We start from the raw sequence: 143702 nt of genomic DNA, 5'->3' as shown, positions 1-143702 counted from the left end.
AAAATACAGCTTCAAATATGCATATCAGGGCTCTAGACTAACTTTTTGCCACGATTGCACTGGTGCGCCTAACTTTTTTTCTTAGGGTACACCAGCACAAAAGTTAGGTGCACCTTAATTTTTCAACCACGTCGCTTAACACCGTAGCTTTACATGTTCACTTTTTTTTTCTTTTTTAAATTACTGTCCATACAGACAATGTTGATTTGTAAATGATTAACTAACAATCTTGTCAACACAAAGTTTGTTATTTGGAGCACATTTCTACAAGATAAGTTGCTGTATTTTTTGGACCATGAGGTGCACCGGATTATAAGGCGCATTAAGCGAAACCAAACAGTCAGATAAGTCAAACTTTACTCAACTCATTCTTCTTGCTTCCTCTATGTCAGGGTTCCTGGGTCAGTGACCCAGTGTTTTCAGTTTGTTCAGGTTCAGCTTATTTTGTCACTCGTTCTCATTTCCTATTGTTCTGTTCCTGTCACTTCTATGTGTCTTTAGTTCTATTATCTTCAGCTGTTCACTCACCTGTTTCTAATCAGTTATTCAGCCGGTGTATTTAAGTCCTCAGTTTCATCCTGGTCATTGTCGTGTTATTGATGTTGATGTCGTCTTTTCCGCATGTGACTCGCCTGACTCTGGGCGCGTTCTCCTACCTGCTGCCTCACCTGCACTGGAGCATCTGCCGTGAAGAGTGGGCGTTTCTCGCCGCGCTTCGGCGGCTTCCTCTCTCACCGCTTCGCTCCTCGCTCACATGCCACCCGTCTCATTCACTGGACCTTCAGCCTCGCCATGCCGCAGCGGCTCTGGTTCCCACCTTTTTTCTTCCTTCTCACTCCAAGCCAGAGACTGTTCACCATCCATCTAATCAAAAGACTGTATATTGTGATTACATCCTGGACTATCCTATTGCCACTCATTACCATAATGCTTCTAAAAGAACCGCTTTCCCCTCAGAGGCTCCTATTAAAGACTTTAATACCGCTCAAGCAGGTAATTTTTCCCAGATCACTATTTCTTCAACTACCTCTGCTCTAGCCCAAGCTGCAGCTTTGTCTCCTTCACTAACTCAGTCTTTAGCTCAGCCATTAGCCTTACCAACCTCAGCTCAGCCATTAGCCTCGCCAGTCCAGTCGCCTGCTGTTCGGCTTCCAGCCCAGTCAGTCCAGTCACCTGCAGCTCAGTCTCCTGTCTCCCAGTCACCTGTAGCTCAGTCTCCTCCTGTCCAGTCAGTCCAGTCTGTAGCTCAGTCACCTGTCCTCCAGTCACCCGTCCTCCAGTCTGCTGTAGTCCAGTCCCTGACCTGCAGCCCCAGCATTCAGAGCCAGCTGTGAGCTCGGCCACTCCTCAGCCAGAGGTTTCCGCACCTGCTGGCCATGCAGATGTTCCTCCGTCACTGCTGGCTCCTATGCCTTCGCCTGCAGCTGCTCCTCCGCCACAGTCTCCTCATCCACGTCGGATTCAGCGTCAGCGGCCACCTTCCAGCGGCCATTGGACCTGCTCAGCCGCCGCCACTGCCTTCCGTGTGGCCAGCCTCTGGACCTGCTCAGTTGCCTCAGCCGCCCACCAGAGCTGTCCCTATGTGTCTTTAGTTCTATTATCTTCAGCTGTTCGCTCACCTGTTTCCAATCAGTTATTATTCAGCTGGTGTATTTAAGTCCTCAGTTTCATCCTGGTCATTGTCATGTCATTGATGTTGATGCCGTCTTTTCCACATGTGTGTTTAGTTCAGTCAATCAGTCAGCCAGCTAGGGCTGCACGATTAATCGTTAGAAAATCGCGATCTCGATTCATACTTGTGTGCGATCTCATTTCCAAATGACAACGATTTAAAAAATAAAAAAAAAAGACGACGACGACTGTACCGCATTTTGATCTGGGACGTAATCTGCATGAAAACAAGTGCTCACTCTTCCTGCTCAACAAATGACAAGGGCGGAGCCTTATAACACGTGATACAGAAGCTGTGCCGTGTGATGCTAAAATTAGCAGGGAAAAAACAACGGAGAGCACGTCAGGGATGACGAGAAAGTGACAGGAGAAAATCCGTCCCGGTCAACCACCCAAACATCAATAACGAGAACCTTATACAGTGCTTCCCTATACACGTCGAACCCACGCAGGCACAAAGAAATTACGGAGGCTATCACTCATCACCTGACCAAAGATATGGCTCCCATCAACACTGTGCAAAACGAGGGATTTATGAAAATGATCAATTTTATCTCATATTTATGCATGATAAACCTGGTTGATTGTGGGGTACAAACATATTTAGATAAAGTAAAACAATTTGCGTAAACAAATCAACAGACCAATGGGATTTTTCAGAAACAGGAACATAAAGAAAAATGGAATTTCCCTACTTTTTTTTTTTTATTATAAAAGCAGTTTCCTCTTACAGTCCACAGAGGAGCATGATGATTGTGAAGATCCTGCTAGGTGTCTTGTATCTCTCAGGTTAGTGAATTTTTTTTGTCGCAGTGCTTATTGCTTTGAAATACTGTAAAACAGCCATCTCATATGTCCAAAGAGGTTCATTATAATATTTTCCTCACAGGGTGGCTCATCCTCTCCAAATGCCATCAGTACCACTTTGTTAATAAGTCTTTTACTTGGTATGAGGCTCAGAGCTACTGCAGAAAGAACTACACAGACCTGGCCAGCATTGGAAACTCTACAGAAATGAACCAACTTATCAAAACTGTTTCATCTGCTGGTTACAACTCTGAGGTCTGGATTGGTGTTTAGTTTAATATATATATGGGTATCATGCATTTGAGATAATTGATTATTTTTGGAACTGGGAAAAATGAACCTTTCTTAGTTTACTATTTTCAATGGATGGATGGCGGTGGCATGACAGTTGTTCAGAGGAACATCAATTCATCTGTCACAATGGTGGGAAAATAAAGCATTTTCTTTACCCGTAAAGATTGTTTGCACTTGATTTCTTTTAATTTTATGAAACGCCACCTTGGTTTTCTAAAAATGATATGCAGACTCTGGCACCAAAGGATGATTCTGCATGGATAGGCCATATTGTACATCCTAACATTTACTGGGGTGATGGCAAAGACTCCTCATTCAGATACTGGGATGATTCTAAAAAAATATTTGGTATTTTTGGTTCATTGCTGCAGATTTGAAGACATCAGGAAAATGGAGGCTACTGCCCAGTGACACAAAACTACCATTCGTCTGCTATGACAACCTGCCAGCTCCTCTACCTGCAACCAAAGAAGCTCCTGGAAGATCAAATGTTAACACAAAAGGTACCTAGTTTCAGCTTTGAGATTTGAGAAAAATAATAAAGCTGGAAACTAATCATGATTGCGTTTGTTCTCTGTGTCTCATTAATAAAAATAAACCTGAAGCAGGAAGACTCCTCTGTAGATCTGAATGACGGAGTCGTCAAAGCAAACCTCCTGAAAAAGGCAAGTCTCCACAATCCAGCCTTAAAATATCACCTCATGGTGTTCTCTATATTTAAGTTTAGGCACTGTGAGGCTTATAGGCGCATAATTACAAAATTTGCATTCTCCTATCATTTTGAAATACCCAGTCCTTTAATCCGTCATTTCACCATTTCAGCATTATTTAATTATAATAACATGTTAAACTTTTAGATATGACACCTTTTATTTTTTTCTTATCAATAGTTTTTTTTTAAACTTTTTATATTTTAAAATGTTTCATTGACTGATTGAGGATATCTCAATCACTTGATGAAATGTTTCTCGTGTCAACTAAGACAGCCCTACAACATCCAGAGCCTTCAGGAAGTCGGGGTGGACTTCATCCACCCCAGGAGCTCTGCCATCAAGGAGTTTTTTAACTGCCTCAGTGACCTCGCCCCTGGAGATTGGTGGGTCATTCCCCTCATCCCCAGACTGTGCTTCCTCGATGGAAGACATGCCAGAGGGATTAAAGAGGTCCTCAACATATTTCTTCCACTGCCTGACAATTTTGTCAGTCGAAGTCAGCAGTGCTCTGCAAGCACTATACACAGTGCAGGTAGCAATGTTCTTTCTCCTTCTAAGTTGGTACCACCACGACAGACGGCAACCACCTTGCGGCCACAGCTCATTGCAGCAGCTTCGGCAATGGAGATGCTGAACATGGTCCATTCGGCCTCAATGTCCCCAGTCTCCCTCGGAATGCTGTTGAAGCTCTGCCGGAGGTGTACGTTGTAGATCTTGTGGACTGGGGCCTCTTCTAGGTGTTCCCAGCACACCCTCACTATACATTTGGGCTCGCCAGGTCTGTCCCTGTATCCTACCCCGCCACCTGATCCAACTCACCACCAGGTGGTGACCAGTTGACTGCTAAGCTCCTCACTAACTCAGGCGCCTTCCCCACCAGAGAGGCAACACTCCATGTCCCAATTGCCAGTCTTAGTAGCCGGGGATCAGTCCGACAGGACCTCCGCTCCTGGCTGCCACCTGGCTCACAGTGCACCCGACCCCTACGGTGCCTCCTGCAGGTGGTGGGCCTTTTTCGGGCTGTGCCCGGCCAGGCCCCATGGACTAAGGTCCCTCTGGTCAGGTCCCTCAACCAGGACCAATTTGACATGGGAGACCCTACCAGGTGGAAAAAGCACCCAGACAACATAGGCCCTGGGATCCCTGGGACACACAAACCCCTCAACCACAATAATGTAGTGATTCGTGGAAGGGAATTGAACATATTATTAATTATTATTTGAGAGGGCATATTACTTGTACTAGTCTAAATTGATAGAATTTATCCTGGGAATTCATACTGCTATAGAGTAATTTAAAAAGAAAAAAAGAAATCTAGCACTATGAAGCATGTGCTAGATAACTAAAATATTTGAGTTAAATGATGTTGTTGGTTGTTATCACTAAACTAATAAATTGTGCATATGATAACAAATATTTCCAACTTAAAAGAAAAACAAAATATAAAAAAGACAAAAAAAAATATAACTGTCTTCAGTTTTAACATGTGTCTTGTTTTGAGTTTTTCAATCCCAAGAAAAATGTCTTCTCAGTCTGAAAAGGATCTCTCCTGTCCCGTCTGCCACGACATCTATAGAGATCCTGTCATCCTGTCATGCAGCCACAGCTTCTGTAATAACTGTCTGCAGTTGTGGTGGACAGAAAGAGAAATAAAAACCTGCCCAATTTGTAAGAACATTCAACATTTCAACTAGAAGGGGGGGGGTCTTCTAGTTGAAATGTGACCTGATGTATGAGATATAAAAGGTTGAAAAATTCTGAGCTCCAGCTTTGTATTTCAAGTTCTTATTTCTTTAACAACAAGATACAGTTACAGAAATATTCAGCTATGGTATTTGTTACTGAGATCTGAATTTTGTTGAGTTTGTCCTGGTATATCATTAGGGGTGGAAAGCCTCCATCTCATCAGCTCTCCTGCAGAGACACCACAAATGATCCGCAGCAGTGGGTTTCTCAGTCTGCCCTGACTCTTGGCACTCTGAGTTCACAGACTGGAAATCGAATGTGTGATTAAAACACAAGTTTAACTTATAAATACGTGTTCATACTTTTATTTTACAGTCAGACAGAAAGACAAAGAGAAGGACAGACAGAAAGGCGACAGGCTCAGGTTGTATACGCTATACGGATTTTTGTTATTAGGGGTACTAAATGAGATGAGAGCTAAATTTAAGCAGAAAGTGATTAAGTTAGTACACTGGTCAAATGTCCTGTGAATAAACTACAATTCCTTAACGAGTGAACTGTCTGTTTGTTTCTCCTTAAAACAAATGCAGGTTTGGCTGGGCACCACCAACAGAACCAGCTTAGGCAGCATAATAACAGAACTTACATTAACATTAGTGTAATTGATCCTGATGTTTGTGCGGGACTGTAAAGTGATATTCATTCATCCATCTCTAACTTCCTTTTTTCTATTTCCGTTTTCTTTTTTTCTAATTTGTTTTCCTTTTTCCTATTTCTATTGTGTTTTGTATGCTTTTTTGAGTTTTTCTATTTTCTGTTGTTTTCTTGAGTTGCAGTTGGGTGTGGACCCTCAGGGCCACCATATTCATGTGGGTGTCAAATTACATTCACCGTGACACTTTCACTTTCTGAACTATGTATTTAGATTCTTTGTTAGAAAAGAGAGGACGTTCAACGACAGCAAGAAGGATACGGGAACACTGAAATACAGGGAATATCAGGATACTGTGACTTCAACACGATGCTGCTGATTCAATGTTACAAATAGAAGTTTTACAGAAGTCACAGCTAAAAGTGAAAGTAAGTTTGAAGAAACTTCTTGAGTGGAGTGGACGCCTCATTGTTTTCATTGTTGTTACTCCGGGGAAAAAAATGTCTTCTCAGTCTGAAAAGGATCTCTCCTGTCCCGTCTGCCACGACATCTATAGAGATCCTGTCATCCTGTCATGCAGCCACAGCTTCTGTAATAACTGTCTGCAGCTGTGGTGGACAGAAAGAGAAATAAAAACCTGCCCACTTTGTAAGAAGATTCCTTTACTGAATGATCCGCCCCGTAACTTGGTGTTAAAGAACCTGTGTGAGGCTTTCTTACTGCAGAGAGATAAAAAAGCTTCTGCAGTGTCTGAGCCTCTCTGCAGTCTGCACCATGAGAAACTCAAACTTTTTTGTTTGGATCATCAGCAGCCGGTGTGTGTCGTCTGTCGAGATTCAAAAGCACACAAAGACCACAGATTCAACCCAACTGAAGAAGCCGCCCAGGATCACAGAGAGGAGCTTCAGAAACGCCTGAAGCCCTTACAAGATAAACTGAAGGTGTTTGAACAAGTCAAAGGAAAGTTTGATCAAACAGCAGAACATATAAAGGTCCAGGCACAGCAGACGGAGAAGCAGATAAAGGAGGAGTTTAAAAAGCTTCAGCAGTTTCTCCAAAATGAAGAGGAGGCCGGGCTGGCTGCTCTGAGGCAGGAAGAAGAGCAGAAGTTAAGAAAAATGGAGGAGAAGATTGAGTCTCTGAGTAGAGGGATAAAAACTCTTTCAGAAACAATCAGAGCCACAGAGGAGCAACTGAGAGCTGAAAACGTCTCATTCCTCCACAACTACAGGGCTGCAGTCAACAGAGTCAAGCAGCTCCCCCTGCTGAATGCTCCACAGCTAGACTCAGGAGCCCTGATGGATGTGGCCAAACACCTGGGCAACCTGACCTACAACATCTGGAACAAGATGAAGGAGATGGTCTCCTACACTCCTGTGATTCTTGACCCAAACACAGCTGAATCACACCTAATCCTGTCTGAAGATCTGACCAGTGCGAGTCTTGGAGAGGGACAGAAGGTTCCTCATAATCCAGAGAGGATTGATTCACACCACTGTGTTCTGACATCTGAGGGCTTCGACTCAGGGACTCACAGCTGGGATGTGGAGGTTAGAAATGATCAGAATCGGTTTTGGGGTGTTGGTGTGGTAAAGGAGTCTGTTCGGAGACACGGAATAGTACAGAGTGGATACTGGGAATTATGTCTCCTTGATGGAAAATACACAGCAGCCACCCCTCCACCTCCGTTTAAGCCTCTCCCAGTGATGAAGCTGCAGAGAGTCAGAGTTCAGCTGGACTGTGACAAAAAGAAGCTCACATTCTTTGATCTGGACACTAACACACACATACACACCTTCAAGCTCAGTTTCACTGAGAAGCTGTTTCCATACATTGCCAATCACAACAATCTACCACTGAAGATCTTACCGCTGACTTTAAAAGTGGAGCAGCACATGGCCCCTCTATCAGCAGGTTTTTGGTTTAGCTAGCTAGCTTTAGACTAATGAAGCAAAATCACATCGACGCAGTTTGAAATTCATTTTCACTCCTTGTTTTGGTTTTCAATAACCGTTGTAAACTCGGTCAGAGGTCAACTGTAAAAGTATAAACACCAGCTAAGATACAAAACTACATGCATGTCTATCATGTCTGATAGATAAGCCTGCATTAACCAAAATTCAAATGGATGACAGTGTCAAGGAGATCAAATCTCATGTGGCTGCCTTTCAATTTTACACAAACTTAAAATGTGACATAAAAACCCATCACTGCCATCCGACACCTGAGGTCCCTTTATATTTAAATATTGACTTTAAAAACATCAGTAAAGTGTAAAGATCATAGCGACCAGTTTTGGGTGTAACATGTTACAAAGTAACACAGTAATGTACATTACATAACAGTTACAATTATGTCGTTACTTGTGTTACAAAGGTTCTTCATAAATATATTTTTAAATTTTATGCATACCTGAGGAAAAATGTATTGTAATTGTCTTTAGCTTCAGCAGTATTACTTATAGTGTTTATACTTGGGGGTAAAGTGGGCTGGAGGGAGTGCATGTGTCCATAAGCTGTGTTTGTGATACTTCAGAATCTAGCTAGCGCTACATAAGAGGAGCGAGCATAAAGGGAGTGACATTTTTTTAAGTGTCAGGTAATTTCAAATGCAACATTTCTATCAGATCAATAAACATCAGCAAACACACAAACTGTTTGTCTGTAGTTTGTCTCACAGTGTGATGCTAGCTAAAGGTCCAGCTGCTTATTTCACATTTAGAGAAAAGAAAGAGAGCTAACTTCACTCAGAGATGGAGAAAGATAAGAAAGACAAGAAAGGAGAGGAAGAAGAAGCGGACCGCTCAGTGACACTTGATAAACTTTAAATTTAAAGCTTGCATGTAATATCATTTTAATCACGTATTGGATTTGTATATGATGAGTTTAGATAAATTACGTATTCTCAGTTTGTGAAACTTCCTGCAAAACGAACTAAGTAAACCAATTTTGTGTTATTCAAAATTTGCATTAAAATACTGGGTAGTTTTGTCCAGGATAAACAGGTTAGCTCTTTTGATGTGGTGAATTCACAGTAAAGCATTGTGTTGGACTGGTGCACAGTGGCTGTGGTGCTCATGATCAGATTTAGGTTACATCAAGCAGAGATGAATTTTAATATTTTCATGTGTGTGCGGGTGCATGGGTATATATATATATCTGTAGGTTGTGTATCCTTTGAAGTGTTACTGGGGTTATTGAAAATGTGTATATATGTATGGATAGATAGACACCACACACACACAATTAAAAAAAATACATGTAACATAATGCAATTAGGTATTTCTGTAGTCTATTGATTACTAGATAGTGGAAATGTGGTGGGATTAAATAAGCCTATGCTTCTTCCTGCTCCTTTTTGAACATGAAAGTTATTTGTAGTTGCTCGTTTTCCTTTTGCTTTGTTTATTTGTCTCTTTAATTCTTTGCTGTACTTTTTCAACATGTTCAAAATAAAGATTCAATCAATCAATCTGTCAGGGCTCTGTGTGCAGGCAGGCGGAGAGGAGGATCCAAGCGCAGGACTCGAACACAGAATTGTAAATCAAAACCTCAGCTTTATTGCTGACATGAAAACCAAACGTGAAGTGACGTGAATACAGAAACCAAAAACACACAGGCATAATCTGAGGGTACGACGCGACACTGAGCACGGAAACACAGGGCTTAAATACACACACAGGGTGGTAATCAGGGAATGGGCAACAGGAGGGAGACACAGCTGGGAGAGATCAGGGCTAACGAGACGGGGGAGCTAAGCTGCACACAGTAACATAAGACAAAGACTTTCACAATAAGACAGGAAACAAGAAACCACTAAACAAAGATGCAGACACGACACAGAGACAGACTAGACACTGAACAGAAACTGCAATACACATGAGAACCCAAAACCTAAGAACTGATACTTCACAAAGAATACCTGAAACAGATCTATAATAATAATAATAATAATAATAATAATAATAATAATAATAATAATAATAATAATAATAGCACCAGAACATCAGAAAATAATCCATAATGCAAAAATAGACCAAAATATAAGAAACTCAAAACAAAACACAACACAAGGAGCACAAGTCCAGAACGGTCCATAAACATAAGAAAACAGTCCAACACAAAACAAGATCATGCATGAGTCCACAATAAGTTCAGGGGACCGACCGTGCACACGGCAACCACGGGCAAACAGTTCTGGAGGCCGACCGTGCACACGGCAACGGCGGCAGCGCAGGCAAAACCAATCAGGAGGCCGATCACTTGGAAGGCAGTGGCGGCCACTGAGCAGGTCCGGAGGTTGGCCGCGATGCCAGCGGCGGTGACGAACTCTTTCTGGAGGCCGTCCCCGAACGCCATGATGCCAACTTAGAGGCCTGGAAAACGGCAGAGGTGAGGCGGAACAGGTCAAGCGGGCTCTGACGGCGGTGTGGCAACCGCAGGACCAGACGAGGCAGGACCAGACGAGGCAGGACCAGATGAGGGCGGAGCTGAGGCAGGACCAGACGAAGACAAAGGTGGGGTCACGGAGGCTGGACTAGGCGTGGATGACGGCCGCGGGACGGCTGCAGAACCAGGCGGCGATGCTGCAGGCGGCGATGCTGCAGGCGGCGATGCTGCAGGCGGCGATGTAGAAGTCACGGGGGATGATTCAGCAGGTGACGGCTGAACAGACTACCATCAGCAGATGTGAGGATGTGCTTGCTAATGAGGCGTGGTGCTGGGTGGGCTCCTCGGACCCTCCAGCAGACGTGGCGTGGTGCTGGGTGGGCTCCTCGGACCCTCCAGCTGACGACACTTGAGGCTGGACGGGCGACTCGGGGCCCCCCCAGCTGACGACACTTGAGGTTGGACGGGCGACTCGGGCCCTCCAGCTGGAGCAGATGCAGGGCCAGAGGCAATAGGGACCCCTGACTGAGGGTGAAGATGAGTGGCTGACTGAGCAGATGACAAAGCTAATGATTCCTCTACTAACTGCGCTACTGACTGGGCTATGGACTGTAACAAGGTTTGGAGAAAGTCTGATTGTGGTAGAGCTATGGGTAGCGGGAGTGAAGACTGAGCTACAGGTGACTGAATTTGAGATGAAAGCGGTGGTGGAGTAGGTGACAGGGCTACAGGCGACTGCTGAGCAGGAAACACTGGAAACTTAGCTGAAGGCAGCTGCTGAGCAGGAAACACTGGAAACTGAGCTGAAGGCGGCTGCTGATCAGCTAACTGAGCCAGTCCGTACTACAGGAGGGAATGGAAGTGTGGTTGGGTGATGATGGCGAGGGTTGCATTTCTTCTTCAAGGATGGATCAAACAATTTGGCGATAAACCTTGGCAAAAAATGCTGCTGTCGTTGAGAGTACCAAGTGGCGAGGGCCTCCAGGAGAACAACTGAATCCTCTTTCCCTGGGCCGCCCATGCCAAACAGTTCAAAACTTAGCCTCGCTCTTAGAGCTGTTATTATTTGTTTGAGTCCATTTATATTTAGAAAACTGACAGTGCAGGCAGTGGACGACAAAAAATTATCAAAAAATACTACCTCCAGCTGCCTCTTGTAGGGGCTCACAGCGTTGACTACCCTCCAACAGTAATCCCAAAGGAGCGCGAGATTCTCTCCCTCAGAGGAGAAGCGTGAGTCCGCTGGATCCATTACTGGTCGCGTCGTTCTGTCAGGGCTCTGTGTGCGGGCAGGCGGAGAGGAGGATCCAAACACAGGACTCGAACACAGAATAGTAAATCAAAACCTCAGCTTTATTGCTGACATGAAGACGTGACGTGATGTGACGTCAGAAACCAAAACCACACAGGCATAATCTGAGGGTACGATGCGACACTGGTCTAAATAGACCAAAATATAAGAAACTCAAAATGCTGGGTCAACACTGACCCAGAACCGTGACATTGAACTGCAACTTTATACCAACAGTATTCTCTCTAGTGTGCAGATAACATACACCAGCGGTCTCCAACCTTTTTTGCGCCACGGACCGGTTTATGCCCGACAATATTTTCATGGACCGGCCTTTAAGGTGTCGTGGATAAATACAACAAAATAAAACTAGTACCGGTACCGAAAAAAAGAAGATTTATTCATAACACACGTGAAAAGACCCACGAAAACCGAGTTAATGAAATGAACGATAACAAAATAACGCTGAAAACCGATAAAAACCCTGAAAACCATACATTTCACACCTTGAGCCTCAACTCTCGCGGCCCGGTACCAAACGACTCACGGACCGGTACCGGTTCCAGGCCCGGGGGTTGGGGACCACTGACATACACGGTGTAGTGTCAGTATAGGGAATAGATATCAGCTATTATAGCTTGTGAGCTGTGATTATTTTCCCTTTGCTGAATCACTACACAGATCTTAAGGTTTTCTGACCTGGTGAATCTCACTGTAACCCTTGATTTTACCCATTTTACTGTTCAGGTGTGGAGGTAAAGTCCCCCTCAACAAGGCAACAGAAAATTCTCTTTCACTGCATGTGTCCTACATAACAGATTCAAAGTTTATTCATTAGAATAAGATTTTAAATTTTAATAATTTTGTATTCTTGTGTACTAATATTATTTTATTATTATATTAATATGGCACAAGGTTCAGTTATCTTTATATAGAAATTAATAGAATTGTCCTTCAAGGAGCTACTTTTTACTTTCTTACTTTGGGTTCATTTCAGAAACTGTACTTTTTCACTTTTACTTAAGTAAAAAAGTTGATTCAGTACTTCAACTTTTATTTTAAACCCAGGTATCTGTACTAATACTTCAGTAAATAAAGTCTTTACTTTTGCCACCTCTGAGTTCTGGTAACTTGCATGCCTATATGCTCTAAAGACGCTGGAACACCTGAAGGAAAACATCTAAGGATTGACAGCTAAGGGTTGTGCAGTAGTTGCACATTTAAAATTATGTTTATAGCTGCTTCATTGGACAACCTGACCGTAAATGAAAGAGTGTGACAACATTAAATTTTTCCATTCCAGACTGCATTCCAGACTGAATGCATATACTTCAGAAAGTGGTATCTCACAGTGTGCAGACTTCACTTACACAGTAGGAAACTACAGATGTTACACATGTTAAATAAACAAGTTATCATTGTCTTTGCTTAATGACTGGTTTTAGTCTTGACAATCCACTGTGCTGGGATTGCATATTTAAATATGTTTACATAAAGTTTGTTAAATTTGTGAAGACTGAAGATTATTATTGAGGGGAAAAAATCCTCCTTCCTGTTTAGGATTACATGACTGCTTCAAATTTTCCACTATCCATCATCTGTCCCAGCTGACGGGAAGCAAACATTAAATTCAGGATAATCCTAAAGCTTGCAGCACAATGTTCATCATGGAAGAAGCATTTTTTATTATAGTTTGATGCTCAGAATTGTCGGATGATCAATCACTGGATTGTCCCAGTATATCCTATACTAAAGGAGGCAATGAAGGAAGCATATAAGCTCCCTTCCTTAGTATTCGTAAAATTTGAAAAACACGGTAGTGTGAGGTCTTGTGTGTATAAGGCTGCTGTATGCAGTGAGGTTTGGCTCTGCTTCAACTGCAAGTCCCTATCTTGATAATGAAAAACAAATTTTATTAGAGCTTCATTGGGATAAAATTTCCATAGCCTGACACATAGGAGTGAAGTTTAGATTGTTTAAAAAAAACAAAAAAACAACTACTTTCAGCCACTCCCTTATTCACATGGCTTTGCCACCACATATGTACTGAAGTCTATAGGAAAATGTCACTACTTCTCAATGGTTTTATGACTTTGGTAAACACTTTATCAGTTGAGTAAAAGACGTGGTGTGCTTTAGCGTATGGTTACTTTGCAACTGACTGCCCTCACTTTCATAGTGAGACTGATCCCTTGCTCATAGTGTCTATGAGCAGTGTTGGGGAGTAACGGAAAATACATGTACAGGTGTTACATATTTAAAATACAAAATATGAGTAACTGTATTTGTCAGAGATTTACAGTTAACAAACAGTCAGGTGAATAATCAACACTCAGACACTTGAGATAGTTAACGTGCTGCACGGGTGAAAAGCTCAGAGCGAATCACACCGAACTGCAGTATTCATTTATTTTTATAGGTTACATCGTCAATATGCAAATATAATCACATTTCCTGTTACGCAGGTCCTGATGCTGTTGTGTTGGGCTCTTTTAATAAAACTCCTCGTTTAGGCGATAACGTGGAACACCACCATCTTTATTTCCCCTTACTCTCCATATCAAAACATAGCATCACTTCCTGTCTAGAAGGGTAAGTACTGCCGCCTAGTGGCGCATGATATTCACCAATATAGATTACACCACATCCCCCTTACTGAAGTTAGACTGGTATATTCTTTTGTTCTTCAAACAAAACATAACTGCATATAGTTTTTTCATTACAGGCATACCCCAACATTTCAGGAAACATAAAGTCAGTATTGTCATAAACACTTTTTCTTTTCCTCCTGTAACAGAATAAACACTTTCTCTCTTCTTTTCCACCCGCAAGAGAATAAACACTTTTTCTTCTTTTCAACCTGTAACAGAATAAACATTTTTTTTCTTCAACATGCTACCCTCAAAACCACAACTCAGCATTTGAAACACACTTTTCTGTTTTCAAACAATCAGCTTCACAGATCAAGTCTTTTCGGTTTAATCACCTCCCTACCCGACCGGGTTCTAATCACACCTGGTGTATGGGGTGCGCTTGGCTCAGAAACTGTCTCGGTAGGAGTAGCTTGAATCTGTGTGGCTTCGGTTTGAGCCTCTGTTTGTGGGATCGGCACAAGATGACTGCGGTTCCTTCTAATTGTCCCTTGGGGCCCACTGATGACGTACGATCATGGAGTCGGGTGGACTGCTGTCACTGTGCCCTGTGCTCTTGCATCCGTGATCCAGACTGGTTGTCCTGGCAACAGTTTATCCAGTTCTCTTGTTCTATGTCTCTTGTTAAAACTTTCGGTTTGTCTCAGCCGTTTCTCTCTCTCCGAACAACTAACCTGCTGAAAATCAGGCAGACAGGGCTGTAAGGTTTCAGGAAGCATTGGCAAGGTAGTACGAAGCCTGCGCCCCATGAGAAGTTGAGCCGGGCTGTAGCCATTTGCCTTGTTTTTGAACAAGCCCGAGCCCATCCCATAGCTTCGGGTACACTTTCCTCACTGTCTCAAGGTCAATATTGTCCATTCGGGCAATTAATTTCAGTCTCACAGAAGCTGTCCTGCTTAAGAGAGCTACACGCAGGTTTCTGACTACGTAGATCGTCTCTGCAGTGCTCCTGTCACTGTAGGAAATGTCCTCCTTTGTGGACCCGAGCACGGTCAGTGCTGCACCTCCTGGTCCATACAGTGGCTTTTCAGCTTTTTGCAGGTGCTCATTTGGCTGCTTAATGTCTTTGAATGTCTCTTCTGAGATAGCTGTGACATCTGCCCCCGAGTCTAATTTGAAGGTCATGCTTTTGCCTCTCACGCAGATGTTAGCGAGCCACGGGTCTTCTCCTGAATCCAGTTCACCCAGGAAGAGTCCATCTGCACAGTCTGCCACCTCATGCACAGCTGTAGACCTACAAACTCTCCCGTAGTGTCCACGTTTCCCGCAGTTGCGGCATTCTGCATTTTTAGCTGGGCACTGTGCTGCTGGGTGCATCTGTGTTTTTCCACATTTAAAACATGTTTTAGTCTCTTGTTTTGTTATTTGTGGTTTTCGTGGCTTGAACTGCTTTTGCTCTCTGCTTCTGAATTTATTTGGCTGTGACTTTCTGACATGCACGGCATCCATGGCTGTTTTGCTTGTGCTGCTTTCGCCTCTGAGGTCAGTTTGCGGTCTTTTTATTTCCTCAGATTGTCTCGCCATTGTGATAGCTTTGGTTAGCGTCAAATCTTTGTTGAGCTGCATTCTCTCCGACAGTGATGAATCTTTAAGACCCACAACGAGCCTATCCCTCAAAAGTTCATCGTGGAGTTCACCATATTCACAGTTTTCAGCGAGAGCATATAGAGCTGTTATGAAGGAGTCAACTGTTTCCGCTGGCTGTTGTACTCGCTTATTAAACTTCGCTCTTTCATAAATCACATTCTTTCTGGGGACAAAATGTCTGTCAAATGCGTTTCTGACCGCATCGTACTGCTGGCGCTGCCCGTCTGTTAGGTCTAGTCCCCTTAGCACGTCGTCAGCCTCGTCTCCCATGCAGTATACTAATGTGTTCACTTGGTTAGCATCAGTTGAACCATTCAGATTACTTGCCATTCTGAAACGCTCGAAACGTCTGATCCACTTCTCCCATTCTTGGGGTTTTGCGAAGTCGAACGGTTCCGGTGGCTTGATGGTGAAAGTAGCCGCTGGTGGAGCTGCCGTAACCGGGCCAGGAGTCGCCGGTAGAGCTGCTGCTTGCTCCGTCATTTTCGTCGCTAGCCGTTCGCCAAGCTGACGTTTACTTTGTCCACTGTCTCTGTTCACCGCCTAGAGCGAGTGCACTTCTGACACCATGTTGTGTTGGGCTCTTGTTTTGGAGGAAGGAAGGTTCAGGGTTTCAGTAGTCGTCATCATGGGCTCTCCGATTAGAATGAAAATTAAGCAGTCATCAATCATGTGCAGGTTTTGTTGTTTTATTGTATATTGTATAACGGGTAAAGGAAAGAAAGACACACATGGACTGCTCTCTCTAAAAAGGACATAAAGTACGATTTAAGTAACTCAAAATGATGCATGAACTCAGGAGACTCAAAGAGAAACTCACCTCAGCTGCCGCCCCATGTGGGAGTGAAGAAAGAGTGAGGGGTAGGTGAGTGCAGTCCTTATATACTGTGTGACATATAATGTGTGACAGGTGAGTGCAATTAAGGCCAAGCACCACACCCAATCAAAGGTGAGGAAAAGAAACAAGGTGCATCTGGTGAAGTGAATGTGCTAAAAGGTGAGCCTTTACAACAGCTCTTTTAATAAAACTCCTCGTTTAGGCGATAACGTGGAACACCACCATCTTTATTTCCCCTTACTCTCCATATCAAAACATAGCATCACTTCCTGTCTAGAAGGGTAAGTACTGCCGCCTAGTGGCGCATGATATTCACCAATATAGATTACACCACAGATGCTGTCTGTGCATGTAAGCTGTGTGTGTAAGCTGTGTGTGTGTGTCACAAAGTATGTGTGTTGCAAGTCAATTTCTAAGAATAATATAATGCAAGTCAACTTCTGCGGATATGTATTTCTGTATTGGTCTCTTAAGATAAGATAAGATAAGATAAGATAAGATAAGATAAGATAAGATAACTCTTTATTGTCATTGCACAGTCATACATAGTACAGTAGTACAATGAAATTGGAAAAACTGTCCTACGTCGGCACTACATATAACACAACACGACACGATATGACCAGTGTTGGGTAAGTTACTTTAAAATAGTAACTTAGTTACATTACTAGTTACTTCTCTCAAAAGTAACTCAGTTACTTCAAGTTACTCGTTACTTTCAAAGTAACTAGTTACTAGGGAAAGTAACTTTGGTTTTACTCAGAATTCTCTTGTTAATGTGTTTCTTCCATAACTTTGCCAATCTTCTAGCTTGCTTACTTGCCACAAGTGCACTGTGCCACCTACCAATAGAAAGGATATGATAACGTGCATATTTCCACGAGAGAAATCCCACGCCTGGACCGTCATTGACTGCTGCCATGATTCTAGCCTACGTCACAGAGTCATGTGTGCCTTTTACATCCAACACAAAAACTGCAGTCGTGGTGCTTTCGATTGTACTCAGAACTCAGAAATTCTGCCTTCTGAATAGGAAGATGTAGGCAACACCAGACTGCAGATGAGCTGCATACAGGGCTGGACTGGGAAAGAAAATTGGCCCGGGCATTTTGACTAGAAACTGGCCCACCATTATAGGAAAAATCATAAAGCCTTTGAATGAAAACAAACACTGTTGTGACAGTGATGTACACTGTTTTGATGGTATATATGCATCAATCTATCAATCGTTTGTTGTAAGATTCAGATAATTATTTTTTAAAAGCTAGACATTTTAAATGATAATAAGAAAGAAAAGTATTTCTTTGTGCCCCCCATTCCCTGTTAATGCCCTACATGCCCCCTTGGCCACACTTTGCTAGATCCGCACCTGCACAGTTACCAGCTGTCAGCTACCTAAAAAAGGATCCTGGGGTTATTTGTCTCTCAGAAACAGTTCATAACTTCAACTCATTCATGTCACCTAAAAGGTAAACCTGTTTCTCCATCACCTGCTCAGCTCTGATGATCCAGTAAGGACATCTCCTGGTTTCATCTTCATGTTTCCCTCTAACCAGATAACCAAACCATATCATGACCAGCAGCTTTTTTTACAGCTGTGGCTCCAGCAAACATCAGCTGATACTAGAAATTAATATTAAATAAATTCTAGCAACAGCTGATCAAGCTTAAACGTGCTGCTGTTGTTTAGCGCGACATCCGCTGGCTTCCTCTTTCGGCGCAAAGTGGGCGATAAACAAACAAGAGAGCCGATCAGCTGATCATTGATCAGTTTCATGATTGAAGTAGAAACGGGAGAGGGAGGGGGGAGAATGAGAGAAGAGGCAGCTGTGCAGCGTAAAGACACAGAGTAACTCCAGCTTTGTGCCTTTTTCATTGTAGCTGAATTACGGGACAAACTGTTCCTTTTCACCTCAATAAGAAACGCGTAATATTTTCTCTGAATACCAGACGGGACGGTTGGCAACTCTAATAACTTATGAACAAAATAAAGTTAAACATCATTAACTTCATAGCACCACCCAGCTGTATAGAAACTCCGTCATGCTAGCTAGCACGCAGTACGGAAAAAGTCAGAATAACGAAAATAAACTCCACCTAAACTTGGTTTATATCTGACCCAGAGAGACTGCAGGTCATAACTTCTTACCTGAAGTTCAGTTCACACTTGGACCGGCGGCCGCCTCGGGTCTCTTTTCCTTCTGCGTCCCTTTTCCTTCATCCACCTGCTGCCTCCACCACTTGCTAATGTTACTGAATCTGTGGAAGCTCCGCGATGCCACCACACGAAGTAACGAGTAACGACCCTATCTAAATCCCAGTAACGAGTAACGCGTTCCTGATTTTGGCATAATAACTAGTTACCGTGCTCGTTACCACAATAATAACGTAGTTACTGTAACGCGTTACTTAATAACGCGTTAGTCCCAACACTGGATATGACACATCACAACGTAACAAACAACACAACACAGTATTTTGCGGTAAATGCCAGTGTCACAGGGTCAGCTTCCTGTTTCTACAGAAAACTGTGTCTGGTGAAATATGTGTAACATAACTTTTGAAGCATAAGCAAATAAAACAATAAAAACTCCCTAACAGTATTCCATTACAGTTAGCGTTTAAATAGATGGTAATCAGAATACAGTTACTTTGTTGAAATAAATAGAATACACTACGGTAATTTCCGGTTTCATATGTTAGGCTATCCCCTCTCTTTACCTTCTCCAAATTTGGAGAAGGGATAGAGAGGCTCAATAAGAGGCCCAATAAGAGGCTCTAATGTAAGCGCCCTGTTAATGTTGGTGGCATCAGTTACACAATGGACCCAAAGCCATCAGTGCACAGGTAGGAATGCATTTCTTACTTGGAAATTCCAACACCACTTCATAAGAAGAATGGGATGAGTGAAACTTCAGGATCTTCGACATACTGCTGCTGTGTGATTTTTATTACTATTAATGAATGGTAAATGGTAAATGGCCTGTATTTATATAGCGCTTTACTAGTCCCTAAGGACCCCAAAGCGCTTTACATATCCAGTCATCCACCCATTCACACACACATCCACCCATTCACACACACATTCACACACTGGTGATGGCAAGCTACATTGAAGGCTACTCACCACCAAGCTAACATTGTTGGCTGGCGTTAGCTGAGGTCAGATCATAGACTGCATACTGTTAGGGCGTTTCTTAATATTCATGCACTCGAGTCCGTACTCACGTTTCTGCTAGTCTGGACTTCGTAAGTTCACATGGGAGTCTGGACTTCCCGAGAATGCAGCACGATCATTCTGCAATCCAGTCTTTAAGTGATCACGTGACGAATCCTGCTTCCGGGCCCAAACTACCCTGCGTGTAATAAGGCTTTTGTATTTTTAACATGTTTTAATGTGTTGTATCTTGTTCTATTTAATCTCAATATATTGTTCAGATTTGTGAACAATATTTGATAGTAATGGGTCCTTTGTGTATGATGAAAATGTTTCAGATCTTTAAGTTCAGCTCATGAAAAATGGGAGCAAAAACAAAAGTGTTGCGTTTATATTTTGTTCAGTGTATTTAGATGGAAGCTAGCGAGCTAACTCCCTGCTAACTTCTAACTCGGTTAAATGTCATAAATTCCATTTTCATGGATGCCTGGATGTTAAACTTAATTGTTACACCTGGTAGAGCTGCCACACTCATCATTTTATTACAGATGAAAGAATTTAGATAGTTTTTCAGCTGTCGGTGATGCCACAGTGATCGTTTGTGGAGCGGAGTTTGGGCCCAGACAAGGCTAATGATGTTAGACTTAAAGACCGGATAGGAATGGTAGTGTACTTGATTACATGACATCACAGCTCCGGAGGTTTCACAGCCATCCCCTCTTAGTTTAACTGCAATTAATATTTCCAATGGAAATTACACATGACGTGAAAAAAATATATATACATAATGTAATATGTTTCTTTAAGGAAAAAAGGATAATTTGAACTAATTTGAACTGATTTGAATTGAACAAATATTTTTGATCAGATTATCTCCATGTATTAACATGCTGTTTTTAGACTTGATGGATAGCATTAACAACCTGCTAGCTGCAAATAATAATGTGCACTTCCACATGATCATTAAAAGACAAAAAGAAAACATATTACTGATACAGAAATAGTTTTCTATATGAGATCACTGCAAAAGTGCAGCCTTCCCTAATGTTCACCCTACTGTTACTCATTTTATATTAAGATTTAAAAATCTAGTCAGTATTGGTATGGCAAGTAGCATTCAGTAATAGTAATAAATCCCACAGCAATAGTACATTCATGTAGTTGTAAAAAGCATGATAATATATTAGTAATCCAAAGTATTCAGAATACGTTACTGTCATTGAGTAACTTAACGGAATACATTATAAAATACATTTTGGGGCATGTATTCTGTAATCTGTAGTGGGATACATTTTAAAAGTAACCTTCCCAACATCTATCACTGAGCTGCTGTGTGGCAGCTAAGGTGTGAAAATATTACTTTTCAAAAGCTAAGAATTGTTTATAAAATTTTGACATCAACAAATGAAAGAAACATCTAAATGACTAAAAATATTGTCATTATTTTACTCTGAAAAGTTTATATAAATGCTGATGTCATAAAACACGCTAATAACCTGTTTGGTAATTGCAAATCCTGCAAATCATGGTCTATGACATATGGCTGCTCCTGATCTTTGCTGTCAGAAACAGTCTTTGTGTGAGATAAAATGTGGATTGCTGTCAACTGAGTTCTGTTTTCCTATCCCTGCCAATTCAAGTGTATAACCTTAGCCATGGTGGCTGCTAGAGGATAAACATGTTTTAGCCAGTCAAGAGAGATAAAAAACTAAGATAAAATTTAGCCTGACCGCGCTGACCTAGTAGGGGTGGCTGTTACTGTTCTCTTCCTCCTCCTGCCCCCTACCTGCTCTGTGCTGCTGCTTGCGCATGGCCGCTGATTAGACCTTGTGCAATCTACAGCTAAGCGAGGCCTGGTGCGCGCCGCTCCGCCAGGTGAGCTGAATTAGAGCAATCAAGGGCTGGCGTGCCTAGTAGACCTTAAAATGCATGCAGCAGCAGCCATTTGACATGGGTGCAACGTACTGAGAGGACAGCAAACAAAGCACAATCCACTTTCCACTGTGAGGAAGACTTTGAGCTAGACGGGCTATCGGAAAGCTCTTGGACTCATATTTGCTGCTTATATGTTTGGGAACTATGGAAGCTCAATTGTGGAAATGTATTTATGCTTTGGGAAATAGTTACTGCATTTAAGTTTAAAAAATTATATTGATATTAAAATGAATGTTTAAGTTTGAATAAATTGTTTATGTAGATAGTGTTACCCACATATTTATGTTAATTAATACTAAAAATAGTTACCCCAAATCCTTGGTTAAAGTCTCTATTAAAATATTTGCAAACTCTAAAATCTATACTTTAAAAATTTAATTGTTTATAAAAAGTGTAAAATGCAAGGTAGACACATTTTGTGTATTTAAGAACAGTTTATTTCATCTTTGTTGTTTGAAATTACTCAGCTCTGTGATTTAAAAAAAAAAAAACCCCAAAAAAACCCAATGAATGTAAAACTAACTTAAACTGGGTTAAATGATAGTTTAGACAAAAGTATTTAGCTTTAGCTATGTTAAATGGCTTTACTGAAGTGTATATATTTTTGTTATTTCATTTGTATTCTGTATAATGCATTTAAGTTATCTGAATGATTAATGAAATGTTCTTTATTTTTTGTGTTGAAAGGTTTTTCACCTATCCATCGACCTACCTATCAGCTATCTAACTAGCTGGTCAAAATAAATTGAGTGAAATTCAAAGTCTGGTCTTTTTCAAGTGTGGGCACCTCACAGACAGAACACTTGACATCAAGTGTATAACCTTAGCCATGGTGGCTGCTAGAGGACAAACATGTTTTAGCCAGTCAAGAGAGATAAAAAAAAACTAAGATAAAATTTAGCCTGTACATCATAATGCTTGCTGCAATCCAGCAAGGTTACAGCTTACTAGTGCTTAGAGTGGATTCAGATCCATAATTTTTAAATTGTGTTGATAGGCCAAGGAAAACCAGAGTCATGATACAAAAAATATATATGTGGTGTTTTTTCCTGAATACTATTGTCACTTTAACTGTCTAAGGACAGTGCTAGCAAGCACTCTCTGCTTACGATCAAAAAAAAGAAAGAAAAGAAAAAACATCCCTTTAGTATTAGTGGAAAAATGCACTATGTTGACCAATCAAAAAAAATGATATGGCAACATAACATTTGGTTGTTTTGGAGGAGGGGGAAGTTTGCCATACAGTATGTCAAAATGAGCATATTCATACATGTGAGGTTGTGCTGAAAAGAATGATAACAAACAAAGGTAAACAGTTTCTAAAGGTGAAATGTAGAGGTAAAATAAAAAGTAGTCAAAAACGGCCAATTATACCCTGAACCCCAGAGGGTTAAAGTTTTTTTTTAAAGTAACACAATAGTTACTTTTCCTAGTAATTAGTAACTCTGTTACAATTTTCTAAAAGTAACTAAATCAATTACTTTTTTGAAGACGTAACCAGCTAATTACTTTTTCAAAGTAACTTGCCCAACACTGCATCTTAAATTCATGTAATTGGTTTACCACGACTAATTTAATCTTCCTCAGTTACAAAATTAAGCAGATTAGCTTTGCAGCAGTATTATTACAACAGTTACTGAAATGCATTAAAATATTTTACATTTAATAACAAATTACAATAGGTGGAAATAAACATTGAAAAATAAAAAACATCAAGCACTCTACTTAAAAATCTTTTATTTACTTTAAGCTTCAAATTTGAACTTTGAACATTTTTCAACAAACCTAGTTGACTATATATTTGGTTAATTAAATATTTCAATAAAGGAATTCCTGTAACACATTTTGCATAGACAAACGGAAAACTGACATCACTGCTAGAGAAAGAGGATGATAACAATGTACCTACATTTGGTTACATAGCCAGACTTTCCTCTTCCAGTCCACAGAGCAGCAGGATGATTGTGAAGATCCTGCTGGGTGTCTTGTATCTCTCAGGTCAGTTATTTATTTTGTCTCCCTTTGCTAGTCCTTATTGCTGTGATATGTTGTAATACAGCCAGCTTACATATTGAGAGATGTTCATGATTCATATTTTCCTCACAGGGTGGCTCGTCCTCTCCAAATGCCGTCGGTACCACTTTGTTAATAAGTCTTTTACTTGGTATGAGGCTCAGAGCTACTGCAGAAAGAACTATGTAGGCCTGGCCTGCATTGAAAACAGTGAAGAAATGAACCAGTTTATCAATACAGTTTCATCTGCTGGTTACAACTCTGAGGTCTGGATTGGTGTTTACATTCATTTACAACGGCGTTCTGCATCTCAGAATGATGATGATTCCTGGAACTGGAAAAAACAAATTCAAAGTGAACCTTTCTTAGTTTCCTATTTTTGTCAAAGCATTTCAGTGAGTGGACAGTGGTATACCAACTGCTCAGTGGAACATCCATTCATCTGTTACAATGGTGAGAAAATAGCAAAGCGCTGTCTTTTCCAATAAAGACTGTTTTGATTCATTTTCATTTACCCAGAAAATTCAACATGACCTGTTCCTCTACCATTTCTAATTGCAGGAACTTCGCAGAGTCCTCAATATGTTCTTGTTAATGAAAGCATAGACTGGTTCCGAGCTCTGAGGTACTGCAGGGAGAACTTCACAGACATAGCCAGTTATTCGATATCTGACAGTCAGTTGCAAATACTGCTGCCAAATGGGGATCGAGCGTGGATAGGCGTCATTTCACATCCTGAAATTCGCCAGAGAGATTGTGGCAACTCCTCATTCAGATACTGGGATGACTCTGGAATCATTCCCAGCATTTTTCGCTCATTGTTTGGTGTTGCAGATTTGCAGAGGTCAGGAAAATGGAGGTTCATTGAGTATTTCACAAAAATCCCATTTGTCTGCTTTGACAACCTGCCAGCTCCTGGAAAGGAAAATGTTCAGAAAAAAGGTACGTACGTGTTAAGAAAATTTTGCTTTAGTTTTAGTGATAATTTAGTTATTTTTTGTCATAATTTAAGCATCAATATTATTTTGGTAGTCTAGATTTAACTGAGTAAATATCATAAGATTACAGTAGACTAAATCAAAAGTTGTTTTAGTTCTCTAACATATAAAGTGTTAAAGCTTGCTGTGTTTTTACTGTTGAGAGTTGCTTCACAGGGTTTACAAAGAATCTAATTTTTTTTTACATGAGATGCAAAATGTGTCCATATATCTGCTCTTCTCTTCCTCCAAACATTAGCATTTTATCATATCTTTTTGAGAAACTGTGAGCAGGGGAGTTAGTGGTACTGCTTACAGTGGGCAATCAAATGTACTCCTCGATGTCATGGTCCCAGGACTTCTACTTGGTATTTTGTGTTTCATTTGATGTTATTATGTTTTAGGTCCACCGTTTATTCTAAGGGTCCCTAGGTTGTTCTGTTAAGGTTATTCGATTTCCCCACGTATCTGTGAGTCCCCGTGCCACGTTTCTCCTCCTTGTGTTTTATTCCACGTTTTCCCCAGCCCGTTATGTCTGTGCTCTCCCCGTGTTCTCTCCTCCCCTCCTGTCGGCGCCTCTGTGTACTTCCTGTTTAACTTTGACAGTCTCCCGTCAGTATGAGTCATGTTGTGTTTGCTCCTGGCCTGTCTCGTTATGATTATCTGTGTCCCCTGTGTGTTCCCATGTCCCTCGTTATCCTTCTGTGTATTTATGTCCACGTCTCCCTCCATTCCGTGTCGCATCCTCCCTCATGACTGTGAGCCCCGCCGTGTGTTTCCTCATGAGTCAGTTCCTTTAGAATCTCCCAGTTTAGTTTTATATTATTTTGTCTCGCCTTAGTCTTCTGTTAGCAATGAAGCTGTATTTAGAGTTCAGTCCTGTTTCCTGTGAGTTTGCGTTTGGGTCCAATTCCTGCCTGCACACGGCCTGATCGTGACACTCGAAACTTATTGCAGATTATTTCTGATTGGATCACTTCCAAACTTTACATGTCATTATAATTTTGTCCTTGCGCATTCGTTTTTTGTTTTGGTAATGTTTTCTTTTTGTCAGAAAAAATGTTATTGATTAAAAACTATTTTGAAAATTATTGGTCAACAAACATTTTGAGACCCAAAAATAAAACTGAAAACTCGTCATGATTTCTTTTGTCTTCTCTTTCTCAGTAATAAAAATGAGCTTGAATCTGGAGGACTTGTCTGTGGATCTGAATGACAGAGCTGTCAAAGCAAACCTCCTAACAAAGGCAAGTCTCTGCAAGTTCTATAAGTGACAAAAATATTGTTAGGACTTCGCTGTAATAATGCAATATGATTTTGTGCCTTATCTAAATGCTGAGAGCTGATAATTTTGATAAATCCTTCAGTCTTCAGGACCTTTGCTGTCAGAAGCAGCCTTTGTGTGAGGTAAAAGCCTTTTTTGTGTGTTTTTAGTCACCTGGAGGCTTTAAATTGTTTACTGTTTGTGTTTCAGCTGCAGGACAAACTGGAGGAAAAAGGAGTGAATGGAGTCAATCTGAAGTGGAGAAAGCTGCCTGATGGAGCAGTCTTCCATAAAGAGGAGAAAAATACTAAGAAGGAAGAAAAGAAGAAAACTGAGCTGTGAAATTTAAAACCAACTTTACTGCCACTTACAGCTTAACAAATTTATCAGAGCCCCATCCAGTGTAAGGTTGCTGATTCTCATTCCCACTGCTTCTCGACAGGGCCATTTACCAAGAGCTACGTCAGAAAACATTCTGTAAAGAAAAACATTTACTGATGTTACTGAACGACGAGGACCCAGTGTTGAGAAAACTGACGGTCGATATCATTAAAAATCACCTGATCGACACTATGCAGAATCCAGCCGTGTGTAGCTGAAGAGGCTGAAAATTACAGGTTATCTGTGGAAACCTCTATCAAGAAGGTGGTGACACGTGTCATTAAAAATGCCAGTTCACCTTGCTGTACTGAAAAAGTTGATGCCATCACCCAACGGCTGTTCATAAAACTCTGGCCTAGACTTAAAAAAATCAAAATCGACAATGTGATATTCCTCAGTGATATGGTTTACAGCTCTTTAATAGAGAAATGGAAAGAGCCAGATGTCATACTGACATTCATGGAATTAGGCCACAAACATACAGATGATGTAATTGTAAAGGTTTTCAAGGAGGATGCCATCACTGTATTGGAAAGAGAACATTTCATCACAAGCTTCTTTCTCTCTGCGGGTCATGCTGTATGGATCGCAGGCAGAAAATACTTGGTTAGTGTTTTGTAAGTCCCTAAAAGTAGATTCTGTTCATCTGGACGTAGCATTTTCAGTTTCAATTTATTTAACATCTAATCGATTCAGGGTTTTAGAGTGCTTTGTAATGATGTGCGTCCTGTGACGTGACAATATTTAGTCGCTTTGAAGCATGCCTATAGCATAGCCCATCAGTGGTGTCAGTTTATGTGTGGGTATATAAAATATTTTTATATTGTTAAAAAAGTACATCAATGTAAAAAATTTAAAATGATAAATGTGTAAACTAAAGTCAAAAGCTGTGCGGTTTATGATGTCAGTGTGGCCCCCCGCTCCTTTTAATATTATCAGTTATAGCCAAAACAACGAATAGGAGCAGTACTATATGGTACTATTTGAGGTGCTAGTACTAGGGCTGGGCGATATGACCCAAAATTCATATCTCGATATTTTTTAGCTGGATGGCGATATAAGATGTATATCTCGATATTTTTTTAAAGCCATAAGGTAAGAACAAAAAGAGAGTTCTTAGTCAAAGCTGTGTCCCAGATGTCACATGTGCACTTGTATTAACATACAGCATAGATGTACATGAAAAAAACTACTCAAAAATAAATTATGAGCATTTATTTATTTATTTATTTATTTATTTATTTTTTCCTGTCCCGTTTGGCTCTTTTGCATCAGAATTGTTGTCTAAAGGCAAAGAAAGATGCCCAACGGATTTACTTTACCAAATTGACCATCCCAGCCTTGCCGTAATGGTCCATTTGATTCACCTTTTATTGTTTATTTTATTTTCACTTGCTGAATACGGGACAGACTTGACTGGGGGAAAGAAGGGGAGAAAGAAAGAGGGAAAGAGAAACAGCTGAGAAGAGGGACAGGGGAGAAGGGCAAAAGACAAAAACCAACAGAATGGGCAGAGAAAAAAAAAAAGCATATATCAATCACCTGGATCACCTGCTGAGAAAGAAAAAAGAAAACAAGCAGAAGAGAACAAGAGTAATAGAATAAACAACATCACAATGATATATGGGAATATGACAGTAAATACTAAATGTTAAACATTATTGTGCAGCACATAAGATCAACAGAACACAGTATGCTTTGAGGTAGGAGCCAAAAAGGGTGTAGTTTGTGGGTGTGATCACCCGTGTGTACACCTGTGAGCATGGACATGCTTGTTTTTTGTTTTTTAAAAGGTTCCTTCATGTAATAATCTGCTAGAGGGTGTGGGGGGGCCACAGCCCCGTCCTCCAGGGCATGAAGCAGGTATGGAGGAGATCAAAACTCCAGACATCCAGAGGCCCCCAGAACACAAGAGACCAAGGAAGACCAACAGAGGGGCAGCCGCGCCACTGTCCCAGAAAGAGCTGAGGAGAGTCCCAGATGAGGGCTCACTCAGCAGCCGCGGAGCAGAAGCCAGGGGGAGTTGCAGTGACGCACTCGTGAGCTCCGCCGGCAGCCAGCCGTGGCTGAGTGACCGAGCCCCAGGCCGAGAGGCCGGGGGCACCCCACCTCCGAAGTGGCCCGAGCGAGCCCCAGGCTCCAGGCCCCGATAAGCGGCCGCCAAGGAGTGAGCCGGTGTGTACCTGGACGCCCATCCCCGGACACAAAGAACCACCAACGCACCGATGTCTGAGGGAGTCCACCACTGGCAGGGGAAGTGGTGGTAGGGGGAGATAGGCCTCCAAACCTTGGAGGGCCTGAGATGTCCCCAGAGAGGTGGCGCCTGACACCCAACCTGACATATAGACACAGACATACAGGCACACACAGTTACAAACATCCATTCCCACCCTCATGCTCTCATATGCACTTACTCCACACTCAACCAACGTGGAGACAGACATAAAGAGACGCTGTACACACGATCACACTCCCCAATCGTACTCTACAAACCGGGTCTAGGTACCCTTGCCCCTGGAGGGGGGAACTGCACCCAGACCCAGGTGGTGTTACCCTTTTCCCTGCGGTGGGAGGAGGCAGACCGCCCCGACTCCGCAGCAGCAGGAAGGCCCCACACTCCAGACCAGATATGAGCATTCATTAAATAATAATGCTCCATAAATAAAAGAAAACGATGTTGTTTTTGTGCATAACAAAGAGCTCACAATTGTGCAGTCAAAATGTAAACTAAAAGACGCTGAGCATAATAACAAAGACAGATTTCACAGCTGCTCTCTTTCCAAGTTCGTGACTGACAGCCTGGAGTTTGAAATCCGCTTCATAACCGTGTCTCTTAACAGGTGCCATTTATGGTCCTTATACACACACAATACGGTAATATTACGTTGAAGCACAGTACGTATCACTCCGCGAGGCTCCTCGGTAGCAGTGTTGCCAACGTAGCGACTTTGTCGCTATATTTAGCGAGTTTTCAGACTCCCTAGCGACAAATCTGGCGACTTTTTCTGGTATTATTGGAGACTTGTTTATGACGACTTTTTGACGTGAAAACGCGTATCGCTCTAGATCTCACCCTGGGTCAACACACCTGAATCACATGATTAGTTCGTTACCAGGCCTCTGGAGAACTTCAAGACGTGTTGAGAAGGTAATTTATCCATTTAAATCAGCTGTGGTGCATCAAGGACACATCTAAAACCTGCAGGAAACCAGCCCTCTTGGACTGGGATTGGGGACCCCTGCTGTAGCTCAAACAGCATATGAAGCATTTAAATTCAGACCAACCTTATAACCGTATAACACCGATGGGGAACAATGTGTTCTGCAGAATACTCTTGATACTTTAAGAGCAATTTGCCAATAATACAGATTCATGTGTAGTAAGGTGGTTTCATTGCTACTTTTATTAAAGGAGTGCTTCTAAAAATTGAGGTGGTCATCTCCGCTTGCATTTCTGTAAAAGCCACAGCATGCCACCTTGGGTAAGAATATGTATTCTTAACATTTTGCTGTCACAGTTTAGCTGTTTTCATTTCCACTGACACATCAGCTCCTAAGACCACAATACTACTACCAAAGTACTACAAGGATCTGGAGAAAAGGACAGAGGGGGGATATAAAATATACCAAATGTTTCTTGAATTGTTAGCACAAGTGTATATGTGTATGTATCTAGTCGGGTTTCTATGCAGTAGTGCTCACTTGTTTTCTTTCATTTTATTACTTAACTGTATTTCATGTAAGTCATTGATATTAAATATTGACTTTACAGAGGGGTGGTAAGAGTTTGGTTTGAGATTTTCCTGTTAATATTTGGATATTTTTCTTGCATTAACAATTTTTTGATTAGAAAAGCAGAATAAAAACGTGCAAATTAGCTTCATTTATAGTTTGTTATACTCCTTCCCTCTAATACAAATATTTCATTTCTAACTCTGAGTGTAAGTGCGTCATTTAATAATAAGTGTTTCTGCTCACAAATGTCCACGAGCACAGACATGCACGCAAAAACTGCGTGACTCCTCGCTGGCTGTAACTCACCGCGCGTGTTCACCTGGAACGTCCTCTAAGAAGACGTGTGACCATTCTGATAGCCGTCTGTGTCTGCAGGTGAATGAGTGAAGCTACATAAACAGTTAAATTAGCATAGCTTACCAGCCGTAAACCCGACAACAACACAGTGGGTGAGGGTCGGAGGGGGGGTCGCTTGGCATTCTAACTTTAAAGGAAGGATTTTAAAGAGCTAATAAATGCTGTTATTACACGTGCCTCCAAAGAGGCAAAGGTGTCGCCGTCTGACATGATTCAGCAGCGCCTCTTCACAGCTCTGTGGGCACAAGTTGAGCAAAAGCCTCTCAAAATCACACAAAGGGGGATTAAAAAACTTGAAAAGGGGATTTTTAAAGACATCACCAAGCGGCTGGACATTAGCCCTGATCTCGTGATCATTGCGCTAGCCGTAGGTCAGCCGTACCTAGAGGTGATCATCTCCATATTTGAAGATCACCTCTTCCGTAAAAACCTACTGGCAAGGTTCTTCTCGTGGTGCGTTAGAGCCGAGGATGACGAGGACGAACAAACTAAAGCCATTTCTCAAACACTTTTAGAAGAATTTAAAAGTAATATATTTCCAATAGTGGAGAAAAAATCATCATCTGGCATTACTGTCAGCGATTATGATGATGATGAAGAAGAATGTGTGAGCGCACTCATTGATGCTGTGCTCACACGGGCTGCGAAGAATTCGCACTACAAACCTTCTAAAAAACTCCACAGGTACCTGTTAAAACACGTGTTGTCTGACAACAGGATCAAAGATCTGCATATACATGAAAAAAAAACTGAAAGATCTCGACAGGGCCATTTACCAAGAGCTACGTCAGAAAACATTCTGTAAAGAAAAACATTTACTGATGTTACTGAACGACGAGGACCCAGTGTTGAGAAAACTGACGGTCGATATCATTAAAAATCACCTGATCGACACTATGCAGAATCCAGCCCTGTGTGATGCTGAAGAGGCTGAAAATTACAGGTTATCTGTGGAAACCTCTATCAAGAAGGTGGTGACACGTGTCAATAAAAATGCCAGTTCACCTTGCTGTACTGAAAAAGTTGATGCCATCACCCAACGGCTGTTCATAAAACTCTGGCCTAGACTTAAAAAGATCAAAGTTGATAATGTGATATTCATCAGTGATATGGTTTACAGCTCTTTAATACAGAAATGGAAAGAGCCAGATGTCATACTGACATTCATGGAATTAGACCATGAATATGCAGATGATATAATTGTAAAGGTTTTCAAGGAGCATGCCATCACTGTATTGGAAAGTGAACATTTCATCACAAGCTTCTTTCTCTGTGCGGGTCATGCTGTATGGATCGCAGGCAGAAAATACTTGGTTACTGTTATGTAAGACCCTAAAAGTAGATTCTGTTCATCTGGACGTAGCATTTTCAGTTTCAATTTATTTAACATCTAATCGAGTCATTTTAAAAACCCTTGACCGGTCGAGGCAGATGGCCGTTCCTCACTGAGCCTGGTTCTGCCGGAGTTTTCTCCCTGTTAAAAGGAAGTTTTTACTCCCCACCGTCGCCTAGTGCTTGCTCAGAGGCAATTGTCAAATTATTGGGGTTTTGTTTTGTGCCATCTAATACACAACTTATCGTATTGGGCACTCTAAATGTATTTTTCATCAATAAAAAGATCCAAAAAAGATTATATTGTGAATTCTGCGTGTTTTCATTGTCACACAAATGTATACATTTTCAGCTTAGACTGAACGTGTTTGTTTGTCATTCCTTTCAAATCAAAGATTTTAGTAGCAACTATTGTATTAAAACATTGCACAGGCGTTTTACTCTGATTACACAAACCTTATGTAGGAGTAGGTCACAGATAAGAGGTATTAATTTGTAAATTTGACCTCTGACCTCTATTTGTACTCTAATTTTCAGACCATAAGGCGCACTCAAAATCCTTTAATTTTCTCAAAAACTGACAGTGCGCCTTATAATCCGGTGCGCCTTATGTATGAATTCTGGTTGTGCTTATTGACCTGGAACCGATTTTATGTGCTACACGGTGCTCAAAAATCTGTCAAAAATTGTTTTAATACGACTTTGGATCTCGTGATCATTGCGCTAGCCGTAGGTCAGCCGTACCTAGAGATGATCATTTCCATATTTGAAGATCACCTCTTCCCTAAAAAAAAGAAATCTACTGCCAAGGTTCTTCTCGTGGTGCGTTAGAGCCGAGGATGATGAAGACGCAGAGGCTAAAGCGGTTTCTGAAACACGTTTAGACGAATTTAAAAGTAATATATTTCCAATACTGGAGAAAAAAATCATCATCTGGCATTAGTGTCAGCACACTCATTGATGCTGTGCTCACACGGGCTGCAAAGAAATCGCACTACAAACCTTCTAAAAAAACTCCACAGGTATCTTTTAAAACACGTGTTGTCTGACGACACAATCAAAGATCTGTACATCCATGAAAAAAACCCTGAAAGATCTCGAAAGGGCCATTTACCAAGAGCTACGTCAGAAAACATTCTGTAAAGAAAAACATTTACTGATGTTACTGAACGACGAGGACCGAGTGTTGAGAAAACTGACGGTCGATATCATTAAAAATCACCTGATCGACACTATGCAGAATCCAGCCCTGTGTGATGCTGAAGAGGCTGAAAATTACAGGTTATCTGTGGAAGCCTGTATCAAGAAGGTGGTGACCGAAAATGCCAGTTCACTTTCCTGTTTTGAAAAAGTTGATGCCATGATTTTTATAGATTTTCAAAATGTTTTTTAAAAAACTTCATTATTTGAAAAACAGTTGTTTGTTTTTTTTGAAGGGTCAGTGTGAGGCATGAAAATGTGGTTTGTTGCCTCAGGGACACGCTATTCCGTAGAGGATTATTAAACTAATTTTCAAAATGCTTTTTAAAAATTATTAGTTCAAGGATTAACATTTGGATTAGCAGCTGGATTAACAACTTCATTTTAAAAATCCTGTTTTCAAAATAACCAGTCATCACATTACTCTAGCAGTACAATTCATTTTGCTAACAATACTATATACGTTACTTTCTTCAACCAAACTTTAATGCCAAGAGTTTAAATACACACACGTGTACGTGTACGTGTATGTATGTGTGTATATATATATATATATACACACATATATATACACACACACATATAATTTCTGCTTGTTTAAAGAGCTAATAAATGCTGTTATTGCACGTGCCTCAAAAGAGGCAAAGGTGTCGCCATCTGACATGATTCAGCAGCGCCTCTTCACAGCTCTGTGGGCACAGGTTGAACAGAAAATTCCAAAAGTTACACAAACAGGGTTAGTAAAACTTGAAAAGATGATTTTTAAAGACATCACAAAGCGGCTGGACATTAACTCTGATCTCGTGATCATTGCGCTAGCCGTAGGTCAGCCATACCTAGAAGTGATCATTTCCATATTTGAAGATCACCTCTTCCGTAAAAACCTACTGGCAAGGTTCTTCTCGTGGTGCGTTAGAGCCGAGGATGACGAGGACGAACAAACTAAAGCCATTTCTCAAACACGTTTAGAAGAATTTAAAAGTAATATATTTCCAATAGTGGAGAAAAAATCATCATCTGGTATTACTGTCAGCGATTATGATGATGATGAAGAAGAATGTGTGAGCGCACTCATTGATGCTGTGCTCACACGGCTGCGAAGAATTCGCACTACAAACCTTCTAAAAAACTCCACAGGTATCTGTTAAAACACGTGTTGTCTGACAACAGGATCAAAGATCTGCATATACATGAAAAAAACTGAAAGATCTCGACAGGGCCATTTACCAAGAGCTACGTCAGAAAACATTCTGTTAAGAAAAAACATTTACTGATGTTACTGAACGACGAGGACCCAGTGTTGAGAAAACTGACGGTCGATATCATTAAAAATCACCTGATCGACACTATGCAGAATCCAGCCCTGTGTGATGCTGAAGAGGCTGAAAATTACAGGTTATCTGTGGAAGCCTGTATCAAGAAGGTGGTGACCGAAAATGCCAGTTCACTTTCCTGTTTTGAAAAAGTTGATGCCATGATTTTTATAGATTTTCAAAATGTCTTTTAAAAAACTTCATTATTTGAAAAACAGTTGTTTTTTTTTTTTGAAGGGTCAGTGTGAGGCATGAAAATGTGGTTTGTTGCCTCAGGGACATGCTATTTCGTAGAGGATTATTAAACTGATTTTCAAAATGCTTTTTAAAAATTATTAGCTCAAGGATTGCCATTTGGATTAGCAGCTGGATTAACAACTTCATTTTAAAAATCCTGCTTTCAAAATAACCAGTCATCACATTACTCTAGGAGTACAATGCATTTTGCTAACAATACTATATACGTTACTTTCTTCAACCAAACTTTAAGAATGCCAAGAGTATATATATATATATATATATATATATATATATATATATATATATATATATATATATATATATATATATATATATATATATATATATATATACACACACATATAATTTCTGCTTGTTTAAAGAGCTAATAAATGCTGTTATTGCACGTGCCTCAAAAGAGGCAAAGGTGTTGCCATCTGACATGATTCAGCAGCGCCTCTTCACAGCTCTGTGGGCACAGGTTGAACAGAAAATTCTAAAAGTTACACAAACAGGGTTAATAAAACTTGAAAAGGTGATTTTTAAAGACATCACAAAGCGGCTGGACATTAGCCCTGATCTCGTGATCATTGCGCTAGCCGTAGGTCAGCCGTACCTAGAGGTGATCATTTCCATATTTGAAGATCACCTCTTCCGTAAAAAAAGCCTACTGGCAAGGTTCTTTTCATGGTGCGTTAGAGCCGAGGATGATGAAGACGCAGAAGCTAAAGCAATTTCTGAAACACGTTTAGAAGAATTTAAAAGTAATATATTTCCAATACTGGAGAAAAAATCATCATCTGGCATTAGTGTCAGCACACTCATTCAGTGTGAAAAATCAAACTTGCTTACAGTCATTTCTTTCACAATTCAACAATAAAAGCTGAGTTGCCCCATAAACTCAAATACATTAAGGGTTTCAACTAATCCTTTAACGTTTTGGAGCAAAGGTTGGTCTCAGATTAACTTTATTGCTGGCAAAATGAATGAATTCAAGTTTTACATGAGTTGAAGCTGTTGGCGCCTTTCTGTGCCTGAGCACGCATGCGCATGTCATATTTTTGGATACTACGGGGTCTACAATGCACTTTTGCAAGGACTGAAAGCCACCTGGCCGTCTGCCTTAATGCGAACACGAGGCTTTTTACGCCAGGAGCTGGATCCAGCTAAGGTGTTCATCTCAACTTTCTGAAGGCAAGTACTGTTTCTTTTAATGTGTATTTATATGTGTTTACTACCTCATTTAAGATCCCCCCTAGACTGTTTTACTCAATCGTGCTGCTTGAATGCCCTCGTGAGCAACTTTAATGTTTTCCATCATGAAATAGTGCTTTAAAGTTTTCGTATAAAAATCGCCATGTCACAAAATAATGTAAATCCGACAAGCATCCCTTCCAAACAGGCGCGCTCATGTCTGACAAGCCTCCGCGACACCCCCTACGTGTATTTCATGTAGGGGGTGTTCGCCATACCACCGAACGAAAGAAACCCGACAAAATAAGCTAGCTCGCTCATGGCTGACGACCAACAGCGGCAACCCCCCCCCCCCCCCCCCCCCTTTTATTTTTTATTCTTAAATAAATAAATAATTTCGGGGGCCCCCGCTGCCATGTTGTTTAATTTGTTCAAATCATATTTAGCCAAAAAAATGTGGTTTAGTTTCTGTGTGAACGGGGTGGTGGAGTCCTCCACCGAGAACACTCACGTTAACTTTATCGAGTGGGGAAAAAAAAGTTAGCTTGTTTATATTATGCTAACATAGCTGTGTCGCTAGCGGTCACGTAGCACATCATTATATACCAGCTAGCCCAACTTCAGTAACCCTACAAACGTCACTGCTGTTTAGTTTCCTGTCTTCATTTATGCTGGAAGTGATAACAGCTGTAGGGTTTAATTTGTTTCCAAAACCCCGCAGTCAGGACATGCTATATTGTATTTAGATAGAAGTTAGCAGGGAGTTAGCTTGCTAGCTTCTAACCCCGTTAAATGTCATAAATTCCGTTTTCATGGATGCCTGGATGTTAAACTCAATTGTTACACCTGGTAGAACAGAACGCTGATCATTTTATTAAAGATGAAAGACTTTAGACAGTTTTTCAACTCTCAATAATGCCATAGTGATCGTTTGATATGTGAACCTGCAGCGGAGTTTAGGTCCAGACACGGCTAGTGACGTCAGACTGAACAACCGGATTGGTGTTAGAATTTACCATGTCAGCCAATCAAAAAAATGATATGGCAACATGCGGCACTTGGTTGTTTAGGGAGAAGGTGCAGTTTTAGGAGTGACACCCGCGACGGAAAGCGGCGAGCAAAAGAAAGAGAGCGCAAGTTTTCATATGTGAGACATTAGTGATGTTTAGCGTTTTTGGAGGCTAGAGTTGGTGTGTAGTGTAGTTATTGTTTTGTATTGTGTCAGTTATACTGCTGAATGTCACATTTGCTCCAAAAAAGCCATCAAAAGCAGATTCTAGTGTAAATGCTGTTCCCACAGGGAAAACAGGACTGATACACCTCCTGTTGTCAGACCTGCAGGGTTTAGGCCTGTGCTGTTCTCTTCTGTCTTATACTGAACACAAACTTTTTTTTCCTTTTTTTTTTAATTTTTTTATTTTTAGGGTTACTGAGGTTGGACTAGCTGGTACATAATGATGTACTACGAGATCACTAGCGATACAGCTATGTTAGCATAACATAAACACAGTGAAGCTGGAGGATGAAAGCTAACCTTTTTCCATTCGATAAAATTTATGTGAGGGTTCCCAAAGGTTAGGGACGAATTCAATCGCATGGCAGGATGCTGTTGCAGATTAAACAGCGCCTCTTCACAGCTCTGTGGGCACAAAATAGAAGTACTACAAGGACATAGGGAAAAGGGACAAAGAGGGGAGGGATATAAAATATTCCAAATGTTTCTTGAATTGTTAGCACAGTGTATATGTGTATGTATCTATCCATCGATTCACTTACGCCAGGGGTGGGCAAATCCAGGCCCCGAGGGCCGGTGTCCTGCAGGTTTTAGATCTCGCCTTGGGTCAACACACCTGAATTGCATGATTAGTTCGTTACCAGGCCTCTGGAGAACTTTAGGACATTTTCAGGAGCTAATTTAGCCATTTATATCAGCTGTGTTGGTTCAAGGACACATCTAAAACCTGCAGGGACACCGGCCCTCGAGGCCTGGAGTTGCCCACCCCTAACTTCCGCTTTTCCTTTTCAGGGTCGCAGGGGGTGCTGGAGCCTATGGCAGCTATCTCAGGGCGAGAGGCAGGGTACGCCCTGGACAGGTCGCTAGTCTGTCACAGGGCTAAACATTCGTACTCACATTCACTCATACCTATGGGCAATTTAGATTTTTCCAAAAACAATGGGCAATTAAGATTTTTCACGTGCCTCCAAAGACGCAAAGGTGTCGCCGTCTGACATGATTCAGCAGCGCCTCTTCACAGCTCTGTGGTCACAAGTTGAGCAAAAGCCTCTCAAAATCACACACAGGGGGATTAAAAAACTTGAAAAGGTGATTTTTAAAGACATCAAAGCGGCTGGACATTAGCCCTGATCTCGTGATCATTGCGCTAGCCGTAGGTCAGCCGTACCTAGAGGTGATCATTTCCATATTTGAAGATCACCACTTCGGTAAAAACCTGCTGGCAAGGTTCTTCTCGTGGTGCGTTAGAGCCGAGGATGACGAGGACAAAGAAACTAAAGCCATGTCTGAAACACGTTTAGAAGAATTTAAAAGTAATATATTTCCAATAGTGGAGGAAAAAATCATCATCTGGCATTAGTGTCAGCGATTATGATGATGATGAAGAGGAACATGTGAGCGCACTCATTGATGCTGTGCTCACACGTGTTGAAAATAATTCGCACTACAGACCTTCTAAAAAACTCCACAGGTACCTGTTAAAACACGTGTTGTAATTATAATAAAGGTCAATCAAATGGACCAATATGGCAAGGCCATGATGATCCACTTGGTAAAATAAATCCGCTTGGCATCTTTCTTGGCCTTAAGACAACAATTCTTATGGCTAAAGATCCAAACGGGACACACAAAAAAACACATGTTGTCTGACAACAGTATCAAAGATCTGCATATACATGTATATAAACTGAAAGATCTCGACCGGGCCATTTACCAAGAGCTACGTCAGAAAACATTCTGTTAAGAAAAAAACATTTACTGATGTTACTGAACGACGAGGACCCAGTGTTGAGAAAACTGACGGTCGATATCATTAAAAATCACCTGATCGACACTATGCAGAATCCAGCCCTGTGTGATGCTGAAGAGGCTGAAAATTACAGGTTATCTGTGGAAGCCTGTATCAAGAAGGTGGTGACCGAAAATGCCAGTTCACTTTCCTGTTTTGAAAAAGTTGATGCCATCACCCAACGGCTGTTCATAAAACTCTGGCCTAGACTTAAAAAGATCAAAGTTGATAATGTGATATTCATCAGTGATTGTCAGGGTCCCTGAGCAGTTATGAATTTTATTATTATTATTATTGTAGTATGTATATTTGGTGTTGCTGTCCTTCTCCCTGTTTGCGTGTGTGTGTATATGTGTTTCAGTGGGCGCCTTCAGGCCTGGTGGGTGTGGCCCTGCTGATGGTCTGGCCACACCCGAAGCCACACACCTGCTGCTGGTCAGGCCTCGTCGGGGGTGCTACTTAGGAGAGTCTTGGAGCTCCCACCGACGCGGGATCATTGCGTGAGTCTCCACGTTAGTCATCCATTTGAACTGAGTTAGTGTATGTATGCCCGCGGTTATGTGTCCTGACGGCTGCGTCTATTGTGTCCCCAGGAGAAGTGTGGAGCGCCAGACAGCAGCCAGCACGAGGAGTGCTGAGACACGGACTGGTCACGGAGAGACACGACACGGGAGTCAGGGGAAACCACGGGGATTTATTGTTGTTATTTCCACACACTGTAAATAAACGTACTGCTTGTACATAGAGCACCGCGCCTGGGTCCTCCTTCCCCACACCCCCCACGGTTTGCCATGCCAAACCGTGACAGTGATATGGTTTACAGCTCTTTAATACAGAAATGGAACAGAAATTATTCACTGTCTACTTTAGCAGAAGGTTTTTAGCTGAAGATAGTTTAACCAGCTGTTTTGCCAACACCTTCATTTTTATCATTTAGCATCATTTTAGAATATAATACATTACTGTAGATCAGGGGTCCCCAATCCCAGTCCGCGAGGGCCGGTGTCCCTGCAGGTTTCAGATCTCACCCTGGGTCAACACACCTGAATCACATGATTAGTTTGTTACCAGGCCTCTGGAGAACTTCAAGACGTGTTGAGAAGGTAATTTATCCATTTAAATCAGCTGTGGTGGATCAAGGACACATCTAAAACCTGCAGGAAACCAGCCCTCGCGGACTGGGATTGGGGACCCCTGCTGTAGCTCAAACAGCATATGAAGCATTTAAATTCAGACCAACCTTATAACCGTATAACACCGATGGGGAACAATGTGTTCTGCAGAATACTCTTGATACTTTAAGAGCAATTTGCCAATAATACAGATTCATGTGTAGTAAGGTGGTTTCATTGCTACTTTTATTAAAGGAGTGCTTCTAAAAATTGAGGTGGTCATCTCCGCTTGCATTTCTGTAAAAGCCACAGCATGCCACCTTGGGTAAGAATATGTATTCTTAACATTTTGCTGTCACAGTTTAGCTGTTTTCATTTCCACTGACACATCAGCTCCTAAGACCACAATACTACTACCAAAGTACTACAAGGATCTGGAGAAAAGGACAGAGGGGGGATATAAAATATACCAAATGTTTCTTGAATTGTTAGCACAAGTGTATATGTGTATGTATCTAGTCGGGTTTCTATGCAGTAGTGCTCACTTGTTTTCTTTCATTTTATTAACTGTATTTCATGTAAGTCATTGATATTAAATATTGACTTTACAGAGGGGTGGTAAGAGTTTGGTTTGAGATTTTCCTGTTAATATTTGGATATTTTTCTTGCATTAACAATTTTTTTGATTAGAAAAGCAGAATAAAAACGTGCAAATTAGCTTCATTTATAGTTTGTTATACTCCTTCCCTCTAATACAAATATTTCATTTCTAACTCTGAGTGTAAGTGCGTCATTTAATAATAAGTGTTTCTGCTCACAAATGTCCACGAGCACAGACATGCACGCAAAAACTGCGTGACTCCTCGCTGGCTGTAACTCACCGCGCGTGTTCACCTGGAACGTCCTCTAAGAAGACGTGTGACCATTCTGATAGCCGTCTGTGTCTGCAGGTGAATGAGTGAAGCTACATAAACAGTTAAATTAGCATAGCTTACCAGCCGTAAACCCGACAACAACACAGTGGGTGAGGGTCGGAGGGGGGGTCGCTTGGCATTCTAACTTTAAAGGAAGGATTTTAACAGTATTTGCTGTGGGTTACAGCAGTGGACCAGCAGGCTACATGTTTGAATCCAAACAAGTTTCACTCAATCCCAACAACTGAGGATCGCCATTGTATAGCGGTCGCTAGGGTAACGTCACGTCGCCGTCATATCGGATGTGGGCGGGGCTTAGCGCTAGAATCCCTTTGATCCTTTCATGTCTTGTGTGACATCACCTTGGTAAAAGTCTATAAATAGAACCATTTGCACAGGGTTAGTCACAAGGTAAGTTTAGTAAGAGGGAGTAAGAGGCATTAATGTCTGAGACACAAACTCAGCAACTTACACAAAATTCAGAATCAAGTCCAGATTGTAAAAAAGTTGTATCATTTGAAAATATGAATTCTGCCATTGAAACAACCGATGCGATTCAAAGCTGCGCCACTGAAGACGACTCTGAATGTAGTGTCGTCCCTGGCGTAAACATTTTACGGAGCGACGAGGGGAAATCGAAGCACTGTGTGTGCTGCCCTCAGTCATGCAACCAGCAACAGAATCCGGGGGATCCAGAGTCAGTTGATCTCCAGGAACCTCCGGTGTCAGAAGAACAGCTGCTCGTTAAAGAGCTAATAAATGCTGTTATTACACGTGCCTCCAAAGAGGCAAAGGTGTCGCCATCGGAAATGATTCAGCAGCGCCTCTTCACAGCTCTGTGGGCACAAGTTGAGCAAAAGCCTCTCAAAATCACACACAGGGGGATTAAAAAACTTGAAAAGGGGATTTTTAAAGACATCACCAAGCGGCTGGACATTAGCCCTGATCTCGTGATCATTGCGCTAGCCGTAGGTCAGCCGTACCTAGAGGTGATCATCTCCATATTTGAAGATCACCTCTTCCGTAAAAACCTACTGGCAAGGTTCTTCTCGTGGTGCGTTAGAGCCGAGGATGACGAGGACGAACAAACTAAAGCCATTTCTCAAACACTTTTAGAAGAATTTAAAAGTAATATATTTCCAATAGTGGAGAAAAAATCATCATCTGGCATTACTGTCAGCGATTATGATGATGATGAAGAAGAATGTGTGAGCGCACTCATTGATGCTGTGCTCACACGGGCTGCGAAGAATTCGCACTACAAACCTTCTAAAAAACTCCACAGCTACCTGTTAAAACACGTGTTGTCTGACAACAGGACCAAAGATCTGCATATACATGAAAAAAAACTGAAAGATCTCGACAGGGCCATTTACCAAGAGCTACGTCAGAAAACATTCTGTAAAGAAAAACATTTACTGATGTTACTGAACGACGAGGACCCAGTGTTGAGAAAACTGACGGTCGATATCATTAAAAATCACCTGATCGACACTATGCAGAATCCAGCCCTGTGTGATGCTGAAGAGGCTGAAAATTACAGGTTATCTGTAGAAGCCTGTATCAAGAAGGTGGTGACACGTGTCAATAACAATGCCAGTTCACCTTCCTCTACTGAAAAAGTTGATGCCATCACCCAACGGCTGTTCATAAAACTCTGGCCTAGACTTAAAAAGATCAAAGTTGATAATGTGATGTTCATCAGTGATATGGTTTACAGCTCTTTAATAGAGAAATGGAAAGAGCCAGATGTCATACTGACATTCATGGAATTAGACCATGAATATGCAGATGATATAATTGTAAAGGTTTTCAAGGAGCATGCCATCACTGTATTGGAAAGTGAACATTTCATGACAAGCTTCTTTCTCTGTGCGGGTCATGCTGTATGGATCGCAGGCAGAAAATACTTGGTTACTGTTATGTAAGACCCTAAAAGTAGATTCTGTTCATCTGGACGTAGCATTTTCAGTTTCAATTTATTTAACATCTAATCGAGTCATTTTAAAAACCCTTGACCGGTCGAGGCAGATGGCCGTTCCTCACTGAGCCTGGTTCTGCCGGAGTTTTCTCCCTGTTAAAAGGAAGTTTTTACTCCCCACCGTCGCCTAGTGCTTGCTCAGAGGGAATTGTCAAATTATTGGGGTTTTGTTTTGTGCCATCTAATACACAACTTATCGTATTGGGCACTCTAAATGTATTTTTCATCAATAAAAAGATCCAAAAAAGATTATATTGTGAATTCTGCGTGTTTTCATTGTCACACAAATGTATACATTTTCAGCTTAGACTGAACGTGTTTGTTTGTCATTCCTTTCAAATCAAAGATTTTAGTAGCAACTATTGTATTAAAACATTGCACAGACGTTTTACTCTGATTACACAAACCTTATGTAGGAGTAGGTCACAGATAAGAGGTATTCATTTGTAAATTTGACCTCTGACCTCACAGAGATCAAATGTGACAGGATATTTGTACTGTCATTTTCAGACCATAAGGCGCACTCAAAATCCTTTTATTTTCGCCTTATAATCCGGTGCGCCTTATGTATGAATTCTGGTTGTGCTTATTGACCTCGAACCGATTTTATGTGCTACACGGTGCACATAACATTATGGCTACCGTAGTCAGGAGCCTCGTGGAGTAATCTGGGTTCAAACCTTCGTCTGCTTCAGGTCCCGAAGTCAAAGGAACACTGCGGCATCACTGAGAGGTAAAAACGGTCGAAATTCTTTCATATTTAATAAAATGATCCAGGGGCGATTTCAGCCCATTTTTGGGGGTGCTTCAGCACCCCCAAAGATTTCTTACTTTGTTGACAATATTTGCTGTTCGTGTGACACACTACTAAAAATATAAAAGCACACAGTACTTGGTTGAGACGTAACACTTTAACAACAAAAGTATAGATAACCCCCCCTCCCCCCTCCCAAAGTGGTTTGTTCCAGCTCGTCTCTCCCCTGCTCTGGCTCTAGCGCTCTTGCTGCCAGAGCGATGGTGGCTGAGACGCAGCGGAGGTGTTAGTGCCTGGCTTAAAACAGGACATGTTAGCTGCATTTAACCTTCAGTTACTCTTTATATAGTTGGTAGGAGTCAGACCATTTTTCTTTTTAGCTGAAAAACATTACACCAGGTAACCTGCAGTGTTGAAAACGTGTTTTCCAACGATGTTGCTACCCTACAATCTGTCCTGCTCTGTAGTAAAATCAGCAACATTTGACCTTTCTGTTGCTCCTATTGAAATTTATATAGCTTATTTAAAATCTAAAACATAAAATTGTCCGTAGCCTACTGTTGTTACCACCCTGTTTGAAATGGATACTAACTAGCTGACTGACTGAATGCCCATTAACCTTATAACTCCTGTTGTGTGTGTGTGTACAGAGACAGCCAGGTTCATAATGGATATGAGGAAGTTTTTTCAGAAAAAAGGAGCCACATTCAGGTAAAAGTGTAAAATCAAATGATCCGTCAATCAAGAATAATGTTGGATCAGTGTTTCAATATTTATCTTTCATTAGATGTTCGTGTGGTTTGGTTATTTGCCTTTTGGTTGAAAGTACACTGAGAGAGGACTTTTTGTTAGTGATCTTAATAGTATTTTTTTTATATTAATTTAATTTGTCATCTAATTGAATACAATCTATTTGTGTATGATTGTCAGTCCAAAGAGGGAGAGAGGAAAGAGGGAACGTGAGGAGAAAGTACAAGGTCAGGAAGAACCAGGTAAGAAAACAGACAGGGAACAGTGACAGGCACAACAGAAACTGTTAAACTGACAAAGAGAAAAAACCTGATTTTACTCACACAATCTGGAAGTTGTGTTCTCCCTATATTAAAGCTGCTGTACAGAATCTGCAAAACAAACTGGGTTGAAACATTTTTATCCTCTTTAACAACATTCCAACATAACATTATCATTGATTGGGGAGATTAAAATTAATGTTATATTTTTATGTGGTTCAGCCACAACTCTTCTAAAACCTCAGCCAGTAATAGGTAGGCCAACTTTTGGACCATCCAGTTGTCTGTATGACTGCTGCAGTACGTGCATCACATTTGCACACAGAAAGAGCCAAACAGCCCTGGTGGAGTGAGGAGCTGTAAAGAGAAGCAGATGCTCTGTTTATATTCTAAAAATGTTTTAAGCTTGTTTCAAAGATTCTGTACTGCAGCTTTAAATGTTTTCCAAAAGCACACATACACTTATCAGTGTTTCTCAAACCTTTTACAGTGTGTACCACCTGATAAAAATGTTAAGCTCTCCTAAGTACCACTATGAAAGCATGAAACTCATAAATCTTACAACACAAAATTAGTATCTGCAGTAAAGATTTTTTCATACATTGTATACATGCTACCACAGGCAAAGGTGCCTCCATTTTTATAGTTTTTATTAATATGTTGTAATAATTTATTTGTAATTATTTATTCTTTTTTGGGAGTGTTTTTTATGTGTCTGCATTATATTATACAAACACATTAAAAGTGAATCTCTGTCCAAAAAATGAACTCAGTTTACTTTTTACTTACTATGAGCATCGTTCATTATTCTTCCCCAGTAATTAAGGTTAGGAAATGTTTTTCCATTCCATTCAGAATCCATTCTTCTTTAGCAGCATTTAAATAACCTTTATCAGATTTGATGGTTTTGTTACAGACTTTTCAAAAAAGTGTTTTGCTTTTCTTTCACAAATGTGGGGATTAAATTGTTAAAATGTACAAAACAGTGATGTCATGTTTTGTGATGAGGACCCAGGCACATAGAGATTGATGAATTTAAGAATCTTATGATTTAATAAAGAAATTTGCAGACTTGCACAGAGATGGTAAAATTATGATGACTGATAACGGAGACGAAGACAACAGACGATGAGGACAGGGAGGATGCCGGATGAGTAAAGTGTATCTTAGCTGGCTGGGCAGCTCTCTGGGTGCTCAGCACCCCTAAAGCTCTGATCCTAGAATCGCCCCCGAAATGATCAGCGTTGCTGCTTTACAAGGTGTAACAATTAAGTTACACAACAATTAAGTCTCACTGCACTGGAACTTTAAAATCTTCACTATTAACTATTTTGCTGCTCAAAGCTAAAGCTACACATGACACAATGCATTTAGGTTATCTCGTGGAAATTAAACTTTCAGTTTATTTTTTGTTGTTACATTGATTTATTTTATCATCCAACATAACTCTAATACAAATAAATATTTTTCTTTTAAACGTTGAGGGGCTTTGTGAACTTAAAGTGCTGTTCAGTCTGCACTGAACACATAACCTGATCCAGAGCAAGTTTTGCTCAGAGTTTAGGTTGAAATCACATTTTCACAGCAGCTCTAAGCATGATACTAAATGAAAAAACGGTTAATGCTTATACTTTTGAGTCACACCTGACTGAAACCATAAACCTAACTCATGTGGTTAAGTTACATCAGTACAAAATGCGTTGCATAGTTACAGGAATTTGCATACTGCCAGGACTGATTTACATAACTGGAATTACAGTAAACAGAACGATTTATCAGTACTGTGTCTTTTTATCAACACAAATATTCAGTCAAATAATTTCACTTTGATCTGGCAACAAACTAAAGAGATTTCCTTCATGAAACTATTGTAAAGCACCAATCAGTGGCCTGAATACAGCGAGTAATGTTAAAGTTGAAATGTTCAGAGAGTTAAACGAGCGGCTGAAATAAAAAAAACCCAAAACATTTATTTATATATACATTCAGAAAATTAAGAGTCTACAGGATTTCTCTCTTGTTTTGTTTGGAGCCACCAGTGTTTTCATTCATTTGTTTATCTAGTTTTTTATGTTCTTTACAAATTTCTAACTACATGTTCATTTGATATGACTGAAGTAGAACACATTCAGTTATTCCATTTTGTAAAGAGTGAAAGGTGTCAAACACCTCCTTTTCATCCAGCACCTGTTATTTCTACTCAGGGTTTTATGTTTTCTTGAAGCAGCTAACACAAAGAAAGCCTCTCTATGTAAAACGTGTGCCACGCCTCGAGGCTTGCTTGCGTCACAGTATTGTCTCTGTCCGAAGCCACATCGGTGTTTGTTTTCTTGTCTTTATATGGAGTTTGTCTTGGAGTCTGTGTTGTGCCGGGAGGCAGGCATTTGGTGACGTTGGACTCCATTGCTAAGGTAACATTGGCCAAAGTGACCCACCTTTTTCAATAGGAGCAAGAGAGAGGTCTTGAGCCTCAAAGTAGTTAGAATAGTCCCGTCGTAGAGTCAACAAGAGTCTGTTACATAGAAGTTAAACGACAAGCTATTAAAGACAACCAAGATAGTTAAGGAAGATTGATAAATGATAGGTGGACTCTACAGTTGGCTACAAAAGCAATAATCAGTAACATCTACAAGTAGTTTATGTTGTTGACATGACATGCAGTTATGCAGTAACAGCTACTGCATAATAAAAGCCTAGTAAACCATTTAAACAAAAACACAAAAGACAAAACAGTCACTCATCCACCTACTGGCTAAGAATGGTGGCAATAGCTGCTGCTTCTCATTCTACATGTGACCATGTGCAACAGTTGGAGAAAGGAAGCCATTGCTCGTCGCCATGGCCTTGAATACCAGCCATCGAATATAACAAACATCGTTGTCTAAACATGACTTGTAAACAGCCATGTGAAACCGTTGATCTATACATTATTCACTGCAAATGGATGTAGCCATGGCTACATTTGAGACATTGTGACTCATACTGAGTTATTTGAGCCGTTTAAAGTGTTCCTCTGTTCCATCTGCACTTAGCCTGCCAACTGTAAGAAATGTCCAACCCCTGTACTGCACACAGGCGTTTCTCCACAAAGCACTAAGTCATGTTTTGCTTGGGGATCTTATTTATTTCACTCAGTGACTTGCAGATTCATTTTTAAGTTTTATGTGATGCATACTTTTTTCTGGATTTGTTTGGTTAATATTCTGTCTCAATGAAAGCACAACACCATTAGAGACTAAGCTATTGCCTCATTAAATATGGTCTCAGTGGAAAGGTGGCTGTCAAGAAGCCATTTTTAAGGAAGGGAAATGTGGGCAAAGAGTCCGAGTTATGTTCATCACACATAAAACCGGACAGAAAGTCAGTGGCAACAGGTTTTGTGGAGTGCTGAATCCAAATTTAAAATTGTCAGTATGTATGCAGGATGTCAGGAGAGAGGTACAACAGTGAATGTAAAACACATCTGTAAAACATGGTGGAGGCTCTTTCATGCTTTGGGCTGCATTTCAGCAGGTGGTGCAGGGGATCGTGTCAAACTGACGGAATAACAAGTGCAGAAAAAACACATTTTGAGACAAAACACAATATTCAGGTGTCTCATTGGCAGTATTTTCATTATGTAGTATGACAATGATGGCAGGTACACTGTCAAGGCAGTAAAAGCATTCCTGGTTAGCAGTGTGGGAGCAGTATGGGACCATCTTGACTGAGAACAGAACAAAAAGCACCAACATGCAAATAAAAGCTTTGAATGTCCTTCAAAAAGCCTGCAGAGCTTTACATGAAAGCTGCCTTATTTTAGGCTGTACTGAAGAATAGTTAGAATTATACAGACATTATTTTTGCCTTATATACTGTATACTTGCACATGTGTAAGCACTTTTTCCAAAAACATCACTACACCCATTTCCCCAACATAATGAAATGACAAGTGGCTCAAAACATTTACACTGTACTATAAAAATACGACTACAGGCAAAATATTAAATTTTAAAAACAGCTTGTCCAAAATGTAATGTCTTATGATTTAACTGTTAGGTAAAAATGCATTTCACTGTGGTGGTTTGTCAGAAACAGCAAAGAGTTAAATGTACAATATTTCTGAAATATTGCGAATTACAAGTCTGTAAACTACTTTTTAAAATGCATAGTAATAAGATAGTGTAAAATAATTCACTGGTATTCAAGCTAGTTAGCACTGGGTAATATTACTATTCGGATACCCGAATAAATAAAATACGCAATAATTTTTACATTAGTATAAATTGTAAAAAAAGAGGGAAAAAGTATTTTTTTCATCTGCTCAATAACTCACCGGAAAAAGACGACAAGAGGGAAGAATAACTTCCGCTCGTGTCTGCAGCCTCGTCTCTTTAAACATTTCTGTTAACAATTTCTTAAAAGACTTTTTGTTCGCAGCTCGTAACCGTGTGTAATGATGTGTTTACAGACCCGTGATTCTGCACAGTCCGTGGAATAAGTGTGTCAGTGGGCTGGAACACGACCTGAGTGAGGCGGCTTCGTGTATAGACGATCTGTGCAGCAGTCCGTGCGGAGCAGAGTAACTGTCGGGGAAGATTCCCGGGTCCGTGAGTGAATCCGGGAAAGTTTTACACACGGACATGGCGTCAGGCCTGTGTTCTGCTGCCGTGTTGGCTCTGTTTGTGATCCTGTCCCCTTGTGTATCCGGTAAGTTTAATTATGTTCATCCTTAAACGGCCGCTGTGTTTTCTTGTAGCCGCTGACCACCAAGCAGTCTGTGACGTTACTTCAGACCACGTTTAGGGCGAAGTCAGTGACGTAGCGTCTAATTATCCGAAAACTTTTCATTTTTATGACAGGCCATAAAACTCATCAAGACATGTTTTCTTTTGTTTTTTTTAAGTTACAGTTGTGTTTTAAACCTTTTAATAACACTGTAGGATTAGTTTGTTACAGACCCATAAAAAAAGAAATGAAAGTCATTTAAAAATAATATACAATCAGTCAGTGTCAGTGGCTATTTTCACATGTTTTAGGTTATAGTTTTTATCCACTATATTCTGGTCACTCGAGCTGCCCGCTAATTAACAAGAAACGCGTGAACGATCATTTAGCAGCAGTACAAACTACATCCTTCAGAGTGACCACCAAGTGGAAGCAGCAGGGTTTCAAACTCAGGGCTGAGCATAGATAAGTGTGTGAAAACATCACCTCTGTACAGCGTAGTACACTTTCAAGAGCTACAGTGACAGTGAATCACCAATTCCCTAAAAGTCAAAATGTTGCAGTGCTGAAAAGTTAATTTTAATAACTAATTGATTGACCTGAAATGAGCTAACTTTTGCTGCCCCTCTCTGATTTTCTCGGTCTGCTCTGTTACAGCAGGGGACGACTGCCTGGCTTACAGTGGTAAGGAAGCCCAGGAATGCCATAGAGGCTTTTGCTGTGGGGACTGCAACAGCAGATATTGTTGTTTAGATCCGTCAAAACGCTTTGATGAAGAAGAGTGGTATGTTTTCATTTTCAATCTGCAATCCACAAAAAAACCTGCATTTAGCTAGTTTGTGTAAAATGAACAATTTCCTATTTTAGAAAGTGATTTCTTTTTAAGTCTCTCTTTTCTCCCAGTATAAATGTGTTTAAGGCCACATTTAAGCTGTTAAAAAACAGGACACAATGTCTTCCTGCGCACGGCCATCAGCATAAAGCCAAAGTGCACTAGACTGAAACGAAGGCCTTCATTCACATAACATTCATCAGTGTGCTGCTTTGCTTACTCGCTGGAGGACTGACAGGGTATCTGGGTAGAAAAAGGGCTTTTGCATGCTGTGTGCTGGTTGTTGGAAGATAACACACCTACACCTGTTTTTCAGTCAGTGTTGCAAAAAACGTAGCAGACACAACTATAGCATGAGGAGTTGTTGCATAGTTGGAAGTTTTGAAAATCGACAGTAAACAGACCGTAGGCTAGCTGTAATACTTTGTTTTATTTTTGTTTTTTTCCTATTTTGTTTTGGGCATAATCCCTACTTTGCTTCTTTTTCAGCAGCAAAGATCCTGAAAAAAATTTTCAGGATCAGTTAACTGCTTTCAACAACAAAACATTACTCATTCTCATTGTTGGCATGAGCATCATCCCCTTTGTATTCCTCATCTTCTGCTGCTGCGTCTGCCCCAGCTGCTGCCTGTACAAGCTGTGCAACAAACGTGGTAAGTATTACTAGAACTAGTACTTTAATTTGGGTGATGCTTTTTTGACTGTACTCTGTTGTGAGCAAAGACAACTTTCGTCATTCGTGTGAAACTTCTGGAAGGCACCTTTACATTTACTACAGTTGGTGCATTGTAATGTAAAGTTATTGCAGTCAAAAAATATTGGCAGTTACAGATACATGAACAGATTCTCACACGCTTTCTCTGATGACGGATTTTACTTTACTCAAACCTCAGCGGACACAAAGTATAGTCAAGGCTTTAGATATAGATCTGAAGGCTGTTGTTTTGTGCCTTTTGGCATTTACAGAATATTTCAAGCTCTCAAAACACAATTTTCATGCATTGATGCCTTAAACTTAAGAGTAGGCACTGTGGCATGACGGAGTTTAAGGCACCTCATTTGTTTCTATAGTGGCTAAAAGATAAAACCCTATGAAAATGCGAATTAAACGTTCATCAGTAGCTGTTGACTTTCTTTTTTTTTTTCTTCTCGATGTCTTTTATCAGAGATGAAAAAGTCCACAAAGACAATAATGTGATTATCTTTACTCACTGGTAGGGCTGCAACTAACGATTATTTTCATACTCGACTAATCTTAATTCCTTCGATTAGTTGACGAGTCAATGATTATTTAAACAAATCTCTGCTTCCTGTCGGCAAAACTTCTCATTCTAGTCTTCAGTAACTCAGCTGCTGAAACCTGTGAAACGTATCCGTCTTCTAGAACAAACCTGTTAGTCAACTAGAAAAGACGGCTGAGTTCCTCTGAATAGAGCCATATTCACAGTAAGTCGGAGCCTTGCAGGACAAAACATGTCAAACACTGAAAAAGATTAGTGATGCTGGATTTCACCTCCTGCCTGTGTGATGCAATATGCAAAAACCTAAAGTGCCCGGCTCAGTCAAATGAATGAAGTACTTGGAACACTTCATGTGAACAAGGACCTACAGTATTAGTGTGAGTCTGACATTTGGGTGATTTCTCATACATTGCAGTGATTGACTGGTGAGTTGGAGCATTTGTCTGAGACCATGAGGGCCTCGTTTGTAGACTGTTGGCTCACCTACCACATGACTTTTATTACCTCAGCAGTTTGGTCTGACAAGAAACAAAACAACTGAGATACAGAGCCTCCCCTGACCTAATGTTTCAGAATCACTGCAGTATTGGAGGCTTTGTAAACTTTTCAGCTCCTCATTGGTGTTTGATTAGGATTAGGTTACTCACTACAGCCTGTACATACTTATAGTTATAGAATATTCACAACATACTTCATACCGTGTACATTATAACATACCATAATAGACCCATTTCTGTAATATACTCACATATCTATATTATTGCTAATATATATTGTAATATATCTATATCACTAAAGCACTTCTGGATGGATGCAACTGCATTTCGTTGCCCTGTACCTGTGCATGTGCAATGACAATAAAGTTGAATTCTATTCTATTCTATTCTTTTGCCTTCCATTGGTGTTCTTGGTGAGCGTATATGCCACAGGGCAATGAGTCAACACGTCATCAGCGATAATTGGTGTTTAGAGTTTGTGCCTAAGTTTGATGCTGGTGTGATTTTTGGGGTCATGTCTTTACTTGATTTTTGCTTCTGCTTACTCTGAGTGCTTTAAATTCCTTGAGCTCAGCCGTATCAATTTTTCAAATACCAACTTTAAGGCGCTCAGAAACAGCTGTGTGGGGCTTTGAACTCTAGCATCTTTATTTTGTTTTTTGTTTTTTTCTCAAATGACATGAAAAGATCAGAGCCAGCAGTTAACTGATCCTACTGAGTATTGTCTCTGTAGCCAGAGAATCATTGTCAATATTTCAAACCTGTTAGACACAGCATAGCTGTAATTAGAGCTGGGCGATAGAACGATAACGATATGTATCGCGATATAACTTTTACTCGATAGAGAAATTAAGCTATCGCGATAGACCTCGCCGCTCTTGTCCTCTTAAAAAAAAAAAAAAAAAAAAAAGGTCAGCCGATCCAAATTAAGTAGCGCAGAGCCGAACCAATCACAGCCGCAGCGTCACGTCGCGTGACTTGTTACGTACAGCACAAGTGCCAAGCCGCACGTGTGTTTGTTTGGGAAGCAGCCAGCGGGTAATGGAGCCAGCGCGTAATGGAGGAAATGAGTGTGCCGACTGGAAAAATCAACCGAGCGTGACCGAAGAGAAAACAGATGATGGTTCCAATGCCGGAGAGATTGTCGAGCGGAAGAGCCAAAGAAGTTCCGTAGTGTGAAGGTATTTCGGCTATTTCAAGTCTGACAAAAAACAGTAGCGTGCACTGTAAATTGTGCCGAAAGCAAGTCTGGAAATACAATAAACTGGTGCATGCGTCACACTGTGCGCCACGTTATTGTTTCGGTGAAATGAATTTCTACAATACTGTTAATTCTACTCTCTGCAGTGTTTAAATGCTTACATATACACACAGTTACTGTCCCTCCAAACATACGACTCGGTTCTGCTTCTATGCCCCAGCTTTGTTTACTTTTTCCCACCGAGGCTTCTAGACTTCTGATTGGCCAACATTTCTGCACGGTTAGGAATCTAGCGCCACCTGCTGCTTTGGCATGTTCATAGCAGCGTTTTCCTTCATTTCTGCCTTTACGTGTGGACGGGATTATTTTTTAAAACGAAAACGGAAAATCTCCGTTTTCAAAAATACCCGTGTACGTGTGGACGTAGCCTCAGTCTCTGACTGGAAGCGCTAATTCATCATTCGGCTTTTGTCAGACTAAAGTAACTGTTAAAACTGTTTGAAAAGCTCAGCTATACAACAAGGAGAGATTGAGTATTTCCTTTTAGTTCTCAGTTTATTTGATATTGACAAAAGTTAGTCAGTTTTATCTGTTCTTCTGTAACACAAACTAAGATTTATTTTTAGAATTAATATTTTGTTTCTAAGTGGAATTGACAATTTAGTCTGTTTCATTTGTTCTATTTTGAAACTTAAACGCTTTAGCGGCTGCCTTTTGTGTAGTTTGCAATATTTGCCTTTATTTATCTGAAAAAGTCTCATGTTCCTTAAGTACATCTACCCTGTTGAACTTATTATGGGAAATAAATATTTAAATAAAAACAAGCTGCTGATTATTTCACATTTTACTTGTGAGCAACGGCACATTTAAATCTTACAAATATAGTTATTTGGCTTATATCGTGATAGATATCGTTATCGCCTGAAATGAAAAAAACATCGTGATATGAAAAAATCTCATATCGCCCAGCTCTAGCTGTAATGATTCTATTATCCCCAGTCAGCCGATATTTACGAGGAGCAATAATAGTAGCAATAATGCTAATAGCAATAAGGATTATGTAATGCTGGATAAAATGCAGACTAAGATTTTATAGATTTTAATAATGAACGGGAATTTTGTTTGTTTTTTTACAGTTGTTATTTTCAGTAGGAATTTGAATACCATGTACTGTGCAAGGAAGCCTTGTGTTTTCATCACTTTGTCAATTCTTGACAGTAATGAAATTGCAAAACCCCTAAGGCTGCACAATTATAGCCAAAATGCTAATCCTTATCATTTTGCCCAATCTTAGGATTACTATTATCACGATTAGTCAATATAAACTAAATTAGGCCTTAAAATATTCATAATAAATTTAGAGACATCACATAACACAGATTTCATGTGCATGTCATGCTGTGATCCTGCTACTTTGCAAATATGTGTGCCGTAATAAAGCTGTTACTCATCATTCATTTAAATTCAGTGCCTCTCTTTGAGCAAAAAAATTACGTCAGTTTAAAGAAAATTGTACAAAAACTTAATGCAAAATTACATCAACACAGCCCTGCTTTCCCCATTGTGCTATATTCTTCTTAAATAAAACTTAATTGCAGACAAATAAGATATTTATTCATTTCCTAAAAGTAAAATATAAATTCTTTCACTCCATTCTTGGCATCTGCGTGATGGAAACTCATAGCAAAGTACTCAACCGATCTTAGAGCTTAATCTCTTTCCCCTTGGATGCTTTGCATATAGTGCCCGCATTGGCACTTTGGAAAGGTTATTCCCATGGATGTTTTATTCCTGCATGGCTCTTTAAAGACGTTTTCCCTTCTATTGGAACTCAGTCCTTGCTATTATAAATAGCAGTATTACTTCCAGTGTGGTTCCTGATGGTTTTAAACATGCAATTGTAAACCCTTTATTAACAAAAACCTGGCGCTGACCCCTCATTTCAAAAGTTCCATTCTTCTCAAAGTTATTGGAAAAAATAGTTTTTATCCATCTGAATATAGATACTAACGGTATGATGGAAGTTTTTCAGTCTGGTTTTAAACAGCTACACTCCACTGAAACAGCACTTTTACGTGTTTTTCTTTTTAGCTACTGATTGTGGAATTTCGGTCATCCTTGTGCTTTTAGATCTTACTGCAGCGTTTGATACTGTTGACCACAATATTCTTATCTCCCATGTGGAACACCTGGTTGGCATCAAAGGTGCTGCACTGAATTGGCTTCATTCATATTAGAGTCGCAGAACTTTCAGTGTTAATGTTGAAAAAGTCCACCTCAGCCCCATTTTCTTGTGAGGTGCCCCAGGGCTTAATCCTTGGCCCTCTTCTTTTTTCATTATAGGCTATTATGGGCAAACTTTCTGTTTTTAAATGTGCTATATTACCTAAAGCCTTAATTACTTACCTTGGCCAAATGAGATTGTGCTTCTTTGTGAGCTCTAGCGATACCACGAAGAGCTGTACAGGTTCGCTTTTATGTACATCTGAGTTGATGTTGGGTGATTAACCTTAGCAACAATTGCATTTTTTTTACTTCACCTTGCAGGTGTGTTTTCAGGTGGTTGAATAAGTTCGCTGTGCTGCTTTGTGGTCCTGACACAAATCTACAGCACTCTTCGCAGATGATTTCTTCTTGGTTAACATGATTGTTCTAAATCCAAAACAGCAGACCTGCTTTTGGAAGCAAGCTCGCTTTCTGCTGCTCCAGACATTTGATTTTTGTTTTGACCGTCTGTTGCCTGTCTTTGATGTAGTGTTACTCCTCCGGGCTACGATGCAGTGAACAGCTGTGATTGGCGCACAGGCGTAAGGTGTAGCGCTGGGATTTTGGAGTGCTCAATTTGCTTTGCGATCTGTTGGAGAAGCATGCATTTTCAATGTCATTCAAATAATTCTACATTCCTAATCTCCACCCCTGCCCATCAAATGATTGCTGAATTTGCTTTTTTTGGTCCCTTCTACTTGGGACAAAATTTCTTTTTTATTTAAATAAGCAGGCTGTGCCTTTCCTGTGCTTGCCTGTAGTTTCTAGTGTTGTTTTTACGATGTACATGAAATGTGATCGGTGCAAAGAATCTGCAGATCTACCTCTGAGCAGTAAACACTTAGGTTGCTGTGAGGATTTCTTGTTGCTTGGTTGTGACCAGCCCTATTAATAGGCTGTTGTTTTAAACATGTTAGTCAAAAACAGCTGAAAAACAGCTCAGATGTATGTGCAACCTACAATCACAGGTCCATCTACTTCTCAGGTTCAGAGCGTATCAGCATGTTCGGTGGCCTCCAAAGTTTATTCATCGCTAATGTTTGACTCATAAATGCATAATTGTCCTCACACATGAATGTTTAACTCTGAGTCTCTAGACTTTTATAAATAGACAATGTCTTAATCTTAATTTAACCCCCTTAGTGCTGGTTAGATCCCATGTGTTCATTTAACATGTACATATAGTGTTTATGTTTTTAAATCATTACTACTTGTTAGTTTTGTGTAAATGTGTTCATGTGACATGATAAAGAATGGGTTACTGTACATAACGTAATGTAATTACATGGAAATGCGTGACATGATTAAATTATGTTCAACCAACAGTTTGTCGTGTCAAATAAACACATTTCTATTTTGCAAACTGGTACTTTAGCTGACTGTTGTCAGTATTTACAGTCAACCATTTTTACATTTCCGACTTCCTGTCAGTTTGGTCAGCTCGTAAATGTTTTGCCGTTAGGGGAAGTCCTTCTGGCAGAGAGGCTACAATAAAGTGAGGAACACAATGTGGCATCTTTGGCTTAAGCCGCTGCATGATGGGATCAAATCCAGGAATGTCAGAGCTCCACCCTGTGTGACTCATTGTTTCCATGACAACCCCACGTCATTTACAGGAAGTGGTTGTGATGACACCCACTGTTTAAAGACACCTTGTTTTCCACAAGTTTTCTTTTTTCCTGTTCTAAGCAGTGCCTTTTCATTTTCACTGTACTTATGCAGAGATCAGTTTACACTCTGACGATGATAAAAATCTCTCAAAGAGTTTCTTTGAGTCTCTGTAAACTTCAAAAGTGTAAATCTGTGTATATTCAATAAGCAAACGACATCATGTTTAGTTTCTTTGATGCAGACCTTAAGGAGAGGATGATAAATTATGTATCTTAACTCAAAGTGCACCATTTGCTCTTCTCCTTCCTTAAAAATTTATTTTTGAATCTTTATTAGAATATTACCTATAAATGACAATACACATTAAAGGTGTTTTGGATAATATGTAGCATGTTTCTCCATTTCTAACTTTTTGTTACTTATTTGCTTACACCTGTGATAGAGGCCACTACCCAGGTCACAATGGTCAGCAACACTCCTCAGCATCCAACGGCAGCACCTGGGCCCCCTGAATCCTACCAGGAAATGCCCCACCATCTACCCCAGCCTGGCTACCCAGCTCAGCCCATCCTCACACCGCCCTACCATGGACAGTCATTCACAGTTGGACCACCGCCATCTTATCAGGAAGCCAGTGAGTGTGGTTTATGATTTGCCTTGAGCTCTATTCCAGGAAGCAGGTTTAGCTAAGAAGTCTGAGTTTGTTAACTGCGAGCTGAGAGAAACTCCTGTTTTCTGTTAGTTACTGGGAACAGACCCTGAGCTTCTCTCTGACTCCTCCCGTCCTGCTGGACCTGAACCACTTGTGTGACACACTGAGTCATTTTCTTATTCATAAAGTCGCTGTCAGCGTTCACAGCGTGGAAGTGTACATTTTTACAGAAACTAAAACGCTATGGGATGTTTTGGTATTTTGTGTAATTAACGTGAGAGCTTTGACAGCCATGAATAAGTGATGACAGCAATTACATCACTGTTTTATGATCAGCTCAGAATAAAATCTATATAGTCTATAACTTGGCCAGTAATGTTTTCAGACTGTCAGCCAGTTTCCTTGCAAAAGCTAAGACTTTTCTTATAACATGTTTGTCTCTACTGATGTGATTTTACATTCATTAAAGACTCAGAAAGCTGCCTTGCTTTTTTCAGTTCAATGTGATAGTGCTATGGCTGTAAGAGCCATTATCTATCAGTGAAGACTGAAATCAGATTATAACAGATTAAACTGGGGAACATTTTTTCTGAGAATCTCATTATGCATTTCTATCCAGTAATGGCAGAAACACAAAAAAGGAAAAGAAAAAAGAAAGAAATGTTTAGAGAATAATTATTCAAACAACAAAATGGTCATAACCTGCTGTGAAGGCAGGTTTTCATTTAATAAACTGACCTGAAGGTGGAGTCTGTTGCTGTCTGGGTAACTAATATCACAGATCCATCAGTAAACTGTGTCTAATGAGTTTCTGTAGATTTTTATCATCAGTTCCTGGTTCCTACATTTTGTCCCTGTCAGGTTACAGCTGAATAATTAGAAAAGATTGATTTAAAAATCAAATGCAACATTTGGATTCCAGCTTTCCAGCAGACATTAAAAGTGATGATGAAAGAGGGACGATCAATATCCTGCTCAGCACTGAGTGGTCTTCATATTTCTCATGCTCTTTATTTACCTGTTGCCATGGTGAATCGTGATGCCACAACTCCATTGATCATGGCTTTCTTTCTTTACTAATGCAGATGCTTAACTCTGGGTGAATATACTCAAGATTGATTGAACTAAATCTGATCAGCTGTTCTGAAACAGGAAACTCAGAGTTATCTCAAAGTGAATCAACTCAGTTTATTTTTAAACTTAGTTTTTTGTAAATGCTTCCTGGAAAAGAGGCCCGTATTTAACTAAAGAGAATATATTTGTTTGCAGAACCAGGTGAAAGGTAGGCTTTGAAACCCAAAACTGCGCATCTGTGGAAATATTAATAGTAGGGCTGCCACAAACGATTATTTTGATAGTCGACTAGTCACAGATTATTTTTGCGATTAGTCGACTAATCAGATCATCATCCATTGGACGCACAGCTTATTGCACCAGCAGCATCTGCTCTTATATAACTATCATTAGCTTACAGCTTTAAGTGTTTAAGGTCTGTGCTAACTAAAAATAAAGACAAGATGATAGTTTATTAAATTTTAATGAAATTTGCAGATTGTTTCGGTGAAGTTTAATAAACTCCTTGCTATCTAAAATATAACGGGACACCGGAGTATATTCTCGAGCATCTCACACTTCTGATAATCAGTTGTCTTCTTAATGTTTATTCAGCTGTGTAAAAACTTTTTGGCTGAGAAACTTTAAGCTCAGCCAAACCGATTTACTCAGGAACAAATAAAATACTAAAAAAAAAGCCAAACAATAACATTTTGAAGTTATCTAAGTGACTTGTATATGTTTAACCTGAGTAGCGAAAGATGGCAGTGGGTTTGAAAACGATCTGCCGGGAGTCCGGTGTTCTCACGGCTCTAGTGAGCCTGTAACCCCGGCTAGCTATCGAGCTAGTGGGTAACAGACGTCTCCGAAAACGTCGGAGCGCTTTTGAAAATATGTGGTGTCTTGATAAACTGAGCAGATATTTGAGGTTTACACAGCTACATTCTCACCTGAAAATATGCTAAACGTTTATTTTGTGACCCAGAAATAATAATAAGAGTAATATTAAAATTAACTAGCTGCCGCCATTGTTGGAAACTGAGCTGGGCTGCGCTATGAATTCTGGGACACAGCTTCTTCTTCTTCTTCTTCTTCTTCTTCTTCTTCGGGGTTTAACGGCAGCTGGCATCCTTGTACATGCAGTGCTGCCATCTTCTGTTTCAGTCCGTTATTACACTCTTAAACCCTACTACTTATTCCTGCGTCTTTTGGGATCTTACAGAGCTTCAAACGACGCGTCGACTATTAAATCAGTCGTCGACGATTTTGATAGTCAACGTAATCGTGGCAGCCCTAATTAATTTGAAGCTCCTGACTCGGGGGGGGGGGGGAGGAGCTTCAATGTACAAAATATTTCTACAGAAGTTCATTTAGCCTCTGAGGCAAAAGCTTGTTTCTGTGAGTCATGTTGTGTAAAATACTGCGACTGGCTAAAGTAAAGGTGATGAATCTGCGTCATCAAAATATACAATATATATATACAGAAAAAAATATACACAGTAAATAAACACAAATAAACACATCCATTACTGCCAGAGACTTTTTTAATATAATATTTCTTCTTATGCTACAGAACTTCAGCTGTGGTTACTTTTTTAGTGCTGTCTGCATGTTCAGTCTCATGTAAGCTCTTTTTTCACTTTCCAGTCAGTCCTGCCTATCCTCCGATGCCTTATGGCCAGGCTGCGTTCATGCCCCGGCAGCCAGCATACCCCCAGCCACCGTGCCCCCAGCCGAAGCCCAGTGCTCCACCTGCAACTCCAGACTTTCTTGCTCAGCCTGCATATAATCCAGGTTTTGCTTCATCACCACACTAGGCTGGATCGTGGACATCAGTACAGCCCCAGGAAGTGCTTTGAGCCTTTTTCCCTGTACTCGCATGTAAGTCACGTTACATGGGAACAAAGTGCAATATTTATCATTTCAGGAATACATATATATTAGTTTAGCCTTAATGTTGCTTTCACTGATATATGGCAGTGACCTGTGTCATGTAACTTCATGCTCATATCAAGCTTGGTGGTCTCCCCTCTTTTAAACTTGGATAGTGTTACTGAGTCCATGTTATGATTTCCTCTACAGAACTGTGCTAAGTGATAACAGATATTGATTTTTTTTTTTTCCTTTGTGCTTTTGTGTAAAGCAATTTTTCCGGCTTATCTCACTATTTAAATTCTATTATGGAAAATGCAGTGCCTTTAGACAACTATTGTGATTTCCTGCAAATATGACTTTCTTTGATGATTTAATTGACTAGTTTTACATTGAGAAGTTTGAATTGTTAATTTGCTGACTCTGTCTTTTCCCGAGTGTTCCGTTTCCTGTTCTAAAACACTCTCTAAATCTTTTAGCGATGTTCCAGTAATGATTCAGTTTTACATAAAGTCCCAGCTTTGTTAAAAACAGGACTGAGCCAAAATGCACTGCGAGGTTTACCAAAGGAGTCTTTTATGTTCAGTGAACTAAACATCAACTTGATTGACGCGTGTTAAATATGAGAAAGACTTGTGCCTACAAAAAGCATGCATGGAACTTAAAAGAAAAATATTTTAAAGCATTTTATCTCATTTTATTCTATTTATTGATCCATTTGAGTCACAAAATGTTGTCACATTTACTCGGCTATCTTAATAACAGCTTCACTCAAATGAGCCTTGATGTTTTGCGGCGTGCAGTTTTTTTAAATGCTGCCATCGAACCTGTTAAATGTTATTAGAACACGAATATTTCTTTTTTTTGTTGTTATTGTTTAAAGTGCCCCGTACGAGTGAGGGTTTGTTCGTGTGTTGTTTCACTGTTGTTATGGAAAAAGAGCCATCACTTCCGCTTTCTGTTGACTGAAGTTACTTGAACATCATTTACAGATGTGACCTTTTTCTTGTGCATCTGCTGACCCAGCAGTACAGTCACAAACTCGTGTGCCAGTTTACATTTTGATGTTCTGTGAAAATCTCATCATCTTTCTTTGTTTAGACTCTTACATTTCAGTGTCGCTTCTCTGTAGACACCATCTGCCAGTTAATGAAAGGGATGCAAGGTCACATGTTTGTAGTTTAGACCATTGATGTAAGAAGTATTTTAATCCAAAAACACTTTGTAGTATGCTTTCCTTTTGTCTAAACTGTGTATGTAGGAATACTGTTTATTTGTTTTTTTTATATATTTTTGGTTAGTCATATTTCAATTTTGTGGAGAAAAAATACTTTATTGTGATGTTCATTAAAGTGTATGTTTTCTTTTTTCCTCAGTTTTTGGTTCTTGAATATTATTAATGATGGTCATACTGCAGTGTGTTTATTCATAATGCAGTACATGAATGATAGCAGATGAATTAGGATGTTAATGTGTGCATGAACTACACACATTTCTCCCACTGCATCTTTAAGAGAAAAAAACGGTAATGGAAAGTGTTTCTCTCTCGCTCTCTCGCTGTCTCCCTTTTTCTTGTCGATATTTCCTGTGTATTTTTCTGGTTTTGAGGATTTTTTTTTTCTATTGCTGATGCTTGAATATACAGTGGAACCCCGACTTACGAAATTAATTCGTTCCCGAGGGTCTTTCGTGAGTCGAACATTTTCGTAAGTCGAAGCACCCATCGCGCGTTTTGAGTGAGGCGATGCTGAACGATAGGCTATAGGCTAATTGCTAACTAGTACAACAATATGTCGTTCAAGTGGAACAGCGAAGTGCAAGTACGGAAGCCAAGGGGTTGTCACATGATTCGGAAGGCATTGTGGGCATTGTAGGCTCAGCCAATCAGATCCAGTGGATTTCGTTACGCGGGCATTTTGCCGTAACACGGGCAGAAATATTGCCGTTCAGAGCCTTCGTAACTTGAATTTTTCGTGAAACGGGGTATTCGTAAGTCGTGGTTCCACTGTACTTTTAATTGCATTTAATACATGTTTGTTTTTTTCTTTGTACAGTGGCGTTTTGGACAGAGTGATTTCCAGAGACGATGCATTTTTAAAAACATTTTAAAATGTTTTAGTGTACATATTTAATCCATTCATTCTACGTACTTATTGTAAAAACTCCCACTGCTAAATTTATCCAGAGAAAGAATTATCTCAAAGGTTTTAAGGCTTAAACAAGCTTTATTTGTATAAGAAATTACATTTTTGTAGTTTGTAGCCTTCCTCTTGTGGATGTACTGGTGCGTGATGTAAGTGCATGTTTCAACATAAGCATATCAGTAAGTCAACATTTGCTTGTGTAGCTAGGTGGAGAAATGATGGGTAGATGATTCTCCTGTCCACTAGTGGGCGATAGCATGCTTTGAGCATCTTCTGTGGTTAGTAGCTGAAGGGGGACAAAAAGGACAAATACCTGGACAGGAAACAGGAAGTCCTTTTTTTTTTTTTTTTTTTAATTAGTAAAATTAACATACAAACAAAATGCACCATATATTACACATTCAGAGAATAGACATTCCTTACATATTAGCAACTTTCATATATAGGAAAAACAAAATATAAAGATGGGGTCACATAATTTAACAGATTATTAACTCACTAAATCAAAATCTTCCACAAAGGAAACAAAAAGAGCAGCCTTTTTCTTTTTAATTAAAGTCAAAGATTTAACCAACAGGTTTAAGTCGTTTTTTCCAGTAAGCTAGTGTTGGTTTGGTCTTAAAAAAAACAACATTTATGTATAAATTGCTTGCACAAGATTAATAACACATTGACACCATAATTAGCTTTCTTTTCTTTCATAAACACTCCAAACATTACCATATTTAAGGTAAATGGGGGTAATTTGAATCCCACTGGAATAAAGCCAGGTATGAAAATCCAACCAAAAAATTTGTTTAAAATTGCACAAAAATAATAGATGGTCCAAATCCTCCTCTTCTGTTTCACAAAATACACAATTACCAGTTTCTATTTTGAATCTATCACCAAGGAGTCTATTTGTTGGGTAAATTTTATTCAAGATTTTAAATTGGACTTCTTTCCCTTTAGGAGGGATAGGGAAGGTGATATAATCAGTTCTTATTCTTTCAATTTCTTCCCTTTGGAAATCTTTTAATATGTAATTACGTCTAAGTAAATTTGGGGAATAAAGACTCCTTAATGAAGATCTTAGAAACTTATTATTGCATTTAACATCACAAAACCGAATACCATCTATATATAATTGCCTTAACTTGGGGGAGAATATATTATATCATTTACAACTATGTTTTTAAGTGACAATGGAATGGATTTTATAACCCAATTAAATTTACTTTTAGAACATTGGACATTAAATTTTTGGCAAAAATCTTGATGTCCTAAAACATGTCCTTCCTCATCTACAAAATGGGCAATTGCCCAAACACCTTTTGATAACCAATCTTGAATAAAAATAGATTTTCTGTTCGGAAGTCCTTTTGTTCCTCTCAACCAGGCCAAGGAAGAGGGCCAACACCAGTGGTTGTGGTGTTTTGCTGCCCTCTGCTGATCTGTTTTGTCTTTAGGAGTGTTTGTTGAAATTTTACCCACATGCAGTTCTGTCAAACTCTTTCATTTAAATCTACAAAAATAGTTACTGAAAGTCAGAAAATATTTTATCAACTGAACGAGGAGTCAAACATTAAAACTGAAAGCTTTTATTTGTACTAACTGTCTACACAGAACAGATTTTGTATACAAAAATCAGAGGAAACATTTAGATGTAAACATGCTGGAAGAAATCCACGGCAGACCCGGGTGTACCTTCATGCTTTTTAGCATCCTTTATTATCTCGGTCATGGTTGCTATACACACTCTGCTGCAGCTCTGCCTCTGCCAGCCATACACATCAACAAACAACTCCAAACACAGGACTCTACACAGATCTTAAGCTGGCGAGGCGTGATGCAATGGTGCACAGGTGCCCCCGCACACATTCCTTTCAATTTTGCTGCTCTATAGTAGATGTTTCGACCCCAATTCTCTCATAATTACACCAGGCCTTTTAAACTGTTAAAAAAAAAAACTTAATTTGTAATGATGGTCTGGGCAGTCACAGATTTAGCTCAGAATCAATATAGACTAAATAAAATAATTGACTAATATTATCCCGGATTACAACTGAAACAATTCAATAGTTTTAGATATAAATCTTCTCAGCTTTTAAGATTAGGATGACTTATTTTCTCTTTACTAAAAACTGTGTTTTGTGCTGGATCAGGTGTTGGGGTCAGTTACTAAGTAGGGTAAGTGCTGGTGGATGGTGCGATCTAGTGGTTTACAGCAAAAAACAAAAAGGAGGCGAGTCGTTGAAGGTTAAAATGGTTTGTTTGCTCTGGTTTTCATTATATGATACTTGGTCAGTTCTAAGACAAAAAGCTTTTAATTGAAAGCAGTTATGAATAAAACCCATTCTGATCCCTGAATTCTGGCGAACATGAGGCAAGTGATGATTTCAGCTGACCAGTCTTCATGAACTATTCTAATTTTGATGAAACTGAGCTGCTATGAACTGAAACTGCATCAACTATCAAATGTAATTGTCAGAGTTCAAATGTTATATTATCTCTGTTATACGTGACCTCAGTGTGTGGGTCCAGTCATCATTTATGTTATGTTATGTGTGTTTTTATGTTAGCATCTTTAACCTGCTTTCTCACTTCTCTGATTTGTTCTCACTGCTGAACAAATCAGAGAAGGCGGAGCTTGGTGTTTAACAGCTGGTGTCAGGGTCTATTTCTCCCGATCTGCACCTGCATACCTATTTTATATTTCTGTTGCATTTAAAGCTTCATTTAGGTTGAGTTGGGATTCAGCGGCACTTCTGTTTTGGTTTTAACGTACACTGAACAAAAATATAAACGCAACACCTTTGTTACTGCTCCCATTCCCCATGGGATGGACGTAGAGACCTAAAATTCATTCCAGATACACAATATAACCATCCCTCCCAAACAGTGGTCACAAATCAGTCCAAATGTGTGGTAGTGGGCACATCTGCTATATTGAGATAATCCATCCCACCTCACAGGTGTGCCACATCAGGATGCTGATCTGACATCATGAGTAGTGCACAGGTGTACCTCAGACTGCCCACAACAAAAGGCCACCCTGGAATGTGCAGTTTTTTGCGCTATTGGGGGTCTGGGGACCCAGAACCGGTCAGTATCTGGTGTGACCACCATTTGCCTCATGCAGTGCAACACATCGTCGCATGGAGTCTATCAGATTGACAATGTGGCCTGTGGAATGTTGGTCCACTCCACTTCAATGGCTGTGCGAGGTTGTTGGATATTCGTGGGAACTGGTACACGCTGTCGTATACGCCGGTCAAGCACATCCCGAACATGCTCAATGGGTGACATGTCCGGTGAGTATGCTGGCCATGCAAGAACTGGGACATTCTCAGCTGCCATCTGCCCTGAACAATGTGAACCATGATTCATCCGTGAAGCGCACACCTCTCCAACGTGCCAGACGCCATCGAATGTGAGCATTTGCCCACACAAGTCTGTTACGGCGACGAGCTGGAGTCAGGTCAAGACCCCGATGAGGACGACGGGCATGCAGTTGAGCGTCCCTGAGACGGTTTCTGACAGTTTGTGCAGAAATTGTTTGGTTGTGCAAACCAATTGTTCCTGCAGCTGTCTGGGTGGCTGGTCTCAGACGATCTTGGAGGTGAACCTGCTGGATGTGGAGGTCCTGGGCTGCTGTGGTTACACGAGGTCTGCGGTTGTGAGGCCGGTTGGATGTGCTGCCATATTCTCTGAAACGCCTGTGGAGACGGCTTATGGTTGAGAAATGAACATTCAATGCACGGGCGACAGATCTGGTTGACATTCCTGCTGTCAGCATGCCAATTGCACGCTCCCTCATTGCTTGTGGCATCTGTGGCTTTTTGCTGTGAGACAAAACTGCACATTCCAGGGTGGCCTTTTGTTGTGGGCAGTCTGAGGTACACCTGTGCACTACTCATGATGTCAGATCAGCATCCTGATGTGGCACACCTGTGAGGTGGGATGGATTATCTCAATATAGCAGATGTGCCCACTACCACACATTTGGACTGATTTGTGACCACTGTTTGGGAGGGATGGTTATATTGTGTATCTGGAATGAATTTTAGGTCTCTACGTCCATCCCATGGGGAATGGGAGCAGAAACAAAGGTGTTGCGTTTATATTTTTGTTCAGTGTAGTTTACCAGAACTAGTTTCAGGGACAACCCTGAATCAGACAGCCTATCATGTGTTTGGTTCATGCTCTTCTTCCTCCTCTGTTTCTTTTAGCTGGGCTCTCATCTCTTTTTCGCTTGTTAAGGGCAGCAGCGTTGTGCCATCTTGTGTGTTGGATGTCTTTAAACCATAAATTTAGAAACCATAACAATCTCTATTTGACCTTTAACCTCAGATCTGACCTGAAGGAAATCTGCAATGCCAGAAAATAAAGTTACATTTCTTTAAACCATATTAAAATATCCCACACAAAGTATTTTTCATATTCTATCACACGATTGATGCTTTTCCTCTTTTTGTGCCTTTTTTTTACCTTTACTGTTACAAAAAAGTTAACAGACATCCATACAGAGAAAATGGTTCAAAGGGCACTGACACAGCAAAACAACACGGCAAGTAGAGCAGATTAACTTAGACTGAAGATCGTAGGGTTATGTACAGGAATACCTGTGTGTATGAGAAACAATATAGACTGAGAAGAGGAAAAAAAACACCATCCAGATTAATCAGATGTCACGGCCAGAGGCCAGTGTGGGAAACGGACTCTAAGGCAGGCAGCACATCGGAGACGCAGGAACCAAAAGTGACAAAGCTTTATTTAGAGTGGGTGCAATAGATGGAAACAGCGAACAAAGGTAAGAGGTGCTTAAAGTGCATACCATAACCTAGAATAGCTCAAAGTTATCAAGGAATAATAATAATCAAGGAATGTGGCGGCTCCGTCCGGGGGTGGAAACGCTGGTCCTGTGGGTCACCTGGACCATGACATCAGGTCAGTGTAACCACAGCGGTGAGTGGTATAAGAGGATGTGATGATTGTGGTGGTTGCATTTCAGTACATTTCAGCTACTACGTCGCTGTAAGAAAGCATTGTATGATGGCGAAAGATGTACCCTTGGGCCCCCCTTCTCGATTCAGAGATGGCCAGCATCCTGACAGCCCGATGGATGAAGCTGTCTCTCAGTCTGCGTGTTCTGGCCCGGAGGCTCTTCAGTATCCTTCCTGATGGCAGCAAACTGGAAGCACAGTGGTTAGCACTGTTGCCGCACAGCAAGAAGGTCCTGAGTTCAATTCCACCATCAGGCCGGGGTCTTTCTGTGTGGAGTTTGCATGTTCTCCCCGTGTTTGCGTGGGTTCTCTCCGGGTACTCCGGCTTCCTCCCACTGTCCAAAGACATGCAGTTTGTGGGGATAGGTTAATTGGATAATCCACATTGCCACTAGGTGTGAATGTGCGAGTGAATGTGAGTGTGAATGGTTGTCTGTCCCTATGTGTTTTCTGAAAATAAATGATCAAGCTCTGCATGTGTGTACAGCAAAGACAATATGAGCAACAATACAAACTTTGAGAAACTTCTCACGCTCTCAATACCGTGTTTTCACTGTATTTATTTTTAAAGTTATGATTAAACAAAGAAATAAATGCACAATTTGCAACGATCAACCATTTCCGTTGAAATCGAGTCAATTTGTGACAGTTATTACTTAGAGATAAATTACACAAAAAACTCTTGTTTGCAGGCTTGTTGGAGCCCCTTCTGTCACTGGGGCTCTGGGTAATCAGCCCCAAATTAATTTAAATATTGTAAAATGTCACTAAATGAGCACGAAAGAAAAACAAAGCAAAAAATAAAACAAAAAAAATAATGATCAACTTCCGCCGCGGAAGTACTTCCTGTGGAGGTCTGCCACATTGTCTGCAGCCGCTTTAAAAACATCCGTTATCGTTAAGTTCTTTTCCGTATTTATTGTAGTTTTCACGCTTCGTAAAACGTTTTTATACAGAACATCTACGGTCGTAGCCAAAAACTGCGTATAAAGACGTATTAATATGCTCACGAGCTACTTTTAAGCATCTTGTAATCGTCGTTCCAACACAGTGTGTTTGATTTGATTCGTAGACCCCGAATATGGTGCCGCGCTCCCACAATGCATTGCGGCGTGACGTCAACTCAAAGCCCTATAAACAGTCCATGAATAGAAACAGTTTGGCAGTGGGCTGGAACATGAACCGAGCGAGGCAGCTCCGGGAATAGACGAGCTTTGCCGCAGTCGAAGAGTCCATCACACCTCCTCCTCCTCCTCCGGAGCTGTCGAAGACTCTCAGTTCCTTGACTGAATCCGGGAGTGTTGGAGTAGACATGGCGCCAGGCCTGTCCACTATTGTTGCGTTGGCTTTGTATGTGGTCCTGTTCCCTTGTGTTTCCGGTAAGTTTGACTGTTTTAATCTGTAAACGGTCGCTGTTCGCATTAGCTATCGAACTGCGTGTTGTCTCAGGCCGCCACGCAGTCTGTGATGTTATCGTCACATCGATATTAGACCGCTGTTTGGGCGATGTCACAGACGTTCGTCGTTAAAGTTACAGCTCGTGTTTTAAACCTTTTTAAAAAGACCGAAAGATTAGTTTGTTACAGCCTCATTTTATTTGTTGAAAGCCATGTGCACGGTAATGGGGGTTTACGTACGGCTGTTTTCTAACGTTTCAGCTCATAGTTACCATCAAGCATAATCTGGTCGCAAAAGCTGCCAGTTAATTAGGTACAGAGCAGGGTACAGCTCGGTTGTAGTATAAGAAACATGTGAAAGATAATTTGGCAGCAGTGGAAACTACATCATCCAAAGTACCCACAAAGTGGAAACAGCGGGGTTTTAAACTGAGGATAAATAAGGGTGTGAAAACGTCTCTGTACAGTGTCGTAGACTTCAACAACACCCAGAGCTACAGCCTCTGAAATGAAACTGAAGGTGAATCAACAGTTTCCCAAAAGTCACCAAGTTGCAGTGCTGAAAAGTGAAATTTCATAACTAATAATTAAACTAATTGATTTATTTGAAATGATTTATTGACGATTGAGCTAATTTTTGCTGCCCCTCTTTCTGCTCTGTTACAGCAGGGGACGACTGCCTGGCCTACATGGGCCAAAGTGTCCAGAAATGCTATCCAGAATATTGCTGTGGGAAATGCTATTACAGATATTGTTGTTCAAGTTATTACAGTCGTTTTAAAGAAGATGACCAAAAAAAGTGGTATGTTTTTCTCCTTCAATCTATTTTCGATGTTGGTTTCATTTTTCCCCCTTTTCTCTGTGTAATTACAGCCAAGTGTGTGTTTTAGGCCGTTAAGAAACAGGAAGTAAGGTTTTCCTGTGCACGACCACCAGCATAGAGCTGAAGTGTGAGTCAGCTACAGCTTGCACCGAGGCCTTCATTCACATTATCCCTAAGATTAATAGACCATACTCCTCCACATGCCTGCTGTAGCACTGACAGGTTATCTGTTCTTTTTGAAACCACTGAACTACAGTGAATTCAGCTTCTCATAAAAATATCTCCCAAAGCCCAGAAAAAGGACCTTTTGTATGTTTTCTGCTGGTTTATGAAAGGTGACACACCTGCAAACACAAACTCTGAGGAAAGGGAGGCAGCACCGTGGTTCTACTTGAACTATAGTATCAGGAGTTGTTTTTGTTGTGTAGTGCTTTGAAGGTCTGGAAATTGTAGCGTACTAGTAAATACATGATGGCCTTGTTAATTATTTCATCATACTTTGGGTTTGTGATTAATTCCAGTTTTAAAAAGGTCCTAAAATGGTTAAATTTGACTTGGTGACTTGTAAATGTTTCCTTTTTCTGTTTTGTAGTAAGTTAATGTCATGTAAAGACAATTTTTCATACTAATTTCTTTTTTTCCTTTTCAGCTCCAATAATGTTGATAGCTTCAACAGTGCTAGTTATGAGTATCATATCGATAATACGTTACCCATGGTGGCTGGTATTGTGGGCTCCATCATTTTTGTACTCATCTTCATCTGCTGCTGCGTCTGCCCCTGCTGTTGCCTGTACAACATGTGCCGCAAACCACGCCGTAAGTTTTACTAATTCTGTCTTTGATTGTTTAAGCCAAGAATGGACAATATATTTTCCCAAGGGCCGCAATAAGGGTCTAATTGTAGCATCTGCTCTTACCAGTAGCAGTTTATGAAGAGTTAATGTGCTGAATTGAGTTCAGCTCATTCAGCTGGTGCATTGTAATGTGAAGACCCTGCAGAAAGGTCAGTGCAGTTGAAAACAGCTGGCAGACACGTGGACGCTCACTGTGTGATGATTACATCAGTCAGACCAGGAAGACTCGGAGATGCAAAAAGTATAACGAGGGCCTTAGATAAATAAATGTAACGGCATTAGTCGCGTTGCACGACTGGTGCTTTTAAATCTTTCTATCACCTTTATATCGAGGACCCATTAGCGCGAGTCATACTGTCGTGTATGCACATTTTCTCTGCAGACTCGGGGAACAAGCTTACACAAGTCACATACCTAAGCTCGTCTACAGCACATCCCAAACCTCATGTGGTCTCTGATTCAAGAAGCTTTTTCATGGCACTGGGAGAATCTTCTACAGTTCAGGGGATTTCTGACACATTGAAGTAATTGTTACTTATTGGCAATTATTGCACGTAAAGTAACCACAACCTTTAGCGGTGACACTTCCTATTTTTAGTATGTAGACAGCGTGTAGGCCCGTGCTGATGCATCTGCAACATGTTGCTGCACTTTTGCAGGTTGTCTGCTCTCGGCCAACAAGCAACACTTTTTAAAAAAACAGTCTGCTGTTGAGCTTCTCACCTACATAGACACGAATGTCTGCTTTTTTTGCCATGTCTTAAAGAAGCCAGACTCTTGGTTTCTAGTGAGTTGGAGGATTTGTCCGTGTAGTTTTTGAAGCAGATCATGAGGGGACTCATTTGAAGACTGTTGGCCCACCCACCACATGACTTTCATTATTGCAAAATGTAGCCTGACGACTAACATCACAGCTGAGGCACAGTGCACCACCTGACCTAATGTTTCAGAATCACTACAGTATACAGAGGCTTTGTGAACCCTTCAGAGCTGTGAAGTTCCTCATTCTCACTTTGTGTTTCTCTGGTTTGTTGTACAAGTTTTGGCTTTTCAGTGATTCTCTTGGTGAGAGTTTACCCCTCAGAACGATGACTCAGCATGTCATTAAAGATAATTGCTGTTTAGAGTTGGTGCCAAACTACGATGCTGCTTTATTTGTTTCTCTTCAGGGGTCATGTCTTTACTTGACTTTTGAATCTGCTTACTTTGAGTACTTTGAGTTTCCCACAAATGGAAACACCAGCTTTAAGTTGCTTAGAGTTAGAGCAGGGCGATATGACCAAAAATATTTATCACGATATACATTTGAAAATTTGTATATCGATATAACTGACACTAGACAAAATACTTTACAACTCCACAACTTTATTAGTGCAAAAAACCCATCAATGTATTTTTACTTGAACAAGCAGCTGTTTTCTAAGTGCATTAAAGCGATATAAAAAATTTTACCGTGCAAATGCAAATTTCTCGCTGACAGTTTAACCAAAAGGCATTTCCAGTGGAAACTGGCCGACATATCCTCAGCATAACCATGTATAATATCCACAAAACTTAAAAACAGGTTATACACACACAATACGGTAACATTATGTTGAAGCTCAGTACGTATCACTCCGCGAGGCTCCTGCCTACGATAGCCGTAATGCTCAGACAATCCATCAAGCGGTGCAGCTTCGTAGCTCAGCAAAGTCGTACTGAAACATTTAACAGATTTTCGAGCGCCGTGCACATAAAATCGTTTCGAGGTCAGTAAACACAACCAGAGTTCATACATAAGGCACACGGGATTATAAGGGGCTCTGTCGACTTTCAGAAAAATCAAAGGATTGATTTTAAGTGCGCCGTATTTTCCAAACAACACGGTAATAACGACGGCCCGCTAGCATGCGCTACCAAAAATAGTGCTTTGTTGTGTATCTGACGGACAAAGGCTAAACCAGTTCCACACCAGTGAAGTTGCAGCATTTCTACAAACCAGTTCTGGTTCATCAGTTTCATTCAACGATCCGCTTTCGCTCTCCTCATTCTCCGTCACCGCCATGCTTTTTCCGCCATGTGCGTATGAAAACAAAGGCTCTGCGCATGCGTGTTTTATCCATATTCTATTGCGATATTTCATTTTCTTATCATTGCCCAACATTTTACCGGTATTACCGTGAACAGTATGATATGGCCCAGCCCTACTTGGAGTCACCTGCACAGGTGTTTGTCTGTTTAACCACAACTCCAGCGTTCCTAAGTCCCAAGTGTCTTTATATATTTTTTCCACTCTCAAATCTCACCCAACTACAGCCAGAAATTAACTGATGCTATTAAACCAACTTTGGCATCATCACAACACTTTGCAGAGGACTGTGGTATATCTGGATGTGTTCTCTGTTTGTGTTAGCGATCCCTCAATGGATCGTACTTTGACCCCTCTCCACGGGGTGACCTACTGCCTTATTTTGCTGTTGGCACCACTCTAAACGAGGCTCCTGGATACACCAGATTGTTAGTCAGTATGATCAACACGTTTTTGGGGGAAATACTCACATAGCAAACCAAGAAAAACTTATACTATTAAAGACAGCAAATGGCATTTCCCAGTGTCGTATTAACATAGCGAGACTGTTTGAAGTTGCTTAGGAATTCAGTGCAATGCAGATTTATTGTGATAACCACATAGGTTAAGTGTAGCTTATGTAACATTTATTCTTTTCTCTCACCTCAGAAGTTTGTTTGACTGTTTCTTTATTTTTAGATCACAAATCATTTTTGTGATGTCGTGAAGCTCTCTCTATTATATAAATAGTTGACCCAGGCTAACTACTACTTTCCTCTTCACCTTCTTTGATTTCTCTCATAAAGCATCGTTTTGTTTTTTTTTTTGTTTGTTTTTTTTCCTTTTGGATGGATGTTTTTCCAAAGGTGTCTATTTATCTGTCGATAACACATTCACATTGAATGTAAATTCCAGTTTATCCCTTTTCCTCCTGTTCCACTTTTTCCTCACAACAGACAAAGACCGCTGAAAGTAGTTCCTGAAAGCGTCACTGTTTAGTCCAGAAAATGCAGATGAATATTTGACACATTTTTAAACTAAACGGGTTTCTTTTGGGACCTTTTTCTTTTTTTTTTTAACCCTTGGTATTTGAGTGGGAAGTGTGATGTCACACACTGTGTAGGGAAGATGGAACATTGTGGGCTTTTCATTGGCTTTCTTGAGAGTAATGAAAATATCCCACATCATCAGTCTTGTCCATTAAATATCTGGTGAACTGGCCTTTTTTCTACCTGTAACTCTACTTAATGTGCCTTATTTACTTTCCTCAAAAATACATCAAAATCACAGGCTTAAATATACAGAGGAGGAGGTTGTTGCATTTCTCAGTTAGTGAAGGAGAAACGAGGAGAGAAAGAGGAATCTCCCATATAGGTGAAGAGGGCACCGGCCTTCAATAGGAAAGAGAAAACTTTGACAGATTATTTTGCCAAGAATGCAGCGCTCAACTCTTTATCTGCGGTAGATTATAAACATTGTATTCCACTTTATCCTCCTTAATTCCACAATTCCCTGAAACAGTTCTTTCTACTATCCTGTGTTTTTGAAACCGCTAATGTCCATGGCCACATCTTGATCCGCTTCCCTAAAAAGAATTTAAAAAAAATTCTGCTCAATAGAGGAAAGCATCTGACTCCACACGTCCATATTTATGTTTACAGAGACGTGCATTCACCATAATGAACGCTCTTCCCAGTTCTTGCACCTCCTGTCAGCTTTGTCAGTCGGCTGGTTAATGTTTTGCTGTTAGGCGACAGTCTTCTGGCGGAGAGGCTAAAATGCAAGTGAGGAACGCAGTCTGGCTTCCTTGGCTGCCTCAGTTCCAGTGGTATGATGGGATCAAATCCAGGAAGTCAGAGCTCCACGCTGTGTGACTCATTGTTTCTATGACAACCACAGACTGGAAAGGAAAAAAAAAAAAAAAAAAAAGAAGAAAAGAAAGCCATCCTACGTCATTTACAGGAAGTGGTCGTGAAGATGTTGAAGAACATCTTCGTTACACCCCCAGGTGGTTTTTTTTTCCCCCTCTTTCTTTCATTTTTACTGAGCTTACACAGCGATGGGTTTACACTCTGAGTGTGACTATGGCAGGGCTGTTTCTTCATTAGGCGAAGCTAGAGAGGATGATCGAGGATGTTTACTTAAGACTGCACCCTTTTCTTGTCTTTCTCTGATTAATATTCAGTTTTCAGTCATTCTTTATAAGAATATTATCCATACATTATGATACACATCGAAGACGTTTTGGATCTTGGCTGTTAATTATTTGGCTAATTACCAGCCAGGATATCCTGTCTTCTGTGTTTAAGCTGTAGTGTTAGAAGATCCATTTGCAGGAATCGAAACTGTAAACTATTTTTGCTTTCTTTTTTTTTTTTTCTTGACAGCTGGGTTTTTACAGTTGGTTAATTGCAGAAGTTGCGTAGCTCTTGCCTCATATTTGTCCAAGGCAAGTTACTTGTGTGTTTAACTTGGTGGCATGTTCCAAACAAGTTCAGGACATTTGGATCATTTTATTTGTGCTGTTGGTTGGTCTGTAATCCTCTGTTATCTCATATCCTCCTGAATACAAACAGAATAGGAAGTACAAATACCTTTGACTCAACTGGAATCTCTTTTGAGATCGTTTTTCCTGATGTGTTTAAATCTTTCTGCACTGGCAATCACGACAAAGCCAATGTGGATTTAGTACATATGCCTATGGAGTGTGTTATGTGTGTAATAAACATTTATAAGGGTTTATGAGGATGTCTTTTTTTTTTTTTTTTTTAAGTGAAACTAGTTTGAATCCTTTTATCTCCATACCTGAATAATTCCTCCTGTAGTTGTACTCCTACACTGCATGTAAAACAGCCAAAGTTTTCTATATTTCTAATCTATTTGTTTGTTTAATTGCAGCTGTGGTAGCGACCACTACCCACACCACAGTGGTCACCACCACCACTCCTCAGCGTTACCCGCAGCAACCAACTGCAGTACCTGGACAATCTCAGTCCTACCAGGGAATGCCCTACCAGCCAGTACCAGTGCAGCCCGGCTATCCAGCTCAGTCTGGTTATCCAGCTCAGTCTGGTTATCCAGCTCAGTCTGGTTATCCAGCTCAGCCGGGCTATGCAGCTCAGTCCATGCCCACATCACCCTACCATGGACAACCATTCACACCAGGACCACCACCATCTTATCAGGATGCAAGTAAGTGTGAATTTTCCTCATCCCTGTAATTAACAAACATTGTGTTGGTCTAGCTTTAAATAGGCTTTGAACACCAAAACAGTGTGTTTGAGGAAATGCTGATTGAAGCTTCTAACTGGGAAAAGGAGCTGCTCTGTCCAAAAATATCTCAAACAAACAAGCATGCCAGTATTTGTTGTGATTTTCACAACACTCTAAAAAAAAAAAAAGTATAAAGAATTCTTAATCACAAAAATGCAGAAAATGCTAAAATTTTAATTATATCATCATAAATGTTCAAACTTTTTATGCAAATCAAGGATGTTTGAGCAGAAAGCCCTGTTGATTTGAGACTGAATGACTGTAATTTAATTGTAGCCACTTATAAAATGCAGGTTAGATGTTTAGTTTTTATTGTAGAAGAATATTCTGAAGGTGTAGCTTTTTCAAACTGATCTGTGCGAAACAAAGGTTTTCGGATAGAATTAAAGAGTTTTTTAAAGAAATGCTCGACATTATTAACTATTGTGTTTCATTAAATGTTTTCAGATTTAGCAATAATATTTTGCAATTATGCAAAACAGCTGTATTCAATGTAGAGGTGGAAACTGCGGTTGCATAGACGTGGGTCTTTTGAGGTTTTTCTAAAAAGGGAAATGAAACATTCAAGCTGCAGAGCTGAAGTTGAGGTTGTGTTCATTGTCACGTCAACTTCATTTTTTTGTTTCCAGCTGGCCCTGCCCATCCTCCACAACAGATGCCTTACAGCCAGGCTGCGTTCACACCCGGCCAGCCGGCGTACCCGTTGAAGCCTCCGACCCAGCCGCAGCCCAACGTTCCACCTGCAGGCGCAGACTTCCTAGTCCAGCCTCCATACAACCCAGCTTTTGTTGCACCACCACCCTAGCCTGGATAGTGGACGTCCGTGCTGCAGCACTCTGCTGAAATGGAAGTTTGTTCTTTGAATCAAGAAGAGAAACCTCAGAGTAACTTGGTTCATTGTTGCCTGTATTTGGGAATTTTAGGGCGGTGCTGATTCAGCAGTTCTGTTGAACAGTTACCAAGTGAAAATTATGTTTTTTACTTGCATTGCATGGGCATGCAATATGCATATTCTTTTTTTTCTTTTTTGGGGTCCATCTTTAGTTATTTTGAGAAATGAAACATGAGACCACTGTTTCTCACTGCTTTAAGTACTTTTTTCAGCCTCATTCCTCAGCGTATCCCTCTTGCCTTTACTATCCACCAGCCAAACTACCTGGCCTCTACAGTGACTGCAGTCAGATTCAGTGGTTGATCTTAAGGTGTCTCAGTGTCTGTAGCCATTTTCCCACTGCCATCTGGCAGCTGTTTGCAGGTCGATGAAGTGCTTTGATCCTTTATTCCCTGTATTTTCCTTGTATCACCTTGTAAATAATGTTACATGGGAACAAATTGTAAGTGTGCAGCATTTATCACTGGAGGGTTTATACCTTAAAATTATTTGTGTTATGTGAGTTGACCAGAAGTGTTTCCTGAGCACACAAATTCCACGTAGTTAACAAGTGTTCAGCACACACTCCAGTTCCAATTCACCGAAACACGCCTCGCACACAGGGATGATTTGCTTTACATTTTGATGTTTACGTACACAGAAGAATTGGCATTAAGATGTTGTTTTCCCGTCATTACTCAGGTTTTATTTGCCCGTCCTGCAACCACATTTCCAACCGGGCTGGGATGCTGTGTAAGCTGCAGAAAAATGCTGAATGCTAGCTGTAACGTGTGCGCTAATGTACCAAACATTCAGATGGGCTCGATCCCTTAAATTGTGATTGGTCAGACAGCAGGAGCGTTTTCCACAGCCCATCTTAAATAAACACGGGCCCAGAAAATCCTGGAATAAGATGAACTCTATATTAATATAGAGTCCAGCAGTGTTGTTGAGCCCATGCAGCATTTTCCAGTATAAAACTGATATTTAATTTGTCCTTTTATGTAAAGAGTTTCCCAGTTTATCAGAATGTTTTTGTGATATTAGGTAAAATACACTGTCTCCAGATGGCTATCGTGATTTGTTGCTCTTAAGAAATTGTTGCTTATTACATTGACAAATATTTTAAACTGTTTGCTTGCACGGTCTTTTAAAGAGTGCCGGACCGCTCTCCATTTCCATTTCCAGCTCTAAGTCTAAGTCGTCTAAATCTTGCCAATGCTCTTTTTGAATCCAATCCTTTGTTATTGCCAGTTAGTTGAATTTATTTATGAAGTTGTATGTAGCATCCCAACTTTGTTGTAAACGGGGTTGCACATCTAACTGAGCTGAAATGCGCTGGCAGCTTCTGGTTACTTTACCAAAGGAGATTCTTTTCTTTTCAGTTAACCAAACAATAACATGATGAGCGCATGTTAAACACAAACAATTGTGCCTTCCAGCCACATTACCTGCAGAAACATACATGCAATTCCAAATCATTTAAAATATCTTTTTCTACTTATGGAGTCTGTTTGCTTTATGTCACCATAAAGGCTTGAATGATGCACAATATTCAGCAGTGTCCTGTTTCCTGAGTCGTGCCATCAAACCTTCTCTCTAATGTTCTCACAACATTAAGTTTCTTTGGTATTGTTTAACTTGGTGTGTGTGTGTGTGTGTGTGTGTGTGTGTGTGTGTGTGTGTGTGTTCAAGTGTTGATTGTGGAAAAGAGCCACCACTTCTGCTTTCTGCTGGCTGAAATTACTTGAAGTGACTTTTTTTTTTTTTTCTTCTTCTTCTCGTGACTCAGCTGATTCTGGAAAAGTACAGTTACAATTCATGTGACGTCCAGACCTTGACCTTCTCTGACAATGTATCATCCTCCTTTATTTAGACTTTGGCTTAAGTCGAACTCTGCGGCAAACTTTACATTTCAGTGTGCGTCAGTCACACCTCTGCAGCGGCCTTTGGGATCTACTCATGTTTGAGTCCCTGAATGTTAGCTAACGAAAGGGATGCAGTGTCACGTGTTTCTAGTTTTGTTTGTTACATCAGCTGACGAATAGAAAAACACTTGTTGGCTTTCCTTTTTCCTGCTTATATTCGTGTTCTTCCTGTGGTTTCTGTTCTCTGGCCAGTGTTGACTATTTTATTGATGCGTGTGTGGATTACAGTAGATTATGTTGTTTTCAGCGATTTATTCTTGCTCCAGTTCCCCCCTTTCCTTTAAAATCTAATAATTCCACTTTAAGAGTATATGTTGGACTTTCTTTGTGTGTTAATGTCATATTTTGTGAAAAAGACCTTATTACAAAGTTCAATAAAGTTTATTTTTTCTTTTCTTCAGTTGCTGGTTGTTTAATTTTCAGTTTGGTGAATTTGTGTTAATATATTATCGACAGCTATGAAATGGGCGACAGACTCAAACGAAAGAAAATGAACTGACATGTTGGTGAATACGTTTTAAAAATTATAAATAAAATACAAGTTAGTTTGGGGAGTGAAAATAATGACTGCACTAATATTTATGTTTAATGTATAACTTCAAAAGACTTCATATAATGGCATCTAGTCTAATTAATACAGGGTTATTGTTTAGTCTATATTATTTTATCTATTTTAGTATTTCCAGGGGGTTATTTAACACGTAAATAGGAAGGTTTCCACGTAGTTTGTTACAAATAGAGCTCAACATCAACCAGCTTGTTTCAGGGCTCCAGTTCTGACGTGTTTCCCACTGATTTTGGTCCATATTGATATGACATCATCACACAGTTGCCACAATGATGCAACTTTGCTGCCTCATTGGAAACAGATCTGGTGACTTTAAGGCCGTTTGAGTACAACGACCTCACTGTCATGTTCAAGAAGCCAGTCTGAGATGACCTTTGTGGCTGAGCACGTTATCCTGCTGGAAGCAGCAAAAAGATGGGTACACCGTGGTGGTGATTAGATGGGCTGTTGATCACTTACTTGTTAAAAAAAAAAAAAAAAAAAAAAAAAAATGAGGAAAGGAGTTGAGTGTCCTCTGCTCTGCATCTGAGCTTATCATGGAAAACAGGCCAAGCAACATAACAGAGTTATGATGTGGATTTAAGGCTTCACCACCAGTCCTTGTTTTAGTACCTGCTAAACTAGTTTTCATAAAGTGGAACATTCAGAAATACATTTTGGCATACATTTAATAATGGTGTTTATGTGTGTGGTTGGTGGGAGTAAGGGGATGGGGGGGAGTGTACAAGGATATGATCTAAGAGCACAAGTGTAACCAGCCCAATCAGCGGAGACTGGGTGGAGACAAGATTAAAAAAAACAAGCAGTAACTGGTTCAGAGAACGTTTGGGTGGAGCTGCTTAAAAGTATTCCATTCACATGTTGCACAACAACAGAAACTCACATTTAAACTGGTAATGTGAGACTTCATTTTGTTCTGAGTCTTCAGGAATTTTTTTTTATTTTCTAGATTTTAGATAGCTTAATGAAGTAAATCTGGTTTGATTTCAAAGTCTTATATGGTATAGCAGCAACCCAGTGACTACAGTACTGGTGTCTGTAAATATCCTGAATTTGTTAATTTATGTATCGACTTATCTAGGATTCGATGCTGTTTTAATTAAAAGCCCATTGTTCCTTCAGTGGGCTGCTTTCTGTCATTATGCAAATATACTGTTTACAAGACTGGGGAAACCTGCAGTCAGCTGAGAGTGAAGAAGTCACCTGGATGAGTGACGAAACGTTTCTCCCACTGAAAACGCTACGTCCAGGTGAACAGAATCAACCTTTGGAGATTTAACTATCTGGATGATTGAGCATGCATCAAAAGAAAACATCTGGGATGAAATGAGCAATTCTTGCACATCTGTAAATGCATCATCAATGGCTACTGAGATTACTTCCTTATCAGGGAAGGTGATTCTTATCTCAGAAAGTCAGTGTCAAGCATGCACATAGTGCAAAACGATGGCTCTGTACTAAAAACGCATGTAATAAAAGCTAAAGTGCAACTTTACTGCTTGACTGATGCATTTTAGCTTGTGGCCTCGATTGTTCACATCTGCTACCCGAGGAAAACTTTTGACTTATTTGAAACCAAAAATATGACCCCAAAATAATGAGGAGCTTTAATCTAATTCTAAGAAAGAATGGGAAGCTGTTTTGATTTCAGAAGTTCGGTATATGACTGCTTTAGTTCCCAAAAGCTTAAAAACTGCTGGCAAGAGATTACAAAAAAAAAAAAAATCTAACTGTTAGGATTAACCTTTGATTAATACACTTTGTACTGTTTTCAAAGGGTTTATTTGCAAGTAGTTGCACTCTGTTGATCATCTAGTGCTAAGTCATGTATGCTATTGAAGGAATGTTGTTGGGTTACCTTTTACAGGGTGTGACAGACACACAAGTAGGAAGAGTCGTCCCTGTAAGTCGAGCTCATTTCCTTTTACACGACATCATGTCTCTTATAGTTTCGAGTGTCTTACCTTGTCTTGTGTGTCTTTTGTGTGTTTTTTTGGTCCCAGCGGAATCAGGTGAGTTTTTATTATGATATTTATTTCATCAGGCCTGTGATCTCATCGGTGTGTTTGTCTCTCTCCGCCATCACTACAGCATCTGTCTACCAGATCTTTGGTTCAACTCTTACCCTCTCTTCACTTTACCCTCGTTCATGTCTTACAGACGACTTGTGCCATAGCTATGTGGACATGTTCGGTGTCTCACATGATGCTGAAAAATGTAGCAAGTACTGCTGTGGCACATGCAATCTAAGATACTGCTGCAAGGATAAGCCCAAGCAGCTAAATCAGGAATTCTGTTCTGGAAGTTTTCAAAGGTGTGGTCTTCTATTTAACCTTTTTTTCGTGATGCAAATGTGAGTAGAAATTAAAGCTTTTTTTCATGTTTTATTTGCAGTACAAGCCAAATCGGTCTGATTGTAGGAATCGTCGTAGGGAGTTTAATTCTTCTGCTGTGTGTGGTTCTCATAATCTGCTGTTTGGCTCCTTGCTGCCTTTGCTACATGAAATGTCAAAAAAGGCCGACTCAAAGACAGATAAGTAAGTTGGTCACAGTTACAAGCAGTGACACTGTAATTAAGTCAGCATATTATCCAGTTGTTTCTTGTTTGAAATGAGTTTTACTTCTCATAGACATGTGCTGTCTGTTTTGTGAGATTTTATGTGCCAGACACCTTCTCAGTTGATAAGGTGGGATTTTGGAGAAGTTTTGGAAACAAGAAACAGTCTGATGCACGAACAATAAAACAGCAATCTGTCATTTTTAATGTTGGATTTTTTGAAAAGATTAGAAAAGATGGGAGTTTTCCCAGATGTCTTTAAACTCATTTTCAAGCTGAAGTAAATCTTTGACTTTTTCCAGTTGTGATAAATTCCAACACACCTCAGCAGCCGCCCCACCCAGGCTACCAGGCTGTGCCTTCAGGCCCGCCCATGCCCACAGCTCCACCACCCTCCTACCAAGAAAGTAGTAAGTTGTTTCATTCTATTTTAAAACATAATAAATATGTCAACTGACAACTTTTCCCGTTTTTAAAGTTGGCAGCAAGCTTGGCTGATGACACCCAGGTGTTGATGAAGCTATGTATCTGTGTTTGTGCTGTGATTTAATATACACTCAAGTTGCCTTGCTGGTACGAGTTTGAACCCCTTTTGCTGCCTTCAAAAAGGTGCTGCAACCATTCCTCAGAGATTTTGGTCCATATTCACATGACACCATCCCAATTTGAGAACAGTGAACTCACTATAATGTTGAAGGAACCAGTTTGAGATGATTTGAGCACGTGATAGAGGATGTTTTCATGCTGGAAGGAGCCATCAGAAGATGGAATTGACATAGTCAGCAGTTACATGTGTTCCGACATTTAACTGATAATGAATTTATGCTTAGGTGCCCAAAGTGTACCAGGAAAATATTCTGCACACTATTACACCACCATCAGCAGTCTGAACTGTACATAAGGCAGGATGGATCCAAGCTGTCATGTTGTTCACATGAAATTCTGATCTTAATATCACAGTAGAAATTGAAACTCATCAGACCAGACAATGATTTCCAAGCTTCTGTTGTTCAGTTTTGCAGTGTCTGTTTGAAATGTAGTCAACATTTCCTTTCCTTAGCCGAGACGAGTGGTGCGGTCTTCTGCTGCTGTCACTTATCTGCTTCAAGGTTCCAACATGCTGTGCATTCAGAGACGTTCTTGGTTGTAACAACTGGTTATTTCAGCTATTGTTTCCTTCCTGTCAGCTCAAAGCACTCCGGTCATTCTAAAGAACTGTTCCTCACTGGATATTTTCTCTTTTCCCACCATTCTCTGTAAACACTAGAGATGGTTCCAGCAGGTCAGTAGTTTCTGAAATACGGCGTGCTTAAACGCGTTGAGTTGCTGCCATGTGATTGGCTGATTACAGATTTGCATTAGTCACCAGTTGAACAGGTGTACCTAATAAAGTGGTCAGTGATTTCTGACTAATTTTCATTTAAAAACAAGAGGGAGCTGATGGTCCATTTGATCTATTAGACAGCACGTTTCTTTGTTCTGTTACGTGGATCAATACACAGTTATAAAGGAAATTATTAAATTTGTTGACTCTTCATACCATTTACTATTAAAATGTTCATATGGCCTAATGAGTTAGAAAAAATAATTTGATCAATAACAATATAAACATAGAAAATCAGTTTCTTTTGTCTTTTCAGCCAATCCTACTCACCCAGTGCTGTTCACCGGGGAGCCGATGTACCCTCTGCAACCTGCAAGCCAGGCTACTGCACCGCCACCATATTCAGAGGACGCTCAGCCAGCACCGTACAACCCTTCTCATAATCCAAGGCCTTAAATGTATATACAGCTTACCAGACTGTTGCTACGCCACACTACAGCTTTTAAAGACCCAGGGATGAATGTATAAACAATGCTGTGTATGCCTATCCAAAACAATATTGTGTATGATCAGGTAGATTCTTGGTTAAAATACATTTTTTAGGTGAATTTGTTTTTTAGGTATTTGTAGTTGCTACAAATGGCAGCCATGCCTATTGTGTGTACTGACAGCTGCTTTGTGTTGTTCCTGTATGGCCTTCGCCTGGGTCCTTTGCTCGGAACTTACAGAGCTTCCATTACTTTTGACCTTCAGTAAATTTTGTGTGTGTGTGTGTCTGTGTGTGTTGTTCCAGTGCTGAGGTCATCAAATGTGTGATAATGTTATTTTCTGGATTAATATGCTGGATTGACACTAAGGTAATCACTTCTAAGTTGGGTGGAACCCCATGTTTAAATCTATCCTTAGCTTTCATCCAAATAAATACACAAACAAAGATTGAACTAAGAACCAAAAGTATGTAATATAAAGATGTTTAGAAATGAATGTGTATACCTTTGTATGCTTTTGTATTTAGTTTTCTTAGAATAATACAGTGTTTTTGTATCTGGTCCCTAATTGAACCTCGGCTCTCAAAAACATGTAAAATCTGTGGATTACGTTGTGTTTACATGAGGAGAGCTCCCAATCAGCATTCACACAATTAAATAAGTGTTCCTAATTTCTGAACATGTTTGTGTTGTTGCTTTTTGAAATTTTGCATCAGTAATGTTAATTCCTTTAACTTTTTACATGACTCAATGATGAATTTCTTATTCTTTTTTTTAATCAAACAGATACCAAAACACACATATCGACTCAAATAAAAAGAGGAATCAAATGAAACCATTTCTACCTTGTCGTGGCCACAGTGTCTGTGTTTATGTAGACAACTGTCCCTCTGTAGTAATTACAAATCTCACATTCAACAATGTTGATGAGGATCAAGTTGTGGTATTTGTGATGAAACACCATTAACATGATTCATACTTAACAAAACAAAATCCTAGAACTATAACTACATGCTATTAAAAAGTGTATTAGTTAACACTTTATTTAAATAGCATTATTCCACTTTAATATATCCTTTATAAACAAGCCTAAGTAAATCATTAATAACATATTTCATGTGTATGAAAGCACAGCATTGGACGGTTTAAATTATTTGTTTATTTCAGGAGCCTGAACAGGAGCCTTTGTTGTCCTGTGTTGTGTTCACTGCAGATGGTGTTTGTATGACCACATCCCTGCCAGCTGGATATCTTTATTAGGCTGTATCTTGTCTTGAAACGCAGTGAACAGTACTGTTGAAAGAAACCAAAAATAAATTTAATAAAATTTAATACAAAAATAAAATAAATGAAACAAAGCAAAATACTATACAAGTCATAAGTGCAACCTGCCAGCAGAGGTCGCCCCTGCCCAATTTATAGTTTGTATGTAAAATAATAAAAGTATTACAGCATGCCACACACAGCTGATTTCAAATGTGCAGTGCTGCATAAGAGCCAACCCTATTTTTTTATATTTTGCCAGGAACATGGGAAATAAGTTTTTTTTATTTTTTATTTTTTTATATTGATGGGGAGAACCTCTTTAAGACACTCTTCCACAGTTTCTACAATGGATATAAGATAAGACGACTAGAAGACAATAAGATATATAATACAATACAATATATACAACAGTAGCTGAGGTTCTATGTACATGCATACCCAGAATGTGTTATAGATAGATGGTTGTACAAATATGCAAGAAATAAAGTTTTAGAGTCTAACTGTGCTCCTTCCTACAGCGAGGGTGTTTCAGTCTCTGACTAAAGGAGCCGCTCAGCACACTCAGACTCATGGAGGGTGATGTGGGTTGTGCATGATGGAATTCAGCTATACTAACATCCTCCTCTCGCCCACCACCTCCACAGACTCCAGAAGACATCGGAACTAGACCTCTGCATCAGTTTGTCAATCCTGCTCCTGTCCTTGTCCGTGCATCTGCTCCCCCAACAGGTCACTGCATAGAAAAAGGCGGCTGCTACCACAGTGTCATAGAATGTCCTTGACAGAGTCCAGCAGACTCTGAAGGACCTCCGATATTGTCTGGCTTTTATCCTGTTTTCTCTCTGGACGATCCCACACCCACATAGCAAGCAGGTCTGGCCCGGATCTGGTATCAAGCCGTATGTCAAGAAGACGTATGTCATCCAGATGTGGGCCAGGCCTGGCATAGATGGCACTGTCTATGTGATGGCATGCCATATCTGGTCCGATTGTGGTTTGGTTTATGTGGCCCAGGCTCATAGAAAACAGGTCTGGCCCGGATCTGGCATCAAGCTGGCACTTCTGACTGACTGGTGTCATGGCAGGTTGTATGTCAACCAGATGTGGGCCAAGTCTGGCAATGATGGCACTGTTTATGTTCCTATTTTCCTATTTTAGTTAGAAGACCCAAATGCCATGTTGCAATACTATACTGCTATGGTAGCCAACGTTTCAAATGCAGGTTTGACAGGTTTGTGAGTGTACACTTTATCCAAAACCTAGTGACGGTTTACTCATCTTTGCCAGTGGGTGGCTGTAGCTCAGGTCATCTGCTGATCGGAAGGTTGGCGGTTCGAACCCTGGCTGCATTTCAAGAGTATGAATGTGTATAAATGTAGTTAGGAGGCACTCAGTTGAGTGAATGTGGGATGTTGTAATAGAGCACTTTCAGTAATCCTAGAGAGTAGAGGAGCGCTATAAAAGAATCAGTCCATTCACTGTCTGAGCAGAGTGTTGTCATGTTACTTTTGCACTATTATGTTCCGGCACATGTTGTTATTACATGGCTTGATTAAGGTACACATTAGGCTGACATCTGGGGCCAGAGCTGAAACTGTTCTGGGCCAGCACAGGACTACCAGTGTGTCTGCAACTGGCCTTGTGCTGCCCCATGTGTGGGCCACATCTGGCAAAACAGATCTGGGCCACCAAAGGGCCATCATTCTTTGCGGTATGTGAGCCATGTGTAAGAACATCGTGTGGGCCAGATCCGGGCCATAACAATTTTGCTATGTGGGCAGTGCTTTAAAATTGTTGAGGTCCAGCATTTGTGTTTTGTGCTCTCTTCCCTCTTTTCTCTTTACAAAAACATCACAGAGAGGCTGACTCTTTCAAGAGTAAAGACGAGGACAGATTCAATATGTGACAGACCAATGTGCGATGGAACACTTCTACAAACTGCTGCTACTAAACACATTTGATTACATTTGGTTTGATCTGACATACAAGTCAAAATTCAACAATTCAATACCTTCACTTTCTACGGACTTAAATGCAATTTAAATGACTGAAGTGGCCTCAGCACATCGTGGCCAAACCGTCTCTTGGACTACAGGAACATATAGCATTAACTATTAACTGTGAATGACACTTGGAGGTTTTGGAACTACACATGGTGACTCTGAGATTACTTCCTTTTGGGGAAGGACTTTCTTATTTCAGTAAGATGACGCCAAACCTCTGCACAGACTGCAGCAGGATGGCACTGTAATGAAAACATGTAGGTGCTAGACTAACCTGAGTAGATGTTTCTGGTACAATTTCACTTACTTCCAATGTAGATGGAGTCTTAAAATCTGAGAAGGACAAAGCTCCAGCAACAATTACAGCACCCTAATGTTTTAAGAAATATTGAGTATCGAGGTATTTTTGGAGGTTATGTATCAGAATTTCAAGAGCGGGACTACGCCTCCAAACACGCTCCTTCCGGTTCTCATCTATATATTTCTGCAAGCTGTTCATCCTCGTTTACGTACCCCTCCCTCCCCTTTTCAATTCTTTAACTTCTTCACTTCTATTTAGTACATGGGGATCTGCCAGGCCCGGGAGTCCTCGCCAGTCTCCTTCAAAGCCTTCCCCAAACCGCAGCTCAATTCATGTCCAAGCCATTCAACTTTACCTACTAGAACGCTGTCAAACCTAAAATGAGGACGTAGGCCAAGCTAGTGAAATGTGAAGTAAGGAATGTTGTTGGGTTACTCACACTCTCATTACACATACATATAGGATCTTGGGGGTGGGCACGATACACGGAGTCCAAAGTACCATCAGGGTGTACACCCCACCCCTGGCATCGTTGCCCACCTCTCAATTTTAAATACACGTAGACATTGAGGGCTAGCAGGAGGGACCATGCGCTTACCTGCTGCTCTCTGGCAGGTAGCTCCAAGCCCTCCTGGGTTTTAAATGCACCTTAGAACACACATGCATCAACATTACAATGAGCGGGTGGAGGGAGGTTTGGAGTCTTCTCTCACCCCCATTCTCTGCGACCTGCTGGAGCAGGGGGACTAGGAGGAGGAGTTGGCCGTCCGACTGCGGTCTGGAGTGTGGGGCCTTCCTGCTGCTGCAGAGTCGGGGCGGTCTGCCTCCCCCCACCGCAGGGAAAAGGGAAACACTACCTGGGTCTGGGTGCAGTTCCCCCCTCCAGGGGCGGGGGCACCTAGACCCGGTTTGTAGAGTACGATTGGGGAGTGTGATCGTGTGTACAGCGTCTCTTTATGTCTGTCTACACGTTGGTTGAGTGTGGAGTAAGTGCATATGAGAGCATGAGGGTGGGAATGGATGTTTGTATCTGTGTGTGCCTGTATGTCTGTGTCTATATGTCAGGTTGGGTGTCAGGCGCCACCTCTCTGGGGACATCTCAGGCCCTCCAAGGTTTGGAGGCCTATCTCCCCCTACCACCACTTCCCCTGCCAGTGGCAGACGCCCTCAGACATCGGTGCGTTGGTGGTTCTTTGTGTCCGGGGATGGGCGTCCAGGTACACACCGGCTCACTCCTTGGCGGCCGCTTATCGGGGCCTGGAGCCTGGGGCTCGCTCGGGCCACTTCGGAGGTGGGGTGCCCCCGGCCTCTCGGCCTGGGGCTCGGTCACTCAGCCACGGCTGGCTGCCGGCGGAGCTCACGAGTGCGTCACTGCAACTCCCCCTGGCTTCTGCTCCGCGGCTGCTGAGTGAGCCCTCATCTGGGACTCTCCTCAGCTCTTTCCGGGACAGTGGCGCGGCTGCCCCTCTGTTGGTCTTCCTTGGTCTCTTGTGTTCTGGGGGCCTCTGGATGTCTGGAGTTTTGATCTCCTCCACACCTGCTTCACGCCCTGGAGGACGGGGCTGTGGCCCCCCCACACCCTCTAGCAGATTATTACATGAAGGAACCTTTTAAAAAAACAAAAAACAAGCGCGTCCATGCTCACAGGTGTACACACGGGTGATCACACCCACAAACTACACCCTTTTTGGCTCCTACCTCAAAGCACACTGTGTTCTGTTGATCTTATGTGCTGCACAATAATGTTTAACATTTAGTATTTACTGTCATATTCCCATATATCATTGTGATGTTGTTTATTCTATTACTCTTGTTCTCTTCTGCTTGCTTTCTTTTTTCTTTCTCAGCAGGTGATCCAGGTGATTGATATATGCTTTTTTTTTTCTCTGCCCGTTCTGTTGGTTTTTGTCTTTTGCCCTTCTCCCCCGTCCCTCTTCTCAGCTGTTTCTCTTTCCCTCTTTCTTTCTCCCCTTCTTTCCCCCAGTCAAGTCTGTCCCGTATTCAGTAAGTGAAAATAAAACAAAACAATAAAAGGTGAATCAAATGGACCATTACGGCAAGGCTGGGATGGTCAGTTTGGTAAAGTAAATCCGTTGGGCATCTTTCTTTGCCTTTAGACAACAATTCTGATGGCAAAAGAGCCAAACGGGACAGGCAAAAAAAAAAAAAAAAAAAAAAAAAAAAAAAGGAATGTTGTCTGGTTACTCATGTACAGGTAGGACAGACACAGAGCCCTATAACCAGCCAGCACTCCACAGTCAGGTTCATTTCCCCCCTACACTTGTGGACAAGAGATATTTTACTTTGTATTCTTATGGTGACATTTTATAATCATAACTATCATTGATCAGTCATTCATCATTGTTGAATCTGATGACACTATAATCTTTGTTTTATATCTATGGTAATCTGAGTAAAGATTAATGGATGCATATTATCATCATTGTAATCAAGTCTCAAATGGTATCCACAGCATTGTATTCACCGTCCAAACTGGAGGGTCCAGCAGGACCTTGTTCTAATTCATTTGCAGGCCTACATCAGAACATGCACATACAGAGTTATGTAAACACGCACGTTCGCATACACACTTATTTACACAGGGAGGTCATGTCAGGACATTCTCTAGTTGGACACACAGGCTCACAGAACTGCACAACATGACATGTCACACACTTGTTTTTCTCTAAAGTATCATCTGATGTTTGTATAAGGAGAACTTTGGACTATGGGGAGACTGTTATCATTTCCAGTAAGGTCTAACTGTGTGATGTCATCATGGGTTATATAAGGATGGGGAGCTGTCCACTCTTTGGAGAATCTGTTGCAAGTTTTCTTCCCACACTTCTGCGCAGAGTGTGTAATTAAAGATCACTATTTTGACGCCTCCCTGGACTCAGCCTGCTTTCTTCTCTTACCCAAAACGAACGAATCTTAACAATTCTTGGTGCCGAAACTCCGGCTGGGGAGGAGAGGAGCTGCGGCTGCTGCGTGGAAGGTGCCAAAACGAACGGAGATCAGCAGCTTATCTGAGTGACAAGCCAGGCGAAATAAAAGGTGAGGGCCACCTGTTGATGTTTATCCAAAGGCGCTAAAATTGGAAGTTAAAACTAAATTTAATTAAATAATATTCACTCAGTATGGGCTTCTTATGTCTGTTCATAGTGATCTTTGGTAATTAGTGTTAAAAATAGGGAATATTGGTCTGTCTAAATTTATTGCTGTTTATTTTGGGGGTGAATTTTGAGCTAAGAGGTTATATGTGTTTAAGACAATACGGTTTAAAGTGTTTAAAGAAGAGGTGGGTTGACTGGATGCCAGCCAGATGCTCGGTAGTGTAGGGAATTTGGTTTTTATTGAGTAGCAAAAACACGGTTTTGGGCCTCAGGTAATTAAACTGGGGGGGCAGAGTGCCCACAGTGAGGCTTTTAAAACAATTAAAGGTCTTTAGAACTGGGGACGCGGTCCCCTAAGAGCGCAGCTGCTCAGCGCCGTGGCGGCGACTCCTGATCGCAGACGCGTGGTTAGGCTATTTGCTCGGTTGGTTGCCGGGGAAGTTCGAGCATCCCAAACAAACCAAAGTGGTCGACGGAGACCACTTTCCTTACTGCGCTAGATTGATTGACAGGGTCGCGGACCCGGCCGTGACCAGTCAACGTCGTTGGCCTGTGAGCTTTAAGTAAAGCTGAAGGCGTGGGTTTGATACTAGCGCCAGAGGTGGAGCTCCTTCCCAGCTGCGGGAAACGGTTATAAATTAATTAGTATTTAGAAATTAGACCGCGGCCGGCGAGGGCGTTCCCGACGCGTGTAATTGATCAGCAAGGCGCGGCCTGGGCTATAGATGCTTTTAAATTTGTCTAAAAGTCAGGAATACCGGTATAGAAATAAGAAGTGAAATAAAAAAAAAATAGGCTGTTCTGGCATATGGTGTTTTCTTATGTCTATGCGGGCCCGTGTATGTAAATAGGATATAAACTACCCGTGTGTGTGTAAATAAAGTGAAAAGTAGTTGCCTGGAAAAAGGCAGAGGTGTGTGCTTTATTCTTGAAGTTGTGTATATAAAGTTTTTAAAGATCGGTTGAGTCTCTCGCTATAAGGAGGGAAACGGCGTGTATAGTAGATTGATGGGATTATTTGCATGTGTGAAAACTTTGTAGTTGTTAGGGGAGTGAATGTGAATGTGAGAGTGAATTTTCGCTGGCTTCAGGTGTTTAAACTGTTACAGTGCGAAATTTTGTTGTGAAAGGAGGATTAGAGTGTGTGTGTGTGTAGGTGTGTCTGTGAGAGAAAGACAAGGTGGGGGCCGAGTGCTGTGTGTGTGTGACTTTCTGCATGACAGAAGAGGAAGGAGAAGTAGGTCAGTTGATTTTCTGTTAAATAACAATAGTCAAGAAAAAGGGGAAAACAATAAAGTGTGGAAGTGTGAGTGAGATATTGTCTCTGACTGGGGAAGCAGTGAGAGTAGAGGTCACCTTATTCCCCTGCTGGACACAAGAGAGAACATGATTTGGAGTGTTGTGGAGGAAAATAATTAGTAATAACATCAAGCAGTTTTTGGGTTTGCAGTCAAGAACATATGAAATTTTTACTTGTGGGGTTTAAAGTTAGTAAAGAGTTAAATCTACCCTCCTCAAGACTAGGAGTGAGTGATAAATACGGGAAATGGTTCAGTTCAGTTCAATAATATAGGCAGTTATGTTTATACAAATACTAAGTGTATGTTTAGTGTATTCATACAGGTGGTTTTTTCTTAACCTGGAAACCTGAGTACGGCAGAAGAAGACAGGCCAAGCTTTGGCTCAAAAATTCACGGCTGGACACCAGAGTTGTCCCCACCCGGGAAAAAGAGGGAAGGCAAGTTTTAGGCAAGTTTCTCTCGCTGAACTGCTCTTGGTGCTGTGTCCCTGAATCTCACCAGTGTTAACCTCTGGCGGAAGACATGGAAAAAAGGAAAAGATGTTCCTGGTAAATGACTGAAACAAATTAAACCACACACAACCAGAGAAAGGTATGAGAAGTGTGAGGAACAGACACATGTGCGTGTTAGAGAAATGCCTCATTTGAGAAAAAGTTAAATTAACCCACATACAGACGCACCCACACATGCAATGAAGAAACAGCTTACATACGTGTGCACGTACAAGCAAGGTTAAAGTAGCGACACTTAACATACACCGGTTTTTAAATGATATAGTTTATCTACTACTGACAAATAAACTCTCTGGGTTGCAGGACAACAACTTAACTTCAAAAGAAAAGTCACTGGTCTGACCATCCAGTGAGGACACGACAAATTTAGTGGTTAAAAGAGTCAAATTGGCAGAGGTGGGACCAAGTCATTGTTTTGCAAGTCTCAAGTAAGTCTCAAGTCTTTATCCTCAAGTCTCAAGTCAAGTCTCAAGTAATGTCAGGCGAGTCAGAGTCGAGTCTCAAGTCACTGGTGTAAAAGTCCGAGTCAAGTCACAAGTCTGAAACTTTGAATTTCAAGTCCTTTCGAGTCTTTAAAAAAAACAAAACGAAAAAATAATGTTGCAGTTATGCTAAATGTAAATATTAGACCATGTAATTTTAAAATCTGTGTTTTTCTCAACACATGACAAAATAGTGAACTTAGAAAATATACACAAATTGTGAAATTGCACCTCTTTAAAATGCAGCTCAATTAAACCTAGCTCCAAGAATAATTTTCACCGACAGTTCTGAGATACGCTGCATGTTATTCTTGGATGCGCTTGTAGGACCGGCTTTAAAATCGCATGACAAAAATATCATACACATTAAAAAAAACTGTATCACCAACGTAGCCTGGACAACATTTGCTAGTTAGATGAAGTCAGCTATCTCATCTTAGCATATTTATATGCATATTTATAATCATACGGTTCTTGGAGTGAGTGCATACACTCGTGAAGTTTAGTAACTTCAGGTCACTGCAACAAGCCCAGGTACAGTTTACCGACAGATGGGTGCAGGACCTTGAAATGCACCGTGTAGAACGAAAGACCATCGTACGTATCATAAGTTTACCAGTCTCACAAATCGTCATCATAAATACACATTCCTTAACCGTTTATTAATAGGACCTTTGAGCTCAACGGTAATTAATTAGTAGTGGAAATAATTTCTGGTACCCATCACAGAAATGTAGCAGTGACAATAATATTGTATGCTGTAATCGCACTGGGCAATTAGTGATACAAAAAACCTGTTTTATCCTGTGAATAAAAGTATATGTTTTTGTCAATGTACCATAATAACAGAAGCGAAACGCAATATTGTGTCAGGACAATTCACTATTTATGCACAATAAATAAAGGAGCATAGCGCGACCATTTCTGTTCAGCGCCAGACTTGCTTGTAACCTATATCACTAATTATGTTATGAAAATGACGTATTAACTACTAAAAAACACTGACCTTCGTGTAAATGCTTGGAGCAGACTAACCTGTGAGCTGGAGTGTTCTGGGACGTTATATTTGGTCTTTGAATGGCTGCAATCCAGGCCATCCGTCGCGTCTTTGTTACTTCGGAAACATTGTTCAAGCCATGTTTCCGAAGTAACAAAGACGCGACTCAGTAGTCTACCTGGGGAGTTGAAGAAAGAAGAATCCGAGGGCGTTTCTTCGCTCCAAGAGGAGGTGGCAAAGAGGCCTGAAGCGTGACAGGCTGAGACTCGAGTCTGAAGCTAAAAGCTCAGCTGGGTTGTGGGGAAATTGGAAAATAAAGGGGGTGTTGACATGTATGAGTGTTGCTACATGTTTGTTTGTTTTTTGACAGACGGGTGAATTGCCCAGACGCAGAGGTCTACCCGCTCGAGAGTCCAAATTGATTGAGTCGCTACGGATGGGATGGCTCAAATTGCTAAAGAACAGCAAGTAGATGATTGACACAGTTTACTGAGCCCGCTCCTCTGTATCCAGAGGATGATTGGGGTTATCAGTGCACTTTTAAATTGACTAGAGAGGCTGTGGACACAGGTAACTGCACCACCTTATCAGGGTTATATCCGCGAATTGACAAGCGTACGCAAACACGTCGATCCACGCCTAAACGAAATATTTACACATGTCTTGAATTTGCGACGGACGTGGTGAAAAACACTTTAACAATGTATGTACATCCAGGTGTGAACACGGCGCTGGAGGATTGGATGACGTCTGTGTTTGGGCAATGGAAGGGTGTGTTTATGTCTGCCATGTTTTCTTTTATAGTTTTTCTAGGAATATTGATGATCGGGTGTTGTCTCATTCCTCTGGTAAGGCAGGTGTTGGTAAATCTGGTAAGCAGGGCCATAGACTCTGGTCCAGCTGGTTCAGCTGGTCCGGGGTATATGATGCCGTTGCGAGAGGCCGCCTGGACGGAGGAGTGAAACAAATTTGGGTAAAGGTTGGCCGATGGCCAAAGAGGAGGAGTGTGGACAAGAGATATTTTACTTTGTATTCTTATGGTGACATTTTAACTATCATTGATCAGTCATTCATCATTGTTGAATCTGATGACAGTATAATCTTTGTTTTATATCTATGGTAATCTGAGTAAAGATTAATGGATGCATATTATCATCATTGTAATCAAGTCTCAAATGGTATCCACAGCATTGTATTCACCGTCCAAACTGGAGGGTCCAGCAGGACCTTGTTCTAATTCATTTGCAGGCCTACATCAGAACATGCACATACAGAGTTATGTAAACACGCACGTTCGCATACACACTTATTTACACAGGGAGGTCATGTCAGGACATTCTCTAGTTGGACACACAGGCTCACAGAACTGCACAACATGACATGTCACATGTCACACACTTGTCTCTTTCTCTAAAGTATCATCTGATGTTTGTATAAGGAGAACTTTGGACTATGGGGAGACTGTTATCATTTCCAGTAAGGTCTAACTGTGTGATGTCATCATGGGTTATATAAGGATGGGGAGCTGTCCACTCTTTGGAGAATCTGTTGCAAGTTTTCTTCCCACACTTCTGCGCAGAGTGTGTAATTAAGGATCACTATTTTGACGCCTCCCTGGACTCAGCCTGCTTTCTTCTCTTACCCAAAACGAACGAATCTTAACACACTGCATCACATCAGCTATGCCTTCAAGTATCTTGTCCAGTCTTGTGTGTGTTTTGTGTGTGGTTGTGGTCCCGGCTGTATGGGGTGAGTTTTATTTTTAATATTTAAAATAACAAAGTGAAAATAAAATATCAAGCTAAGTCATCTTAATTCTCTATTAGTGTCTTTGTACAATATCTGTCTGCAGGATCTGTAATGCACTGCAACTTTAAGCTCTCATTCTCACTTTGCTTCAACATGTGTGTCTTACAGCTGATCACTGCCACAGTTACTGGGACACGAACGGTGTCTTCCATGATACTCAGGAATGTGAAAAGTACTGCTGTGGGGACTGCAGGACAAAATACTGCTGCAGTGACATAAAGTACAACTTTACTGAGAAAAAACAGGAACTCTGTTTCAGAAGGTGTGCTCTTCATTTTAGCCTTTTTTCCCCTTCAATGCTCCAGAAATGAGCACAAACTACAGCTTTTTTTTGTATTTGCAGGTCTGCTCGAGTGAAAAGAAGCTATCATGTAGCGTATGTGGGAATAGGGGTTCCTGTTCCCATTCTCGTATGCACGGGTCTCATAATCTGCTGTGTGACTCGTTGCTGCTGCTGCTGCTGCAGGACATCCAAAAAGAAAAATCCCAGACGAGAAATAATCAGTAAGTTTGCTACAGCTGCAAGCAGCCACACTGGCATATTATCCAGAAGCATCTTGTTTGAAATTATGTTTAATTCTTACAATGGAAAATGGCTGTTTGATGAGCTTTATGTGTTAGAGCTCTTTCCAATTGGGATGGTGGCTTACAGGAATTCTTGAAAGCAAGAAATAATCTGATGCACAAACGCTCACGAAACTGCAAAACTGTCAGTTTTACAGTTTGTGCAGGGTACATAGTAAGACACAAACACATTTTTTATCCCCATTGTCTTTAAACTTTTGATTTAAAAGTTCCGTTGTAATGACGGGAACATCAAAATTTGCTTTCATTTTCAAACTACATGAAATCTTTCGCTTTCTCTAGCGTTAACCACTGTAGTTAACACGGTCTATCAGCCTGTACCAGCAGCCACACCCATGCTCACAACTCCACCACCCTCCTACCAGGAAAGTGGTAAGTTTTTTCATTACATTTTAAAACACAATAACTACGTCAGCTCAAACGTTTTGGAGTCTCATTGAGAGAAATTGTTAGCAAGCATGGCTGATGTCACCCAGGTTTTGAGGCTAGTCATCAAATGAAGCTAATAATCTGTTTTTGCTGTGATTTTAACACATATTTGATGGCATCTGATTTCCATTATTGATGCAGTCACACCAAGGGAAACCAAAATTATTACAATCATGTAAAGAACTGGCGATTTTATTGCCTTTGATCTGATTGCTTCCATGACGGGGACCACGTCTTAAAAGCAACTTTGGTTTGTGAAGGCAACAATAAAAGGGCAATAAGAAGTGAAGTCTGTCGGCTAGCTGTCGGTAAAAGGGGGTCAAATTGCCAATAACATGTAATCTGATAATGTGGTGATTAACTGTGATATAATCAACTCTGTATACACAGAGCTTCACACTAAAGTGACTGCAGGCAGTGCAAATCAGATTGTTTGAGAATGAATGAATTTTATTCCAGTGAGACTAAACTGTAACACAGGAGTGGTTTTTCTTACCATTATGTCAACGTAACGATGCTTTTAAAAAGACAAGTCAGAGGGTAATACACTTTTATTTGATCAAGACTGGTAGAAAGCTCAAACAAGAAACTAAAGGTCTTTGTCATGGACCTACACCAAAATCCAGTAGGCGTGAGGACTTTTGGAGGACCAGTCCCATTTTTTTTTATTATGTAGCATATTTCAGACTTCAAAAGTATATTCAGTAAATTTGTTTACTTCCTTTGTTCTTTACTATTAAAGGCATACTTAGTAAATACAAACAATATATTGCTTATTTGTCTTTTCAGTCCCATTCACACAATCGCAGCCAATGGACTCCTTTCAACATCTCAGCCAGCCTTCTGCAGCAGCATTACATTCAGATGAGCTGGAGGAGCTTGAACCTTGTCATGGGCCACAATCTGTAAAAAAGGCTAAGATCCAAAAGAACTCATCTATATACGTCTAAAAAGGGACTTCATGTTACAAGATACACGATAACACAGAGTTCAGAAATATTTACGCGTGACTGTGCTAATGCTAAGAGGGTAGAGTTCGTAAGAGAGTATAATACCTCACCATGAGCAGATAATCATTGTGAACAAATGATTATCTGCTTACAAAGTCATGTCCTCTTTGGATGTATTGCTATTTATCCGGGGAAGCAATGTTGAAGTGGTGACTGGTAGATGTACAGTCTCAGCTCTTTTGATGAGTTTTATTTAGTTTTGTTTTAGTTTAAATGGGTTTGTATGATTTATTGTGAAAGATATAATAAAAAAACAACTTCTGTATATTATATTGTGATGTGTTGTGATTGAGCTACATGTTTTTCTCTGTCCAGATGCTTAAATAAATATTCCATTTACAATGTAAATTATGGGCACTGATTTTTGTGTTGTTCATTTAGCAGTAAATGAAGAAAATATAACATTTACATTTTTTTAACGGGTCCATAAAACTGCACCTGACTAATGGGACTCATTGGTTTGGTGAAATAACGAGAGGACGGTTGGCAGTCTGTGGCAGCTTCAGGCGACCTGTCTATCTGCAGAGAGCATCTGCTGTCACACGGGTGCGGTGTCAATAATATGTAGTACAACTAGTCTGTGGGTTACTTTTTCTTGTGTTGTTGTTGAACCGTCAACTGTGGAGAAGAGCTGAAGTGAAACCAAAAGTTAAAACTAATGAGAAATATTCAGACTTTACTTTTCTTTTTTTAATTTCTCCTATAAATGGTGAATTCTGCTGTTGCTCGTTTTTCTGCTCTGATCTGTCAATAGATCAGCATTCGACTGATTCACAGCATCATCCATGTCGAGCAATGTACAGCTGAGATTTTACATGGGATGATGTTTGCGGTGAGTGAGTCGACCTCTCTCTGTACAGACACAACTGTGGTAACATAAATTAAACACCGGCAAGTTGATTAAAAGCTCGCCGTGACCACTTAGCCTGATTGGGTAAGTGAATCCAGATAAGGGAATTCTGGGAATGAACTTTGCACTGGTGTCATTTCTGTATTAGCTCTGTCTGGGACCTTTGCTCTGATACTTTTTCACATTCAGTAGATTTTTTGTTGTTCGTTATTCTAGAGCTGAGCCAAACATTTATGTCTCAATTTTACATCTGGGGTAAATTTGATTTTTCTCGCTGGTGCTTTTACTGCCATGACTGTTAGTGAACTGTGGTTCAAACAACATTTTTCTGTGGCTCAAACAGAAGCAGTAATATATATTATATAATAATAATAATAATAATAATAATAATAATAATAATAATATAACCTATTATAATAATATAACCTCCTGGACAAGAGTCTATTCAACACTAAAGATGTGATTAAAAATCAAGTTTGTACAAAAGCATACAAATTCAATTCATTTCTGAAGAGTTATAACTATTATTATCACCTTTACAAAACCACTGTAAAAAGCACAAAACATATATAACCCTTTTAATGAGCCAGGCACACCGGTTCAACAGCTGTTGACAACCTGATGATGTGACAAAACTCACATCATGCAAAACTGGTTTCTTAAATATGAATGGTCTCCACAGAGCACCTTTGGGAAGTGGTGGAAGATTTACATCATGGATGAACACAAATCTGCAGCAACTCAACTCTGTGATTCTGTCATGTCAATACGGACCTGAGTCTCCAGTGCTTTTTAAATCTATGCCATGAAGAGTTCTTAAGGCAAAAGCTAGTCCAGCACCGTACTAGCCAGAAGTATATAATGATGTTTTACCATCATTATATACTTCTGGCTAGTACGGTGCTATATATATATATATATATAAGAAAGAAATAAGGCTTAATAAAACATCTTACTTGAATGAATGAATGAATGAATGAAGTTTAGTTTTTACATCCATAAACGTGTGATTACATGTTTTCACCAGTACGAGAAAAGCCTTCCCAAAGTGCACTCAGACAAATATAGCCAGAATGGGCATGCTTGGTTTTAATCCCATAATAACCAGCACCAACTCCCTCTTATAGCATCTTACACTGTCCATAAATCAATACAGTAATAGTGCTGACTGCAGCAATCTCAGCCATTGAAGCAATGTGGGACTAAAACGGGAGAAATGACCCTGACTGTGTGCACTGCTGCTGCAGTCTACTGTCTAAAATAAGCTCTCTCCTTGGAGCGTGGCTCAGACTGCTAATGAGCACTTATGTGGGAATGCCAGTGTCATGGATAGTGTGGCAGATAATCTTTACAGCCAGCTTCACTGATTTCTTTCTCCTCGTCTCTTTCTTCTTCTTTTTTCCACTTTCTTCTATCTCAGCCTCTGATTATGCTTTGTTCTGTCAAAAGGCATTCTTGTCTGGCCTCCCGCCCGAGCTGCCTTTAAGATATTTCAGCATTTTCTCCACATCCCACACCCACATTTTTCCTTCTCTTCTAAGTTCTTCTGGTATTTTTTATCTCAAAATGAAGCAGCTCATCTCTCACATAATAGACAGAAGGAACACTGCTTCATTGAATATAAAACCACCTTTTTGATCTGGTGTTAGATAATATCTGGGACTCTGCAGTGAACCAGTGAGCTGTGTGTGGGAGCTCCGGCTGACAAAAGCACAAACTCCCCAGTGCCGGCTCTCGCTGTGGCCAAGGTGCTTCAAACAGACACCGAACTTTTCCAAATGGAAACACAAAGAGCCACAACAGCCTCCATGTTTTTAAATCAAAGTTAATGTCACATGTGTACAAAGAGAACGGAACCAAAAATGAGGAAACATCATCATCAACTGTTCAGATCCAGATAAACTTCTGAATTTATGAAAGGTATTTCTTGCTTCTTGATCCTTTTGACTAAATACACAAAACATATATACTTTACTATTTAATTAAAAAAAATAAAATAAAATGTTGTCATGCTAAAAAAAATGAAGGTGGTCTATAGTGAGCAGAGTCGAGGTTATACCTGGTAAACATGAGCATGTTAGCATGCTGCTGCTAGCAACAACAGAGCATATTCAGTGTGTGGTATCGATAACTGTTCATCCAGGATTAGATTAAATGAAAAGCAGTTACTATGTGTAACCCTCAAGTTATAATGACCAAGTAGTAGTTGTTATACAGGAATACTTGTTGTATTTATCTTTGTCGTACCAACATGGTTTCTTTAATCTATCATGCAAAAGGCATGCTTATGTCTTATTTTCTGATCTAGAGGGGATGTATTGACTGAAACAGCACTTGCCTCTGAAAGCCTCTGTCTGTTCATCCCTGTAAAGATCAGAAGAGGGACGAATATTTTAAGTAACTGAGCTACAAACATTCTCCAGATATCTCTGAAACAGCAAATTCATCCTTGGCCTGCACGTCTCCTCAGGCTGATTGAGGACATCTCTGATGCTGTTAGCCGCGATTCACTGTGAAATATTTCCAAAGGGGAATATTAAAATAGATCCTAAGTCTATTTAAAAAATACTGACCTCACACAATTGTGCTTCCATTAGTCTTGCCACAGAAATGGGTTTTAAAGTTCCTTTAAAAAATAAATTAAAGCATCTGTGAAAAGTTGTTGAAGATGTTTAAAAATGTCTACAAAAACTCAGGTATAAACATCTTTTTAGGGCTAAATGTGCTCATACATGGGATCATTTTTAAATCCCTCATAAGGGCAGCAGGGGGCAGAGAAAGTTTAACAGCAGGTTCATGAAGCTGGTTCATGATGCCAGCAGGTCACATGAGAAGAACTGAGCCTCATCCTGCTGGAAGCTGGTGTATGTAGACACTGATAACACTACCACAGATGCTAATCCTAAGCTTGTTTCAAAGTTGAAGTCACACTGACCAACTAGTTTAATCAGCAGGATGATATTTGATCAAAATGAGATAAAACTCTTAATTATAAAAAGGAGCTGTTTTATAATTACTTTATTCTGGATTTAAGCTTTAAAACTGAAAGAGTTGCCTTTTTTCTTCCTTTTTCCTTTTAGTGTATTTGATTGCAGCTCAATCACTGATCCTTGTAAAAAGTTACACTCTTCTGTACACTGTATGTGTTAACTTGAATATATCCAAAATGTATATTAATTATGTTGATATTTAGCTTTCTGTCCACATAAAAAAAAAAGTATTGCGTCAAAAATGGAAACTTTGAAAATCCTGCTCAACCCACATTAATGCGTCGTCACCTTTTACAATCAAATCTGAACGAACCCATCCCGACAGACCCCCCCCCCCCCCCTCCCCACGGGGAAACAGGTCCTAAAAACCTGTAAACTCATTCCAAGAATGCCACCTGTTTGTGTAATTAATGTGCAACTGTTTGCGTGACGTTTATTGTGTGGACAGTTGAGGTGACACGCTGACAGCTGCGCGCAGATTTGACCTCAGAGAAACAGAAATTTGTGTGGGTGTAGTCCCACTTTGTTAGATTATGTCCCTGTTGGCACTGCTTAGTCACAGTGCATACATTATTCCACTCTGTCTTTTCAGGAGAGCTAAAGGCCTGAAATAAAGTTTCCTGGGTCACTGTGCACATTTCTGCCCCTTTTGTCCTCCAGATACGTTCCAGAGATGTCGGGACTTTAAAGCTAAAAGAACATTGAGTTTCTTGTATGCATTACTCCGATGTACATGCACCTGCAGCAACAGGTGGTCACAGAGGGAGGCGCTTTGGAGCGTGTGAACTCAACAGATAAAACAGTCTGCTGTCTTTTCACCCGCTCTCGCTCTGTTCAATGGCCTCCAAGTATCCGGACAACCTTGCCTGGTATTTTGGCACAAGTCCCTTGAGTGTTGATGTCAGCTGAGAGAGGGGAGAAAAGGAGGGAGGGAGGGAGGAAGGGAGGGAGGAGGGGATGAAGGCCTGAGAGAGAGAGAGGAGGGGGAGGAGTGAGCGGGCTATTCAAGGCACTTGTCCTCTGTCTCCCTCTGAGCACAGAGGAGGGGGAGGCGCACATGCATTGAGGGAAGCACACTTGCACACATAGTAGTAGCAGCCGCATTTTCACAGGCTGCTCTTCAGACTGACAGCAGCAAACGGAGTTGAGAGGCAGCGCAATAGAGCGAGGGAAACAAGGCAGGCATCCAGAGAGGAGAGCAAAGCAGAGGAGGCTCACGCAGGGTTTCCCCTTACTGCCCTTTGGCTCTCTGGGACCCACAAAAGGAATCTCCTCTGTGCTCTTCTTGAGTTGAACTTGCTTTGCCAGAAGACCTGCACCCCACTATGGCAGCCCTGGTGGGACATGGGAACCCTTGTCCCCTCTCATCTGATTCCTCTAAACTGTGGACTACCTTTATTTTGGGTGTGTTGACCCTTTCGACTCAAGTCTGGGGCTTTAACTTGGATACTACTCACACACTGCATAAGTTGGGAGACCCTGGCACCTTCTTTGGCTTCTCTCTTGCGCTTCACCAGCAGCGTAATCCAGACCCTCAGAGCTGGTGAGTGTGAATGCGGCACTGAGCTCGTCCTGTGTGTCCTGTGTGTTTCTGACTCAGGTCAAATATGTGATGTCTTGTGTGCGCACCTGCTTCTCATACAAAAGCTCATCGTGAGTTCATTCTTAGGGATCTAAAATGCTAATGCCAACACAGCCAGCATTTCTGCACTGCATCAATTTGTCAAATCACTGCTTTGCTGCAGTAGTTGCTTATGTGCAGCGTCTGCACTGAGAGGAAAGTGGATGAGAGCAAGCTTCCTGAATCAGAAGTGAGGATCTGATTTCTCTAAAAGGTAGAAGAGTGTTTTTAAGTCATTCTCTTGGAGGAACTCATGTCCCATGAAGTATAGAGTGAGGAGTCTTCAGTCTGTCTGGTTGTGCCTGTGAACCCAAAGTTAAGCTGTTCATGTGTGTTTGCTCTCTGATCTGCTGTTTGCCGGCAGCTGTTTTGATGAGTCTTCCAGTGTGACCGGAACACTCACGAGTCCTGTTCCAATCCTTCAGCAAGTCATGAATAAATGATAACAACAAGCCTGCGTGCAAATCTTTGGACATGTTTACGACAGGACCGCGAATAAAAGGCTGCCCAAGTTTAGCTGTCTGGATGCTTTGTGGTTAATATTGACGAGATCTGTTCCATCTGATTTGGTGGTGTATTTTCTTTTAGTCATGAATTTGGTGCTGCTTTTTGTCAAACAGTCTCTTCTTAGATTAATACAGCACACACTATCTGGTGAGATTCAGAAGCTAAGAAGTAAAGTTGCAGAATTGCAAGAAAAATCATGCATATAAAATAATTACATATATCACAGCACTCTGTATTTTATAAGATCCTAACAGAGAAGAATACACATGTATTCCAAATCTTAACCAACAGTTGAACTATAGCTGTAAAATAAATATAGCAGCGTTTGAGGTAATATCTTCCTCTGAAATTTACTGATAAATAAATGTAATGTTAACTCCAAACCCCAAAATAGCAAATGCAATGTTCATGTCACATGTCTGGTATAAGGGAAAATTTATGTTTAAGGATGAGGGAATTAACTTGCTACAAGCTCCTGTTTTGGAGCTCCATATTTAACTGCGGGCTGCTTAGTTTACTCGGGCTGGAGTCACCCTGTCGCCTGGTAAGACCAGGGGAATGACATCAGACACAGCCATGTCATCCCTCTGAAAACCAGCATGCTGTCCAGCAGCATTCCTGGGACTTATTTTAAAAAGCAACTACCAGAATACTCATTGTATCCCTGACTGCTGTGTCCTGAATAAACAAGGGATAAGACTCCAGCAAAACTGTCCATCAGGGATGTTAGAGCCAGGAGACAGTCAATAAAACTCTGACCTGATGTGCTGATGTGATGATGCATCTACTGGAAGAGAGTGGCATGAATGATGTTGCTGCCGGTACGCTGGGAAAGTACTTTGTGTTTGGATGACTTTATGGTGATTTCATCCTCAGTCGGTCTGTGCAGATGACTTTGCAGGGTGTAGCCAGCCAGGGTTTTAGAAATGTTGAATAATGGGGCCCAAAACAATTTGACTATACACAAAGAAATGTATAGTATTACAAATTTTGTCAACTTTCAGCTTTGTTACTCTACATTTTTTCATGAACACCAATGTCCTTTAAAAGTGTTTAGCTCAAGAAATGAAATCATTAGGCCAAAAGGTAAAGCAGCATTTTATGCCCACTTTTGTGGAGGAGAAGCAGTCTGAGAACGTTCTGCCATTTCAGCAAGTTGACAAAACGATTTTAGAAAATATTATTTTTAATAATGGCCACACTGACAAATGCAACGCTTTTAACTCTGTTTTTAGTCTTTACTGTCTCCTGAAGAAAATACACGACTCTTTAGCCGCTCTCAGTCCACCAGCTACAGCTGTGTCTGTTAACCTCCTAAGACCCGAACTCTTTCATGGCGTTTTTAATTTCTCTTTGCTATTTGGGCTGATTGGGACCTGATGAATATAAAAACAAAGAAATACCAGATTTTTGTTTTTGACAAAAATGAGATCCACATTTCTTTTAAATTTTGCTAGAACAGTGGCAGTATAATGTCTTCGTAAGTGGACATCAGGCCCTTGTAGAGCAGAATTGAGTATTTTGGTCTAGACAACCCAAAATGTGATGTCCACATATGTGGACGGCAGGTCCTAGGAGGTTAAACAACTTGTTCATGAACTTATTCCCACAAGCACTTTTTAAGCTGTTTATAAGTGCTGCCTATCTAACATTCACACATGTATTCACACTCCGATGGATGCATTGGAGAGCAACATGGGGTTAGTATCTTGGATATTTGGATATGCAGACTGGAGCAGACTGGGATCAAACCACCAACCTTCCGGCTAGTAGGTGAGCTACTACCTGAGCAACAGCCAGTAGCGATGTGATGTCCACATATGCGGACGCCAGATTAAAAATGCACAGAAACTCACTGCACTTAAAAACGATGAGTATGGGCTGCAGAAACAAATGCTAAGGAGTCAAAATCAGATATTTTGGTAATACAATAAAATTTTATTTTCTTTGTAGTCGTTTGAATTTAACATGTAATAAAATGTGACATTAATGTGTTAATAAGCCCACATTAATAATGTATTCCACATTGTTTTTGCCTTAATTATTGTGTGATAAGTAAATGTTATGACATGGTTATTGCCTCTGTCTTTAAACCACATTATAACCCCACTATTACCATATTACTTTAGAGCTGTAATATAAAGTAGGGGAGACCGGGGATAGTTGTAACGTGGGTCAGTTGTAACACTTCCAATTTCTCCAATCAGGGCTAAGTTTCAAATGATGTGACTCATTCTGTGCATGCCTAATTCAGTTCTGCTATCACATGTGAAAAATCAGCACATTTCGTCAAACACAGACAATTTAACATGAAAAAAAGTAATTTGTATGCCAAAAAGTAAGTTTTTCTACTTTATTTCAATTTCTAATAGCATTATCTGCTTTGCAGTTAAACTCATCAAACTTAAATGATGTTATTTGTATGTCTATGGGGATATAATCTGTGTAGGTCTTTAGTGCTAATGTTTTAGCCGTTGGCTGTAATGTTAGCTAGTTCATGGCTATAGGAGTCTGGGTCAGTTGTAACAGCAACAGTCTGGGTTAGTTGTAACAATAATGCAGATGTTACAACTTACCACACTATTACTTTAACTTGTATTAAACAAGTTGGGGCAACGACATCAGCAGAGAGAGGTTCACTGGTCGCTTTTGTATATGCGGTTAATGCCTGTTTGTGTTCCCACACATACATTATGCAGACCACTGTGTCAGAGATGGACCAGTAGGAAGTGCTGGTAGTGGAAATAAATCAGGATGGGTGCAAGAAACAGAGTTCCTCATCTTTCTGAGGCACTTTGCAAACCACACCAAGGTAAGCCAGGATAAAAAGTAATGGAATTGCGATGCTGGTGAACAACTACATTTTTTCAGCTTCATTGTTATGTTCAAAATTGGTGCAAGAGTTGTAGGTTATAATGCCCACTGAGCCAATGAGGCCAAACTCAAGGAAGACCAACCAAAATTAATGAAATATTCAGTTGCAGAAAATTCCATAATTTGTCTTTTTTGGGGGGTTGGAATATGTTCAAAAGCTAGATTTCTGCATTCTGTCACACACACACACACACACACACACACACACACACACACACACACACACACACACACACACACACACACAGCTACATTAATGGCTCTAAGTGCATTCATGTGTTGAATAAACAAAGATTACATGTTAATATTTTGTTAGTACCCTTATTTCATTGTGTTACATTTCACCCCAGGATATGTTACAACTAACCCAGACTATGGGGTTAATTGTAACATTTCACTCTTTGTGTTTGAGGCCATACCATGCAATGGGTAATTGTGCTGCAGAGAAAATAGCTGCACTATTTAATAGCCGAGACATGTAAATACTTTGCATTACATTTTGAAACCACTACCTTAAAAGAGCTCCAATTTACAGACAGAAATGTCAAAAATGTTACAACTATCCCCGGTCTCCCCTACTACCAATACTTTTTATCCTTCTCAGCGTGTGTTCTGGGATCACCAACACAAAATCATTCTGTGCCATTTCGCATGCTTTTAAGTCATGTTTTAATTAGATTTGAGGTAAAATCATAAATTGCATTAAAATAAAAATCCTCTTAGGGTCTATGAGACTTTTGGAATTATGTTTATTAAAAGAAAAATGGCTTTCAGCGGGAAATGGAAACCATCTAGTGTGTTACACTCTGGACAATCCTGACATGTTGTTTTTAGGAACATAATGAAAAAATAATTCTTCCATACAAGGTCTTAAATAATCAGGCCCCATCTTATCTTAATGACCTTGTAGTACCATATCACCCTATTAGAGCGCTCCGCTCTCGCTCTGCAGGCCTACTTGTTGTTCCTAGAGTATTTAAAAGTAGAATGGGAGGGAGAGCCTTCAGTTTTCAGGCCCCTCTTCTGTGGAACCAGCTTCCAGTTTGGATTCGGGAGACAGACACTATCTCTACTTTTAAGATTAGGCTTAAAACTTTCCTTTTTTCTAAAGCATATAGTTAGGGCTGGACCAGGTGACCCTGAATCCTCCCTTTGTTATGCTGCAATAGATGTAGGCTGCCGGGGGATTCCCATGATGCATTGAGTTTTTCCTTTCCAGTCACCTTTCTCACTCACTATGTATTAATAGACCTCTCTGCATTGAATCATATCTGTTATTAACCTCTGTCTCTCTTCCACAGCATGTCTTTATCCTGTCTTCCTTCTCTCACCCCAACCGGTCGCAGCAGATGGCCGCCCCTCCCTGAGCCTGGTTCTGCCGGAGGTTTCTTCCTGTTAAAAGGGAGTTTTTCCTTCCCACTGTCGCCAAAGTGCTTGCTCATAGGGGGTCATATGATTGTTGGGTTTTTCTCTGTATCTATGAAGCGCCTTGAGGCGACTTTTGTTGTGATTTGGCGCTATATAAATAAAATTGAATTGAATTGAATTGAATTGAATCTTGGTGGGAAATTCTAAATATTAGAGGTTTTAATGCCCCTTCAGAGATGTATTATTCAGAAGCAGCACAATAGTTATGCTTCCTGTCTGAATAATACATTTCCATTAAGCCTTATTCCCTCTGTGTTATTACATTTCCTATTTGGTAGTTTAGTCTCCAGCCCTCGTGAAGCCGTCTGCCTGAAACTTATTGTAATCAGATGCTACTGACTCACTTTCTTTTTCTATGATGAGGGTTTGGGTTACTGTCACCTGTGGCCATAATGTTTTACAGTCATTGTGTGTTATGTCACTCTATTCGACTGAGAAAATGATATTTTTCTTTGATGCTCTGTGCTGTGCTGACTCATGATTAAATCATACTATAAAGTAATGCGAGTGCTAATACAGATCAGCGTAGTCATACTGTCGCCCCTGAAAGAGTTTCACCGCCAGCGGCTTTGGAGTTTCACAGTTTATCAGAAGCTCAGCAAAGATCAGAAAAGGCAATACTATTTGGAGTTGATACCGCGTACACAATGACTGCCTTTTTGTTCAGTTTTGCAGCATCAAACCTTGCAGCTTATTTTCAGTATGGCAGTAAAGGTCAACCCATGTGACACAATATTATCATACTGACTCACATACTGTGAGGACAAGCAGGTCGTTGACACGGCTGAAGTAAAACTAGACCACAGTTTAGAGCCTTTTGTAAACCTTTGTTTTTCTTCCTGAGCACAGGCCAAAGCTTAAACGAGAGAATTTCATCTTTTGCTGCTAACGCCAAACAGAGGATGAGACGTGATGGGTATTTGAGTCTGAGTTATGTGTACATCTGCTATTTTTAATGCTAAGAGAAGTGCTTCTGCTATTAGTGTACTGCCTGGTGAAGACGGGAATCTCCCTGGGCTTGAGCCCCCCACTGCCTGTTTACCTAAATTTAAATAATAAACATCTTTACGCTGTGGTAAGTCTGCCCAAAATAATTAAGAAAAAGTTATTCCTATAAGACAATATGCTCTAATATTGTCATAATTCATTAATAATGTACAGATTTCTGAGTTTCAGAGTGCTTAACACATGTCCAGGCACAGCAGTCCGTCTTTGCTAATCCTAGCTTGCTTTTTTCACTGAAATATCTGTAACATCACTTGTGCATTATCAAATTCTATATCAAAGTCCAAATCTATATAATAAATCCATATACAGTGCGTGCTGCAAAGCCACACATCATTGACAATACTGTTAGACTGTGATTTATCCTACAGTTGATTTACAATTGACTGCGTTGCAAAGCATTCATAGGAAAAGTAATAAAGTCTCAGGTTGCAGTAGGGGTCATGTTTACATGTGGTACTGCTTCTGAGAGTAGGCGCAGTCTGTCTCAGAGCCTGGGGGGGCACAGGTAGCTGACATAGTCACAGACATGTGTCTGGAGTTTGGTTTCATTGGCTGAATATGAATCCAAAGCAATGCTTTTTGAGGCCGAACAAATCCTCCTCTTGAACCGAAGGCATGATTAACACCCTAAGGAAGACTGGGACATAGGGGTGATCACATGCTGAATTCCAAAGGCATACAGAGTTTGCAAAACAAGAAGGGTTTGACATTTTGGGAAACATCCCCATGTACTTTGTTGTTCTGCTTTGGAGAAGAGAAAACATCATAATTTCTAAAAACATCATAAAACCTACATAGGGATTATAATTCTCATTCTGATTTCAGATCTATACAGAAAATGCACCGAGCAACAGATTAGACCAACAAACACTAAAAACTGGGGGAAACAGGTAGTCTGTGTCTGACCTAATAGATAGTCACAGTATTGTGACTGCCTGCCACACTGCCGAATCGTGACGCATCCATTGAAGTCATAGTGAAAATTTTAAGTGGAAAGTGGAACTTGTTCCAACATCTGCTCAATGTCTTTAATGAATGACTCAACACAGGAATGTGCTTTATATAATTAGTAATTATATTTGTTAAGGGGCATCTACACAAGAAGTGATTCAAAATTACATGATGACCAGCAACTGTATAAAGCCACTGACTTTAAGTGATAATGGGTGAAATGCATGCTAGTGACAGTTGTTGGTTATCAACACTGAGGCAACCAATTAAAGCAGCTACCACCAAAAGCTAAAGATACCATTAACTGATATACAACAGGGTAATAAATACATTTGAGCATTACCATGGCAACAAGAGCCAAGAAGGTCATGACCAACTGTTTTAGTAATGAGCAACGACTGAATCGCTTCATGTTTGGATGTCGCTTGAGAGAGGATCTGACCAAGAACAATGTAACCATCTTGCCATCTGCCTCACTGCCACAGTGCGCTCTTTGCTGTAAAAACCACAGTAAGTTATGGCCAAGGAGACAATGTCACTGTCACAGTGATGTTTTCTGGAAAAAGCTACCTACCACCGTATAAAGTCATAAACACTGTGTAGAAAGACTGAGTTTCCATTTCATAAGTGCAATGAGCTGTTCACTGACAGATTGTTACCTCGAACCTGTTTGTCACCTCATTTCTGTTACTTCTGTTAGTACTCCATGTGTTAAACTGTGCACACTAGAAACTTGTGAAAACCTTAGTGAACACTGCAAGTTATGCACTTATCAGAAATGATGAACTTCTATAGTGAAGACAACAATTCAAACAGCAACACATGATCAATATCTGTTCGCCGCCCTGTGTTGATGACGTGTCCTTCTCCTACTAGCTGAAAATTGTTTGGCGGTCCCTCACCTTCACCTCGACAGCCAAGATCAGTCTTCCACATTTTGGACAATATTCCTGATTTTAGTTTATGAATTATGACTCATTCACAGTATTCTCCATCCCTCCCTGTGGTGTTTCACACATATATATCTATAAGTGTTTTTAAACAGGACACAGCAGAACTTCTTCACACATTTATTATACAAAGAAGAATTTATGGGTGCTCATTTACATTACAACAGGCAGATAAAAGCTGCTTTTTCACCCTGGCTTAAGAGTTTAGAATGAAGCGTCCCCCCTTTCCCCTCCCTAATTCAATTCATGATTTCTTTTCCCGCTCTCTCTTCCCCCCTTTAAGTTGATCCCACAGTAACTTTCTCACTAAATCTCCAAGAGGCCATTCATGTGAAAGCCTCATAAATCTAAGAATTGTTGCAGTGCTTATTTATATGAGGGATCAGAAAAAGCAAAGGCTATGCAGCACGAGCTTTACAGTCTCTCGTGCACATACACTCGATTAATGCCCTTTTTTCTACCTCCCAATCACTCTCTGTCTATTTAGCATTCCTCTGTTCCTCTGCTGGACTGCCTGGGCTTGGACAAAAGCTCGGTGGGAAGCAGCACTGCCTGGTCCAGAGCTTTCAGGAATATTACTTTGCAGACTGCGTGCACACTGAAAGCTGATGCACAATCTGCAGCGTCAGGCTGAAACATATAACTTGGATCTGATGGAGGCAGTGCTGCAGAAACTGTTTCTGCATCTGAATTTCACAGTGAACAGATAAAATCTTGAGGTTACACATATATGCTTTTAATTTTAAACATTTTGTAGCATTAACTGCATAAATAATGATCTGTAATTTTTGACTCTGACCTTTTGCTTTCCTTGATTTCCGATAAAAATCTTAGCAATACGTTGAGCTGACCCCAGCACTCACTTATGAAAACGGCACGATCTGAATGTGGGGGAGGTGTCGAGGGTCTGATGGTAACGGGACCTGCAGGGATGAATAAATCATTGCATGCCTTCTCTTTGATTAAATGTGTGTGTGTGTGTGTGTGTGTGTGTGTGTGTGTGTGTGTGTGTGTGTGTGACTGATAAAGAAGCAGTTTAATAAATCACCTAGATAGTAGCTCGACTTAGAACTGATGGGCCTCTGATCTGTGTCCAGAAACACACCGTGCCATGCAAACCAGACCAGAGCAGGAAATTATGAGAGATGTTGATGCTTTTTGTTTGGAATTATTAAACTAGATTTTCAATTAAATTTTTCAATTTTGATGGCAGTGATCATATAAAGTGAATGTTTTATTTGTTCTTTAATAGATAATTGTTGCAGTGTCGTATTGAGACTTGCGTCAGTAATTTCAACAGATATGAGCTGAACTGACGAATCTGACTTACAATGAAATGCAGAATAAAAAGGCACCATGCTTTGAAAGTTGAAATGTAGTGTGTTGGCTAAGTTTATGCATCACTAAAATTAAGCTGTTACATATATGAATAAACACATGTGACTAATGGGCTTCCAAATGTGATCACAAGCATTTTTGGGATATTAACATTGAATTGACTTTTTAACTGCTTTTGGTTCACTATATTCTGTAGATTCGAGTTTCCAGAGAGCCCAGACAGCTTATGCACCAAACTACCAAGAAACTGCAGTTCATTAATGAATTAAAGAAAAACAATGACAATGGGAAATAAATAAGACACACTAAAAATTAGCAGTGGAATTTGAGAACCCTAATAGATAAGTACAGAGACGGATCAATACATGTATGACCAGCTAATGGCAGGGATGGGGGACAAAATGAGAATATAAAAGGAACAGACAAGGGATGGTATAGTACCCGAGGGCCATTATTTACCCATCTATGCCCCGAAATGGCTCTTCATTCATTGATCAGGGGGGCAGGTGGTGAGTTTGGGGGTTGTTAAAAATGCATGTGCAGTGAGGATGGGGTTACCAAGTACTTCAAGAACCATTTCTGCCTCTTCTTGCTGTCGTGAGAGTCAGCTAAAAAAAACAAATCTTATTTTTTGTACATTAATGCACCACGATTGTGATGTTCACATACAGGCAGGACGTTGAGTCACATCCGTGGGCAGTGAACCACAATATCCCAGAGGAGATTTGCAGGAACTGGCAGCTGTTTCTGTCTCTCTCTTTTTGCAAATTATCGAGTAGTGCCCAACTCTCTGCTCGCCTGCCCATACTGGAAATGTTAAAACAGGGTGATTCACAACTCGGTCACCTCGCTCTCAGCTGTTGTTTTCTCGTCAGCAAGAAACTGGAGTCAGGTGTTTACACAAAAAGTGCCATTTGGCTCAAGGTTCACGAGAGTCGTCACCTTGGTCGACACTGTTCGACAGCCTGTGTGTAGGCCTGTAATTCACAGTCTGCGTACTATCTGCATGAGTATTAATGCATTTTTCAGCCATTTATACACACGATAGCATATATTTTGTGAATGTGTATACAAGTGTGATGCGTGAGTCTGTGTATTTCCAGGTCAGAGGTCACAGTCTTACTCCAAGATAACAACAGAAGGTCTAAAAAGCCTCTGGGCCCCATGCTGATCTTTTATAGCTTCTGTCTATAGAGCAGCAATCTCACGCTGCTCTGTTGTGGAACGATGTTTGAGGGTGTGAGCACACAGACTCAGAAGCACTAGCAATAATGCAGTGAAACAAAACACTGCAAATATTTGCAGCATATTTGAGTCATTTCACAAATGTGATTATGCTATTAAAGCCCATGGCTGAAACATTCAGAGAAAAGGGTTGGGCTTCAGATAAAAGTATCTGCTGTTGCTCTTTAAAATGATTAAATGGACAAGCGTGAAAAGTGCCAGTGCTTTCTCTTTCTAAACAAACAATGCAGGGCTTTGAATTCAGCTCCCTGCAGATGTTTGCATCTTCTTCTTCACTGCTGTATTGGTTTGTTTACAGACTGGCATGTCAACACTTTCCACCCCAAGTATTTCTTTCACAACAAAGAAAAGGCACCCTTGTTTTTAGCACGAGTACTAGTTAATTTATGAGAATATGAATTTCATTGTAAGGGTTCGGGGAATTTTTTCGCCAAGCCACAGAGGAACACGTGATCCTTCAACAGGAAGATGGACACTACCAAAATTGGTATAAACAATTTAATAAGCTGCAAGCGCGTGGAGACCAAGTCTGTGGGATAGGCCAACCCTGCTGTATATATAATACCATTTTTGTGCTCTTTCTTTGTTATTTACTGCAGGATTATTGGTCCAAATTGCAACATATGTGATGGATTTCTTTCAACTTGATCACATTGTTGTCCTGGTTCCCTGCTGGTCTCACTGGCTGCTGTATGGGAGGCTAAACAGAGAGATGTGACTCCTGAAAGTGGGGGAGGAGTGAGGGAGGAAGAGACCGTGTGTGTGGACACCCAACCTGGATGGGGGATGGGTGGATGGGATAATGGAGAGAGTGTTGGGGTCACTGCACATGCTCCCCTCAGCGAACATATGAGCGCAGCATAATGAGTGTCTGTGTTGTTTTTGTGATGATCAGCGAGTGAAAAAGGGGATGATGGCCTTGGAGTGGCTGTAAATCACAAATCAGAGCAGAGGTGTGGACATTTAAGAGGTTTTGGAAAGGAGCAGTAATAACTGTGCATTGGTATTTTGTTTTGTTGACAACATTTTTTCATTTTTTTCTGTACATACTCTAAATTCTCAAGTGCAAAGAACGCACTAATTTACATACAGCCTTGTGAAGTTGCCCCTCCTCCTGCTTTCTGTAATGGGCAATCTGTAATTCTCTTCGAGCACTGTAATTACTTGATTAAAAAATGACTGACGGTTTGTTTTCATGCCCTTCTCAAACATCAGTTCAGGATTTTATATGTGTGATGGGAGATGTTCCTATCTTATAGCACCAAATCACAACAACAGTCGCCTCAAGGCGCTTTATATTGTAAGATAAAGACCTCACAATAATGCAGCTTTTGTACTTGTGCCATACCTGCTGGTGTAACCATGCCGGTCTGACTGACTACTAGTAGAAGCACAGCTTTGTTCCAATTGAAGTATGTCAGCAAATAATGGATGCATTTGGATGCACACAGCTAACAAACAACCTAACAGTCTTCTACTTAACATCTGTAAGTTAACACTGCATATGTGTTGTTAAAGTTTAGCGGTTCTCCAAACCTTTCTGACACGCCACACTTCAAAAGCCAAAGAAAAATCACATCCCACACTTTTTAAATCAACCAATAATAATAAAACAGGAGCCAACCTGAGTTTGTGTTAAGTAACAGTCAGCAGAATGGTATCAGAAAATTCTTATCTGTTTAGTTTTACCAAGAAAATTCAACTCATTCAACTTACTTTTGCTTCGTGCTTTCCCCCTCCTTCTCCACCTGCAGTGGTTTGTCCCCCACCAGTATGAAGATCACTGGCATGTAGAAAAGCTATCCTCAAGTAAAGCTTTATATGAGGCTATAAACAGGTAGGGGCTTCTGTCTTCTCTGTCTCCTGCTGTAGACAGAACCCAGGTGCCTTATCTAATCTATGTGTTCAACATGGCAATGTAATACATACACATGCATGCTGGTGCTGAATCTGCAGGGCCTGAGTTCATGTGGGTTTTCTACTAGACCATCACATCAACACCCTGATATCTCCCCCAGGGTCAGCAACAACACACCTCCACACACAAAGGCACACATGCACACACCATACCAAATGTGGGTTTACTGAGAGAATGAGCTTGGCAGTGAAGCGCACGATCAGTCTGAGTCAATCCTAAACAATGATATGAGTTAGAAGCAGAGTAAAGGGCAAATAAATGAAAGCTCAAGTCAGCCAACAAGATTTATTCGTGTCAAATTTGGTACATGTGTCTTCAGAATTCACTTACAGGAAAAGGTCACAACACTTTTTGCTTAATTTTGCAAAGGTGTAATTCCAAACAAATTTCATGTAAGTAATGAAAACAATGTTGAATCTCTGCAAATATGTTAATGTAGACAGTTTTCTAACTTGAGGCTTCAGCCATTTGACTTAAATAAATAAACCTTTTAGGGCATATAAACTTTTTCTGACTTGTTTCATCTTATATTTATGAGACATAAGAGGTTATGAGATCATTTCTGCAGAAATAATTCCTTCTGGCTTGCACAGCTTTCCAGTTGAAGGAAAAAAGTCTTGTTATTATTATTTATTTATTTTTTACAAATAATAATGCTATAAGAGATAATCAGAGCTTCTAGCTTCACATCCTCACACCTGCCCATGTATCTGAGCATGTGGGGGGAAGTGAGGTATCACCTTAACTCTTAAACATAAACCAGAGCCTCCTGGAATGTAGCGCAGTGAGAGGGATCGGATCTTATCAGTTTCGGGTTTTTTTTCTTAGTGATATGTTATTCCTCTTTGTTATACGTGTATTTGCATCGGCGTAACATCACTTGAAGATTTAGTTTTTCTTGCATGTGCATCACTGGTGATGTGAAACATCATTTCACATGTTTGCGCTCTGTGGCTGTTTTAGTTTCTGGTTGTTAAGGTGAGGGGAATCACTCCTGAGGCATGCACAGCTGCACCTCACCAGAAGTACTTGTCAGGAAAGAGACGACAGGAGCAGAAAATAGAAAGTTAAGCTGTCTGGCAGTCTGGGATGTGTCAGCGGTAGTTTATGTGAGTAGACTGTAGTAAAATACAAATTGTGAGATACTTGTACATAAGTATTGCCATTTGAGTCTACTTAGTTCTTATACATCACATTTAAAGGGGAAACCACTTTACTCCAACACAAGAAGGTGACAGTTCAGAGTAGGATTAGTAGGTTACCTAACTGCCACAATGACAACCACACAGGCTAATGCATTATTAAATATATCAGTTTGAGTAGAGTGTGTCTGGTTAATTATTGCTTTTGCTACTTTAATTTAATTTTACAGCGTTTTATATTTTAAGATCAACATTTTGAACATTTTGGATCTTATGTGTGCTTTGCTCAGCCAGAATACTACTATTATTGCATTGTGTTACTTAATTGATAATGTTACTTAATTTCTAACACTACATATTATATTACTTTTGCATTACCTAACACGGCCTATTCATATAATTACTTTTATCTTTTAAAAGATAAAGTTAAGGCTGCAGTTTCACACACTTGCACAAATTCCTGTCCTAATGAGCACCTATGCAACAGCTGCTTTTTAGTGTTTGAGTATGAACTCAAAGCCAACAGCAAAGCTGGAAACCATCCCAAAGTGCGTTTCACAGCATTTGCCATTAATTTTACTGCAAAAACAGAGGCTATGTTTGAACCTGACTCACTGCCTTTGTTACCCGATGGAGATCAGGGTCTGGCTGCTGGACTCGGGTCAGCATACACTCAGCTTCAACATCACTCTGGGATCTTCCTCACTAGCTTCATGTTAGCGTGCTCTCTTTATGGATGCTTGCCAAAAAAAACAACCAACCAACAAATAAACAAACAAACAAAAAACCCAGTGTCCTGTTAACAGTGTATAGTTGTTTCTGCCCTGGATGCTGTTTGCACATTACCTATGCGAACTTGCTCTTTTCTTCAATAAAAAAATAAAAGTTTTGTCTGTTGTGGAGAATGCAGACCATGAAAGCTCTGCAGAAGACTCGTTTGTAATTTGATCATATCTCATTTCCTTTTAGGTGAAATGATATTTAAATAATATAGCATTTTATGTTGTCCAGCAGTTGATTTAGTTTAATTGCTAGTGTGTGCCTGCTAGTACAGCTTTTTGTTACAGGAACACCCTGTCTGAGTATGGAGCCAAAGTCACAACTGGCACATGCAACAACTTGTTATTAGCCCGCAGTTAGTATGTCAATGTGCTATTATTAGTTAATTAGTCATGCACTGTATAAATACCTGCAGGTATTAATGTTTGCAAGGTACATTATCTAAATTCTGTTGATAGCGTACATGTTTACATGTTACAGTTACAAAATAACCCTTAGCTTTTTTGCTGTTAGCAATTTAGTGACGTGAATGCATCCTCAGCTCCTCTGGGATCACAGATAATAATTCAGCAGAGCAGAATTTAAATCTGGATTAACTGTCAGAAGGCCATGCTGCTTGTAGCTTCTTCTTGATTGTCTTCTATGGACAGACGGTTTGTGTCCACAGAAGACAATCAAGGAAAAGCCAAGTGGTCATTCCTGTTATATTTCTTTGAAGTCCACCTGGAGAGGATGCGCAGGTGGTGCATTCTAATATAAAGTCTTGGATTAGCTGGTCCACATTGTCATAAAACACTGGCAAGCACATGGACATCTGCATAGACCTCCATACTCTCTGACTGATGACGAAATTCATGTAACTTGATCCTCATCAGACTCACTGACGCAAAAAGTATAATTAAGGCTTAAATCTTCATAAAACTTAGAGAGATGCATTTAAATACACTGTTGTGATATCAAAAAGACTAGATAAAGATCTTGATGACTAGATAGGCTTTGTGTTATTCCAGTAATGTAATAATGTCTTGCTTGTGTGCCTGACGCCACATCCAGCTTTACGCGTGCTACAGATAAAGCTGGATAAGGTTGGAAATGATGCACCTTTGATCCAATTACTTTACCAGGAGCAGAGTGGATGCAGTGCAGTAAAATGTATGCAGTGTACGCTATCGAGCATATTTTGATCTGAACTATCCAGTAAAGAGGAGTTGCTCAGCACCTAGCATTGTTGTTATAGCTGCCTCGTTGTAAACACTGAGACACCAGGTTAGAGTTACTCTTGGCTGATCCATGCTAAGCTTCTAGCTTGTTAAACTCTATTTAAAGTCTTCCCTCACACAGTGATAGCTCTAATTTAAGTGTGCACATAACAGTAGATAGTTAGGGAGTAGATAGGAGGAGAGCTGTTGGCTGGAGCATTTTGCACAGGGTGTATTTGCACAGCTGAGCGTAGCACTGACATAGCTAACATCACTGTCATAATTAGACCTGTAGGCACAGTTCGGTGGCAGTGCAGGGTAGACCTCGGTATCTGTTTTTCAGGCTTCCTGTTCTGCTCTTTATTTTTTGCTTTGTCTTCTGTGTTTCCCCATGTCTCGCTTCCATGCATATGCCATGACTGACAGTGTTGGGTGGAATGTGAACATTCGGTTTTTAAATAGCATCCTGGCCTGAATCAGCCACTCCTAATAAGGCAGAGGGCCGTGACACTGGCCCTAAAATATCAGCAACCACCTCACTGAGAATAAAACTTTTCTGGGCCTTGTTATTTAGGGACAACTGATAATAGCTGTTGGATATGAGTGCAAACAAGGTACACTAGATATAGATTTCCCAGAGCTGTCATAAATATATTTCAGGCAACATAACATACTCTACTGAATGTAGCCTCGTGTTCAGGGTGTCTCTTGAACTGCACGTAATTGTACTTTACAGTAATGGCAACTTAAGGTGAAGAACAGCTTTGAGGAAACCTTAATTTGTATTATGCACTATCAACGTTTGACACCAGGTTTTACAATTAACTTTCCTTTCATTTTCCTTTATTTAGGATACTGGTGGGAGCTCCAAGGGCGGCAGGGCAGGGTAAGTTGACGGGCAGTCGACCAGGAGCCCTGTTCAGGTGTCCGATCACACCAGAGGAGTACGACTGTGAGAGGGTTGACATCGATGGAGACGGTGGGTTTCAAGTGCAGCTGAAACAACTTGTCGGTTAATTTGTCAATTCATCAACCAAACTATGACGTGACTTTTATTCTTGGTGTTTCACTTTGTTCTCTGTACTGTGAAATTAAACACTTCAACCAAAGACAAAACTTTAAACACATCAACTTGGGCTTTAAGAAATCTAAATAACACCTGGACCTCCGTCGGTCAAAGAGAATTATCTTTATTATAAACTACATTATCCCAGGCAGAATATTAATGACATCATGGAAATATATACTGTTACTGTATCATATTTATAAAGATACCTGCTTCATTTTTGTGAAGTGAGAAGTGAAATAACACTTCTAATAGGTGAAGTGAATAAATAACAAAGTTCTGTTTGCTTGTAACCAGAAAACAATACAATATAGAAGCCGTCATGACTGACAGTTCACTCTGTGTTCTCTTTCAGTGAGGTGGGACAGAGAGAGCAAGCACAACCAGTGGCTGGGAGTTACAGTCAAGAGTCAGGGCATTGGAGGGAAGGTTGTGGTGAGTACCAAATGCCCAAATTGGGTAAATTCACGTTGTGCTGATGATCAAGAGATATAAGAGCAGACATTGTGCATTTCCAGCTTTGGTTCATCTGCCAAGTTGTTGTTTATAATGATGAAGACTTTAAGACTAATTTGGTCATTACACTGTTGCATAGTATCATATTCTTTAAAAAAAAATCAAAGGCTAACTGATATCCAGGAAACCCTAATGCGTTTTTCCCCCTTCACCAGACCTGCGCTCATCTATACGAACTGAGGCAACGTGTAAACCAGTCGTCAGAGACTCGGGATCCCATTGGCCGTTGCTATGTCCTGAGTGAGGACCTGACTAATCGAGATGACCTGGACGGAGGAGAATGGAAGTTTTGTGAGGGTCGGCCACAGGGACACGAGCAGTTCGGTTTCTGTCAGCAGGGCCTGTCTGTCAGTTTCACCCCAGACAAAAACTTCATTCTGTTCGGTGCTCCAGGAACATACAACTGGAAAGGTAATGTGACCGACTGATAGAAGCCTTTATTTAGAGTTTCATGTTTTACTAATCGGAAGACCAGAGGAAAACCTGTGTAGTGTGATTTGGGATTGAATGTACTGCTCACAAAAATGCATGCAAGGGGTGACGAAGGGCTGGAAATCATCTTTCAGATGGATCCCTTCTTGACATGCCCCGTTTCATTCATAAAGATGAATGCTAAGCAGAAGGAACTGGCAGTGGGTTTTTTTGTCTTTAGTATCTACTGATTCCTTCTCTTATGCCTTTCTGAGTGTTGTTCTATTACAGTGCAAAGACGATTTACCACGAATGTAAAAGAAATATGAGAAGAAACTCCTGTTGCAGCTAATGCATGCTAGAGAAGAAAAGCAATGCAATGAAACTGTCTAATTAAATAAGTACTACTAACAGGACAATCCAATTAATTTATAGGCCAGTCTATTGATTGAACACTGAAAATATGCAGCACAGCTTAATCCATTTAATATAAATGGTCTAAGATATATTGGATGCAAACATCAGTTTCTGGATGATTCATATTTTAATAAAAGGCTGCTTTATGGAACAAAAGCTGAATTTACACAACGCCTGTTCTAAAATGTCTAAATTCTGTCACATGCTGGATTTGGGAAGCAACACGTGAGCATGCGTATCTATGACCTTGTCCCTGTTGTTTAAGATAATGTGCAAATCTGTGTTTGTCACCGTGCTGTGCCCTCACCTATTTCCTTTCCAGGCGAGATGCGTGTTCAGCTCCTAAACCAGACTCTGCTTGACCTCGGTATCTATGACGACGGACCTTACGAGGTGGCAGATGAAAAACAACTTAATGCCCAGCTCATCCCTGTGCCCTACCACAGTTACCTGGGTAGGATTTGCCCTCCCTGCTCACTGCTGCCTGCGCACAGGAGAGATAGAGAGGGCCGGGGGAGGATGACACCAGGACTTAGACTGTACCCCAACACAGCTGACTTAACCACAGGAATTAGCTACAGTAGCAACAAAACTGCCTCTGATTGGTTGAAGAAAATCTTGTAGTGTTCCTACTATTCCTGGACATGACTTTTAGCTCAGCAATTTATGACTCATGAAGCCCTGAACAGGACTCCACCTCATTTTTCCAGCCTTTGTTTGACTGTGGGTGGACATGTAGCCTGACAGGACCAGTCCTCATGTTGCTACTATTTGCTCACTTTCTTGGGAAAACAAGGGAAAATACTTGATGTCATCCTCATTCCAGCTACCGCCCATTGTCTGAAAATGCCAGTGGTGTACAGTCTGAGCCTGACGTGTCATCTCTCCACCAGGTACCCAGTGGTTTTGCAGGACAAACCACTGTAGCACCACACAGAAAGCAATCAATCACAACCTCTCACCTGCACCTCCCTCTCCCCTTTTCTTCCTCTTTCCACCCCCCACCACCATTTCACCATTCCATCACACCCTCCCCACGCTCCTCTTTCTGCTTCTTTCTGTTTTCTCCTCCTGTTTTGGGCCATAGGGCTCTTGTTCATGGCTAGCCCCGTTGAAGATGCGCTGCTGTACAAAACTCTGGAACCATCAAGGCGGCCCACATCGTTTGAGGATGTAGCTCATAATAGCTACCTAGGTTTGTAGGCTTGAGGTGCTGTCGTTTGGACCGGACTGGGCTTGTAGTGGACATAGTATCTTGTTTTTCTCCGTCTTTGTCTTAATCCTTTCTGATCAGTTACACAGTCTGTCTGTCTATATAGATTTTAGTGTGTAATCTATGTTAAAAAGAGACAGCCATCCAAAGTTATACTTCCTTTTTTATTTCATTTTTTAAATTTAATTTAATTTATATTTTTGGCACAGTTATATAGTTGCAGAAGAGATGGCCTTCTCTTTGGGTAGCAGGAGGTGTTTGTCTGTTGTTTGTCGATCTCTTTTGTTAGTTTGCATGTGTCTGTCCGGATGAAGCTTTCCAGGGTATCTTGGTGGTGGTTTCACTTTAAGTAGTTGCAGTTATACTAAACCGAATTGTTTTAAATGGTTTAACTAATATACAAGACGAGTCCACAGCTGTGCGAGGCTATACCGAGGCACATCATCAGCATGCTAACATATTTACAATCAGTGCTAAATGTTTTAACACGTTAATACGCTAACTTTTGCTAACAAGCATTGAACCCAACTGCAATTGAGGTGGATGAGAATATTATATATATTTGTTATGTGTGGTATTTTTTCATTACTGACTATTGAAATCTGGATGATGGCCTGAGGGCTGATGGAGTTTTTGGCATCAACATGAATGGCTAGCAATTAAGTTTCATTAAGCTCTATTTAAAAGCAAAAATACCAGTGTAACAGCGGTGAAAGAGGAAAAGTAACTCTGGTTATCACAAATGTCTGTACAGCATTTCAAATATAATGGTAAGAGGCCTGTACTACGAAGACTTCTGCTTACCCCGGATGCTTCGGGGTTGTTTGTACAACAAAAGTGGTTCACTTCTCACTGGGGTATATCAAAATGGTAATTCAGGCTGTGAAGCAGTTCCAGATTAGAGATCAACAGGTGCAAAATCACTGCCTATTGACCTGCCAGGTTACCAAGAAGGTTACCAGTTCTTGAAGATCCCTTAATCCTCTGTTTCTAAAGTTTTTTAATAGGTTCTAATGTCTTTGATGAGTATCAGTAAAAAATATTGATTCTTCGAAGTAACTTTAAACTCTTTTCCTGTTGGCTGCAAACACTTTTACAACACGTTTATTATTTTATAAGCATTAACTTATGAACCTAAAATAGGACACCTGCTTTTACTTTTGGGCTTAATTTGCTCGTAGTCTAAGGGTTGAATACCACTGGGGCAGCAGCTGAGAGATTAAAAGCTAAAACTGTCCTTTACATATTAATTTAATGAGATTCTTGATTGTAATCTATCAGATTCTTAATGAGAGTGTTGTGAAGTGATAAGTCTGTCGAGTTCCACCGTCAGCTTTTTTGCCAGCTTTTCTTCCAGGCTTCAAGTAGGCTAAACTTTATTAATATAGTCACTCCTTTCTCGTCTTACTGACCAATGCGCTTAAAGCCCATACTTAAGTAAAACTGTATCACTCTACAGTGCTCTTCCTCTCACACATACTCTTACTGCTTTATCTGCAGCAGCTTTGTTGCCTTAAATCTGTATTACATGTTTGAACTTCATATTTTCTCCAAAGTACAGCTTCATTTCTCTTTGAAGAAAATCGAACGGGTCTACTGTGAATACGTTTATCCATAATTATGATCAGCCAGATGCCGCTAACACCACCCTTTTCATGTGAATGTGCAGGCAAAATCCTGGTTTAGTTTATCAAGTTGATACCTAGCTTCATGTGACTGCTTATCCTGATTGGATGAGTGAATGCCCTGGGTATGATGAACTCACTTTGTAGTACAGGCCTAAGGTCAAATGAATCAATAGTGGTGCACTGTCACACTGATATTTTCATTCAAACAATAGATACATTTTATCAAGATAATGATGTGATGCTTTGTGATGAATTTCTCAGTATTTAGTGTCAGTTGTTAGTGATCCACAGTCTGCTGAGCAGGAGCTATTCATTGTTATTTTGGGTTTCCGGTCATTATTTTTCCTCTAAGTGTGTGGATCTGCTATAAATCTCTTTATTCACATTCCTCCAATCCTGCTTACCCTCCTACTCACCGTATTGAGCCGTCTCCTTGACAACACTAATTCCCACATGACCTTTTTGCCTTCATTTATAACCCACGTGCTTCCATTGATCCTAACCAGATGATACGACACACCTATGCATGCTTACTAAAATGACAGAGACTGTTGTAGGAATTTGCAGCTTTTGTTGGATCTGAAATATCACTGTATTGTGTCCAATAGGAACAGTAAAAGTATTCATTTAAAGAAGTGACGGCCTGCTGAATGAAAAGAAAGCTTTGTTTTTATCTCCATCAAGGCCAAATCCAACATTACACATAGAATCTCTTCATTACAAGCTAAAGGGACTAATGCTGAGGCTGCAACCGAAGAGTAGTCATAATTAGAAAAGTCAGCGTCGAAACAACGAGTACATAGAAGCATCAACATTTACAAGTATCATCTTTGGCTCTTTATCAGGTAAATTCAGTTTTAGTCTAAAGAAGCTTTTAGTCAAGAAATAAACTCTACTTAAAATGTATAGCCATGGCAAAAAGAGTTATGATAAATAAAATATAGCAAATACATCTTAAGATGAACATCACACATGACATAATACACCATGTGATTTATTTAACAAAAATTATGCCAAATGCAGAAGTGGTATGTGTAAAAAATACTTACACTCATATTGCATCATACAGCAGTTAGTTATTGCAACTCAAAGGAGGTGTGAGCGCCTTTATTTTATAGATAAAACAAAATAACATCCTTTATTGTCAGCTACTGTCTCTCTGGTCCAAAGGAGGAAAAATATAAACGTAAATGAAATAAAATGTGGATAACAAATTATATATAGTAAGAGTAGGACACTAAGGAGTACATCATTGGAGACTAATCAGTAGATACAGTGGGGCAAAAAAGTATTTAGTCAGCCACCGATTGTGCAAGTTCCCCCACCTAAAATGATGACAGAGGTCAGTAATTTGCACCAGAGGTACACTTCAACTGTGAGAGACAGAATGTGAAAAAAAAATGCATGAATCCACATGGTAGGATTTGTAAAGAATTTATTCGTAAATCAGGGTGGAAAATAAGTATTTGGTCAATAACAAAAATACAACTCAATACTTTGTAACATAACCTTTGTTGGCAATAACAGAGGTCAAACGTTTACTATAGGTCTTTACCAGGTTTGCACACACACAGTAGCTGGTATTTTGGCCCATTCCTCCATGCAGATCTTCTCGAGAGCAGTGATGTTTTGGGGCTGTCGCCGAGCAACACGGACTTTCAACTCCCGCCACAGATTTTCTATGGGGTTGAGGTCTGGAGACTGGCTAGGCCACTCCAGGACTTTCAAATGCTTCTTACGGAGCCACTCCTTTGTTGCCCGGGCGGTGTGTTTTGGATCATTGTCATGTTGGAAGACCCAGCCTCGTTTCATCTTCAAAGTTCTCACTGATGGAAGGAGGTTTTGGCTCAAAATCTCACGATACATGGCCCCATTCATTCTGTCCTTAACACGGATCAGTCGTCCTGTCCCCTTGGCAGAAAAACAGCCCCATAGCATGATGTTTCCACCCCCATGCTTCACAGTAGGTATGGTGTTCTTGGGATGCAACTCAGTATTCTTCTTCCTCCAAACACGACGAGTTGAGTTTATACCAAAAAGTTCTACTTTGGTTTCATCTGACCACATGACATTCTCCCAATCCTCTGCTGTATCATCCATGTGCTCTCTGGCAAACTTCAGACGGGCCTGGACATGCACTGGCTTCAGCAGCGGAACACGTCTGGCACTGCGGGATTTGATTCCCTGCCGTTGTAGTGTGTTACTGATGGTGACCTTTGTTACTTTGGTCCCAGCTCTCTGCAGGTCATTCACCAGGTCCCCCCGTGTGGTTCTGGGATCTTTGCTCACCGTTCTCATGATCATTTTGACCCCACGGGATGAGATCTTGCGTGGAGCCCCAGATCGAGGGAGATTATCAGTGGTCTTGTATGTCTTCCATTTTCTGATGATTGCTCCCACAGTGGATTTTTTCACACCAAGCTGCTTGCCTATTGTAGATTCACTCTTCCCAGTCTGGTGCAGGTCTACAATACTTTTCCTGGTGTCCTTCGAAAGCTCTTTGGTCTTGGCCATGGCGGAGTTTGGAGTCTGACTGTTTGAGGCTGTGGACAGGTGTCTTTTATACAGATGATGAGTTCAAACAGGTGCCATTCATACAGGTAACGAGTGGGGGACAGAGAAGCTTCTTACAGAAGACGTTACAGGTCTGTGAGAGCCAGAGATTTTCCTTGTTTGAGGTGACCAAATACTTATTTTCCACCCTGATTTACAAATAAATTCTTTACAAATCCTACCATGTGAATTCATGGATTTTTTTTTCACATTCTGTCTCTCACAGTTGAAGTGCACCTCTGGTGCAAATTACTGACCTCTGTCATCATTTTAAGTGGGGGAACTTGCACAATCGGTGGCTGACTAAATACTTTTTTGCCCCACTGTACAACCTCGAGTATTTGCTGACTAAACCAATGGCTAGGACATATTTAGCAGGTAGGTAAGAGAATATTTAAAATAAAGAAATAAAAAAATAAATATCGGAAATTCCATTGTGCTCTCCAAATTGTCTCTTTTTTCTGTCTAACAGTCTAACTCAAATAAAAACTAAGCAATTTATTAAGATTAACATTGCAAAAACTTTTTTCCTTATCCTTTCATTCCTTAATTAGCTTTATAGTTTCTACCATGTTGCAAGCTTGTGAGCTAAAAGCCTGTGAGGAAAAAGTTGCAGCTTGTTCCCACATCTGCTGGTTTTATAGAAGCTGCAGTGCTGCATTCCCCACCTGCCACCCTGGAGCTGCTCACTGTTTGTCTCTGTCTTGTCTCCCTCTGCATGTTTACTCAGGACTAACAAATGTCCTTCATGTCCCGATGGAGACAGATTGTCCTCACTTTTTGCACCAGCTGCCTGCTTTTTAGTCTAGCATAGCGAGTGCATGTAGAAAATGCCTGCGTTCAGGAAAAATGTTTCATATGTTTTGTGTCATTTTTCACAGCTTGATCAGAAATATTCCGCACATGATGCAAACATCCTTCCTCCTCTATATACACGCTGAATTGCTTTACCTGATTTACATGCATGCGCATCCTCAAATTCCTCCACACACATGCAGATTATCTTTTCACAAAGCACACTCACAGAGAAGAGGAGATGCTTCAGGCGATAAATCTGCTTAACGTCCACCCACCATGTTTACACTCCGCCTTCACCAGAGGCAACCAGTGCAGAGCTTTGGTATCATGAATCTCAGGAGACATTAGGCCAACGTCAATACATCTCATGTTACTATCACAACCAGCCTTTTTGCTTCCACTAGACACACAGCCTTTCACACGCACAGCACACAGGACATTTACACCCATCATGAGTTAGGCACAAAATCAATAGTCACTTAAGGCCCACATTTCATTAGTAAGAAGATGAGCAGAACATGGCACACTCAGAGGAGGTGATCCTCTGAACCCCACGGTCGATATTAACCCATAACACTTCCTTCTTTCCTTCCTCCTCTGCTTTTCTTTTCTTCCTCATCTTCTAGGGTTTTCTGTTGACTCTGCCATGGGAATAATGACTCTCGGAGAGCTAACCTTCGTGGCCGGTGCTCCCCGAGCCAATCACACCGGGGCGGTGGTGCTGCTGAAGAAAGACAATGTGTACCGGTTGGTGCCACAGCACATCTTCTGGGGGGAGGAGCTGGCCTCTTCATTCGGATATTCAGTTGCCACCACAGATCTCAACAGTGATGGGTGAGCAAAGGCTAAATAGGAAGTCAGTCAGGATGACCATCACAAAATCATATAACCCATAGAAATCAGAATTAGAATCAAAATCAGAATACTTTATTAATCCCGAAGGAAATTAGGGTTACAGCAGGCAGCACGCTAATGGCGTATGCACACTTACAAAGGAACCTTCTGACCAACTTCACACAAACATCACATTGGGCAGACATGTCAGAGAATTAGGCTGATAGGAAAAAAACAACGAAAATACATAACATGAGGTAAGAGGAGGAGAAAAAAACTCCACTCAGACTGAGCTCCTAGTGGGAGAACAGTTTGATAACAGAAAAAACACCTCAGCACAAAAAGCACATGACTATCAATACACCATAGAAACACAAGACAAGCAACAGGGGCGGGTAAAGGGTGAGAGAGAGCCGGTGTAGACGGCGCATCCGGTCCTGCAGCATGTCTGCGCTGGTCCAGTCGACTGCCATCTTCCCCGGTGGGGCACAAGCATCGAAGGCGTTTGGAAAGGGAGGGGGGATCAGTCTAAACACAGTCGTTATGAGGGTGTTTTGTTCAGCTCCAGCCTTGAGGCCGCAACTGGTGCCGAAGGGGTCTCCGCATGAATTGCATTCAGAGACCAGTTTAGGTTTTAGAGACTGTGAGAGAGTGTTCCAGGGAAAAGTAAGTAAAAACACAAGACAAGGACATAAGAAGCTAAGCAGCGAAGATAAGGGCAGGAAAGGAGAAAAGTGCGACCGCCTTCGCTGAGAGCCAAAAGAGAGAAAATGGGAATGCACAGTCATGTTCTACACAAAAATGTCAAATTCATCTTAAAGTTATAAACACAAGATCATATTTTTAACACCTAAATCCTGCAACAGCATTTTCCTGTGTAAAATGCATAAAATGCATATTCAAGGGCAACTGTGAATGTAGATTAGAAGAGACTTGTTCAAGGAAGTGTTCATTTCTACTTTTCCGCCTCTGTTTGCTAGCTGGACGGACCTGATTGTTGGAGCTCCTAACTTTTTTGACCGTAAAGCAGAGATTGGTGGAGCTGTTTATGTGTATCTAAACCCGTTTGGTCACTGGGATGATCAGGCTCGGCCCATCCGCCTCAACGGGACATACGACTCCATGTTTGGGATGACAGTCAGCAACGTTGGAGATCTGGACCAGGACGGATATGGAGGTACAAGAAAAACTTTTTTATTGACTCAGAATGTTTTAATCTTAAAAGGTAACTTCTGCTGTTTGACTCGCTGAATGGAAAACCCAACGACTGTGAGTGATGGTAAATATAAGTCACTGACTGGATGATGATGGTCATGTTTAATATGAGCATTCATCAGGATATAATAGATGTATAACAGAATATAAATATTAGAAAATAAGGGAAAACATTAAATGGTTCCAGCAGTGAAACAGTTTAATGTGTTGAAAGTCTTCTATATCAAACTGTGGTTTATGGTTTAAACCATTACAATAAGAATGTAGTGTTGGAAACCAGTTTGTCTGACATCTATACAGATATTGCTGTGGGAGCACCATTTGATGGAGATGGAAAAGTTTTTATCTATAGAGGCTCAAAATCTGGAATTGAGACAAAACCTGCTCAGGTAAGTTTGCTTTGGATATGAGCGACTGCAAAGAAATATTAAAGGTCAAAATCAGAAGGAGTGAATGAGAGAAAGAGATGGCATGGATAAAACTGAGTGTTCTTCATCCCATTAGGTGCTGGATGGCCGGGACTTTGATGTGAGACGTTTTGGATATTCTATCTCAGGGGGTTTGGATATCGACAACAATCACTACCCAGATGTGGCAGTGGGCTCGCTGAACGATTCAGTGGTTCTCTTCAGGTGAGGAAAGATTTTGGTTGAACACCTCCGAAAACATTTTGATGACAGTGCATTTATCTAAGGGATGAAAACATATTATCAATAATTTATTAAAAGTTTTCTTTTTTTGTCCTCAAGATCTCGTCCTGTCATCCATGTGAAGAGAGACATAACTATTGATCCTCCACAAATAGATTTGGAGCAGTCCAACTGCAAAGACAGAGATGGAGTCTGGTACTCACTCACTCATAATGCACTAAACTTATAGGATAACTTAACCAAACAAACTGATAATAAAAACATTTAAAGTTCTTCTATAGTCCTGAAGCTCCTAAAGATCATGTCTTTTTTCCTCTTCGTGGTTTTCTGTTTTTAGTGTGGAGGTCAAGGCTTGCTTCACCTTCGTAGCGTACCCAACTCACTACTCTCCACACATTAGTAAGTCACACATCGGCTTCCACGACTGTTTCTGTCTTTTGCTCTCGCGGGGCTTTGCATCACTCCCCCCAGTGACAGGAGTCATTTCTATTTACGGTAGAAAGTAACCTTATCTGTGAGGTAACATTAGATCTTATTATGATTAAATCACAGCTGTGTAATACTGTACCTCCTCAGATGGGTTTAGTATATCTTCTGTCCCCGGTGGGTTCTTTAAGTGCTCTTTCGGTGTGTGTGTCCTGACATTTCTGTATTTCAACCCATCTGTCTCCCTCTATGTGCTCCCCCATTTTACTCCATTCAAGCCCTCGTAGTGCGCTTTGAAGCAGACACAGAGCGCAGGAAGGTGGGCCTCCCGCATCGCGTTACCTTCCTGGGCCGCAGTTTACTGGAGCCGGAGTACACACAGACAGAAGAAGTGCAGCTAAATCGGCAGCGTCACGCTGTGTGCACCAACGCTGTCTTCCAGCTGCATGTCAGTAATTTAATTTCATGGATGTGTTTCTTTCTTTTACTGTGGAAGGCAGATTTGTATGGAGTATCCCAGTATGAAAAGGACGCTGAGTTGAATAGACATTTCTTTAATTAACTATTTCATTCTTTTCTGCTGTAACTTTGGCCAGAAGTTTAATTTTACATTTTCCCTCTGTGCAGGAGAACATCCGTGACAAACTGCGTCCCATCTCTTTGGTCATAACCCACACTATCAAGCCCGTGCCGCCACGCAGACACTCTGCAAAAAGGCTGGAGAAGCTGCCGCCAATACTCAATGTCTCCCCTTCCAATACGCTCCACTCTGAGGTCTGCAGCAAAATAGGAAAAGAAGTATTTCTAAGGATGATTTAATTTTTATGAGCTCCTGCTGCTCATAATTTACTACATAAACAAGCCAAAGCTTTATGCAATGCTTTCCATCAACATTGTGTTGCTTCATTAATTTAGACTCAGCAAGGATCATTTAAGCCAAATCTGTGACACATAAAATAAACTCAAAACAGAGCATTTAAACCTGTTCTTCAACTTGGGCTGCTTTTAAACTTTTTCAACTCAACTCAACGACAGGCTCCTCATTAAGCTTATCTCTTACTTACCTTTGCAACTGCATATACACTTTTGTAGCATACAGCAATGCACCCAGTGCAGTATTTAGTGAACTGATAAATCATTTAAAGCATAAAATGAGTTGTCAGCGTTAATCAAATGATTGACCAATTTCTTTGGCATAAGATTATAAAAACCCACAAAAGTTTAAAACTATAAAACCTCTTGAATTCCTGATCTCAGCCTAATATTTGTCTTTTTTAATCCCTGAAGGTGAACTTTCTGCGAGAAGGATGCGGCAATGACAAAATCTGCCAGAGCAACCTGAAGCTAAGTTACCAGTTTGGTACTCGACCCCTGAACTCTGACCTCTTCATCCCTCTGCCAAAGTAAGTATCTGCTGTGCAGCCCGACACCCCAACAGTTTTTTGTTGTCTGACTGAGATGATAGTGATGATTAATGGCAAATCTTCAGTATGGTATCATATCTTATTTGTTATTGTTTTAATTTTTTTTTATTAAATAAATAACTATAAATCTTACACAGAAGTAATGTTAAGTTGAAACGGTTCAAGCTTTTCTAACTAATCTCCCAAAAGCTCCTCTGTAGCTGTCACTGCAGATGAATGCATAGGCAAAGTGTCATATTGGAATAAAGAGTTTACAGTTTACAGGCCTACCACAAAAAATCTACAATTATCTTAAGATTGCTTACTCAGCTTATTTCTGCTCAACCTTCAGACTATGTTGAAATGCCTCTCTTTAAAAATGTTTTGTCTTTTTTGCCTCCTTTGCCGTCTTACAGAGATGAGGACGATGTGCAGGTGTTTTCTCTCTCAGATCAGCGGCTGGTGGTGCTGGACATCACCGTCACTAACATGCCCTCTGACCCTCTTTACCCCGAGGAGGATGGCGATGATGCTCATGCTGCTCAGCTTATTATCTCCCTGCCAAACACACTGTCATACGCCGGCTCCAGGATCCCAGAGCAGGTGTGAGATCTGCTAAATATAGTTTCAGACTATCGTTTTTGAGTTGATGACGTGTTCCTCTGATAGTATTTGTCTGATCTGACTGCAGATGAGATGTCAAGCAAACCAGAATGGCTCCCAGGTTGAATGCGACCTGGGAAACCCCGTCAAACGAAACTCTAAAGTAAGACAAAACTGTGTGTTTATTGTTAAACTCAACAAAAGAAGCAAAAACATATTTTAAAAAACTTTATTCTCATGTTTTTCCCTCAGCTGAAATTTTCCATCAGTCTGAGCACAGCTAACATCACTATTGAGACCACCGAGCTGACAGCTGAGCTCTCACTGAAAACGTAAGTTTTCCACATTTTCCCTGATATGTGACCACAAAGATCACATTCTTACTTTTTATGTTTTGACTTTCATCTGAGTTCTTTCATCGTTTTGTCCTCAGCATCAGCGAACAGCCTGACTTGGTCCCTGTGACAGCTTACGCTAAAGTTGTGATAGAGCTCCCTCTGTCTGTCAGTGGGTGAGTAACACCTTCAGTCTATAAAGGAGTCTGTGGCAGTAAAGCTGCTTTATGTAGGTCTACTAAAACACCCTCACATGCTTTATGGTTGGTAAAATCATTTCATTCCACATTATCTGTCACATAAATTTGATCAGCTTGTTCCAACTCTTCGCTGAAGCTGTGTTTTTTTTCCACACTGAGGTTCAAGATTTAAAACCAGGGCTTCATGTGTTTATGCCTGCACCATTATAAACAAGTGGAAATGTGCTCACTTTATACCTCTCTAACCAGAGAATGACCTTTGGAAGTGTGAAAATTTAAAATGAAACCACATGTATTTTAATAATATTTAGCTCATTTATTAAAAGGTTTTTAAATTCAATTATGAATGCTTTGCTCATCAGTAAAAGTGGTTGAATAGTGAGGAAATAGACAGTGATGTAATGATAGTAATGTTAAGTTTTGTGTTTCCAGCCTTCTGACACACTGATGGTCACTGTACTTTCTGTATTAGGCGCGTCAATCCCGACAAGCTGTTCTTCAGCGGTGCAGTGAGGGGTGAGAGTGCTATGAGCAGTCTGGACGACATCGGCAGCGCTGTGGATTTTGAGTTTGTGGTGAGAAAAGAGTTTGTGGCTATCTGGGATGCTGTTTTGCCACCTACATGTAAAAAAGAAGAAGAAAAAAGTATATTATAAGTATATTAAAATAGGTTTCAGTGGGGCCAATAACAAAAGCATGCTCATTGGACTTGCTTTTACTGCACTGCAACTTCTTAATGTACCTTTAAAAACAAGAGAGAACTCAAAATGAATATTTACAAAATACAATACTATCTCCTTAAAAGTAAATACTGCCCAGAGAGGTTTGCCTTCTCTCAGTCCGTCTTGTTTATTTTATCTTTTCATAATAGCAAAAAAAAAAAAAGGACCCAAGACAGAAACGTCTATGAACATACTTTATTAAATGTAAGCTTCTTTTTTTTCCCTCTGTCAGGTTGCTAATCCCGGTCAAGCTCTCCAGACACTTGGCTCTGCCTTCCTCAACATTATGTGGCCCTATGAGCTGGCCAATGAGAAATGGCTCCTGTATCCTGCCAGCTTGACGTTTCAAGGCCACCCGGAAACACAGTGCAGCCCTACATCAGCTCTGAATCCTCTGAAGCTACAGGGCTCCTCACCTGCAGAGCTGGGCAGTCACGGGGTAGGCGGAGCAAGTCACTGCCGACTTTGAACTGGCTCATTTGTTTACACATACACACAAAAATATATATGCTGACTTTAACTAATTTGAGTACATGTTAATTTTTCATGATATATTGTTACATAAGTAAAATATAAAGCATTACATTTAATGGAATCTGGTCAAATGAAAGGTACTTGATTGGTATACAATTATTTTGTACTAGTCATGTTTCCCTGAATAAATAATAATAAATAATATTTCAGTTGCATTTTTTCTCAAAATTTTTTTTTTAAATTTTTCAGGGCAAACAATATTTTTGAAGAGCAATTTATTTCATTGGAAAAAGGCTCACAAGTCCATGTTTTAACAGCAAGTGACAGAAATAATAGGAATAAGATAAGGACTCAGTCACTCAGTCCAGAAGTCAGTGCTGAATGACGTATGTTAGCAGTTCATTTAATCTTCTCTTTTTCTGTGTTTTACACTGTTTTAGGAGAGAGGTTAATGAAAAAAATCCTTTATAATATATTATATGCTGTCTCTTTGTATTTTGACAAAACCTTTTTGAACCTTTTGTTGAAACATGCATATAAATGCATCTATTTCAGCAGGTTGGGCGAAAACGCCGCTCCCACCCTGAGGAGGAAGGTCAGATCATGACTAAAGGCAGCGTGGGACAGACCACGCCTGCTGTGGCAGCTTCAGACAGACGCAAGTCGCTCAAACTGGTAAGAAGGACAAGAAGCAGAGAGCCAGGGAAAAGACCAGAACGTGGGTTATTGATTTCCTGCCAATGCACTCAAACAACTCAACAGTTTTAAAATGTGAACACGTAGTCCTCTTTCATTTCCACAGCAGTTTACATTCAGGTGTGACTTTGTTTTCTAGGATTGCCTGCTGGGGTCAGCACGCTGTGTGCTGTTCCAGTGTCCTCTCCACAGCTTCTCCGGTCAGGCTGTGCTTAAAATCCACGCCAGACTGTGGAACAGCAGTTTCATAGAGGTAATATTACATCAGCACCTTTCTGAATATTACTCTCAAGCTCAGCTTCAGTCCAACTGTCACAGCTGCTGCAGCGAGCAGCGAGTGAGCGATAACTGCAGCAAACGCATTTACACAGTGACGACTGATGTCAGGAAGCTCGTATGTTACAGACGATGTCTGGCGACCAAGTCAAATGAACTTTCAATTTTCAATATTCACTGAGATCAAAGAGTAAGAATATGTGAATATGTTAGTTTGCTTTTCCATCAAACATCAATAAAATTGACTGGAAACTCTTTTTTAGTAGAAATTTATTTACAATTTTGAAATTGAATTTGTCATTAAATTTGCCTTGTTTGTATCTCCTCCTTGGGACGAGGAGAACAAGAGGTCACAAGCCTGGATAAATGATGTTTGCATCTGGACGGACTCCTTTAATCATGTAATGATCCCTTAGGAAATAAGGGATCAGCAAAGCACCTAAAGGAAATAGAGTCTAGTTTGTTTTCTCTTTAAATCTCACTATTTCATAGTTTTGGCTCAAACACCAGTTTTATTAAACTGTGTGAATAGTTTATATGATGTAATTAGTGGAGCAAACATTATGTTGCTTTGGCTAAAATTTTAATGCTTCTCTGTGCAGTTTTCCTTGTTTTAAACACAAACTTGCTACTGGCTTTGTTTCTGTCTGTCTCTTAGGACTTCCCAGCAGTCAGTGCTCTGGAGCTGCTGGTCAGAGCCAACATCACTGTGAAGTCCAGCATCAAACATCTGGTCCTTAAGGATGCTGCTGCACTGGTACTTCACACACATTCATTTAAAAAATAAACATTTTTACTGTTAAATTGCTGTTTGTGCATTGCTTCAAGCTTTGAGCTGAATATCTTTTCTTCCTTATCAGGTTTCAGTGATGATCTATCCCGAGCACGGTGTTACTGACCAGTACTGGATCCCCTGGTGGATCATCCTCATTGCCATCCTGGCAGGTGTCCTGCTGCTGGCACTGCTGGTCCTCATGCTATGGAAGGTAATCCATCAGATCTCAAATGGTCTGTCTTTACTTTTTCACTGTGTTTTTTGTCTTTTTATTCAACTGTAGGTCTTTATCATTAACAGTAGTGGAAAGATAAAAAAAAAAATCAAACAGGAAAATAAGACAGGTTTACATATAAATGTTTATATAGTAATGTTTTATGTGAAAAATGATGTCAAAGAAGAAAATAGAAGAAAATACATTAAAAATTGACAATTTACTTTTGGGTGGCAACCAGTGTTGGTCAAGTTACTTGAAAAAAGTAATCAGTAACTAATTACTGATTACTTCCCCCAAAAAGTAATCCAGTTACTTTACTGATTACTTATTTTCAAAGGTAATTAATTACTTAGTTACTTAGTTACTTTTTAAAAACACGATTTACAACCTGAAGAGGTGATAAAGCGATAGATCTTTCAGCCCAATTCTACTTTTGCTGCATAATCCATCATACAAAATGTAATCAAATGGAAAAGTCTCTTTTTAAAACTTGTTTTATTAGTTTTAATCTTTTAACTTTATGCATCAAGCAAACATTTAATTATCTGCAACATTCTCTGACTGGAAGAAATTTGTTTTAAACCTATTTAAACCTATTTTCTGCACATTCCAGCACATAAAATAAAATATTTTTTGTGTTTACACTCAGTCTTTCAAATAGATGCAAGTAAAACACAGCAGAAAATAAATAAAGTCAAAGACTAGCGGTCCTATTGCTCTATTTTCACCTGTAAAGCAGGAGTAGGGCAGGCGGAGGTTTACCCTGGTGCAGGTGTGCCGCAGCGGTCAGCGGAAGAATCCGCGAGTTTCTCTGTGAGTTTCCCATCACGTGGTAGAGCACTTGGTGCTTGTAAAAAGAAGTTTTCTTCCCACGCACAACGGACACTAATGTTTTTGTGACTTTTTATGGAATCAAACTTAAAGTAAGGTCAGTACTTCCACGCTTTAAACGCTGCACGCTCATACTCTCTCCGTACTCGATATGTGATCCATTGTTGATCTGCACACAGCTGTTGTCACCAACGTTTCACTTGCTTACGTCACTGTCATGAGACATTCTCGCAAAAGAATCACGGTTTTAGTAACGCAGTAACGCAGCGTTCCTACGGGAAAGTAACGGTAATCTAATTACCGTTTTTGCAATAGCAATCCCTTACTTTACTCGTTACTTGAAAAAAGTAATCGGATTACATCTCTGGTGGCAACTGAGTAAAAACACTTTCTTTGTAATACTAAAAATAATAATTCTTAATAATTCATAATTTAACAATTTACACAATTTATTAGAGAAAATTCTTATTCTGTATTTGTTTAAAGTAGTGCTAGCTAACTAGCAAGTGAGCACTTTTCTAAGATGGATTGCAGGTCATATAAGATGTTAACCCTGAAGCCAAAACCATGAAGATTTAGATGCACAAAAAATGAAATTATATATATTTGTACAGTCAATTTGCATTTATGCATTTATGACTTATTGTTTGCATAACACATGAGTATGATATTCTTAATGTATCATTTTTTGCAGTTCATTGCTCAAAAATTACTTTTACAATTTAAAAATTGATGATATAGAGGTCCAAAAACACGTCGGATACAGTTACAGACTTACAGGGTTCATTTGCACAGCAGTGGATTTAAAGCAGTAATAGTTCCACCTGAAATGCGGAAGAAGAGTCACAATAAACTGGAATATTTTAGTAAAGTAAGTTAACTAGTCCTCAAGTACTCTTTTCCTTTCCATCAAAGTTCAACAGCTGCAGGATCCTGAGTGACGTTGCTTTGATGTCACTGCAGTTGCCTTCACTCTGGGCCGTCCGTTATTGGTCTGCCTTGCTCTGATCTGTCCTGCAAATGTTTTATTCCTTCCAGCTCACTCTCACCTGTGCCTTTCCTCTTCTGTCCTCATGTTTGTCCTCTGTGTGACGCTCCAATCTGTGTTTTGTTCCCTTTTCTTTCCTCCTCACCTCTATCGGGGAATCCCCTCTGTTATATATCTGTGTTTTCCCCACTACCCCGCCCCAGTGTGGGTTCTTCAAACGCAGTGAGCGACGCCATCATTATGAGACGGAGTACTACCGTGCCCATTTGGGGGTCCAACCCTCGGAGGCGGAGAAGCAGGCGACAGAACAATAATATAAAGTATATCCCCCTCTGGCCTGCTCTCCCCTCCTCCTCTCACTCCAAGCGGTAAAAATCTTCACCTGCAGTCGTCTTTGTTCCTCAATTCACTCGAAGGCCGGTGGTGTTCATTACAGCATGACAGCAAATGTAGGCTCAGATGATCTCAGGTGGCATCATAGCAGTGACACATGAGATACAAGAGAACTGATCTCTTGTAAAGCCTTCTTTACCTTTGTTCCTGTTTATATTAGTAGAAAGAAAAACATTATAATGACAAAAAAAAAAGACAGATTTACCAGATTCTTAGCATTTTCCTACTTTATTCTTCAATATAGACAAAAGGTGGCTTCTAGTTTCTGCCATCACTCATTTTTACAGGACAATGTTTGCAGGCAGATTGAGAATTAAAATAAGAGGTTATTAGCTCCATAAGGGGGTATAAAATTATTTATCTGGGTTATATTTTATGTGTCTGTTCATTTTTAAATTAAACCTTCATTAAATAGGTAAAACATTTATACTAAGCAACCACTTTATTTGGTACACCTCACTAGTTGCACTCACTTTCGCCTTCAGAGGTGACACAGATTCAAAAAGGTCCTGGAAACGTTCCGCAGAGAATTTGGTCCATTTTTACGTGATAGCATCACACACTTTGTCAGCTATAAACGCATGATGCTAATTTCCCATTTCATTACACCCCAAAGGGATCTGGTGATTGTTGCTTGTTGAGGCAACTCATTGTTAGGTTCAAGAAACCAGTTTCAGATTATTTGAGTTACATGGAACATTATCCTGCTGGAAGCAGCCATCAGATTATGGCTACACTTGGTCATCTGTCTTGGTCGCCTGACTCCACCATCTGAATGTTGCAGCAGAAATTGAGACTCATCAGTTTTTCCAATCTTCTGTTGCCCAGTTTTGATGAGCCCGTGTGAAATGCAGTCTCAGTTTCCTGTTCCTAGCTGACAGCAGCAGCCAATGTGGCCTTTTGCTGCTTGAGTTCAACTACTTCAAGGTTCAGTGCATTGTGCATTCAGAGATGCTATCCTGAATACCTTGCATGCAACAAGGGGTTATTTGAATTTTGCCTTGCATCAGCTCAAAAGATGCTGGAAATTCTCCTCTGCCAACAAGGCAGGACACTGGATACTGTCTCTGTAAACCCTGGAGATGGTTGTGTAGAAAAATCCCAGCAAATCATCAGTTCATGAAAGACATAGATGTCAGCAGGTCATCTTGGCCATTTCTGTCAGCCTAAATATACGGAGATCTTGCCATGTGAGCGACTAATAAGACTTTTCAACTGACAAGCATCTGTACAGGTGTACCCAGTAAAGTGGCCAGTTAGCATATATGAACTGTGTTGCCTACATTCATGATTTGATCCCAAACTTTAAAAAAGCTATTTTCATTGTATTTAATTCCCCTAAAATGTATGAAATCATCATACCTTATTATAGAAACACATATCTGCTATCTCTACATAGGTGGCTAGTTGCACATATAGCCTAATGCTAGGTATTAGCCTAAATGTCTCCTATTTTAACAACAACCTTTAATATTAATGTCTCCCATGAGCAGCTACTTTGCTAGTCTCAGTTGTTGGTTCACTGAAACTGTTTTCGGTGTTTTGTTCTGTAAAATAATTTAAAACCTTTGTTTTCTAGTCACCTAATCTGTGCCTGTTGAACACCATCCAGCCATCTCTCCTTCAAGGCTTTAACATGCCTGCTGTGCTGTGTTTTGTGCCTCTTACTTTTCAGTTATCTGCACTTGTTCATTCTGGCATCATTCTCAGAAGACTGTTCATTTCTACGCGGTCCCCTCTTCCTAAAAATCTATTAACGATTTGACATGCATTCAATAACTGATCAACTTTTCCAGGTGCCAGACTGAACTTGTCGTTAGGATCAGTGGATGTCTTTGTTCCTTTTAATGAGTGTAAATCTGCTTAGCGGTACTTCAGTGTGTTGGTGTGTTAATCGCAGACACTTCAGGCTGGTGCAAGGTTATAAATGTTGAGCATGAGAGTGTGCTTTTTGGTTGGTGTGCTGTTTTAAATTTATTTTTTATTAAAAAGTCACTTTATTTGCAGCTGGTAATCAGGTAATCACTTTGCCTTCCTATCTGTGAGACGCACTATAAAGCTTTACCTAAACGCAATGAATAAGAGTGGATACTTTTCTTAGAAGGCATGCTATTGAGTAACACAGCACCTCCTCAAACACAGTTTAACAACTGTAGTTACCACAGTCCCTTAAAAGTGGCACTGGTTAATTCTTTTTCCTTCCCTTCTGCCTCCTCCATCCATCTTTCCCTTCTTCTGTGTGCACTCCGACCCACTTTCCTCCCTGGGTCAATAGTGTGGCTTCTTCCGACGGGCGCACTACAAGGACAAACTGCCTCAGTACCACGCGGTCAAGATTCCTCGCGAGGACCGGCCTCAGTTTCAGACTGAGAAGTCAGGAGGCGTCCAAAAAAAGGAATGGGCCACACACTGGAGCGACGGGACCTCGTAACCTGCTTTGATGCCCTGACTTAAAAAAAAAGTTTAAAAAAAGTGCAACACTCATTATGTCTTTGCTGTTGAATTAACTGACTAAAAAAGTGCACAGAGACTGGGATCACGAAACGTTGTGCACACCTCACTTCATCATTGCTTACATACTGATGCGTTTTCTCAATACTGTAGCCTACTGAAGGCCTTACATAGCTTATTTAGTCTAAATCAATATCATAGTATTGTACTGAAGGCCTACGACAACATTAAAACCAGTCGAGCTGCTGAGTACGTTCCCCAGCCCTCACTGCTGCTTCACTGTCTGACATCAGAAAGAAGGACTGAAAATCAAAGACATGCATAAGCACCACATGCAGATCCTAACAGACACACACAGATATACTGGACATTATAGTAAAGAAGCCAGTGCCCATGACAAAGACTACTTTTTGCCTTAAATACTGTAAGACTGAAGATTCATATGGGCAATGAAAAGAAAATGCATTTTTCTATATATAAAGGACTTTTTTTAGTACTGGTTAAAGCACTGGGTGGGTGGATGTTCGTGTTTCGATGAATGTGTTGTCTTCTGGGCTCGACGATTACTCTGGGTTGGCTCAAGAAGCCATTTAAAAAGTTCATTGATAGCTTTTGTAGGGCTTTGTTCAATTGCCTGAGTAACTTGAATAAGAACAAGAAACCACAATACAACCTATAACATGCCGTAGCCACGACCAGAGCACTGTTGTCACATGTGTCAGATTAAAAAAAAAAAGCAATATTTAAGGTATCGTGTGCTCTTCATCTGTTTATGAAAATTTCTGGTAGTTTTTTTATGGATGTCTTATGATGACATAACAGTGTAAAAAAATCGAATAAGTATGAAAACTTACTGTAGCCTCAATTTAAAACCTAAACTGCTACGAATGAGTGAATTAGTTACAATGTGACGTCTGAGTGATGCCGCCATATTTTTCTCATGAGTTGTAATGTAAAGATGTTTCACCAGGTAACATCTTTTTTTTTTTGTTGGACTGCATTAACCTGCTTGTCACACTGTTCTTGTTAATGTACGCCACTCGTACCAGTATGACACTCCTTTCACTTCATTACTGACACTTCTAATTGCGTACAAGTGCCTTATTGTAAAGGTGGCAGATGGTGTGCCACTGGTTACAAACGCAAGGCTACTGCAAATTAGATCATACTCCCCTGAAACATCTGTTGGACACCGGTGGACAAGTAAACAGCCCTCCTGCACTGAAGCAACATGAAGACAGGGAAAAACCTTTGTTGTTATTTTTTACATGAACAAAGCAGCGCGAACATAATGTGTATCAGAACCAGACAAACTCTCTTTGGATCTAATCTGGGTTGATGAAGTGGATGTAAAGCATGAAGGGTCAGCTTGATTTTTTTAGGTATTGCTGGACAATCTTATACTAGCTGCATGTCCTTTTTCTGATGTTCCCAAATTTTCTGTTGGTCATTGTTCGGTGTTTTATTTATTGATTTCGTTGGATTGGCTGCACTGTTTAAAGGTTGTAAATAAAAATAAATAAATAAATTGAGGTAAACCTGACAGACCGCTTAATTTGATCATTATGCAGAGATCACCCAGTGATGTACAGACAAAAACCAAGGATGTGTAAAAGCTGCAATTCACTTATATAACACCAGGTGGCGGTAACACTCTGAGAAATAAAACATTATTTCTGTAGTTATTTTAAATAGGAGGGAAAAACGAAAACACAACGCATGTATATTTTGTAAAAGCTATAATATAACTACTTGTCTGGAATAGATTTTGTTTTTCATGGAAATGTTGCCCATAATGTTCTTGAGTATTTGTGCTTGTTAACATAAAGATGAACAGGACAGTAAGTAAGGGGTGCAGATGAGATGGGTTTGTCTTTAATGTTTGATTGTAACTCTTCTCGAAGAAGAAATAAAGCATCTTGTTTTGTTTATGTGACATAAATATTCATGGTCTGTGGTCGGCTTGCGCACTGGCTGATAAATTTAAAAAAGTCAAAAACGGAACATTAAATCTTACGATCATTTTCAAGTTTATTTTTAACTCGGACCCATTAGTGATATGAGTCTTTTAAATAGTTTTTTTTTAGGTATTACATTTATAGAAAATAAATTATGTAAAACATGATATCCATACTTTAGAGTATTTCACCAGCATCTAACCTGACTCTGCATTATGACGGATTGGTGTAAGAAATAAAATTAGTAAATTGTATTACCAATAAAAATAGCCAGTTTTATTGTGCAAGTACAACACAATCAATTTAGAGAAATGTATTAATTCTGTGAGCTAAATTAAATACAGAGCTTGAAGCAGGACCGTAGCTTAGCTTAATAGCATTAAGAGTGAAAACAGAGTTTTAAAAAAAATGTAACTATACTTTTAAAAAAAAACTACCTTTCTTATTAACATGCTATGTTGTGATTATTAGAGCAACAAAAACCCAGAGTAATAAGCTCTGAACAAGCTTAAAGAAGCCTAATTACTAGCTTGAAGAAGAAGCTTGATTACTTGTATTTATGCTAAGCTAAACAGCATGCCCTGCACCTCTGCAGCTTTTAGATACACTGAAATTAAATTAAAAAAAAAAAAAAATCGACACACTGCTGGGGAACAGATCTCAGACCTATACTGCCCTTCTCATGTTTTACACTGAACACCCTCCAAAATTTCCAAAACACTGATGGAAAACCAGTGAAAGGCATAAAAGACATGAACTCATGTATGACCACAGTTTTATTTTTCTCTGGCCCTGTGAAAGCTGGGATAGACGTAAGAAATGGATGGATGATCGGATGGTTGAGCAATGGGATCACAGAAAACTAAACAAGGGTTTATTTTTGTCCTCTTATTAGAAACAGTATAAACTCACTTTTGTGAGTCAGAGTGAGTAACTTTGATTTTCATGTAATCCAAAAGCTTCTGATCTCATTAATGAAAACTAAAACTCTCAGAATCCATTAGATGTCATCCTGGTTGCCATGGTAGTTAAAAAGAGGCTGTATGTGCGTGCGTGCTTAAGCGGATTGTCACGCATTAGGCACTTTGATGAGCCAAATCTGGTGATGTGGAAGTGACTAATTATTACACACACACACACACACACTGAGGCAACATTAAACTGAACAAGTACCCCTAATAAAGCAAGTGTCACTCTCACTAATAAAAAAAAGCTGGTGTTACTTGGAAAGATAATGGAAGGAAGCGAGCTGACGTTTAACAGATGAATTGTTTCATTTTTAGGCATCGTTTGCTTCTTCCTAAAACCCCTTGATCTGCTTGTTAAAGAAGCAAAGGGTTTGATGAGCCAGAGTCTTATTATTGACCCAAGGTTTACTTTA

General features: G+C 40.4%; 8 protein-coding genes, 1 long non-coding RNA gene and 1 pseudogene across 13 annotated transcripts; all 10 read left to right on the top strand.

Annotated features, from left to right (window-relative positions):
• The first annotated feature begins 5948 nt into the window (after positions 1-5948).
• Positions 5949-8107, top strand: LOC147331346 (E3 ubiquitin-protein ligase TRIM35-like). The gene has a single exon (XM_086294319.1). The coding sequence runs from the start codon at positions 6207-6209 to the stop codon at positions 7752-7754; it is 1548 nt and encodes a 515-aa protein (XP_086150445.1). The 5' UTR covers positions 5949-6206; the 3' UTR covers positions 7755-8107.
• A 15521-nt stretch (positions 8108-23628) lies between these two features.
• Positions 23629-26266, top strand: LOC147331345 (L-selectin-like). The gene is made up of 5 exons (XM_086294096.1): positions 23629-23668; positions 23777-24136; positions 24245-24625; positions 25828-25907; positions 26135-26266. The coding sequence occupies exons 1-5, from the start codon at positions 23629-23631 to the stop codon at positions 26264-26266; spliced, it is 993 nt and encodes a 330-aa protein (XP_086150222.1).
• A 3509-nt stretch (positions 26267-29775) lies between these two features.
• Positions 29776-31725, top strand: LOC147331344 (uncharacterized; annotated as a pseudogene).
• Positions 31726-34854: 3129 nt separating this feature from the next.
• Positions 34855-39733, top strand: LOC147331343 (uncharacterized). Its single transcript, XR_015129184.1, has 3 exons — positions 34855-35676; positions 37703-39199; positions 39293-39733. It is a non-coding gene; the product is annotated as an uncharacterized LOC147331343 (long non-coding RNA).
• A 965-nt stretch (positions 39734-40698) lies between these two features.
• LOC147331342 (uncharacterized) lies at positions 40699-43045 on the top strand. The gene has a single exon (XM_086294318.1). The coding sequence runs from the start codon at positions 41169-41171 to the stop codon at positions 42651-42653; it is 1485 nt and encodes a 494-aa protein (XP_086150444.1). The 5' UTR covers positions 40699-41168; the 3' UTR covers positions 42654-43045.
• Positions 43046-43922: 877 nt separating this feature from the next.
• LOC147331341 (protein shisa-4-like) lies at positions 43923-61691 on the top strand. Of its 2 annotated transcripts, XM_086293632.1 has the most exons (7): positions 43923-44171; positions 44391-44452; positions 48921-49159; positions 49835-49961; positions 50499-50662; positions 57267-57458; positions 60177-61691. In XM_086293632.1, exons 3-7 carry the CDS (start codon positions 49093-49095, stop codon positions 60344-60346), a joined length of 720 nt encoding a protein of 239 aa, XP_086149758.1. In that variant the 5' UTR covers positions 43923-44171; positions 44391-44452; positions 48921-49092; the 3' UTR covers positions 60347-61691. The 2 variants fall into 2 exon arrangements, with proteins under 2 accessions (XP_086149758.1, XP_086149759.1); XM_086293633.1 differs by lacking the exons at positions 43923-44171; positions 44391-44452 and having other exon boundaries at positions 48810-49159; positions 50502-50662; positions 60177-61690.
• A 7008-nt stretch (positions 61692-68699) lies between these two features.
• LOC147331340 (uncharacterized) lies at positions 68700-79123 on the top strand. The gene is made up of 5 exons (XM_086293631.1): positions 68700-68909; positions 69594-69729; positions 70400-70566; positions 75550-75843; positions 76554-79123. The coding sequence occupies exons 1-5, from the start codon at positions 68843-68845 to the stop codon at positions 76727-76729; spliced, it is 840 nt and encodes a 279-aa protein (XP_086149757.1). The 5' UTR covers positions 68700-68842; the 3' UTR covers positions 76730-79123.
• Positions 79124-81190: 2067 nt separating this feature from the next.
• Positions 81191-84339, top strand: LOC147331339 (uncharacterized). The gene is made up of 5 exons (XM_086294317.1): positions 81191-81303; positions 81452-81605; positions 81686-81828; positions 82151-82258; positions 83489-84339. Exons 1-5 carry the CDS (start codon positions 81228-81230, stop codon positions 83626-83628), a joined length of 621 nt encoding a protein of 206 aa, XP_086150443.1. The 5' UTR covers positions 81191-81227; the 3' UTR covers positions 83629-84339.
• A 5278-nt stretch (positions 84340-89617) lies between these two features.
• Positions 89618-97736, top strand: LOC147331338 (uncharacterized). 2 transcript variants are annotated; one of them, XM_086293630.1, is made up of 6 exons: positions 89618-90287; positions 91957-95387; positions 95556-95709; positions 95791-95951; positions 96315-96404; positions 97251-97736. In XM_086293630.1, exons 2-6 carry the CDS (start codon positions 95321-95323, stop codon positions 97409-97411), a joined length of 633 nt encoding a protein of 210 aa, XP_086149756.1. In that variant the 5' UTR covers positions 89618-90287; positions 91957-95320; the 3' UTR covers positions 97412-97736. The 2 variants fall into 2 exon arrangements, with proteins under 2 accessions (XP_086149756.1, XP_086149754.1); XM_086293628.1 differs by having other exon boundaries at positions 89618-95387.
• Positions 97737-102358: 4622 nt separating this feature from the next.
• On the top strand, positions 102359-141906 carry LOC147331337 (integrin alpha-7-like). Of its 3 annotated transcripts, none has more exons than XR_015129183.1 (26): positions 102359-102854; positions 119124-119251; positions 119694-119773; positions 120010-120265; positions 121005-121136; positions 127501-127708; positions 128689-128885; positions 129224-129312; positions 129428-129555; positions 129673-129768; positions 129911-129972; positions 130278-130447; positions 130627-130773; positions 131287-131402; positions 131819-132005; positions 132094-132168; positions 132258-132337; positions 132439-132516; positions 133013-133115; positions 133495-133701; positions 134292-134411; positions 134572-134685; positions 135367-135465; positions 135569-135694; positions 137723-137887; positions 140188-140322. XR_015129183.1 is itself a non-coding variant. In XM_086293627.1 (26 exons), the coding sequence occupies exons 1-25, from the start codon at positions 102637-102639 to the stop codon at positions 137831-137833; spliced, it is 3327 nt and encodes a 1108-aa protein (XP_086149753.1). In that variant the 5' UTR covers positions 102359-102636; the 3' UTR covers positions 137834-137839; positions 140188-140293. The 3 variants fall into 3 exon arrangements, 2 of the variants coding, with proteins under 2 accessions (XP_086149753.1, XP_086149752.1); XM_086293627.1 differs by having other exon boundaries at positions 137723-137839; positions 140188-140293; XM_086293626.1 differs by lacking the exon at positions 137723-137887 and having other exon boundaries at positions 140188-141906.
• Positions 141907-143702: the final 1796 nt, after the last annotated feature.

The sequence above is a fragment of the Aulonocara sp. 'chitande type north' Nkhata Bay genome, linkage group LG5, assembly GCF_057382095.1.
Source record: "Aulonocara sp. 'chitande type north' Nkhata Bay isolate Kocher_YH1m ecotype deep benthic linkage group LG5, A_spYH_male_GT1.1, whole genome shotgun sequence".
Classification (NCBI taxonomy): Eukaryota; Metazoa; Chordata; class Actinopteri; order Cichliformes; family Cichlidae; genus Aulonocara; species Aulonocara sp. 'chitande type north' Nkhata Bay.
Note: the sequence above shows the minus strand (reverse complement) of the source record. Positions and strands in the feature narration are given on the sequence as shown.

Bases quoted from the DNA above. Each gene is read 5' to 3' on its own strand.
- LOC147331346 (XM_086294319.1), top strand. From the start codon at position 6,207: ATGTTACAAATAGAAGTTTTACAGAAGTCACAGCTAAAAGTGAAAGTA.
- LOC147331345 (XM_086294096.1), top strand. From the start codon at position 23,629: ATGATTGTGAAGATCCTGCTGGGTGTCTTGTATCTCTCAG. The intron at 24,626-25,827 runs GTACGTACGTGT...TCTCTTTCTCAG, and splicing joins GGAAAATGTTCAGAAAAAAG to TAATAAAAATGAGCTTGAAT. The intron at 25,908-26,134 runs GCAAGTCTCTGC...TTTGTGTTTCAG, and splicing joins AAGCAAACCTCCTAACAAAG to CTGCAGGACAAACTGGAGGA.
- LOC147331342 (XM_086294318.1), top strand. From the start codon at position 41,169: ATGTCTGAGACACAAACTCAGCAACTTACACAAAATTCAGAATCAAGT.
- LOC147331341 (XM_086293632.1), top strand. From the start codon at position 49,093: ATGGCGTCAGGCCTGTGTTCTGCTGCCGTGTTGGCTCTGTTTGTGATC. The intron at 50,663-57,266 runs GTAAGTATTACT...CACCTGTGATAG, and splicing joins CAAGCTGTGCAACAAACGTG to AGGCCACTACCCAGGTCACA. The intron at 57,459-60,176 runs GTGAGTGTGGTT...TTCACTTTCCAG, and splicing joins GCCATCTTATCAGGAAGCCA to TCAGTCCTGCCTATCCTCCG.
- LOC147331340 (XM_086293631.1), top strand. From the start codon at position 68,843: ATGGCGCCAGGCCTGTCCACTATTGTTGCGTTGGCTTTGTATGTGGTC. The intron at 68,910-69,593 runs GTAAGTTTGACT...GCTCTGTTACAG, and splicing joins CCTGTTCCCTTGTGTTTCCG to CAGGGGACGACTGCCTGGCC. The intron at 75,844-76,553 runs GTAAGTGTGAAT...TTTTGTTTCCAG, and splicing joins ACCATCTTATCAGGATGCAA to CTGGCCCTGCCCATCCTCCA.
- LOC147331339 (XM_086294317.1), top strand. From the start codon at position 81,228: ATGTCTCTTATAGTTTCGAGTGTCTTACCTTGTCTTGTGTGTCTTTTG. The intron at 81,304-81,451 runs GTGAGTTTTTAT...CATGTCTTACAG, and splicing joins TTTGGTCCCAGCGGAATCAG to ACGACTTGTGCCATAGCTAT. The intron at 82,259-83,488 runs GTAAGTTGTTTC...TTGTCTTTTCAG, and splicing joins ACCCTCCTACCAAGAAAGTA to CCAATCCTACTCACCCAGTG.
- LOC147331338 (XM_086293630.1), top strand. From the start codon at position 95,321: ATGCCTTCAAGTATCTTGTCCAGTCTTGTGTGTGTTTTGTGTGTGGTT. The intron at 95,388-95,555 runs GTGAGTTTTATT...TGTGTCTTACAG, and splicing joins TGTGGTCCCGGCTGTATGGG to CTGATCACTGCCACAGTTAC. The intron at 96,405-97,250 runs GTAAGTTTTTTC...TTGTCTTTTCAG, and splicing joins ACCCTCCTACCAGGAAAGTG to TCCCATTCACACAATCGCAG.
- LOC147331337 (XM_086293626.1), top strand. From the start codon at position 102,637: ATGGCAGCCCTGGTGGGACATGGGAACCCTTGTCCCCTCTCATCTGAT. The intron at 129,973-130,277 runs GTAAGTCACACA...ACTCCATTCAAG, and splicing joins TCACTACTCTCCACACATTA to CCCTCGTAGTGCGCTTTGAA. The intron at 134,686-135,366 runs GTAATATTACAT...TCTGTCTCTTAG, and splicing joins GGAACAGCAGTTTCATAGAG to GACTTCCCAGCAGTCAGTGC.